The following is a 108,041-nucleotide window of genomic DNA, read 5'->3' as shown; positions in this document are numbered from 1 at the left end:
TTTTATTTAAATTTGGCTTTTCAACACACCTTGTGGATGCGATATTTGCATTGTATTATCAGCCCACTGCTCTGGCCACGGGTTTCATGTCAGAGAGTTTTCCTCTAACTAATGGAATGAGGGTTGCCCCCTGTCTCCTCTCTTATTTATTTTAGTGATGAAACCCCTTGCCGAACTGATTAGGAATGATCCAATGATACGATCGGTGATGTTAATCACAAGATTGGGCTTTTTGCTGATGACATTATTCTGTCTTTGCGAAATCCAGCTGCCATTTTTACTAAGGTGGGCAAGGGTATGGTGGGATATGTTTTTTTTTTTTTTTTCATGTATCGTTTTTATTGAAAGTTTTTCCAACAATGGATAACACAACATGCAATATTGCTTATGGTATTGTAACAAGATAGTGTTCCATTTGCACTGATATTTTACTACATATACATCTTTAACATTTAACATTGACATTATGTCGGGATCCCGCGGGCGGCTGCGAGGGGAGGCTGCACTCCGCTCGCAGTACTCACCCTCCAGTCGTCCGCAGTCCCCTCCTCCACGTGGGTTCGGCGAGCGGCATCCCTCCAGCCTCGGATGCCGCCCGCGTCTTCCTCCACGTCCCCCAGCGGCAGCATGCTTGACGCTGCACGCTGGGAGACCGCCCAAGTTATGACACGCTGGGGTCAGTCACCTGACCCGGTGTTAAAGGCACAGTGCCTCAATCACAGTGGGAGGTTTAGATATCTCCCACGTGTGATTGTTAATTCTGATTGGAAATTATCCAATCAGAATTAACCTGATGGTTTAAATACTTACCTTTTGTCATGACCGTTACCTGTAATTCCTGTCTCTTCCGGGTTGACGGACTGTAGCCACACCCCCTCTCTGACGCGGTCTCATTGCGATACATAATGCGACCGCGCCAGGCAACAGACGCTGGATTAATGAACAGCGTACCGCGGAATTAAACCGGCTGCAACTCTTCTCTACAAACTTACCTGTGTACCGAACCGGACTCGTAATCGACTAACCTCCTTCTCCTTCCTTGACCACGGCTAGCACTTGACTCCTCTCGGCCTCTCTCCACGGAACCTCCCCGGAGGGCACTCTGGGACCAACTTCAATTCCTCTGGAAGCTAAGTTAACTCACTGCATTATACGAACTTTCCCCTGACTACTGAGCTCTCAAGCTTCAGCCTGCTCACACATTCTCCTATCGTTATAGGAGTAATTCCTATTCATTAACCTTTCTACCTCCATATGAGATGTTTTCTATCAATTAAGCTAAATCAATTCTCTGCAAGTTAATCTGCATTGCCTTCCTTCATTTTATTGCTGCAATTCAATTGTATAGTAAATCTAAGAATCCACTCAACAATCCTGAACCATTTAAAGATACAGTACCTATGTTTCTTCAATCAATTATATTAAAGACACAGTATCAGTTAACTCCCTGGTGAACTGTCATCTCTTTATTTTATCAACTTCTCACATTCACATCTAATTAATCAGAAATCTGCAGTTGAGCTCCATCAAACTCTATGTGAACGTGACAGATTAATCCAGCCTTTGTAATGGATCCAGCAGATTTCGATTCAAAATTGACGATGCTGAATCAAAGAGTCGATACACTTGCTCAAGGCATGCAAGATCTCCAGGTTACAAATGAACGGATTCTTACTTATGTCAGAGACTTACAAACCCACACTCCTCATACCGTTATGCACTCAGCCAGTGACCCTGCTGTCTGTAATCCGGAGAAGTTTTCTGGAGATAGATCAAAATACAGGGAGTTCCTAAATTCCTGCAAACTATTGATTGCTCTAAAACCTCGATCTTATCCCACTGAAAGATCCAAGGTTTGTTCAGTTATCTCCTTTCTAAGAGGTGAACCTATGGCCTGGGCCCACTCCTTCTTGGAAAATGAGGATCCCATCTTAGACTCATTGGACGAGTTCTTTGAAGCTATGTCTCTCCTTTACGAATAAACAGTCTACAGCTGATCTAACCATCCGAACCCTCCAGCAAAAACATAGACCTGTCGAGGATTACATAGCTGAGTTTAAGAGATGGGCAATAGAAACTCAATGGAACGATATAACCCTGCGCAACCAATTTCGAATTGGGTTATCCGAAGGAGTAAAAGATGAACTTTCTCGAACTGAACTCCCTGCTACATTAAACGCTCTTATTCAACTATCTATCAGTATTGACAGACGGCTTAGGGAAAGAAAGGCTGAAAGAGCTCTCTCAGGTTCATCAATTAGGAAACCAGCTGCTCCTCCAAAACCAGCTGAAAAACCTTCATCGCCTAACGAACCTATGGAAATTGGCACTATAAGAAGTCCTCTCACACTAGAAGAAAAAACTAGAAGACGACTACTTAACCTTTGCATGTACTGTGCCTCAAAAGACCACTTAATCCCGGACTGCCCTCTATTGAAAAGACCACGGAGTGGTAAGCATGCTCATACCACTTCTATACTGAGTGCACTCCCTCCTAAATCAACCACTCAATTTTTCTCCATTTCTCTCATATTACAGTGGGACAAAGAAAGAATAACGACTAAAGCCATCATTGACTCTGGGGCTAACGGAGTGTTCATCGATTCATCCTTTGTTATCAAAAATAAAATTCCTTGTGTCCGTAAACGCACTTCTGTCTCTGTCAGAGTAATTGATGGCTCCCTCATAGCCTCGGGTCCTATCACAAAATAAACTATTCCTGTACGAACAACTTCACTTAACACTCATATCGAATACCTCATTTTCGATGTTATCTCTTCTCCCCTTTATCCGGTCATCCTAGGAATCAATTGGCTAAGGGACCACAACCCTCAAATTACCTGGTCTCCCTTTTCTCTCGCTTTTAACTCCGTGTACTGTAAGGAAACATGCTTACAACATATTCCACTCCTCCAAACTATCGAAGAACCATCTATACCTTCTTGCTATTCAGAGTTCTCTGATGTATTCAGTAAAACGGAAGCTGAGACACTTCCACCTCATCGTCCCTACGACTGCCCTATCGACCTCATACCTGGTGCCCCCATACCTTTTGGGCACATATACCCTCTCTCTGAATCTGAATTAAAAATCCTCAAGGAATACTTGGAGGAAAACCTCCGTAAGGGGTTCATTAGACCTTCCAGCTCACCTGCTGCCTCCAGTATGTTTTTTGTGAGGAATAAGGACCAGACCATCCGTCCCATCATAGATTACAGAGCTTTAAATAAGAAAACAGTCAAAAATCGCTATCCTCTTCCCCTGATAAACGAGCTGATTGAAAGGTTAAAAACAGCCACTATCTATACCAAGCTTGACCTCCGTGGGGCATACAATCTCGTTAGAATCAAGGCTAACGATGAATGGAAAACTGCCTTCAGAACTAGATATGGTCTCTACGAATATCTTGTGATGCCTTTTGGCCTCTGCAATGCCCCTGCCACCTTTCAACATTTCATAAATGACATCTTCAGGGATCTTCTGGATGTCTGTGTTATCATTTACTTAGATGACATTCTTATATATTCTAATACACCTGAGGAACACAAAAAACACGTGAGATGGGTGTTATCCAGACTTAGAACTCATAAATTATACGCTAAACCAGAAAAATGTCTCTTTCACGTCAACGAAATAACCTTCTTAGGTTACGTTATCACTCCTCATTCAATTGGAATGGATAGCTCAAAAATCAGTTGTATCCTCAACTGGCCCATTCCTTCTAACGAAAAAGAATTACAACGTTTCTTGGGCTTTGCTAACTTCTACAGGAAATTAATTAAAAATTACCCTGATGTAACTCATTCACTTAATTCACTTAACAGCAAAAAACATGCTTTCAATTGGAATGAAAAGGCCCAAAAGGCTTTCGATGAATTGAAAAGAAGGTTTACAACTGCTCCTATCCTTCAACTCCCTGATCCCACATGTCTATATGTCCTTGAAACTGATGCTTCAGAAACTGCTCTCGGAGCTGTCCTCTCCCAACACAAAACTCCTCAAGATCCTCTTCATCCTGTTGCCTTTTTTTCCCGTTCCATGTCTCCGGCTGAAAAGAATTACCCTATAGGAGAAAAAGAATTATTAAGCATAAAATCAGCTTTAGAAAACTGGCGACATCTTCTAGAAGGAACACAAACTCCTATAATAGTTTATACTGACCATAAAAACCTTGAATATCTTCACTCCAACAAAACTCTATCTGCGAGACAAGTAAGATGGAACCTCTTCTTCTCCCGGTTTAATTTTCAAATCGTTTTTAGACCTGGGGCAAGGAACAAAAAGGCGGATGCCCTCTCCAGAATTCATCAAGCACCTGAAGTAGAAAACCCCCATACAGTCATCGGAATTGTCACATCCCTTATAGATGACATAAAAGGTCTTCATCCAGATGCTCTTGACCTTCCTAAATCAACTAAATTATCACTGAAGGACGGTCTCTATTATTTTCATGATATAATTTACATTCCTCCCCCATTTAGGAATAAAATACTTGAATTCATTCATGACTCTCCTCTGGCAGGTCATCCAGGTATAAAAAAAGACCCTCGAATTATCCAAAAGATATTATTGGTGGCCGCGTCAGGACAGCACCATCGAATCCTACGTGAAAAATTGTTCAACCTGTCAAAGATCCAAATCTGACCATCATCAACCCTTTGGTCAGTTGATGAACCTACCAGTTCCAGAGAGACCTTGGCAATCCATCTCTATGGACTTCCTGGTGGAACTTCCCCCTTCTCAACACCATTCTACCATTTTAGTAGTAGTAGACCGATTCACAAAGATGTCCCATTTCATTCCTTTGAAAAAAATTACCTTCATCATCAGAACTTTCAAAAACATTTCTCGATAACATTGTAAAACTTCATGGACTCCCAGATGAAATCATATCGGACCGCGGAACGCAGTTTACCTCCAAATTCTTGAATGCATTATGTACTTCTCTTCGTATCCAACGTAAACTATCTTCCGCTTATCATCCTCAAACCAACGGGCAAACTGAAAGAGTTAACCAATGCCTGGAACAGTATTTACGTTGCTATTGTTCCCACCTACAGGATGATTGGATGACGTGGTTACCTATGGCCGAATTTGCTTATAACAACTCAGTTCATACAAGTAGCAAAATGACTCTCTTCTTCTCCAATTATGGATTTCATCCCTCCTCATTTCCTTCTCAAATTATTCCTTCATCTAACCCCACTGTCTCGGATCAAATCTCTCATATGTCCTCCATATTTCGACAGTTACATGAAAATCTTTTTTTTTTTTTTTTTTTAATTCTTTATTTTGGTTGTGCATTGTTGAGTACTTGTGAAACATAAACATGTCAAATAAGAGCTTTACAACTTGTATCAGGCAATAACATTATACATGTTGAGAGTGCTGGACATTTTTTTTTTTTTAAAGAAGAGAAAAAACGTTAAGGAATAGTGGCGTTCAGTGTGTTGGGTGTAGATGAGTGAAGAGTGTACTCTCGTAGGTTTCGCACTGACTATGATTATGAGGTACATAGATGTAACGGTAAGGTGATGAGTCTATTAAAGCTTGTTGGTGAGTAGGAGATCAGACCTTTAGATAAACATGCGTGCATCCTGTAGATGCGCGCTATTAAAGGCAAGTATAGAAGCTGGGAGCAGTAATTGAGTATATCGAGCAGTGCGGAGAACCACGCTGTAGGGGATATTAAGAGGTGGTATTACCGTAATGAGACCTGACTTTACTTAAATGTAAACTCGGGGCTGGGTATAGGTCCAAAGTTGCATGTAACGGTTTCCGCGTTAGGGTATTCGTAGTGTGGGTGGTGCCCTCGTCTTTTCAGGGAGGGGGTGCTGCGTGCCTTCGTGTAAGGCCGACCTCTCAGTGGAGGTATTGCCCCTAACCAAGGGGGTAGCGGGGGGGGGGTATGAATGATTCAGTGGTTGCGCATGTGTGGCTAAAAAGAACCGGACTAGGTTTATAGGAGGCATCTCTTTAAGGGTGCCTGGTGATGTGGTAGAATGCCTAATCTCCCTACTCCTGGATGGTACAAGTCGAGGATCTTGTCCCCGTGTGGGAGATTTTGCAGTGGTAAACAAAAGAAAGAAAAACATATGTATAACAACATTTGGTGAAAATAAGCATATAACGTCACAGCGATAAAATTTTTGCAACTTCGCAACTGTGCGACTTAGAGCTGCTGGTTGAGTAAGACTCCTCAGTGGGTTTAGGTCGGTCTAGGAATGTCTCTGCCAGTTAGGTGTCCAGCTGGCTATCGCTTGTAGATCTTGGCACAAATGGTGTCACATTGGATGGGTCCCATCCATGGGTGCGATTTAGGCCCGTCGGGGCTGCCGTCTCCTCCTGGATATCCAGAGCTGCAAGGAACGCAGGAATATCGGTCCCTGTGGTTATTTTACGGATAGTCCCTTTATGTGTGATAAGAAGTGATCGTGGGGGTCCCCACCTGTAGGGCACTCCTGCCGCCCTTAGTTGGACCGTGACGTGGGTTAAGGATTTTCGCCACTGCAGGGTGGCTTTGGATAAGTCCTGGTAAAAGGACAATTGAGAGTCCTCAAATGTAATCGGGGTCTTGTTTCTTACCGCTGTCATTATTTGCCCCTTGTCGTGAGGTAGTGCGCAGCGGAGAATGACATCGCCCGGCGTTGTTGTGTTGGTAGCGTTGGACGTCGGTAGGCGATACATCCCAGCAATGTTTACTTTTTTGGCGGTGGCGGGTGGCAGCACTGTGGCTAGTAACCGTCTTACATAATGCGGTAGTTCCTCCTGAGGTATGGTGGCTGGTATGCCCCTGATTTTAATATGGTTGCGGCGGTACCTGTCCTCCTGTGTTGCCACTTGTATTGATAGAGCCTGTTGAGCTGCCTGTAGTTGGGCTATAGAGGTCTGTATATTGGAGGTGTCTTGACGGAGCTCTTTAACCTCTGCTTCTGTAGCAGCCAGTCTGCCTGTGAGCTGCTGCATGGAAGATTTCAGGATGGGCAGGTCGGCAGCAAGTAGGCCCTGTATGTCCTGTAGCATAGTAGATAGGATTTGGAGGTCCTGTTTAGTTGCAGGCTCAGTGTTGCTAACAGGGGCTGTGTACTGTGGGTGTGCGTCTACTTTTGGGCTTTGCAGCTGGGGTGCTGCAGGGGCAATTGTGTGGGGAGGCCCTGGTGAGGGTGGGTGGTCGGAGGCCGCCATATTGGCTGATGTGTGTCGTTGGAGCATGACACCTATGTCCCTCTGTTCGGGTACGTTACCGGGGTTGGATTTCTGAGTTCTGCGCCCCATGGGTGTAGTGGCAGGCGTTGTTTGGGGTGACCACAGCTCTGCTGCGTTTTCGTCAGGATCCCCGCCCCAGAGATACTCGAGGTCGCGGTATGAGGGCTTGTGGTAGGCCCCGGTTTTGCGTTTTGCCTTCAGATGTTTCGGGGAGTACTGAAAGGGCATCTGTGGATTCAGCAGGGTGTCCCCGGGCTGTTTATGGCGTTTGCAGTGTCGGATGGCTGCTTGTTTCCGAGATATTGTCGGGATTGTGAATTAGATTTGCGGAGCTGGGAGAAATGGCATCCGGTCCGGTTCAGTGCCAGGCTCCGCCCCCCTGTTACATGAAAATCTTGAAGTGGCATCTTCTAACCAGAAGAAGTTTTTTGATGCTAAGAGACAACCTTCCCCTACTTATAAAGTTGGCGATTTTGTCTGGCTCTCCTCAAAAAACATCTCCACCAACCGTCCCTCGAAGAAGTTGAGTTCCCTGTTTCTTGGTCCTTTTCAAATATTATCTATCATAAACTCTAATGTTGTGAAATTGAAGCTTCCACCTACTTTTAAGCTTCACCCCGTCTTTCATGTGTCCTTGCTCAAGCCCTATCATCCTGATCCTTTTCAAAGAAATGTAATCACTTCTCCTGATCCTATCTTGGTACATGGTACTGAGGAATACGAGGTCCAAAAAATTCTTGATTCAAGGATCCATCGTGGCTCTCTACAGTACCTCATTAGATGGAAGGGTTATGGAGTTGATGAAGATTCATGGGAGGATTCCTCTGTGATTCATGCTGATAGGCTGCGTACAGCATTCCACAAACGTTATCCATCCAAACCACGTGGATAGCACCCGGTGGGTGCTCGTTACAGGGGGGATACTGTCATGACCGTTACCTGTAATTCCTGTCTCTTCCGGGTTGACGGACTGTAGCCACACCCTCTCTCTGACGCGGTCTCATTGCGCTACATAATGCGACCGCGCCAGGCAACAGACGCTGGATTAATGAACAGCGTACCGCAGAATTAAACCGGCTGCAACTCTTCTCTACAAACTTACCTGTGTACCGAACCGGACTCGTAATCGACTAACCTCCTTCTCCTTCCTCGACCACGGCTAGCACTTGACTCCTCTCGACCTCTCTCCACGGAACCTCCCCGGAGGGCACTCTGGGACCAACTTCAATTCCTCTGGAAGCTAAGTTAACTCACTGCATTATACGAACTTTCCCCTGACTACTGAGCTCTCAAGCTTCAGCCTGCTCACACATTCTCCTATCGTTATAGGAGTAATTCCTATTCATTAACCTTTCTACCTCCATATGAGATGTTTTCTATCAATTAAGCTAAATCGATTCTCTGCAAGTTAATCTGCATTGCCTTCCTTCATTTTATTGCTGCAATTCAATTGTATAGTAAATCTAAGAAGCCACTCAACAATCCTGAACCATTTAAAGATACAGTACCTATGTTTCTTCAATCAATTATATTAAAGACACAGTATCAGTTAACTCCCTGGTGAACTATCATCTCTTTATTTCATCAACTTCTCACATTCACATCTAATTAATCGGAAATCTGCAGTTGAGCTCCATCAAACTCTATGTGAACGTGACACCTTTCCTGTTCCTCCCTGCCCTGTTTTGGTCTTTGCTTGCTAGTATTGATACTGAACTTGTGTTTTCTGGTTATGTACTCTCTGGCTTGTTAATCTGACTTTGTGACGTTCTCCTATCCTTTGACCTCGGCTTGTTTCTCCTTATTCTGTCTTCTGGTTCGCCTTACTCGGCTTGTCTCCTGACTATTCTGTGTGTGCTTAGCCCGGCCACTCTAAGGTCCGGTACTGCACCTTTTCTGTGTGTGTGTGTGTGTGTGTTAGCGTGTCGGGTTCCCCGTATCGTGACACATTATGTATGATAATTACCACAATTGTGCTGTGATATCCCCATAACATTCTAGTCCTTATACCCAATTAGTTTGTGTGTGGTGCTTGTAGCCCGTCTGCCGGGATTAGTAACCGGTGTGTTCCGGACTCGATTGTCAGTTGGGTTTGTGCTTAACGGTTGTGCCGGGCCAGATCGTGTGCCTACAACTCTTTTGAAGTCGCTCTCTACTTGAGCTATGGGTTACAGTCTGTAGTGTCTAGTCACGTAATTAGAGATCTCGTCCCTTGCCATTGGGGTTCGATGCTTACTTATTGCCTGTGTGTACTTGGAAGCATTCTATGTGTGTAACATTATCAACATAATATCAACAGAATATTAACATGGGGAGGGATACAGAAAGGAAAAAATGGGGAGTTAGGTTCACTTGTTACTAAACAGTTAACATACCATGCTGCCTGTGTTCTGGAGCCCTTGCCGATTATCTATAAGTCCGCTGCATTATAGTGTGTGTGTGCCCTCGTCATTATTTCCCTCCCTTTGCCCGTCCGTTGGTACTTCTCTCTTGGTCCAGCAGTCCCACTCTCTTGCACATTTGCTTTTGCAGCCCTGTATCTTGCCTGCCATGCATTCATATAAACTTATTGTATCTATCATACGTTTGATACTCTCCAGTATGTGCCTAATGCTGGGCAGTCCCAGAACATGTGTCTCATGATACCTGTTTGGCCCTCAAACCTACAGCATATTTCCGATACTCCCTCTCATGGTAATTTTGCAATAGTGAAAGAGGTATTGTACACCCCAACTCCTTCTCCCACTGGGTCATGTAGGACAGATTTTCCTGGGCTGCTTCCTGTAGCAGCGCATCATAGCATAGGGAGAGGGGTTTCACCTGCTTAGCTGAGAGCAGGCTTAGTGTGTCATTGCGGTGAGTGGGTTCTGTACTGTGGTCACCTTGTCTAAGAGAATGTTTTTAACCCTCAGATATAGGAACAAGTCCTTTGCTGGCAGGGAATATTGTCGTTGGAGGTCTGGAAATGGTAGTATTTTGTCCCCCTCGGGCAGATCCGCAATGCTCTGTATTCCCTGGGTGGCCCATGGTTTTATCCCCAGGTTGGGGGAGAGATCTACCAGTGTCTCCACTGGTGCATAGCGAAATAGCACCCCGGGGCTTAGAATGTTGGGGCTCCAGGATTTCCAGGCCTGCATTAGGAACCTGGAACACTGTAGCATGGAAGCTGCCCCTGCTGGAGGGATATTATTGGTCTATAGGGAGTTAACGAGGTTGTGTGGGCGCAGACATGTGTTCTCTAGGGATAGCCACAACGGGCCCTGACCCATTTTTGGGAGTCGTAGCATGCGTAGTCCTTGTGCCAAAACCGAGGCTCTATAGTAATTTTTAATGTCGGGCCGGCCTAGGCCTCAATTGCCATAGGGGAGCCCTAGATTTTGGTGCGCTACTCTAGGGGGTTTCTTCTTCCACACATGTGCGTTTATGGTAGATTGAAATTGAGTAATGAGTTTTGTCAGTAGCGTGATTGGCAGCGTCCTGAATAGGTATAGAATTAAGGGCAGAACCATCATTTTTATCGAGTTGATGCATCCTAGCCATTACACCTCCAGGTCACCTCACCTCTCCAAGGAAGTCCTAATTTTATGAATCAGCGGTTGGTGGTTTTCTTTTGTAATTGTGTTAAGGGATTTCGTCAATTGTACCCCTAGGTAGGACAGTGTTTTTTTTCCTCTAGTCAAATGTGTATTGTTCTTCTAGTTTAATCACTGTGGCTTGAGGGAGATTAGTAGGAAGAACTTGGCTTTTGGTTGTATTATTTTTATAATAGGAGACCCTACCGTATGTTCCTAATAGATCTAGCAATTTCGGGATCGACCTTACCGGGTCTGACAGAAATAGGAGGATATCATCTGCGAAAAGTGCCAATTTGTTCGGTCCTCTGGGGTAGTCAAGCCTGGGTCTTGATTACAGTGGTTAATTTGGCGTATGAGCTCTTCAAGGCAAATAATGAAGATAGGGGGCATCCCTGGCGAGTTCCATTATGTATGTGGAATGGTTTGGAGAGAAAGCCAGTGCTAAAAACCTTGGCTGATGGTTTTTGGTAAAGAGCCACGATGATTGATATGAAAGCAGGCGGGAACTGCATTATTTTCTAGTGTTACCTCCATGTAGCTCCAGTGTAGGTGGTCAAACGCTTTTTCAGCATCCAAAGCGAGTAACAGACCCTCCTGAGAGGAGCAATTTGCACAGTCGATTAGATCCAGAAAGTGTCTAGTGTTATCCTCGACCTGCCTACCAGGCATGAAGCCTGCCTGTTCCTCCGATATCAGTGTGTGAAGGATGGGTTTGAGTCTCGTCGCCACCAGTTTGGCATAAAGTTTTACGTCCGCATTAAACAAGGATATCGGACGTAGATTGGCGCAGAGTGTGGGAGGTTTGTTGGGTTTGGGCAGTGTCACTATGTACACTTCTAGCATGTCCATTGGGAATTTTCCTGACTGCCTAACTGTGTTAAAGAGCTTGGTGAGATGCAGGGTTAGTTGGTCCGCTAATTTAATATAGTAATAATTAGATAGTGTTTGGTAAGTGATAGTATCGCCGTCCTGATTTCTTCCTCCGAGAACAGGTTGTCAAGCATCTCTCTATGGACTTGTGATAGTTGGGGAATCGGCACCTGGTCTAAGAAGGTTTCAATCTCTACTCTAGAGGGTTGATGGGTCCCTGGGTCATTGCGTAGCTGGTACAGGGATGCGTAGTACCCCGCCAGCTCATTGACTATATCTTGAGGGTGGTATAGTTTGGTCCCTTGTGTAGATGTAAGATAAGGGATTTTAGATTGGAGGTGCTGTTGTTTCAGCTTGTTGGCTAAGCGTTTACCCGCTTTGTTGCCTGTAGTGTAATAACTTTGTTTGAAGGCCCGCATGTGTTGTTCTGTGGTGTAGAGTTGTAGAGAGGTGAGTTTGGTTTTTAGTGTCATTAACTGGCAATGGAGATGTTTAGTAAGGTTTATTTTATGTTGAGCCTCCAGCTTCGCGATCTTGTGCTTAGTTTTGTCTTGGTCGGTATAGCGCTGGAATAAGTCATATGTACCTGCGAGTAGAAGGTATAGTCGCGTGCATTAGGGTTGAGGTTACGCCACACGTCGAAGAAGCCGTGTGTGTGAAGGAGGCCTGAGATATGTTCGCCCAACGAGATAGCCATGCTCTTGGGAGGTTTGCTATTTGCCCTGCGCATGTCCAGGTGTCGGTTAGGGGTGCAATTGAAGTCCCCACAGATTATCGTATGGCCTAGCTTGTATTGATCAATTTTCATATAAGTACCATATTCAAGAATGATTTCTGGATGTCGTTCGGTGTGTACACTGATGCCACCGTTATCTGAAGGCCATTTAGCGTGCCAACTACTATTAAAAGCCTGCCATTATTTCATGCATATTGTTGGCTAGGGTGAATGCCCAGTCGTTGTGAAAGTATATAGACACTCCCTTGGATTTTGTCAGTGATAGGCTTGGGTATAATGCTTGGGTTGAAATTTGGGGGGTTCCGTGTGCAGAAGTGAGTTTCTTGTAGGCACGCTATTGCTGCCTTGGAGTGGGCCAGGTCTCTCGCCATCAACCTGTGTTTGTGGGGGCTATTCAGTCCTTTGATGTTCATGGAGAACACTTGAAGGCGGTCATCCATAGTTCCAGACTTGTATGTGCTTGAGCTGTGTGGCATTTAGCCTAGAGCCTGGAGATGTTCAGTGCTGCTAGTGAACCTTGGGGTAAGGGGAAACATGTAAAAACAATTAAACCATAAAACATAACCAAAGTATACACATATTAATGACGCCTTTCTAGGCGTACTTCTTGGGTGAGGTTTTGGCCGGCTGGAGATACCGGCTGTCTCCCTCATCCGTGGAGGCTCGCTCGATGTAAGGAGCGGGTGTACTGTGACCCTGTGTATGCCTGCCTTACTGATGCTAGCTTTCTTATCGTAATGCGTATTCCTGCGGGAGATGGACATCCCCGGCTTTCGCTTCCAGGGAATCTGCCCCACATTTGTGTTCATTCGTCAGCCTATTTCCTCCCCCTTCTGGTCCCAACCTTACCCTTGGCGATAGGGATAGCGTATCCTGGCCCTCGAGTGTGAGTCATATGTGTGATAAGAATATGAATAAATAAAATGGGTATATGTTGGGGTGTGATTCGTCATTTCAAATTGGCCACATTGCTTTGCTATTTGTTCCCATGTTGACCTAGGTGTCCCCTTGCACAGCTAGCCCTTAGGGTTGGTGTGTTGTTCTTTGTCTCCCCTTCCCATTTACAGGCCACCGCCCCCCGCCCGCCCCCTCATGTGACACACCGCTGGGCAATTAGTTGGTTATAATGGGCATTTCATAACATTTGAATTAGACAATCATAACATGTAGCTTAGTAAACTTTCTGTTTAGGCCTATATATACTGGCCGTGCATACATCATTCGCAAAGATATTAGTGGCTTGTGAGCCTGAGCTGCTCGTCCGTACAAAAGTCCCATATAGACAGTTCTACTGGGCTATCTTGGGTGATCCCGCCATTTGCCATTCTCCTTGAATACGTCTCGGAGATTTGTGCTGGCTCTGCAGTTCCTTGTAGTGGGAAAAGGCCCCATTCCTTTAGGTGGCGCATCCCCACTTCATGCTCATTGACTACGTGGTTTCTCCCATTTCTCCAGATCAGGACCTTTGTGGGGTAACCCCATCTATACGGTATACTTTGGTTTCTCAGTGCCTTTGTTATGTTGATGAAATCTTGCCTCCTGGACATAGTGAGTGCAGACAAGTCCGCATACAATTGTATCTCTGTGTAAGGGTCCGGTAGCGTAGGCAGCTTCCTTGCCGCATTGAGCAGCGCATCTTTGGTCTTGAACAAGTGCCACCTTGCCACCGTGTCTCTTGGCGTGTCCTGGGTAAATTGTGGGGGTCTCGGCAGTCGATGTGCCCTGTCCATTAGCCAGTCTCTGTCTGCTATGTTTGGCAACAGTGTCTTGAATAGCCCTAGAAGGTATCCCTGCAGGGCCTCTGGTGTGACCGTCTCTGGGATCCCTCTAAAGTGGATGTTGTTTCTCCACGAGCGGTCCTCCATGTCCGCCATTTTCCTTTTAAGCTGCTGATGTTCCTCTGTCAGATGTTGTACAGTGTCTGCCAGTTCATTTTGCGTAGAGCACCATTCCTCCATGCGGGCCTCTAGTCTGTTCTGTGCGTTCTCCAAGGTCATCCATTTTATATCGCTGGTGACTTTTTTGAAGTCGGCTTGGAGAGTGACATGGAAATCCTGCAGCATGGCAAACAGCATTTTTTCTGTTACCGGTGAGTCCGTGTACTGGCTCCCGTCGTGCTCCATCGGAGGATCAGCTCCTTGTGATGTTGGAAGATCGTCGTCGCCATTTTGGGTAGGCCGCGTGCGATCTTTTTTGTGTGTGCGGATCGGATCCATGATCTTGGTTTGCTTTGCCGGTGCCATTGGTGTGTGTGAGGCTCGGGAGTATCTTCAAGCTGCCAGTGTTGTTTTAGGCAGTGTTATGCTGCAAATCTCAAGCTTTTGGGTCACTGGGGACCGGAGCACTTACTCCATGCGTCCGACCATCTTGGCGGTTAGCCACGCCCCCGTGGCATATGTTTTAATTGCAGCCACCACTGTTGTTCCACACTACTGGAAATCCAGTCAAAGAGTTGTTGACTTTGACACTAGAAAATAAGAGCTATGAGTTAAACCTATTGTTACCATCAAACACAATGGAGTCATTGACGTACCATTGGAATATATGGGAAGAGAAAACTAAACATATACACTCTTTCTAATGGAATTCCTCTTGGAAATGAATACTAAAGCTCCTTTTCCTTGGTTACTTGTGCAACGTGTACTACTTACCGCCAATACATGTAAAGTAAAATATTTCCTCTTTTATATTGTACCTTAATACACCCTATTGGACTTTATATAGTGTAATTAATAATTTATATGTGATGTTAGCTTCCAAATATATGGATGTTTCAATATATTTCCCCCTTATTTCTCTTTTGTTTAGTTATCTGTTTTATTATGTTTAGTAATTATGTATTCATTCAAATAAGTTTAAATGATTTTAGATTTTTGTTCATTCTTATTAGCTCAAGCCACAGGTTTTTCTGGATCCAAGCAAAGCTCCTGGCTCACAGTTTGGCAGATGACAACTGCGAATTGTGTTCCACTTAGAGGATGAAAAATGGGGTGCCGGAGAGACAAGTTTTTAACCACATGGTGAAATTTTTACAATATTAATACAATACAATTATATGTGAAATCAACATATGTATGGCACAAGTCTTATAATTAAATAATTAGGTCATTAGCAGCAAGCACCCAATTATTTTGCATAGAAAATTTTAAGTCGAATCCGTTTTATGTAATCTGGCAGTTAAAACAAATAGACAGAGTGTGAAGAACATTAACCCAATGATTTTTTATGAGTGGACAATGCACATTTTACACAGAAAACAATCACAATGTTCTGACAGTATCTAAATGGAAACACATTTTTTCTTCCTTCTAACATCATAAAATAAAAACAAATTAATATCCAGAGAAAGTTAACTAACGTGCGTCTGTTACCTACAAATCAAATAAAAATAAATATATACATTTGTTTTTTTGTCAAACATATTATTTATGTGTAACATGGTCATAAAATACATGCTTAGAGACAACCATATTGGCCTTTTGACACTCTTGGTAATTTGTGTTCTCCTTCAAGGGCTGCCCACAATTGCAGCTGTCATTGGTGAGGCAGTGAAAATTGCTCTTTGTTGCTGCTTTGGCTACCAAGATTGCCTCTGGAAACTCTATGTTGGGAGAGGCAGGGATCCCATTGGCAGTGTGTGTAACTCTGCTGTGTGAGTCCAGGGCCGGTGCAAGGATTTTTGCAGCCCTAGGCAAAAAAAAATTTGCCGCCCCCCCATATGTCCAGCCCACCATGTGACATCACAATGCCCCGCCCATATGCTCTGCCATATGGGCCAACGCCAGTCTTCACAAAGTGTCTTATCTGAAAAGACAGTGTGTTTACATTAAAAAGCCTACAGGCACAGGCTATAGACACCAGAACCACTACATTATGCTGTAGTGCTTCTGGTGACTATAGTATCCATTTAATGTGAGGTAAATTAGAGATTAGTGCCACTAATAATATATTGGATTGCCTACTTACCACCAGATGAGGACAAGAGGCTGATGATGGGCTCAGTCTGGCTCCACAGGTCTGGTGTAGAAGAGGCTCTCTGGAGACTGTTTTTAACAGTGCTCACAACAATTAACGAACAGGAAGCAGCTCCATTTTTTAGGGTCCCTTACACAGCTCAAGGTCTGGGCCCCCAGGGGGCATACGCCTACAATGCCCACGCATAAATCCACCTACATGGCCCATCCATGAGTTGGGGATGTTTTATGTGTGCAATTTGTGTAAGGGATGTAGTGTGTTTATAGGGGATGTAGTGTGTGTTTGCGTGTAAGGAATGCATTGTATGTTTCTGGGTGTGTGTGTGTGTGTGAGTAGGAATGCATTGTATGTAATTGAATGCAGTGTGTGTCTGTAAGGGGTGCATTAATTATGTAAGAGAACGTAAGGGATGCATTGTGTGTTTCGGGTGTGTCTGTGTGTGAGTAGGAATGCATTGTATGTTTCTGTGTGGGGGGGGGGTGCATTGTGTATGTGTGTAGTGTAAAAGAGAGGGTTTGTGGGGTAGGATAGAGACTGGGAGGGGAACAGCTCTTTCTTTTTTTTTAAAAAAATTCATAGTGCTCTCCCCTCAATTATTGATTTCCCCTTCCCTTCTGTCCCTCCGTGTTCTCCCCTTCTGTCACTTAGTGCTCTCCCTTGGCCCCCTGTCCCTCTGCAGTCCCCCTTGGTGGTCTTCTCACTCCCCCCTCCTTAGTGGTCCTCCCTCTCCCAAACCCCTTAGTGGTCCTCCCTCTCCCAAACCCCTTAGTAGACCTTCCCCTACTCCCCCCACCCCCTTAGTGGAAATCACCCTCCTCCCCTCTCCTTAGTAGTCCTCCCTCCTTACCCCCCTTTGGTGGTCCTTCCCCCCCTTAGTGGTCCTTATCCCCCCTCCCCTACTGGTCCTTATCCCCCTCCCCTAGTGGTCCTTATCCCCCCTCCCCTAGTGGTCCTTATCCCCCCCAACCTCCCATAGTGGTCCTTATCCCCCCTCCCTCCCTCCCCTAGTGGTCCTTATCCCCCCTTCCCTCCCATAGGGGTCCTTATCCCCCCCTCCCTCCCATAGGGGTCCTTATCCCCCCCCTCCCTCCCATAGTGGTCCTTATCCCCCCTCCCCTAGTGGTCCTTATCCCCCCCAACCTCCCATAGTGGTCCTTATCCCCCCTCCCTCACTTCCCTAGTGGTCCTTATCCCCCCTCCCCTAGTGGTCCTTACCCCCCCTCCCTCCCATAGTGGTCCTTATCCCCCCCAACCTCCCATAGTGGTCCTTATCCCCCCTCCCTCCCTCCCCTAGTGGTCCTTATCCCCCCTTCCCTCCCTCCCCTAGTGGTCCTTATCCCCCCTTCCCTCCCATAGGGGTCCTTATCCCCCCCTCCCCTAGTGGTCCTTATCCCCCCCTCCCCTAGTGGTCCTTATCCCCCCAACCTCCCATAGTGGTCCTTATCCCCCCTCCCTCACTTCCCTAGTGGTCCTTATCCCCCTCCCCTCCCATAGTGGTCCTTACCCCCCCTCCCTCACTTCCCTAGTGGTCCTTATCCCCCTCCCCTAGTGGTCCTTACCCCCCCTCCCTCCCATAGTGGTCCTTATCCCCCCCTCCCTCCCATAGTGGTCCTTATCCCCCCCCTCCCTCCCATAGTGGTCCTTATCCCCCCCCCTCCCTCCCATAGTGGTCCTTATCCCCCCCCCCTCCCTCCCATAGTGGTCCTTATCCCCCCTCCCTCCCATAGTGGTCCTTATCCCCCCCTCCCTCCCATAGTGGTCCTTATCCCCCCTCCCTCCCATAGTGGTCCTTATCCCCCCCCTCCCTCCCTCCCATAGTGGTCCTTATCCCCCCCCCTCCCTCCCTCCCATAGTGGTCCTTATCCCCCCCCCCTCCCTCCCATAGTGGTCCTTATCCCCCCCTCCCTCCCATAGTGGTCCTTATCCCCCCCTCCCTCCCATAGTGGTCCTTATCCCCCCCTCCCTCCCATAGTGGTCCTTATCCCCCCCTCCCTCCCATAGTGGTCCTTATCCCCCCCATCACTCCCCTAGTGGTCCTTATACCCCCCCCCTCCCTTAGTGGTCCTTATACCCCCCCTCCCTTAGTGGTCCTTATACCCCACCTCCCCCTTAGTGGTCCTTATACCCCCCTCCCCCTTAGTGGTCCTTATACCCCCCCACTTAGTGGTCCTTACAACCCCCCCCTTCTTAGTGGTCCTTACAACCCCCCCCCCCCTTAGTGGTCCTTTCAACCCCCCCCCCCCCTTAGTGGTCCTTACCCTCCCCTCCTGCCCATGTAGCGTGGCCGGGCGGCGCGGAACACGGGACAGGAACCTCTGTTTCCTGTACCCGGCCGCCGGCGGAATGACCGGAAATGCTCACTCAGTGAGCACTTCCTGTCATTCCGCCGGCGGCCGGGTACAGGAAACAAAGGTTCCTGTCCCGCGTTCCGCGCCGCCCGGCCACGCTACATGGAGAGACCGGCAGGAGGGAGCGATCTGCGCTTCCCTCCTGCCGGTCACTCAAACCCGGCCGCCCTCCGTGCAGCAGTGCTGCGCCGCCTGGGGCTTGTTAAAGCGCTCACGCGGCGCAGCATGAGGAGGCGCAGCGGGGACAGGGATCCGGCGCCCCCTGGTAAGTTGCGCCCTAGGCGGCTGCCTAGGTCGCCTTACAGGTGGCGCCGGCCCTGTGTGAGTCTGTATTTATTAGTGTATGCAGTGTACAGGTTTGTGTGAGTCTGCATGTAAGTGTATGCGATTGTGAATGTCTGTGTGTAAATGTATGCAGCTGTGTGTGTCAGTCTGCAACTAAGTGTATGCAACTGTGTGTGAGTCTGTATATTCCTGGTGTGTGAGTCTGTATTTCGTTGTATGTGGCTGTATGTTTAAGACTGTATGTAAGTGTGAAAGCCTGCTCATATGTGGAAGGGTGTGACTAGAGGGATTACTGGCAACAAATACGGGTTGTGAGAAATGAATTGGGTAGGACTGAAGGCAATAAAACTGGTGGGTATAAATTGGGGGAATATGATGAGTAAGACAAATGGGAATGGTATAGGGAGAATAAAACAATGGGAGACTGAAATAGGGGAAACTCTACAGGGAATTCATGAGAAGCTAAATTATGTGTATCAGGGGTATTAACTGTGGAACAAAAATTGATTTGTGAGATAGTGAAAGAGACATAAAGGGCAAGTTTGATTTATGTTGTAAGAGGAATGAATGTGCATTATTTGAATGTGTGGCCCTATGAGGTGATGTTTTGGTGACTAGCAAGGCAGTACTGTATCCCTCTTAAACATACACATAAGTGTTTCTATTTAAATGCCTTTTTAGTGTTGCATTCTAAAGCAGCATTGCTGATAGAGTTGGATTACTTTTCAAAACTATATATTAAGACATTTTCAGACTTCTTTTTTAAATTTATTCCAAGTGGAGAAAATATAGATGTCTTGGCCTAAGAAGTTTTATTTTGACACCTGTTTCAAAAAGGAGTGTTATAGAGAGAATGAAGGCATGTGCATACCTTAATTATCTGAAAGATAAGGAAATCATATGAAATGAGGAATATGAGATTGGAAGAATGTGACTCAGTACCTCTGTGTTTCTGCAAATTTGACATCTAACATAAAGTAGTTTGGGTGTTACGAAAGTCATGTGAGTGTTATAAGAGGTTATGAACTTGGGTAGTTTAATTTATTTTTCCATAGGGTCAGGAACACAAACATATATGTAGTGGAATGGACCATGCTACCGTACTCTTATACTGGCTCCGGGCTGTCTGTGCCCCTCCTCCCCCCCCCCCTCCCCGTTGTCCCCTATGTTTGGAATTTGCAGTACATGTGTGAGACATATTCCCCTTTCTTTAAACCTAAGATTTTTCCCCTGTTTTGCCTGGCCGTTCGTCTTTTTCCATTCCCCTAAGTGGTTCCCATGGTTTTGTTCGACAACCGAACAAACTATCGAACGGTAGACCACCCAGATATGGAGTGTGCCTCTCATTAACACCATTCACACCTCCATAAACCACAACTACATGAACATTCTAAGAGGTCAGCTGGGTGGTCACCATTCGTATAGGCGAACACGTGGCGGCGGCCATCTTGGGACACGAACAAAGGCAGCGGTATTTGGTCGTCGAGTGTGTGGAACTAAATTGGGACACTCGATGGCATTAACACCGCTGGGACTTCCACCTTCAGATACTTTGTGAGAAAGCATATGAACGGAGCTGCAATCAGGGGGAGCAACCTCCTAAACCAGAGATTTATACGAACGGGTGCACGAACAGATTGCCATGTTATTTTATATGTTTTTCGTACTTCTGAAAGAGGCCGACTGCACAGCCTATTTTCATGGAACTGTTTTGGGCAAGCGCCTCGTGTGCAGTTGTTCTAAACTATACCCCGGTGGCGTTTTGGCTGCATTCGTGGGATCTGAGCACTTTTCGGATATCTTGGGTGCTCAGACCCAAGCTATCTTGGGATATAGAACTTGAGGGGGTACCTTATGGGGAAATGCATATTTTGGGGTGTTAAATATTTTAAATGTCCTGGACCTGAGAGCTAATGTAATTATTGTAACAGATCACCTGGCACCCCGACTGAGTACCTCCGTTGAAGGATGCTCCTAGCGCTTACACAGGGCTCCAAGCGCTCCGCAGACACCACAACCACCGCAGACCCCACAAACTGCCGCAGCTTGGTTGGGGTCTCGCCGTCTCCTACCCACGACAAGGCTCTAGGTTCCAGTGGGTGTACCTCTCCTCCAAGAGAGTGAAGCAGGAACAGGCTCTTAAAAGAGCCTAGAAGTGATTATCCAAGGGAGCATGCAGAGCATAGCAATCCCTTGTAGTAATATAGCGATTCCCCCAATAAGAGACAGGACTCTAGATTGAGGGTGAAGAAGAACTCATGTTTAATGGCAGGTACTCTGCTTTTATGCAGTGCTCCCCTGCAAGGGAGACGCCCACAGGCAATTAGGCATTAACCAATCAAATATCGGTTACATCCCACATATTCTCTCCCTCATATACCCTCCCCTCTGCTTGGGAGATAGTTGAGTTTCTTACTGTATCTACTCAATTATCTTCAAGCTAAAACTTATACATTTTTATAATTTTTTATAACTCCAAAACTATACATTCAATCTTCATAAAAAAACACATATTAATAATCAGCATACTTTACTTACAAGCATGTCCAAAATTCAGCCAATTCCATCCAGGAATTAAAGAGTTAGCTGGAAGTCCTTTATGACCGACCGCAAGCACATTTTCCTGCCCAAAACAGCTCCATGGATTTGGGCTGTGCAGTCGGTCTATTTTACACCGAGAAAACGACTAAGTCCCATTCAAACGAGCGTTCGAATCTTCGAACAGGACTTAGTCTCCAGCCGCAGTGTCGAAGAAGGTACGGGTCAGCCGTGTTCGTGCATTTGGGTAGCCGCAAACAGTTCCATAGATTTGGCTGCACACACCGCTGACCGCGTTCGAATAAGTTAAAATGGCCGCCGCCACGTGTTCGTTTGTCGAATGGCGGCCACTTTGACGACTTCGACGACTTCGGCACTTCGACTGCATTCGAAGTGCCAGTTTAAAAGTTATAACACTGCTCCCACGTATTTAAAGGGCCAGGAACAGCATACAAAAATCCATTGTGCCGAAATACAGTTCTAAAAGGGCAATACATCCCAGGGCCATAGTCGCAGGGCAGGAGGCTGGCAAACAGGCCCCTCCAAAAACCAGTGGCGAGGTTACTTTCGCCACAATTATCTTGTGTATTTTTACCCTGTCTACTCTCAGGTCCAGTGGGGAATGCCCCTGGAATATGTATTTAGAAACCCCTTGCAAGGGAATTCTCATAAAAGGCCAGATGTGACTCCATTAAAAGGAGTTTTACCCCCAGAGCTGAGTGTTGTCCAGTTGCTAGGGAGGTGTTGGGAGAATCTTGAACTACTTTGCTGACATGATCAGAAGTGTTGTTCTGAGCCAATCACAGTGCTTCTCCATAGGATTGGCTGAGACTGTCAAGGAGGCAGATCAGGGGCAGAGCCAGAGTAAACAGCCCTGGCCAATCAGCATCTCCTCATAGAGATTAATTGAATCAATGAATCTCTATGAGGAAGTTCAGTGTCTGCATGAAGAGGGTGGAGACACTAAATGTTGTGATGCATACTAGGAAATACTGAGATAGGAAGCACCTTTAGCAGCCATCTAAAGAGTGGCCAGTGAATTTATCACTAGGCTGTAAAGTAAACACATCATTACAACAAAAAGCCTGAAGGGAAGCTGTAGTTGTTCTGGTGACTATAGTGTCCCTTTAACCCCTTAAGGACACATGACATGTCTGACATGTCATGATTACCTTTTATTCCAGAAGTTTGGTCCTTAAGGGGTTAAATATAAAAGTTCTTCTTGAGATCCTAAAAGCTGTAGCATTATATTTTAACATATTAAAAAAAGAAATCCACTTCCTCTATTATCTTTTTATTCTCATTACTTAAACATTTTGCATGTTCATTGATTAATTTTATATTTAATTTTTTCCATACTTGATGATATTTTACAGAGCCCAATTTTAATGTCAGGTTATACGTCTGTCTGGCTTCTCTCTTTTGATACTTATCTATAGCCACATTTAAAACATCTTTCTATTTTTAAGTGTTTTTTTTTTTCCTCCTTTTCACAATCCTTTGTTTGCAAATTCAAAAAGTGCACATCCAACAATGTATTAATTCTAAAATTCTTTACACAATCTATTAATAATATAATATTGCTACAAATATATTTAGGGTATTGCACCTTTTTTTTTTTTATAAATTCCTTTTTTATTGTAATTTTGCAAATTTAACAAGTATTAAGCCAATATTGAACACATATTAAACAGTTGAGTTCCACATCAACTTTCAAACCACATCAGACAAGAATAGTGCATCAAAATTCTACAGCATATCTCCATACAATTCGTTGCTCGATTAAATAGAGTTTAAACATTGACATCTGGAGTTACTGTAATCTTAAGTTGAACTCTTTGTCAAAGTTTGAATTGTCAAGAATATATAGTGTAGACCAGTGGTAGTCAACCTTTTTCTAACTACCGCCCACTAATGCATCTTTTTGGTTGAAAAAATTTCCTTACCGCCCACCAGTTTTCGCGCAAGTGTGGAATATTTTTTTCGAAAGAAGGGTGTTTTAAAAAAAAATAAATGTACGTTCATTTATCTTTTTATTTCCAATTAATGCATGTTTATAATGTTTTTAACTTTATAAAGTTTAATGCGAAAACAAAGTAAATTGAAATTACCTTTACTAGTGATTAATGAGATCCTTGAGGTTGATGCTGCAAGACTAAATATTTGATATCTGGTTCGATTTTCGTAAGGAACAAACGAAGGTCTCCTCTTTCGGTGATATTCAGACGACTTCTCTGTTTGCGCATAATAGGATTTCTCATCTGTGCGTCATCTCCCCTCTTCTCCCTCCTCAATTCCCCTCCCCACCTTTTTTTTTCCCCTTTTTTTTAACCTTCCTTATAGCAATGCCCAGTAGGAAGGCTGAGCTAGGTATCCCACTATAACAGACTGGCACACAGGGCCGCCATCAGGACATGACAACCGTGACAATTGTCACGGGCCCGGCGGCCCTGGGGGGCCCTGGCCCGGGCCCCACGTGTATCAGCGGAACTGCCGCCGGTGCATCTGCACCAGGGCCCACACGCTTAGGTGGCCCAAGCATTTAGGGCCACCCAATGGGCCCTATTATCTTCAGGGGCCCGGTCAGCGCTGTAATAGCGCGACCGGGCCCCTTTAAAAAAAAAATGCAGCTCGTCACTTCCTCCCAGTTTACTCCGCGCGGGAAGGAGGAGACAGAGGCCGCGAGGAGAGGCAGCCGACTCACATCATCCCCAGCCACCCTCCTGCGACGAAATGGTAAGGAAGAGAGGAGGGTGGCTGAAAATGAGGTGTATGTGTGTATGTCATTGTATGTGTGTGTGTGTGTGTGTCAGTGTATGTGTGTGCCTGTGTATGCCTGTGTGTGTATGCCAGTGTATGTGTATGCCAGTGTATGTCAGTGTATGTGTATGCCATTGTGTGTATGCCATTGTGTGTATGCCATTGTGTGTATGCCAGTGTTTGTGCACTGTGTGTATGCATGTGTGTATGTCTGTTTTAGTATTTGTATCTGTTAGTGTGTGTGTGTGTATTCCTGTGGGCAGGATTTGGAGGCTTGCCCTGTGGGCGGGCTTGAAGGGGGGCCCAGACCTTGAGCTGATGGCGGCCCTGCTGGCACACATACATACAGACACACATACAGACAGACAGGCACACATGCAGACACACAAACAAACATACAGACAGGCACACATACATACAGACACACACACAGGCACACATACATACAGACACACACACACAGGCACACATACAAAGACACACACATACAGACAGACACAAGAAACATATACATACAAAGACAAGACACACATACATACACACATATATACAGACACAAGAAACATATACATACAAAGACAAGACATACATACACACATATATATATATATATATATATACAGACACACACACACGACATACAAAGACACACATACAGACAGACACACAAGACATACATACAAAGACACAGACACACACAAGACATACATACAAAGACACATACACACACAAGACATACATACAAAAACAAGACACATATATACAGACACACACAGGCATACATACAAAGACACATACACACACAAGACATACATACAAAAACAAGACACATATATACAGACACACATACACAAGACACACATACACAAGACACACATACACAAGACACACATACATAAGACACACATACATAAGACACACATACAAAGACACACACACAATCAAACACACATTATATTTAAGTCACCCTCCTGTTTCCTACCTTTAAGGTGCAGGAGGGTGACTTTCCCTGGGGTCCAGTGGTGGCTCAGGTGGATGGGAGTCAGAGTTCCCACTCTGACTCCCCCCTCCTCCTTCCTCCCGCGCGGCACACAGTTTTAGCTGGGAGGAGTGACCGGGGAATCACTTCCTCCCAGCTCTGTGATGTCATCACAGGGGGCCCGGTCGCGCTGTTAAAGCGCCCAGCGCTGACCGGGCCCCCTCACAATCCACATCCATCGGGTGGCCCTGACAGCATGGGCCACCCGATGGACCCCTCCATATGAGGCCCCGGCGGATTGCCGCTGGGGCCGCAAGTGGTGATGGCGGTACCCGGTCGCAGGGGTACCGCTAGCTCGCACCCGCCCGCCGGCTCACCCAATCTATAAAAAAAATTGAAAATCCCTACCGCCCACCTGGAATCCCGAAACGCCCACTAGTGGGCGGTAGGGACCAGGTTGACGACCCATGGTGTAGACTCTGTAGAACATAAATACAACTTACAACATAACATTAAAAAAAAACATAAGGGCAACCATCGAGAACAAAGGGAATGGACAGTACCAGTGTCACTTCTTTAATATACTAGTTCATTAATTTAATCTAGAGCCAGTTTTGGAAAGGTATTATCAGCGATTTACCATATAAGAATAGCTATGCAAGGGTTTGTTAGTTTTACTATAAAATGGACATTCTATTCTTTATAGTAGCCAAACCATTTTGTCCATATCTTATTATAAGAACCAATATTGTTATCTTTAAAACAAACCGCCTTTTCCATAAGACCTTGATAATTGGGTTATCGATATGCAGGTTTTAAAAGGGTTTCTTGCCAACCCAAAAAAAAAAAAGGATTAAAGCATAATCTCCTTTCATGTATATACACCATGCTTTCAATTTTAATGCATTTTTTCCCCATTCTGAATAGTGTGAGAACATTACCGTATCATGAGTGTAAAATATGTTTGGGAAAGATAAACCTCCTTCTGCTAATCTGACAGTCATAACTTTAAGTGCAATCCTAGGTTTCTTATTACCCCAAACATAGGATACAAATAAGCAATGAAATATTTGAAGTATCTTCTTTGGGACTCTAAGAGGGATTGTACAGAAAAGGTATTCCAATTTTGGAAGTAAATATGCTCTAATAATATTTATTCTTCCAAGCCAAGAAAATTGCAGTTTGGACCATTTTAAGATTGTATTTCTAAATTCATTAAGAAGTAGGTTGTAATTATCAGAAGTCCACTCTTCAATGTTAAAATTTATATTTATTCCTAGATAACGTAAAAAATTAGACCAATTAAGTTTATGGTTATTATTCAAATTTCTTATTTGTGAACTTGAAAGATTGCAGTGTAGAACTTGTGTTTTTTGCATATTGATTCTATAATTAGAAAATCTTCTATATTCTTCTATACATTGTAATGTAGATGGAATAAAGGACTCAGGATTTGTTAATGTCATGATTATGTCATCAGCGAACATAGTTATTTTTTGTTCTTGATCACCTAATTTAACCCCAGTTATATTATGATGTTGTCTTATATACTCTGCCAGTGGCTAAATAGAAAGGATATAAAGAAGAGGTGCCAAGGGGCATGCCTGGCGGTTCTATTTATAAAAGTGAACCAAGCAGAGTCTAGACCGATACCATATATTTTTGCCATAGGAAAAGAGTATAGAGACATTGTTAGATCTTCAAACGATCCCTCAATCCCAAACGCGGAAAGTGTGGCAGACAAAAATTTCTAATTTACCCTGTCTAATGCCTTTTCAGCATCGACAGCTATAAAAACTGGAGGAACAGATTTTTTTTTATCAACTTCTATCATCATATTCAGAATCTTACGAATATTATCACTAGCTGATCTACCTCTTATAAAACCAGATTGGTCTAGATGAATTAGATCTGAGTTTATCTGGGTCAGTTTGTCTGCTAGGATTTTTGAAAATATTGTTATGTCTAAGTTAATGAGAGAGATCGGACGGTAATTGGATATGTAATGTGGATCTTTTCCAGGTTTTAGGATTGGGGAGATCATAGCTTTTAACATTTCAGAGGAAAAGCTTTTGGAAGTTGTTATATCTAGGAATGTTTTTAAAAGTAGAGGAGTTATCACGGTCTCAAAAGATTTATAAAAGTACGCTGTAAATCCATCCGGCCCAGGTGCTTTCCCATTACTAAGCTTGGCAATTGTTCTCTTTATTTCTTCAGGTTTAATAGGTTTATTTAAGTTTACCAGTTTATCAAGCTTTAGTATAGGAAGATTAAGCTTTGAAAGGAAAGCTTTTAGTTCATTCTAAGAAAAACTATTTTCTTTTAAATTATATAATGAAGCATAATATTTTGCAAAGGCCTTACCTATGTTATGAGGGGATAGGCAAATTTTGTCATCATCGATAATTTTTTTTTATTGTATACTTTATCCAGTCTGGTTTAAGTTTTTTTGACATAGACTTCCCTATTCTGTTGTGACTGCTATACCATCTTTGATTCAAAGATATAATTGAGGTTTTAATTTTAGGTTAGCCATAAAGTTTCACTAGAAACTTGTCCATTATCATTAATTTTAACAAATTATTTTGCCATATTTTCAAGATGCTTCCTGTTTTTTTTTTTTTGAGTGTTCTAATTGATTAATCTAAACGCTACTGTGGTTTGAGGTTATATTCTGTGTTATTTTCCAGTACTACACTAATAGGGGCATGATCTGACCAAACAATGCGTCCAATTTCAGAGCTTACAAACGTTCTCAGATTTGTCGTATCCATTAAAAAAACATCTATTCTAGAGTAACTTAGATGGACTTTAGATAGAAAAGTAAAATCTCTTTCATTTGGATGTTGTACCCTTCAAATATCAAATAACCCAAATTCAGCGAGAAGATCCTGAAACCAAGGGTAGTGCGTTTTCTGAGGAAAGTTTAATTGTTTAAGATCCCTAGATCTTCTATCCATTTTTGGGTCCTGGATAGTATTCCAATCCCCACGATCAATAATACCCCCTTTTTTTAAATTTTTTCAATCTTTCTAAAGAGTTTCTTATAGAATGTTTGTGAGAATACATTGGGGGCATATAAATTAGCCAAGGTATAAGTAGTATCGTTCAATTTGCAAACAAGGATTATAAACCTTCCTAATGGATCCTTTTCTATGTAGATTTGTTCAAATTTAAGCTTAAAGGACCACTCTAGGCACCCAGACGACTTCAACTTAATGAAGTGGTCTGGGTGCCAGGTACCTCTAGGATTAACCCTTTTTTTTATAAACATAGCAGTTTCAGAGAAACTGCTATGTTTATAATGAGGGTTAATCCAGCCTCCAAATCCTCTAGTGGCTGTCTCATTGACAGCCGCTAGAGGCGCTTGCATGCTTCTCACTGTGAAAATCACAGTGAGAGCACGCAAGCGTCCATAGGAAAGCATTGTAAATGCTTTCCTATGCGACCGGCTGAATGCGAGCGTGGCTCCTGCCGCGCATGCGCATTCAGCCGATGACGTCGCGATCAAGATGGAGAGGAGGAGGAAAGCTCCCCGCCCGGCGCTGGAAAAAGAGGTAAGTTTAACCCCTTCCTCTCTCCAGAGCCCGGCGGGAGGGGGTCCCTGAGGGTGGGGGCACCCTCAGGGTACTCTAGTGCCAGGAAAACGAGTATGTTTTCCTGGCACTAGAGTGGTCCTTTAAATGAACAAATAATGGCAACTCCTCTTTTCTTTTTATCTACCATACTAGCATTCATAATATATGAGAATCTAGAATAATTCCACAAGTATTGTTTCCCTTTCTTTCCAATGCATTTCTTGAACAAAACACAAGTCAATCTTATCCTCTAACAACATTCTATAAACAAGACCTATTTTTACCGAAGAGTTAAAACCCTGTGCATTTATAGATGCAACTTTAATTGACATTATTACTCTCAGTAAATAATGTCATTCCAAAAATTGGCTCCAAAATTTTGAAGTGGACTCGTCCATACCCATTCTCGATAGTTGACCTTAGACATACTACACAAAAAACAATACAACTACAATATAATATAAAAAAACAAACAATACACCACATAGCAAGGTAGTACATATCATACAGGTGGTTACCCTGAGAGATCTAAGCATACATACATTCCCAAAAAGGAGAAAAAATAAAAGAAAAAATAAAGATCTCAGGGAGACTCAATCCCTGGTGGCAATCTGTGGCCAGGTGATTAGTTATATAGCCCCCACTCTTGTTTAGCCCTAAGTTTAACTAAGCTAATATGGGAGGAGGGGAACAATAAGATAAATAAATAACACAAAAAAAAATAATCAAGCAGAACCATTCGTTCTTAATATCATAAAAATAAACTTATAAATACATATCTAATATCATAGGTTTATGTTAGAGAAGTATCGTAATGTAATACGTAGTAATAATCAACATGAATTAACTAAACACTACGTAGATATTAAATTTAGAAATTATTAGGTAAATTACCAACATTGAAGTTTCAGATTTATCTATATTCACAAAACTCTCCAATATTTCTCCTTTGTTCCCCTCCATAAGTTTGTTACTCTTTCTAGTTGAATAATATTATTTGTATCAATCTATTATTGCTAGATTTTTTTTTAACTTAGAGAGTTCTTCAATAGGGTCTTTAATAGAAAGGCTCTTACCATTATGGGAAATTATCATTTTAGTAGGGAAGCCCCATCTGTAGTTTATATTTTTTGATCTCAGTTGTAAAGTTAGGTCTTTGAATCGTCTTCTATTTAGTCTTGTTGCCAGGGAGAGATCAGGGAAAACCAACACATTTTGAAACTTCTCTTTGTTTACCGGTAAATTTGGATGGAATCTTAACTGTTTCATTAACTCATCTTTCGCTGAAGAATTTAAAAACCTTACTAGCACGTCTCTAGGGGTAGTATTTTCTGTTCCTCTGGATAGAAAGATCCTATGGCATCTCTCTATTGGAAAGGGCGTTAAAAACGAAGGATTAACATATATAATCAATCAGGTTCTCTTGTTTGATTTCTTTGGATATGTCTTTAATTCTTATATTATTTCTATGTGATCAATCCTCAAATTCTGTTAGTTTGTTATCCATTTTTTTTTATTTGATTTTTAAGGGTAATATTTTGTGATTTCAATAATGTAATCTCTGTTCTCATTTTTTCAAATTCTTGATTTTGTTTGACCAATTTAGCATTAAGAGTGGAAATCTCTTTAATTACCTCAGAAATACTTTGCTCAATATCATTTTTGATTTTCCCATAAAGTTCATCCATCATTTTGATAAGACTTTGGTTTGATGTCGTTTCTATAGGTGAGTTGGAGCCTTCTAAGGTTGTAGCTTTTGAACTCTTCCAATGGAGGAGGAGATATAGATCTCCTTTGAGATTGTGATTTATTGGGGTCTGCTTTTGGAGAATAAAATGTACTAATAGGCTTGTTCTTTTCTGTCTTATCTACTGGAGAGGGTTTTTTTAGGCATATTAGCGTGATACAGAGCAAACAGTAGGGGAAATCAAATATTCTGTAGATAGAAATAAAGAGGGTATTGCACCTTTTCTAGAGTCTTCTAAAGTAATTATTTCACAATTCTTATAACGTGTACTTTTCTATAGAGCATTAAATAGATTTATAAATTACACCAGTGAAAATAAAGTATTTTTTTTGTTTTTTTTGTTTGTTTCTTTTTGGATAATATCCATTGCAAGTAATACGATACATAAGGCTGTATTAGGTATTTAGGTTTGCTAAATGTATGTATTTCATATTTTGAATAAAAAGAACAACACTTTTACAGTGATCTGCACCTGCCTGTTGGGCACCCTACAAACTCCTCCTACTGGCCCACCAGAGAGCTGCATCACAGGCCCCACTGGGCCACCAGGCAGCAGGGCCATGATCACAACCCTACTGGATGACCACAATCACAGCCCCACTGGATTATCAGGAAACAGGGAGCAGAGCCATGATGACAGCACCTGCTGATTTTATCCCCGAGGTCAAAGGAGCAAAAAAAATGCATATTATTATTATTATTATAATTATTGTTATTTTTAAATCCTAATATGTGGGGAGGCTTGAACAGCAAACATATCACATATCACTCACAGTTACTCACACACAGCAACACACGCCACTCACAGCTACCCACAAACAGCACTTTCAGCTGCCCATGCATAACAAAGAGCTAGTCAAAAGCAGCCGTACACATCATTCACAGCTGAAACACACATATCACACACAGACTGCCACATACATAAAAAATAACACATGTATGGGTATTTAAAGGAACATGCCAAGCACCATAACCACTACATTCCACTGTAGAGGTTATGGTGCCAAGAGTGATCTGGCATGCTCCCACTGTAATTTGTCAAACTGTTTTAAAATTATTTGACAATTTACCAGGATCCATTTAACATCTGTGCTGTATATGGTATTTTTCTGCAGAAAGAACTGGATATCTTCATCAAGGTAAGGCACAACCTATACATGTTACAATGAATGCAACACTGCATTACCTTGCTTACGTCAGTGATTTCAACCACCTTCCTACGATGTGAATCCAAAACAAAGGGATGCAGGTGCAGGCACCTGTAGGACCCAACTAAGGGCTTTATTTAATAAGCTTTCTAAATGATTCAGTACTATAACCACTACAGCCAACTGAAGTGGTTATGGTTCCAGGACAGCTGTCCTACCAATGTTATTTGTCAAACTTAGACCTTGATTCAATAGTGTTAGAAAAACTTTCTAGATGATTTATATACAGAAGTCACTATTGAAGTTATTAGGAAAGTTTTTCTAACAGTGTTGAATCATGTGGAAAGCTTATTAAATCAAGGCCTAAGTTTGACAAATATCATTGGGAGGTTTAGCACCATAACCACTTTGGTGGGATGTAGTGGGTATGGTCCTTGGGGGGTTAATTTAATAAATATCCACCGTATATCAAATTAAAAAAAATATAGAGAAGAACTCCAAGGTGCCTACCCTACTGAAATGATCACAGTATATAAACTAATATGACACAAATAGTTTATTTTGATTTACCAATAGTTGATTATAAGAATGTTTTCAGATTATTAATCAATAAGTTGTGCTGTGTAAGGTAGCTGTAGAATTAATATTGAACCATTCATTGGTTTGTTAGAATGTTAATATTGTCCGAATGCTGTAAAAAAAAAAAAAAAAAAAAAAAAATAGCATCAATGAAACAATACATTTGCCAGTGATACATTTCAGTATATCAACTTATTAAAAGGAAGTGGTAGGCACAGTAAATGCTTCATCTCATTAAAGCAGTTATATTACTTGTAGTCCCCTGGCTCCATCTTCCCATTCCATGTAAAAGAACACTATAGCTTTATGAATGCAAATCTGTATTTCAAATGCTATAGTGTCCTTGTCCTTAGTCAGAAATAGGTGCCCAGCTGTTTTTAATTTTTTTAAAAAAAGATTTACCGTATATACTCGAGTATAAGCCGACCCGAATATAAGCCGAGGCCCCTAATTTTACCCCCAAAAACTGGGAAAACTTATTGACTCGAGTATAAGACTAGGGTGGGAAATGCAGCAGCTACTGGTAAATTTCTAAATAAAATTAGATCCTAAAAAAATTATATTAATTTAATTTTTATTTACAGTGTGTGTATATAATGAATGCAGTGTGTGTATATAATGAATGCAGTGTGTGTGTATGAATGCAGTGTGTGTTTATAATGAATGCAGTGTGTGCGTATGAATGCAGTGTGCGTATGAGGGTGCAGTGTGTGCGTATGAGGGTGCAGTGTGTGCGTATGAGGGTGCAGTGTGTGTGTGTATGGGTGCAGAGTGTGTGTATGAGTGCAGAGTGTGTGTGTGAGTGCAGAGTGTGTGTGTGAGTGCAGAGTGTGTGTGTGCAGAGTGTGTGTGTGTGAGTGCAGAGTGTGTGTGTGAGTGCAGAGTGTGTGTGTGAGTGCAGAGTGTGTGTGTGAGTGCAGAGTGTGTGTGTGAGTGCAGAGTGTGTGTGTGTGAGTGCAGAGTGTGTGTGTGAGTGCAGAGTGTGTGTGTGAGTGCAGAGTGTGTGTGTGAGTGCAGAGTGTGTGTGTGAGTGCAGAGTGTGTGTGTGAGTGCAGAGTGTGTGTGTGTGAGTTCAGAGTGTGTGTGTGAGTGCAGAGTGTGTGTGTGTGTGAGTGCAGAGTGCGTGTGAGTGCAGAGTGTGTGTGTGTGTGTGTGTGTGTGTGTGTAGAGTGTGTGTGTGTGTGTGTGTAGAGTGTGTGTGTGTGTGTAGAGTGTGTGTGTGTGTAGAGTGTGTGTGTGTGTGTGTGTGTGTGTGTGTGCGCAGAGTGTGTGTGTGTGTGAGTGCAGAGTGTGTGTGTGTGTGATGCAGAGCCTTGGTGGGGGGTGGGCATTTTAATATATTTATTATTATTTTAAATTTTTTTGTTATATATTTTTTTTTATTACTATTTTTATAATTATATTATTATTATTTTAATTTTTTTGTTATATAATTTTTTTTATTACTATTTTTATTATTGTATTATTATTTTCATTTTTTTTGTTAAATTATTAATTAATTTATTTTTATTACTATGATACATGTTTTTTGTTCCCCCTCCCTGCTTGCTAGCGTGCCAGGGAGGGGGGCTCCTTCCCTGGTGGTCCAGTGGCATTGGCAGTTCAGTGGGGGGCTGTGGGGGCTGCAGAGATCTTACTTACCTCTCCTGCAGCTCCTGTCAGCTCTCTCCTCCTCCGCGCCGTCCGGTCAGCTCTTCTGTCAGCTCACACTGTAAGTCTCGCGAGAGCCGCGGCTCTCGCGAGATTTACACTGGGAGCTGACCGAGGTGCTGAACGGACGGCGCGGAGGAGGAGAGAGCTGACAGGAGCTGCAGGAGAGGTAAGTAAGATCTCTGCAGCCCCCACAGCCCCTGTCTGTATTATGGCAATGCAAATTGCCATAATACAGACTATTGACTCGAGTATAAGCCGAGTTGGGGTTTTTCAGCACAAAAAATGTGCTGAAAAACTCGGCTTATACTCGAGTATATACGGTAGTTACCTTTTTCCAGCATTGTAGGTCCCTCTGAGCGGTCATCAAAGACAGGGCTTTATTTGCCATGAGGCAAACAAGGCATTTGCCTAAGGCGGCACTTTCAGGGGGACTGCAATAAACTCTGCCCTAACAGCCCAGACAAATGCCTTCTTTGCCTAATGTCCTGGGAGACGCAAAAGGTGGTCAACTGGCCACCTTAGGGACCCCCCAAGGCATTTAGCTACTCATAGTGTACGTGGGAGGCGAGGGAGCGCTGTCCGCGCGCCCTTCTATGATGCAGAGAGCTGGAATATGACGACACTCCGGCCCAGGCAGTGGCAAGAGAGCAGGGAAGGAAGAGCTCAGTTTCTTCACCGCCTGCATTAAGCGCCTGCCTGTCCACCCAGCCAGTCATGCCAGCAGAAGCCAGCAGCGCCAGCAGAGCCAGCGAGGAGCCTGCCAGCACAGCCAACAGCCCCAATAGAGCCAGCAAGGAGCCTGCCCGCTCGCCCGCCCGCCCGCCCAGCAGCAGTCAGGGTCCATTCTAGCTCTCCCAAAGGAAGGGAGGCTGGGTGGATTTAAGTTAAAAAAAATAATAAAATAATTGGTGAGTGAATGAGAACATTTGTGTGTCTGTGTGTGCGGCTGTCAGATAGTGTGTGTGTGTGTCAGCGAATGAGTGTGCGTGTGTGTGTGGCTGTCAGTGAGTGTGTGTGCGCGGGTGGCTGTCCATGAGTGTGTGTGTCAGTCAGTGAGCGTGTGTGTGTCAGTCAGTGAGTGTGTGTGTGACTGTCAGTGAGTGTGTGTTTGTTGCTGTCTGTCAGTGAGTGTGTGTGTGTGTGTGCCTGTCAATATATGTGTGTGAGAGTGTGTGTCTGTCAGTGTGTGTGCCTGTCAGTGTGTGTGTCTGTCAGTGTGTGTGTGTCTGTCACTGAGTGTCTGTCAGAGAGTGTCTGTCAGAGAGTGTCTGTCAGAGAGTGTCTGTCAGAGAGTGTCTGTCAGAGAGTGTCTGTCAGAGAGTGTCTGTCAGAGAGTGTCTGTCAGAGAGTGTCTGTCAGAGTGTGTGTGTGTGTGCTTGTCAGTGTGTGTGTGTGTGTTTGTCAGTGAGCGTGTGTATGTTTGTCAGTGTGTGTGTAACTGTCAGAGAGTGCGTCTGTGTCTGTCAGTGTGTGTCTGTCAGTGTGTGTGTGTCTGACAGAGTGTGTCGAATCAGTAAGGATGTTTGCGTCAGTGTGGGTCTGCCAGTGAGTGTATGTCAATGTATGTGTTAATGCATTTGTCAGTCACATTTGCATTTGTCAGTCAAAAAAGTGGCCTTGAAACAAAGTGGTGGGTCAAATTTAGATTAGCGGGTTGCCCGAATTTAGTTGTGCCCAGGGCAGCACAAATCCAAAATACACCATTGATCACAGAGAAGGCATGGCCCTCCTTCTCATATGGCAACATTGGAGACATAAAGTGAATGTGCTGTGTGAGATAAACGTGCAATCAAACTTACCCATAGGAATGGATTGAATCATTGTGACTGAGTTTTACGCAGACTTAACTTTGCAATGTAAACTTTTCAGTTTCTAAGAATCTGCAATGTTTTACATTGCACGGTTAAAAGGACAGGGACAGGGCACCTAGACCACTTCATTGAGATTAAGTTATCTGGGTGATGATAGTGTCCCCTAATGCTAAACCAGAGTATCTGTGCTGCTCAGTCTAAAGAGGAAGCAATATCCAAAACAGTCATGGAACGATAGTGTCAGCTTACTCTCTCAAGCTCTCACACCGCGCTGTTGCTGAATGAATTGGTATGGCTAAGAAAGTGTGTACTATCTGCCTTACCCATACCTCCAATGGGGGGCTGGGCTCTGGATCCTCATTAAGAGGATAAAATGGTTATCGTGCCTAGCGTGTCTTTGTAAAGGGTGCCTGGAGTCTCCTGCGACTGTTCCTGGATTTAGTGTTAAACCGTTTTCTAGCAGCTGTACACTTAAAAAGGGCCCTATAGCAGGCATTACACTTTATTCTAGCCATACCAATTCATACCAATTCATACTAGAAATTAGCCCTTTGATAAGCGGTTAGTGGACAATCACACTTGCTCACTGCATGTTCAGGCTTATGCGACCTCAGTAGTTTAAGCTGAGCACTCTTGTTTATGATTAAAACTTTAAAATGGTTTCAAAAGTTTAATGGGAGGATGGAGCCAGGGAATTCCTGACACTATAACCACTTCAATAAGATCAAGCAGTCACAGTGTCTACAGTTTCCCTTAACGAACAACAATAGTGTATGTAACAATAACCATCTTTTAACATGAGAGAGAGAGCAGCTCACTTTATCTCTCAAAGTATTCCTTCACATAGTATATTAGTAACGGAGGGGAATGTGGGGTAGAGAGTGAAAGACGATAGCTACAAATAGTGGCTATCGTCTAGATAGCTACAAATAGTGGCTATCTCCCATCATTCTCAGTCACGCCAGGGCAAGTATTTTCATTTGCTGCTTAGACTGACAGATCCCACAAAGCACAGTGCCACATCCATCACACTGTACAATATGTTTGTTTTTTTTATTGTAGAGTGTGATGTTACACCATTTTAAAAACATGCTCCATGTATGCAAAGGGTCTTTCATGAGAAATAACTCTCCTCGAGCATTGCCATATTTTGTTGTGTTACATCCTGGACAGGGACATATTAGCCGCGAGGCATCAAGGCATTTGCCTTGGGCGGCACTTTCCAGGGGGCGGCAAAAAAAGCTGCCCCCAAATATGCAGGCAAATACCTTGTTAGCCTGGCGGCATTCGGCTAACTAAAAATCCAGGCGGGCGGGTGGTGCTGGCGAGGGACACTAATTAGTGAGCTCTCTGCTCAGCTCCCTCGCGTGCCGCAGAGTGATGACTGGCATCACTCTGCGGCGTGCGAGGGAGCTGAGCAGAGAGCTCACTAATCAGTGCTCCCTCGCCAGCGCCGCCCGCCCAGCAGCCCAGCAGCCACTGGACCCCAGGGAAAGGGAGAACCCCCCCAGCATTCCCAAAGGGGGGTTTAATTAAAAAAAAAGTGAGTGTGTTAATGTGAGTGAGTGAGTGTGTGTGTTAGTGTGTGTGTGTGTGTGTGTGTGTGTCTGTTAGTGAGTGTGTGTGTTGTCTGTTAGTTTGTGTGTGTGTGTGTGTGTGTGTGTTAGTGAGGCTGGGGGGCTTGATTTAAAAAAGAAAAAGTTTTGTCATGCCTAGGGCAACACAAAACCAGGGTACACCACTGATCCTGGAACTAAAAAGTATAATTTAATTTACAAAATATACATTTGAAATATACATTTATAATTTCATTATAGAGGAAAATTACAATGTTCTTATACAGGAGAAGCCTGGAAATTTGCAAGCCAACCAGTCACAGTGTACTGAAGGTTCTTCATATCAACAGAAGCATTTAAAAGTATTTTCTATTTGAAGAGTTTTTACCCTCCAGTTAGTGGGCTATGTGGTTTGGATTCAATTTTTTTAAAACAAACTTATACAGACTGCAATATATTTGTGCTTTTATTCATGTTTTCTGCAAATTAGCAAATTGGTCTTAATATGTTTAAATGCATATTAACTTGGCTATCAGAAGTAATGCTTAATGTATGCCTTGTTGCCTTGTTGCCTTGTTGACTATTCCTGACAACCAGTAAAATAGTGGTTGATATATATATATATATATATATATATATATATATATATCCTAGAACTCTACAACAATAACAGCCAACAACCAGATATTAGTAATAAACTCCACCATATGAAATGACAAGGGTGTATCCCTACAATACACATTTAGCAAACTGCAAATGTTTAAATCACAAAGAATTTATAGGTGATGGTGGGTTAACACAACCATTTCAAGGTGTTAAATCATATAGAATGTAAGCTCGATTGAGCAGGGTCCTCTTCAACCTATTGTTCCCGTACGTTTATTTGTAATTGCCCTATTTATAGTTAAATCCCCTCTCATAATATTGTTAAGCGCTACGGAATCTGTGGGCACTATATAAATGGCAATAATAATAATAATAATAATAATAATATCCACATATGACATCACATCCATATGCGATAACAACAGCATATAAGGTGGGAAATAAATTGGGTTTTTAAGTAGTATTGGTTAATAGATATAACTTTTAAACTGTTGTGAAATATTTATTTTAAAGGAACACTAAAGGCTGACCCAATAATTTTAAAAACATGCTGGCCCCCACTTGCCACCTTAAAAAGATCATAAACTCGCCTCCATTCCAGCACCACACAGGTGCTGGTTCCGCCCTGGTCCACCTCCTTGGCTGAGATAATCAGAATTGACAATCTCAGCCAATACAATGCTTTCCTATGGCAAAGCACTGGATTGGCTGAGATTGTCAATTCTAATGATCTCAGCCAAAGAGATGGGGTGGGAGTAGTGCCAAACGCTGCACTGGCCAAACAGCATTTCCTCATAGAAATGTATTCAACCAATGAATCTCTAAGAGGTAAATTCAGTGACTCCATACAGAGACACTAAACTGTGGAGACACTAAACATCAGTGCTACAAATTGTGCAGCACTGACCCAAAAAGCAATTCTAGTGGCTGTCTAAGTGAGGTGAGAGGTGTTACTAGGCAGTTATATATAAATGAAAATGCCTGCAGGGACATACCAGACTACATTAAGCTGTTGTTGTTCTGGTGACTATAGTGTCCCTTTAAGAAATTTTTTTTGGTGTATAGGAATAAATTGTTTTTAGGACAATTAGATACTGAGATAATATTTATTATAAGATACCCCCATCAATTGAAATGTAAAAATGATAAGATTAGGTGATTAATCCCTAGCTTTTTAGAGTGTTATTTGTTATGAATTGTATGAGGATCAATGCAGGTTTTAACTATATTAATGTGGAGAATATGTATGCATCCATTTTTGCAAGTGGATAAAACGCAATATGTGAATCATTAAGGTAAATAGTATTATGAGCAGGACGTTTAATGTAGGTAAAAGGACAATTAATGTGCGGAAAAACAGGATGTTTAATATAGATAATTTCACAGAGTATTAAGAACAGCGGACACTTGAATGACAGTAATTATCCCGAGCATGCGTAATCTATTTAAACTGAAAAGGAGGTAGTGATGAACACTTTGATAAAGCCCAATAGGCATGTTATCACATAACACATCATCATGCAGAAATATCCATCTGATCTCTGAAACCTCAAGTAGGTCTGGGCAGCTAGAGTGAGCCGGAAGGCGGGAGTGGAACGTTTGTTGTGTATTTAAAGGCTGAAGATCTTTGTGCCTAGGTGCTTTAAAACCCTTTAAGGACACATGACGGAAATATTCCGTCATGATTCCATTTTATTTCAGAAGTTGTGTCCTTAAAGGGTTAATTGGGTTTAAAACCAGTAAACGTTCCACCAACAGTAGTGTAAGCTTATGTAATCTTTGTTTTTTGAAATGCATGTTAATAAAGGGAATTATTATTTTTATTTTTTTGACACATCGAATTGAGGAAGTCTTCAGCAATTTAAGGTCACTGCAAGTTAAGTTTGATATTATGCATATTTTATCTCTACACATTAAAATGGAAAAGGTGCATGTGTAGGTGATATATTCACATATCCAACTTATATCTGTTGTTTGCACGTGTGTGGAATAATTGACAAACTCAGCTTTGTTTTTTGTGAATAGTATAAAAAAGATTATATAAAGTGAAGATATTAGTTAACACCTTGCATTAGTTGTGTTAACCCACCATCACCTCTTGATTGTGGATATATGCTCAGAATGCTTGTCAGATAATTTAGTTATATTGCCATATTTACTGACATACTTCCATATAAATGTGAAGAAATAAATACCGTACCTATTTCCTTTGTGCAAAAGATCAAATCCCTCATTGATTTTCTCTAAAGGTAGTCTGTGTGTCACCAGCTTATCCAGGTCAAACTTTTTTTCCATATAATCCGTAACCAATTTCGGGACAGAATCCTTAGATTTCCAACCTAAACACCATATTTACAAGGTTAATAACAAGACATATATAATCAAATTACATCAATCATTCATTCCTTAGGTAATTTCAAGTCAAGTTTCAAGTGACACAACATTTGAATGCATTTACCCTCTGCACCATTCCACTCATTTCTTCAAATGATAGCCTGCCTTAAACTGTTGATTTCTAACAGAGAACCTAACAAACCTCATTGAGTGTTCCTACATAGGAACTTTTATTAAAATTGAGTATTGTGTGAATGTGTTATTATAACTATAATAAGGGGAAAACACATGAATTACCAACTCTAGTATTCACAAGAATGCACTCATTTGTTCAACTCATAGAAGTTGGTGTCATAATGTATTAGGATTTCTTCCTACAGAAAGTTTAGTGGTTGCAACTTAATATTTGTCACACATCCATTAGGCTTGTCAGTATGAAAAAAAGATTAAAGAAACCACTGTGGTAGTCCGCAGAAGTGGCCAAAATAGTAAAAATAAATAAAAGTTAGCATTTAATGTAATTATATAATAAAAAAAAAGAGTGAGGAAAATTGACAGATCTATAAGATTAGGCAAAAAGCAAGTTATAAGAGCTTCCAAATCACACACAGAAGAGAAAATAGCCTAGTCAGTAAAAAAAAGGGGACAAAACATTTTAGATACATAAATGAGAAAAGGAAAGTGAAACAAGGGTTAGTTAGATTAAAAACAAATTAGTCATTTGTTACATGTGAGTTTACAGAGGAAGAAGTTCTATTTCAACTGTCAAAAGTAAAGACAAATAAATCGATGGGGCCCAATGAAACACACCCAGAGTTATTAAAAGAGCCTAATGGTGTACTAGGAAAACCATTAACGGATTTATTAATCCAATCATTGTTAACGGGAGTAGTCCCAGAATATCGAAAATTAGTGACTGTTGTGGCTATTCTCAAGAAAGGTAGTAGGGAGGAGTCGGGTAACTATACGACAGTAAACCTTACCTCAGTAGTGGGGAAAGTAATGGAAACCATGTTAAAGGATAGGATTGTTGAACATTTACTACATGGAAGTCATGCCAAAGTAAATGTATTGATTGTCTATTGTGTAACTAAAATAATAGATCAGGGTGGTGCAGTAGACATTGCTTACCTAGATTTCAGTAAGGCTTTCGACACTGTCGCACTTAGAAGGCTTATCAATAAACTGCAATCTTTAAGTTTGGATTTCAATATTATTAAATGGGTTAGGCAGTAGTTGAATGACTGGCAACAGAGGGATGTAGTCAATGGAGTATATTCAAAGCAAGGTCTTGTTACCAGTGGGGTACCTCAGGGATCTATACTTGTACCCATACTCTTTAATATTTCTATTAGTGATATTGCAGAAGGTCTTGACAATAAGGTATATCTTTTTGCTGATGATACAAAGATATGTAACAGGGTTGATGTTCCAGCAGGGATAAGCTAAATGGCAAATTATATAAATAAACTAGAAAAATTGTCAAAGCTGTGGCAACTAACATTTAATGTGGATAAATACATAAAAGATAATACATCCTGGACATAAAATCCCAAGGGCAGAGTATAGAATATTTGATAGGGTCCTAATCTCAACATCTAAAGGAAAGGGATTGAGGGGTAATTATTTCAGATGACTTAGGCAGGCAGTGTAATAGAGCAGCAGGAAATGCTGGCAGAATGCTTGGTTGCATAGGGAGAGGTATTAGCAGTAGATAGAGAGAAATGTTCATGCCATTGTACAGAACACTGGTGAGACCTCACTTGGAGTATTGTACGCAGTACTGGAGACCGTATCTTCAGAAAGATTTTGATACTTTTGAGAGAGTTCAGAGAAGGGCTACTAAACTGGTTCATGGATTACAGGATACAACATACCAGGAAAGGTTAAAGGATCTTAACATGTATAGCTTGGAGGAAAGATGAGACAGGGGGGATATGATAGAAACATTTAAATACATAAAGGGAATCAACACAGTAAAGGAGGAGACTATATTTAAAAGAAGAAAAAACAGCACAACAAAAGGACATTAGAGGGGCAACGGTTTAAAAATAATATCAGGAAGTATTACTTTTCTGAGAGGGTTGTGGATGCATGGAATAGCCTTCCAGCTGAAGTGGTAGAGGTTAACACAGTGAAGGGGCTTAAGCATGCATAGGTTAAGCATAAGGCTATCCTAGCTATAAGATAAGGCCAGGGACTAATGAGAGTATTTAGAAAATTGGGAAGACTAGATGGGTCGAATGGTTCTTATCTGCCATCACATTCTTTTTTTTTCATATTCTTTATTAGGTTTTTGGTCATATTTGTACAACATATACCATAACGCTTACAAAACAAACATATACTAACAAGTGTAGAGCTAAATTATTTGTCTTTTTTACTGCCAAGAAACGGGAGATTAGGGGAGAAGCCTTGAAATACAATCTTTACCATGGTGAACATGTTTAGGGTAACTAATCAAATTATACATTCTCTTTTATACTTGTTAACCATTGATCCCATATATCATATTTATTTTGAGTCTAAAATGTTAATACCGACCTCTTTTTCCATTTGAATTATTAGTTGGGTATATGCTTTCTACCATTTCTGAATACAAACAGAAATAGTGTGCAGCACTAATTAGTAATACCACAAAATAAAATATAATACATGCACTATGGTGGTGTATATACCCAATCAAACCACACACAAATGTACCCCAAGTACATACAGGATCAGATGGTAGCCAGAAGTCAAATATTGTAAAATTCAGTAGTACATCCCATTTCTGAAAATCTGTATTGGGTGATGGTGTTTATAGATGGTAATCCCAAGGGTATTCCTCTGTATGAAGCTTGTTCCTCAAAGTAAATGGTGTAGAACAGGCACACAAATTAGAAATCAAGTATAAGCATTTATTTGTAGAAAAATATAAAAATCTTACATTAAAGTAACAATGATGCCGTTCACAGGTAGATACCATAAGCACAACGCGTTTCGACGAACTGGCTCGTCTTCCTCAGGTGCAACAATAAATTACAAGCTTCAAATGCATATAAATAAAAAATAGCGCAGGAAACGGGTACTTCCAAACCGCGCCCTTTGCCCAACAACCAATCGGCAATGGATTTGCTCGTTCTTCTTTGATCCTATCCGGTTACTGTAGTCGCGGCTGTTTTACTTCCGGCTTTCGGTACTTTGCGTTTCACTTCCGGGTTTTGTGCGTTCCACGGATGGCCAATCATGTTCTCTATGCGTTCCACAGGTCGCGAATACAGTCTCTGGATGCAAAAACTGTGACAATCACAGCTCAAACCATATATGTCCATAATAAAAGGTCCATGAATAAAATAAAAGGGAAAAAATATATGTATAGTAATTATAAAAATAGACACATGTATAAAACAAGAGTATCTAATACCTATATAATATGGATGTAGAAAGGATCTTAAAGTTAGATATAATTATACATATCAAAATCGATATTTAACCCCTGGGGAGAGAGGGTTTCCAAATCGAAGATCCATCTCATTTCTGTTTTATTGAGGATCTTCAAATGGTCACCCCCTCTCCAAGGTTTTAGAACCTTCTGAATTTCCATAAAGTGCAATGCTTTTGTGTCTCCATTATGTTTTTGGTGTTTATGAGCAGATACAGAATGGGTTAAAACCCCATTCTGTATATTTCTTAAATGTTCGCCAATTCAAATTTTCAATGGTCGGATAGTTCGCCCCACGTATTGCAAACCACATATACACGTTAATAGATAGATGTGGCAAAACCAACTTCGCCACTGTGAACTGGAGAAGCCTGGTTGCCCGCCTGCTGCCTTTGGACTATGGACCAGACTTTATGGGAATGTGATACCCCAGATAGCTATACCATGGAGCCTATTCATATAATGAAAGACTATGTCTGTGTGTTATGTGTAAAAAGTAACTTTCTGTATTTTAAAGTGTTTTATGTCTTTCTGTAACCATGTGGTTAATGGAGTCTGTCTCTGTGCTGGGAGGTAATTGGATTACTTCTTCAGCACAGAGAAGGAAGCTGGAAAGCTAGGGGTTTTAAAAGATACTTTACTAACTTTTGAACCCCTGGTCTGATCCATGCCATTTTTTAATATGTTGTTCCCCTGAATGATTGATTGAGGATACGTATTTTCATGTGAATGTGATGTATGGTTTTAAAGTTATGAAAGTTGTGTAAAAGTATGTTTTAAACTGTATGCATAATGGGATTATGTGTCACACTAAGGGGAGGGGGATGTGTGGGATGTAACATCTATGTCATTGGTTCTTTGATGCCTCCCCCTGGGTGTGGCCTGTATGTGTACTCTTGTAATAAAAGCCGGGCTGGATGAGCCAGTCCAGAGTTCCTGTTTTACCCTCAAAGCGATGTGTCGTCTCGTTCTTTGGGGGAATTGGATTGTATGCTGACTGCCAGGAGTGTAAGCGGATGGTATGCTTTTCCTGTTCAGCTGATTCCAGAGTTCGTGTGTTTCCAGTTCGGGAGTTGGAAGATTCGTACAGTTTGGAGTTCGGGAGAGTGGTGTTTGCAGTAGCTGCCTGTGCATCTGTAAAGGGGGATATCGCCTAAACTGGGTTTTATCCTCTTGTAAGTGAAACGGTCCGTTACAATTGGTGGCAAGCGGCGGGATCGTTCCTACAGCCAGAAGGACAGCTACAGAACACCAATTCCTTGGAGTTACAAATTGAGGGCAACGTTAGCACTCGTGCAGCGCCCCTGGCAGCAGAGGTATCCAGCGACTTGGAGCAGACAAGTATGGAAGGATCTGACGCTGAAGATTATGGGCTGGCCGAGGTGAGGCAGCGAGTGGCCCAGTATGGGGGTTATGTATCCATGGAAATATTCCAGGGGATCTGGAACAAGGTCATGGCTAAGCGAAACTCAAGGATGGACGGAGAGTATGCTCAGCGGAAAGAGTGTTACAGCAGCAGAGTAGAGGCTGCATCCGAGGAGGTTAGCCATCTTCCCCTGAGGCGGCAGTGTGTAACCCAGGAAGCTAAAGGTGCCGTCCTTCCTCCCCAGCGGCAGAGTAAATCCCAGGGAGCTAAAGGTGCCATCCTTCCTCCCCAGCGGCAGTGTGTGTCCCAGGGAGCAGAAGGTGCCGTCCTTCCTCCCCAGCGGCAGTGTGTACCCCAGGGAGCTGAAGGTGCAATCCTTCCTCCCCAGCGGCAGTGTGTTTCCCAGGGAGCTGAAGGTGTCGTCCTTCCTCCCCAGCGGCAGTGTGTACCCCAGGGAGCTAAAGGTGCAATCCTTCCTCCCCAGCGGCAGTGTGTATCCCAGGGAGCTGAAGGTGCCGTCCTTCCTCCCCAGCGGCAGTGTGTAACCCAGGGAGCTGATGGTGTCGTCCGTCCTCCCCAGCGGCAGTGTGTAACCCAGGGAGACGAAGGTGTCGTCCTTCCTCCCCAGCGGCAGTGTGTACTCCAGAGAGCTGAAGGTGCAATCCTTCCTCCCCAGGGGCAGTGTGTACCCCAGGGAGCTGAGGGTGCAATCCTTCCTCCCCGGCAGCAGTATGTACCCCAGGGAGCTGAGGGTGCAATCCTTCCTCCCCAGCGACAGTGTGTACCCCAGGGAGCTGAAGGTGTCGTCCTTCCTCCCCAGCGGCAGTGTGTCCTGCAGGGAGCAGAGACCGTCAGTCTCACACCCCAGCAGCAGGACAAAATAATGAAAGGGGAGACAGCTGGTCCCCCTCTCCACCAGCATAGAGATTGTCAGGGAGAGGAGCCTGTTAACCCCTCTCCCCAGCGGCAGTTGACAGTCCAGAGAGAGGAGCTTGTTACACCCTCTCTCCAGCGGCAGCCGAACCCATCAAGGGGAGATGTCAAACCCCACAACTGTGCAGATGGGACCGTAGTCTCTGCACTTACCGCACAAGGGGTAGGGACGGTCGGTCCTGTCCCCCAGCCACAGAGCGGTGTATCCAAAGGGGAGACAGTCGGTCTCCCCCTCCGGCAGCCGAGCTATGCACCTAAAGGGGAGACAGTAAGTCTCCAGGAACCAGGCTCCAACCAGACTACTCACGTGGTAGTGCTGGCACCAGGACAGAGTACCGCTGGTCTCTGCCCCCTCAGCAACCCACCAAGGCAGCCTACCAGTCCCCCACACAGCCGTGGTGCGGCACCTGAACCTGGACAAGATTCTCCCTCACCCAGGTGTAGTAACTGTTTATTGTGGATGGGCTGCTCTGCGGTTTCTGTTTTGTGGGTGGGTTGCTGGACTAACCAGGGCACTGACCCTGTTAGTCTAATTGGTAAAGGGGAGAATTGTGGCGAAACCAACTTCGCCACTGTGAACTGGAGAAGCCTGGTTGCCCGCCTGCTGCCTTTGGACTATGGACCAGACTTTATGGGAATGTGATACCCCAGATAGCTATACCATGGAGCCTATTCATATAATGAAAGACTATGGGAAAGACTTTGGCTCCATGGCAATTGTACTGTGTGAATAGGATCTGCGCGCTATTCAGTAGTTTTGTGCGCTCAGATCCCAGCTATCTGGGGATATGTGAAATGTCTGTGTGTTATGTGTAAAAAGTAACTTTCTGTATTTTAAAGTGTTTTATGTCTTTCTGTAACCATGTGGTTAATGGAGTCTGTCTCTGTGCTGGGAGGTAATTGGATTACTTCTCCAGCACAGAGAAGGAAGCTGGAAAGCTAGGGGTTTTAAAAGATACTTTACTAACTTTTGAACCCCTGGTCTGATCCATGCCATTTTTTAATATGTTGTTCCCCTGAATGATTGATTGAGGATATGTATTTTCATGTGAATGTGATGTATGGTTTTAAAGTTATGAAAGTTGTGTAAAAGTATGTTTTAAACTGTATGCATAATGGGATTATGTGTCACACTAAGGGGAGGGGGATGTGTGGGATGTAACATCTATGTCATTGGTTCTTTGATGCCTCCCCCTGGGTGTGGCCTGTATGTGTACTCTTGTAATAAAAGCCGGGCTGGATGAGCCAGTCCAGAGTTCCTGTTTTACCCTCAAAGCGATGTGTCGTCTCGTTCTTTGGGGGAATTGGATTGTATGCTGACTGCCAGGAGTGTAAGCGGATGGTATGCTTTTCCTGTTCAGCTGATTCCAGAGTTCGTGTGTTTCCAGTTCGGGAGTTGGAAGATTCGTACAGTTTGGAGTTCGGGAGAGTGGTGTTTGCAGTAGCTGCCTGTGCATCTGTAAAGGGGGATATCGCCTAAACTGGGTTTTATCCTCTTGTAAGTGAAACGGTCCGTTACAATTGGTGGCAAGCGGCGGGATCGTTCCTACAGCCAGAAGGACAGCTACAGAACACCAATTCCTTGGAGTTACAAATTGAGGGCAACGTTAGCACTCGTGCAGCGCCCCTGGCAGCAGAGGTATCCAGCGACTTGGAGCAGACAAGTATGGAAGGCTCTGACGCTGAAGATTATGGGCTGGCCGAGGTGAGGCAGCGAGTGGCCCAGTATGGGGGTTATGTATCCATGGAGATATTCCAGGGGATCTGGAACAAGGTCATGGCTAAGCGAAACTCAAGGATGGACGGAGAGTATGCTCAGCGGAAAGAGTGTTACAGCAGCAGAGTAGAGGCTGCATCCGAGGAGGTTAGCCATCTTCCCCTGAGGCGGCAGTGTGTAACCCAGGGAGCTAAAGGTGCCGTCCTTCCTCCCCAGCGGCAGAGTAAGTCCCAGGGAGCTAAAGGTGCCATCCTTCCTCCCCAGCGGCAGTGTGTGTCCCAGGGAGCAGAAGGTGCCGTCCTTCCTCCCCAGCGGCAGTGTGTACCCCAGGGAGCTGAAGGTGCAATCCTTCCTCCCCAGCGGCAGTGTGTTTCCCAGGGAGCTGAAGGTGTCGTCCTTCCTCCCCAGCGGCAGTGTGTACCCCAGGGAGCTAAAGGTGCAATCCTTCCTCCCCAGCGGCAGTGTGTATCCCAGGGAGCTGAAGGTGCCGTCCTTCCTCCCCAGCGGCAGTGTGTACCCCAGGGAGCTGAAGGTGCCGTCCTTCCTCCCCAGCGGCAGTGTGTACCCCAGGGAGCTGATGGTGTCGTCCGTCCTCCCCAGCGGCAGTGTGTAGCCCAGGTAGCTGAAGGTGCAATCCTTCCTCCCCAGCGGCAGTGTGTATCCCAGGGAGCTGAAGGTGCCGTCCTTCCTCCCCAGCGGCAGTGTGTACCCCAGGGAGCTGATGGTGTCGTCCGTCCTCCCCAGCGGCAGTGTGTAACCCAGGGAGACGAAGGTGTCGTCCTTCCTCCCCAGCGGCAGTGTGTACTCCAGAGAGCTGAAGGTGCAATCCTTCCTCCCCTGCGGCAGTGTGTACCCCAGGGAGCTGAGGGTGCAATCCTTCCTCCCCGGCAGCAGTATGTACCCCAGGGAGCTGAGGGTGCAATCCTTCCTCCCCAGCGACAGTGTGTACCCCAGGGAGCTGAAGGTGTCATCCTTCCTCCCCAGCGGCAGTGTGTCCTCCAGGGAGCAAAGACCGTCAGTCTCACACCCCAGCAGCAGGACAAAATAATGAAAGGGGAGACAGCTGGTCCCCCTCTCCACCAGCATAGAGATTGTCAGGGAGAGGAGCCTGTTAACCCCTCTCCCCAGCGGCAGTTGACAGTCCAGAGAGAGGAGCTTGTTACACCCTCTCTCCAGCGGCAGCCGAACCCATCAAGGGGAGATGTCAAACCCCACAACTGTGCAGATGGGACCGTAGTCTCTGCACTTACCGCACAAGGGGTAGGGACGGTCGGTCCTGTCCCCCAGCCACAGAGCGGTGTATCCAAAGGGGAGACAGTCGGTCTCCCCCTCCGGCAGCCGAGCTATGCACCTAAAGGGGAGACAGTCAGTCTCCAGCAACCAGGCTCCAACCAGACTACTCCCGTGGTAGTGCTGGCACCAGGACAGAGTACCGCTGGTCTCTGCCCCCTCAGCAACCCACCAAGGCAGCCTACCAGTCCCCCACACAGCCGTGGTGCGGCACCTGAACCTGGACAAGATTCTCCCTCACCCAGTTGTAGTAACTGTTTATTGTGGGTGGGCTGCTCTGCGGTTTCTGTTTTGTGGGTGGGTTGCTGGACTAACCAGGGCACTGACCGGCAGGAGGTCAGGTACCCTGTTAGTCTAATTGGTAAAGGGGAGAATTGTGGCGAAACCAACTTCGCCACTGTGAACTGGAGAAGCCTGGTTGCCCGCCTGCTGCCTTTGGACTATGGACCAGACTTTATGGGAATGTGATACCCCAGATAGCTATACCATGGAGCCTATTCATAAAATGAAAGACTATGGGAAAGACTTTAGCTCCATGGCAATTGTACTGTGTGAATAGGATCTGCGCGCTATTCAGTAGTTTTGTGCGCTCAGATCCCAGCTATCTGGGGATATGTGAAATGTCTGTGTGTTATGTGTAAAAAGTAACTTTCTGTATTTTAAAGTGTTTTATGTCTTTCTGTAACCATGTGGTTAATGGAGTCTGTCTCTGTGCTGGGAGGTAATTGGATTACTTTTCCAGCACAGAGAAGGAAGCTGGAAAGCTAGGGGTTTTAAAAGATACTTTACTAACTTTTGAACCCCTGGTCTGATCCATGCCATTTTTTAATATGTTGTTCCCCTGAATGATTGATTGAGGATACGTATTTTCATGTGAATGTGATGTATGGTTTTAAAGTTATGAAAGTTGTGTAAAAGTATGTTTTAAACTGTATGCATAATGGGATTATGTGTCACACTAAGGGGAGGGGGATGTGTGGGATGTAACATCTATGTCATTGGTTCTTTGATGCCTCCCCCTGGGTGTGGCCTGTATGTGTACTCTTGTAATAAAAGCCGGGCTGGATGAGCCAGTCCAGAGTTCCTGTTTTACCCTCAAAGCGATGTGTCGTCTCGTTCTTTGGGGGAATTGGATTGTATGCTGACTGCCAGGAGTGTAAGCGGATGGTATGCTTTTCCTGTTCAGCTGATTCCAGAGTTCGTGTGTTTCCAGTTCGGGAGTTGGAAGATTCGTACAGTTTGGAGTTCGGGAGAGTGGTGTTTGCAGTAGCTGCCTGTGCATCTGTAAAGGGGGATATCGCCTAAACTGGGTTTTATCCTCTTGTAAGTGAAACGGTCCGTTACAATTGGTGGCAAGCGGCGGGATCGTTCCTACAGCCAGAAGGACAGCTACAGAACACCAATTCCTTGGAGTTACAAATTGAGGGCAACGTTAGCACTCGTGCAGCGCCCCTGGCAGCAGAGGTATCCAGCGACTTGGAGCAGACAAGTATGGAAGGCTCTGACGCTGAAGATTATGGGCTGGCCGAGGTGAGGCAGCGAGTGGCCCAGTATGGGGGTTATGTATCCATGGAGATATTCCAGGGGATCTGGAACAAGGTCATGGCTAAGCGAAACTCAAGGATGGACGGAGAGTATGCTCAGCGGAAAGAGTGTTACAGCAGCAGAGTAGAGGCTGCATCCGAGGAGGTTAGCCATCTTCCCCTGAGGCGGCAGTGTGTAACCCAGGGAGCTAAAGGTGCCGTCCTTCCTCCCCAGCGGCAGAGTAAGTCCCAGGGAGCTAAAGGTGCCATCCTTCCTCCCCAGCGGCAGTGTGTGTCCCAGGGAGCAGAAGGTGCCGTCCTTCCTCCCCAGCGGCAGTGTGTACCCCAGGGAGCTGAAGGTGCAATCCTTCCTCCCCAGCGGCAGTGTGTTTCCCAGGGAGCTGAAGGTGTCGTCCTTCCTCCCCAGCGGCAGTGTGTACCCCAGGGAGCTAAAGGTGCAATCCTTCCTCCCCAGCGGCAGTGTGTATCCCAGGGAGCTGAAGGTGCCGTCCTTCCTCCCCAGCGGCAGTGTGTACCCCAGGGAGCTGAAGGTGCCGTCCTTCCTCCCCAGCGGCAGTGTGTACCCCAGGGAGCTGATGGTGTTGTCCGTCCTCCCCAGCGGCAGTGTGTAGCCCAGGGAGCTGAAGGTGCAATCCTTCCTCCCCAGCGGCAGTGTGTATCCCAGGGAGCTGAAGGTGCCGTCCTTCCTCCCCAGCGGCAGTGTGTACCCCAGGGAGCTGATGGTGTCGTCCGTCCTCCCCAGCGGCAGTGTGTAACCCAGGGAGACGAAGGTGTCGTCCTTCCTCCCCAGCGGCAGTGTGTACTCCAGAGAGCTGAAGGTGCAATCCTTCCTCCCCAGCGGCAGTGTGTACCCCAGGGAGCTGAGGGTGCAATCCTTCCTCCCCGGCAGCAGTATGTACCCCAGGGAGCTGAGGGTGCAATCCTTCCTCCCCAGTGACAGTGTGTACCCCAGGGAGCTGAAGGTGTCGTCCTTCCTCCCCAGCGGCAGTGTGTCCTGCAGGGAGCAGAGACCGTCAGTCTCACACCCCAGCAACAGGACAAAATAATGAAAGGGGAGACAGCTGGTCCCCCTCTCCACCAGCATAGAGATTGTCAGGGAGAGGAGCCTGTTAACCCCTCTCCCCAGCGGCAGTTGACAGTCCAGAGAGAGGAGCTTGTTACACCCTCTCTCCAGCGGCAGCCGAACCCATCAAGGGGAGATGTCAAACCCCACAACTGTGCAGATGGGACCGTAGTCTCTGCACTTACCGCACAAGGGGTAGGGACGGTCGGTCCTGTCCCCCAGCCACAGAGCGGTGTATCCAAAGGGGAGACAGTCGGTCTCCCCCTCCGGCAGCCGAGCTATGCACCTAAAGGGGAGACAGTCAGTCTCCAGCAACCAGGCTCCAACCAGACTACTCCCGTGGTAGTGCTGGCACCAGGACAGAGTACCGCTGGTCTCTGCCCCCTCAGCAACCCACCAAGGCAGCCTACCAGTCCCCCACACAGCCGTGGTGCGGCACCTGAACCTGGACAAGATTCTCCCTCACCCAGGTGTAGTAACTGTTTATTGTGGATGGGCTGCTCTGCGGTTTCTGTTTTGTGGGTGGGTTGCTGGACTAACCAGGGCACTGACCGGCAGGAGGTCAGGTACCCTGTTAGTCTAATTGGGAAAGGGGAGAATTGTGGCGAAACCAACTTCGCCACTGTGAACTGGAGAAGCCTGGTTGCCCGCCTGCTGCCTTTGGACTATGGACTTTATGGGAATGTGATACCCCAGATAGCTATACCATGGAGCCTATTCATATAATGAAAGACTATGGGAAAGACTTTAGCTCCATGGCAATTGTACTGTGTGAATAGGATCTGCGTGCTATTCAGTAGTTTTGTGCGCTCAGATCCCAGCTATCTGGGGATATGTGAAATGTCTGTGTGTTATGTGTAAAAAGTAACTTTCTGTATTTTAAAGTGTTTTATGTCTTTCTGTAACCATGTGGTTAATGGAGTCTGTCTCTGTGCTGGGAGGTAATTGGATTACTTCTCCAGCACAGAGAAGGAAGCTGGAAAGCTAGGGGTTTTAAAAGATACTTTACTAACTTTTGAACCCCTGGTCTGATCCATGCCATTTTTTAATATGTTGTTCCCCTGAATGATTGATTGAGGATATGTATTTTCATGTGCATGTGATGTATGGTTTTAGAGTTATGAAAGTTGTGTAAAAGTATGTTTTAAACTGTATGTATAATGGGATTATGTGTCACACTAAGGGGAGGGGGATGTGTGGGATGTAACATCTATGTCATTGGTTCTTTTATGCCTCCCCCTGGGTGTGGCCTGTATGTGTACTCTTGTAATAAAAGCCGGGCTGGATGAGCCAGTCCAGAGTTCCTGTTTTACCCTCAAAGCGATGTGTCGTCTCGTTCTTTGGGGGAATTGGATTGTATGCTGACTGCCAGGAGTGTAAGCGGATGGTATGCTTTTCCTGTTCAGCTGATTCCAGAGTTCGTGTGTTTCCAGTTCGGGAGTTGGAAGATTCGTACAGTTTGGAGTTCGGGAGAGTGGTGTTTGCAGTAGCTGCCTGTGCATCTGTAAAGGGGGATATTGCCTAAACTGGGTTTTATCCTCTTGTAAGTGAATTGGTCCGTTACAATAAACAATATTGTTGGAACTACAGGTTATAAATTCTTTAACTCTATATTCCTTTTTAGTTATGTTAGACTGGAATTTTTCTGTTTTTCTAGTTAAAATTCTGCTAGTTTTGCAAGCCCTGCAATTTCCACAATTATAAAAACCTCTAAGGGTATTTCCATGCACATCTTTATTTGACCCCATTTCCTTGGGTATATAGCTATGTGTTAAAATATTTTTTAAATTATTAGCGCCCCTGTATATTACCCGTGGTTTATCTCCTGTAAAGGAGTACAAGTCCTCATTTTGTTTTAAAATGTGCCAATGCTTTTTTAAAATGTTATGAAAAGAATGGCTCTGGGAGTTAAAATCACAAATAAAAGAGACTCTTTCTTCTCTAGTATCCTTATCCCTCTTTTTATAGGTTAAAAATTCTTCTCTGGGCTTAGTGTATACTACTTTAAATTGTTCTTCTATGGCATCTTTCTCGTAACCTTTTTGAATAAACTGTTTTTTTAAAAATTCGGATTGATCTAAAAACTTATCTTCCTCAGTGCAATTCCGTTTAAGTCTAATGAATTGACCCTTGGGGACATTAGAAAGCCACGGCTTAAAATGACAGCTGTCACAGTTAATATAGCTGTTAACGTCGACAGTTTTGAAATAAGTGCTTGTCATAATCTCATTATTTTTTATAAAAATCCTTAAATCCAAAAAATTGACTTCTTGGTTACTGATCTCAGAGGTAAGTTTAATGCCCCAAGAATTAGCGTTAAGATGGGCCAAAAAATCATTAAGAGAGGGTAGGTCACCCTTCCAAATAAGGAAAATATTGTCTATGTACCGCCTATAGAGGACCAAGTTCGCACTCCAGCCATGCTCTGCATAAATGTAAGAATCTTCCCAATATTTATGCAGAGCATGGCTGGAGTGCGAACTTGGTCCTTTCTACATCCATATTATATAGGTATTAGATACTCTTGTTTTATACATGTGTCTATTTTTATAATTACCATACATATATTTTTTCCCTTTTATTTTATTCATGGACCTTTTATTATGGACATATATGGTTTGAGCTGTGATTGTCACAGTTTTTGCATCCAGAGACTGTATTCGCGACCTGTGGAATGCATAGAGAACATGATTGGCCATCCGTGGAACGCACAAAACCCGGAAGTGAAGCGAAAAGTACCGAAAACCGGAAGTAAAACAGCCGCGACTACAGTAACCGAATAGGATCAAAGAAGAACGAGCAAATCCATGGCCGATTGGTTGTTGGGCAAAGGGGGCGGGTTGGAAGTACCCGTTTCCCGCGCTATTTTTTATTTATATGCATTTGAAGCTTGTAATTTATTGTTGCACCTGAGGAAGATGAGCCAGTTCGTTGAAAACGCGTTGTGCTTATGGTATCTACCTGTGAACGGCATCATTGTTACTTTTATGTAAGATTTTTATATTTTTCTACAAATAAATGCTTATACTTGATTTCTAATTTGTGTGCCTGTTCTACACCATTTACTTTGAGGAACAAGCTTCATACAGAGGAATACCCTTGGGATTACCATCTATAAACACCATCACCCAATACAGATTTTCAGAAATGGGATGTACTACTGATTTTTACAATATTTGACATCTGGCTACCATCTGATCCTGTATATACTTGGGGTACATTTATGTGTGGTTTGATTGGGTATATACACCACCATAGTGCATGTATTATATTTTATTTTGTGGTATTACTAATTAGCGCTGCACACTATTTCTGTTTGTATTCACTTTGTGTTGTGGGATTTAGTGATTATTCCCATTAAGTGTGTTCTAGCCGCTTTTTTCAGCGCCACGGACCATACTGCTTTTTACCTTTGTATGTCTACCATTTCTGGCTGCTATTGGATTTCCAATTTTGTGCTATAAGTTTATTGCTAATAACATATGTATAAGTGCCATTTTTTCTTTTAAAGGCATTATTGGCCAATTCAAATGTAATAAAACTTCTGTTGGAAACCAATTTATTTTGGCCTTAGATGTTTTTGTAAACCAATGGAAAATGTATTACAAATATCTTTAAGCATATCACATATCCAATATTAAATACCAAGCCTTTGAAAAAAAAATTTCATGAATCCCCAACTGATCCTGTTGAAGGCTTTTTTGGCATCTGTCGACAGGGTCAGGAGGGGAGTCCTAGGTCTTTCTGCTAGATTTATTATATCTATCAATCGTCTGATCTTTGAGCCTGAAAATCTATTTGGCATAAAGCCTGTTTGGTCTGTGTGTATTAAATTTTTTTAAAACTAATTTTAACCTATCAGCAAGAATAGATGCAAATAATATAATATCGGTATTTACCGATACCAGGGGTAGGCAACCTACTGCACTAGTGCCATGCACGGCACTCAAGGTGACTTTGCACGGCACTCAGGGCTGCTAGAGCCAAACAGGCTCTGGCTTTCAGGAGTCCCAGTGAAACTTCAGATATCTGCTAATACGAAGAGGTGGTAAAAGACAATCCTCAATTTATGCATTGCGGCACATAGAGGAAGTGATCATAGATCACTTCCTCCCAGCACTTGTGAATGGGAATCCACACTGTAATAGAGCAGCACGCAGCTGCTGTTGCAGCTCCTATACTTAAGCTATACCTGGCCGGCCTGGTCCCCACTGGAACCCAAGGAAGCCACCCACACTGCTAGATTTAGAAAGAAATGCACAATAACCCTCCCCTCATACAAATAATACGAACAGCCCATACACAAACATACACACAATCCCCACAAACGCAACACCACTAACTATCCACATACATGCACACAACCCCACATGCAGCCTCACATGCAATACCTCAAACAGCCCCCACCCACTACCAAACACACAATGTGACATATCCATCCACACACACACACAATACCCCAAACAGCCCCACACATACACACACCAAACACACAATGTGACATATCCATACACAAACGCACACAATACCCCAAACAGCCCCTCACATACAAACACTACCAAACACACAATGTGACATATCCATCCACACACACACACACACAATACCCCAAACAGCCCCTCACATACACACACTACCAAACACACAATGTGACATATCCATCCACACACAATTCCACAAGCAGCCCTCATACACAGCCCAAATTCATAGGTATCATACACGATACCATAAAGTACTCCTGAACATATACAATATAATAGCTCATATCCGCACAAATACAACGATACAGAGCAATTACAGTAAAAATAACACAAGCAGAATACGGCAGCATACACACCTCAATTTAAAAAAAATAGGATCGGCACGCTAAGGGACATCACAATCCTATATCGGCACAGTGCTGCTAAAAGGTTGCCTACCCCTGTACTATACCATTAAATGTGGATGTTGATTGGAGTAGAAGATTTGATTTATAAAGTTTATAAAAAAATATTGCTTAATCCATCAGGGCCTGGAGTTTTTTGAGATTGTAACTTAGATATATTTTGACCTACTTATTTAATAATTATAGGTAGATTTAATTTAAAAAATTGCGTTTGTGATAGTTTTGGAAATTCTAGATTTTGCAAATATTTGTCTATTTTTAATTCTTGGGAATAATTATTTAAATATACATCTTCGTAATAGTTAAATGTTTTTCCTATGCTTTCAGGAAATAATAAAGTTTTATTTTTTACTATCAGTTTAGATATTTTAGATTTTAGGTCATTTTTTTTGAGTCTTTCAGATAATAATTTATCCGCTCTATTACCTTTAGCGTAATATTGATTTTCATCTTTTTCATTGCGTATATTGATTTTTGTCTTAATTTAAAATGACTTTGTTCTTGTATTTTTAAAATTTCTGAATAAATTTGATTTGATGGATGTTTTTTGCTTTAATTAGAAAGATTTTAAAAAGTTATATATAAATCAGCCATGCTTTTCCCTTGTTTTTTTTTTTTCAAGTTCTTGATCTAGCTTTATTAAATTACCTCTAATAACAGCCTTAAAAGCACACCAATTATTAGCTATAGATGTATCGTGTGGATTATTTTCTTTAAAGTATAGATTAATTCAATTTGAAATAAGTCTATTTTCTTTTGAATTTAATAAATATTAATTTAATCTCCAGGGAGGTCTACCATTATGTCTAAATGCATATTTCTATTCAAGCATAAGCATATTATGATCTGACCATGTGTTATTTAAAGGAACACTTTAGTCACCTAAATTACTTTAGCTAATTAAAGCAGTTTTAGTGTATAGATCATTCCCCTGCAATTTCACTGCTCAATTCACTGTCATTTAGGAGTTAAATCACTTTGTTTCTGTTTATGCAGCCCTAGCCACACCTTCCCTGGCTATGATTGACAGAGCCTGCATGAAAAAAAAACTGGTTTTACTTTCAAAAAGATGTAATGTACCTTAAATAATTGTATCTCAATCTGTAAATTGAACTTTAATCACAAACAGAAGGCTCTTGCAGGGTCTAGCAAGCTATTAACATAGCAGGGGATAAGAAAATCTTAATTAAACAGAACTTGAAATAAAGAAAGCCTAAATAGGGCTCTCTTTACAGGAAGTGTTTATGAAAGGCTGTGCAAGTCACATGCAGGGAGGTGTGACTAGGGTTCATAAACAAAGGGATTTAACTCCTAAATGGCAGAGGATCGAGCAGTGAGGCTGCAGGGGCATGTTCTATACACCAAAACTGCTTCATTCAGCTAAAGTTGTTCAGGTGACTATAGTGTCCCTTTAAAATATATTTTTTAGAGATTCTATTTAGTAAACATTGATTTCCACCAATGAAATCAATCCAAGAGTATGACATCTGGAGAGATGAGTAAAATCTTTTTCTCCAGGTTGAAAAATTCTCCAGATATCATATTGATTGAATATTGAATTTATTTAGAGTATTGGTCAGTATCGTAGCTTGTTTTGTTTTGTTTTTTAGGTTGGACAGATTTTAAAAAAAATGTTATCTAAATCTACATCTAAGACACAATTAAAATCTCCTGCTACTATAAGCAGTCCTTTCTTAACCTTATTAGCCATATCCAATATTTTCTTCAGGAGACCTACTGGAAATACATTAGGAAGATGTACATTTATCAATGTATATATTTCTTCATTACTTTGCAAACAAATTTCATATAACATCCCATAGGATCTAAAATCTGATGAATAAGTTTGAAATGTATTGATTTTGACATTACAATAGCTACCCCTCTTTGTTTTGTTTTTATTTTTTATTTTATAATTTTTTATTTTGTTGTGCAAGAGGTTACAAGCAAGCAATGAATGCCACAACAGCGACAATAAGTACTTACTAGCACAGATAATGAAAAAAAAAGGTACATGGCATCGATATACTGCACAATTTTTGTATAGAAACAAGTTGAGCATATATGTCTATTTCTGAAATGGCTAGGAGTAAGAGAACAAACATGAATAGCTAGACATGTAGTCAAAATGCAGTAGCATATAAGTAGTAGACATGTGCAATTCGTCTCGTTCCGAATTAAAATTCGTCCGAATTTCAGTTAATTCGGGCATTCGGTGCTTCCGAATGTCTGAATAGTTGAATTGCTGAAATGCCGAAGTGTCGAATTCCCGAAGTGCCAAAATTACTGAATTTCCGAAGTGTAGTAGTGTCGAGGTTCCGAGGTGTCAAAGTGCCGAAGTTCCAAAGTTCCGAAGCACAGTATTGTCTAAGTACTAATATACTTACCTAGTGAAAGAAGAAGAATGTTACACTGTATACAATTTCAAATAAAAGTATACAAACATAGACAAGATTCAGCTGTAAGTATTTGCAACACTTACAACAATCAAGTAACATACATTCATATAAAATGTAAGTTACTTAGCCTGGCAATGGAATGACAGGAATGAATAAGTAGATAACTCCCTAATTCCCACGGTATTAGGGAGCTATCTACTAAAAGGCTGAAAGACCTAAATTGAACTTAAAGATTACTTAGTATTAGTAAATTATGCCCCTACTCGCTATACCGTGAGTAGGGGCATGTCTACTAAAAAGTGAGCAGCCTGTGGCTGCTCACTGTAAAAAAAAAAAGGTTCTATTGCCCCCTGGCCCCTACCCCTGAGTGGTGGGTGGGGGCCCTAAAGTAAAAAAAAGGGGGGGAGGACCTATTTCCCCCCCACCGGCCCCCACCCCTGATCGGCGGGTGGGGTCCCTAAATAAAAATTGGTGGGGGGACCTATTGTCCTCCCCCCTGGCCCCCAACCCTGAGCGGTGGGTGGGGGCCCTAAATACAAATTGGGGGGAGGGGGACCGAAAGTCCCCCTCCTGCTCAGGGGTGGGGGCTAGGGGGAGGGACAATAGATTCCCCCCATTTGTATTTAAGGCCCCCACCCGCCGCTCAGGGGTGGGGGCTAGGGGGAGGACATTAGGTCCCCCCCTTATTCTTGTTTAGGGCCCCCACCCACCGCTCAGGGGTGGGGGCCAGGGGGAGGCCATTAGCCCCCCCCCCTTATTCTTGTTTAGGGCCCCCACCCACCGCTCAGGGGTGGGGGCCAGGGGGAGGACATTAGGTCCCCCCAATTTTTATTTAGGGCCCCCACCGCCGCTCAGGGGTGGGGGCCGGTGGGGAGGACAATAGGTCCTCCCCCCTTTTTTTACTTTAGGGCCCCCACCCGCTCAGCGAGGGGGGACCCTTTTTTTTTTTTTTTTTTTAACAGTGAGCAGCCACAGGCTTTTACTTAGTATTAGTAAATTTGGCTGAAAGACCAATTCAGGTCTTTCAGCCTTTTGGTAGATAACTCCCTAATACCGTGGGAATTAGGGAGTTATCTACCAAGCGGCTGCAACAAAAGTCCTGAAATGCCGGAGTTCCGAAGTTGCCGAAGTGTCTAAGATCCGAAGTTCCGAAGTAGCCGAAGTTCCGAAGTGTTCAAGTGCCGAAGTGCCAAAGTTCCGAAGTGTCGAATTGCCAGAGACCCGAATTGATTAAGTCCCGAATTTCAGAATGCAGAACCGAGCCGAATATTTTCCCCATGCACATGCCTAATAAGTAGATATCATAGCATGGTACAGGCTTTATAGAAAATGCAACATTACTAATACGTCATTATATTAACATGCTATAGAGGAAAACCAGTGTAAGTAGGTCTAACATTAGGCTGCTGCCCCATAGAAAAGATATAAAGGGTTATGTAGCATAGATAGTGATCAGCTGCGAGACCAACAGCATAGACTCAAATAATAGCGTCCGCCTACAACAGGGGGGAACATAAAGCAAGTAGTTGACCAGGGATCAGCCGACACCCCATAGATAGTAAGCTTAAGGTGTTTGTGGTATAATTCTCTGGCGTGTCGGAGAACGGTCCCAGTGGTGAGCACCATAGTGTTTCCAGGCCTGCACCCCTCTTTGGACTGAACATCTGTTGTGTACCAAGTCCTTTCCCTTCTGGGGTTGGACTGAGGTGCAGGGTTTAGTTTGCCGCTGTCCGTGGACTTGCTTCCTCGCCTATGAGTGCTTTGATGTGGTAAGGCGCTTGCAGAGTCTTGGTTTAGACAGGCGGGGAAGTTGCTGAGTAGGCTTGATGCTTTGAGGGGACTTTCCACCCTTCGCTTCTTGCTTCTCTTGGCACCATCTGGGGAAATAGTTCTGGCAGCTGTTTCACGCATTATTAGCCATGACCAAAAGCATTGAAATATTTCATCTAGATGCTGTAGGCATAGATCAGTGGAGCTGCAGTGAGCCATAGGAGGCAGGCCCAGCACTTGCACTCTTGAAGGGAGTGCGTTCACTATTTTTAGCTGGTGTTGTCTAGTTGGAGCTGTGATAGTCTTGTGGCAGGACAGTGGCAACTGGAATGACCCCTGCCATCCGGGGGGGAGGGTGGTCTAGGTGAAGTGGTGTTTGAAAAGTGCAGGAGAGAGGAGAGAGGAGAGCAGCTGCCTCTCCCCTACTCCAGCTCAATTAGGCTGCAACACAGCATTCCGGGCTCCCAGCAGTAACAGGCTCGGGTGAGGTCCCAATCATTTTGCCTGTGCATTCCCAACATGGGTAGTGCACTGTGGTAAATATTTTGGCTAAGAAGCCGGTGGAAGTACTCCAATATTCTGAAGTCGGTAGGGAGCTCGTGCTGCATGTGTCCGAGCAGCTTGGTGGTCAGGCTTTGCCCCCTCTATCAGTTTTTTATCCTTGTGTGTATGGGTTAAAGGGAGAAGAGAAAACCGGTCTCTCTCCCCAGCGGCAGCCGGAGTTACCGGGAGAGGAGATTGTCGGTCCCTCATCCCAGCAGCAGCAAGCACCCAGCAGCAGCAGCAAGTGTGAAGATGGTGTTTTGCTTGGGTTGAGTTTCCTGTAACTTGCTGGCTTATAAATTAACAGTTAAAGGGACACCTTTAGTCGACCGATCACTACCCATCACCAGGCAGCATTATCGGGAGTCGAGACAGTCGGTTCGACTCCCCAGCGGCAGCTTACTTTACAAGGAGGGGACACAACCGGTCCCTCTCCCCAGTGGCAGTGTGCCTTACAGGGAGAGGAGCATATTGTCCACTCTTCCCAGCGACAGGGCAAGTTACTGGGAGTGGAGAAGGTCGGTCTCACTCCCCAGCGCAATGTGTGCATTACAGGGAGATGAGCATATCACCCTCTCTCCCCAGCGGCAGCTAGAGACACCTTGGGAGGAGACAGTCGGTCCCCCTCCCCAACCACAGGGAAAGATACAGGGAGTGGAGTTGGTCGGTCCTACCCATCAGCAGCTGGGGCTGTCGTCCAGAGACATGCCCCCTGGCATCTTCCCAGCAGAAGAGCTGGCATCAGGGGAGAGAGCAGCTAGCCTCTGCCCTACCTTCCCCTTTATTACAGGGAAGGACTATGTACCAGTCCCCCCAGCAGAAGCGCTGGCACCGGAGCAGAGCGCAGTTGGTCTCTGCCCACCAAGTACCTACAACTCCATGCCTGGGTGCACAAGGGAGACCAGGAGTACCAGATGCCCACTTGATAGCTGGGCACATACAGGACAGAGATGGGCTACGGAAGTCACCAGGTTCAGTATTTGCTTATGGGTGGGCTACTACCTCAGGTAGTGACTGACAGGTGGTCAGGTACCTGGTTAGTCTCCCCTTGGGAGGGAAGATGTGTGACAAACTCTCCTTTTCCTGTGAGTTTGCCACAAATTTTTGGAGGAGCCTGTTTGCTAGCCTCCTACCCTGTGACTATGGCCCCTGCAATGGACCTGGCTAAAATACTTTTAAAAGGCTCTGTTCATGGGAAGTATGTACTTTTGTACTCCAGACAGAGAGACCGACTGTTAGCACTAATTCTCTGGAACAGTTTTGGGCATGGGACCATGTGCACTGTCGGTCAAAAATAAGACTTGCTCTGATCTGGGTGATACCTTGCTTGGGAACTTGCATAAAAGGCCAGCTGTGGCTTCCATTAAACACACCTGTTTTACCCTTCATGTGGTCTAGGCTCATGTTTGGGGGATTGGAGGACTACATTCACTCTGGGGATTGCTATAATCACTATACTCACCCTGAGTATAATCACTAAGCTCTTGTAAGAGCTGTTCCTGCTACACTCTGCGCAGTGATAGTTTCCTCCATTTCTTGCAGCTTGGTAGCTAAGCCGTTATGGGCTCCCGCAAAGTCATCCAGCCTGTTCTCCATGTGGGAGGTTCTTTGGCCTATGTCGTGAATCTCCTTGCGGAGGTCTGCAGATAGGCCATGTAATTGGGCCGTGATGTTAAACTGCCTAGTAGCCATGAATCCTGCAAGGATGCCTCGCATTTGGGATTCCGTTACTGGGTTGTCCTCTTGAGCTAGCTCAAGGCTGGCAGTCGTCGATATGGAGCTTACTTGCTAGCGGGTCTCGCCGCCATCTTGGATCATGCCTGGGCCTACACGGCACTTTGGTGTTGCGGCTTTCGCCAAGAAGAAGGATGCCTTATCCGCTCTTGATTGCTTTATTTTTTCTCTGAGACATATCTGTACCAGGGGCTTGGAGCAGTTTTGGTTAACTTTCACCACCTTTGGGTCAGCACACCGAACAGAATATTGGTAGTAATAGGGTGGTAAAAGATAGCGGTCGTGAAGTGTTGGAAGTCCATTGGAAAAATTCTTGTTGAATTTTCGACACTTGGATTGTAGAATCTCACTGTGTATATCGCTGCGTGCTCCCTTCAATGCCTACTCCATAACCCGCTGGCGTGACTCCATCAGCTCCTCCTCTTGGCGTGTGTACGCTCTCGTATTCACGTCATCCCCCCAACTGTCATCACATTTTATGTTTTATGTTTCTATCCAGAATCAAAACTATAGCTAACAATTTTAAATTGTATTTAACATTTTGACTTACAAAAATGATATTAATCACAAATGTCTAGTGATCATTAATAATTTATTATACCTCCAAAAAGAGAACTTTTCATTGTACGTCCAGTCAAAAAGATCATTGGATCAATAGTTATAGTTTTGGTAGATGGAGCAACTCCAACAATTACTGTAGTTCCAAAGGCAAAGTGACTTGCATTTATTGCTGAAACCTGGTGGAAAAAAAATATAAAGTAAGGATTTCAAGACATATTTTCTGAATCTTATGCACAATTCAACTTGTGGAAGAATGTTCCCCGATTTGAGGGATCCCCTGCTCTGATGCATTTGTCTATGTTTGGGGAAATTTCCCTGAACATAGATTAGAGGGATTCCCTGCTCAGATGCATTTTATGACTTAATTAATTTGCTGCATTTGTCAATGTTCCCTAAACATAGACAAGCGCACCAGAGCAGGGAATCCTTCTAATCTATGTTCGGGGAAAATTCCCCGATCACAGACCAGCTCTCTAATGTGGGGAATCTCTCAAATCCCTGGGCTAGAGAGCTGGTCGTAAATCCGGCCGTAGTTAAACAGGTAAGTCGGAAAATGAGGACTACCTGTATTAGTTATATTGTAATCATTACAGTATATTGTAATGATGGTGCGCTGCGGAATATGCGCTTTATAAATACCAGTAATAAATAAATAAAATGGGGCAGTTAAATAGATTTGTAGAAAAGTATTCTCAGTGACTTGTGAAGTTCTTTTAGGTGTTGAATTTGCAAAATGTTCAATGGATTTGTTAACATGTTGTCAACAACTCATCTTTTGACGGGTAGTTATTGATTCTGAAGCGACACTGTTGTAGTCCCCCATCCTTCCTCCACCCCCACCCCTGGACCACTTTGTCTCTGGATTTCTCCTCTGCTTGACTTTCTTAGACTAAGGCAGAATCTAAGTGTTAATCGTCAGAGTCATCACCAGCAGCTGCAGGGAATTGGCTGTGTCTATGGTATCCTCCATTGACTTCAATGCTGTATTCGCTCATATAAAGAAGATGGTGCCCGCAAGGGACAAGTTCAGGTGAGTAGAGCTTACCTTTCCTGCCCCCCTGGCTAACGGACCCCCAGCAGTGATGTCACCATCAGGGGTCTTTGTGAATTCTGCAAAGTCCCCAGTCAGTGACAGTGCTTCGTTAAACTTTAGTATTTAATATAAGGTATAGGGATCTTTTCCACTGAACCAATAATGGTAAAAGTGTAATTTGTTCACAATTAAGTTTGGTCCACATACCATAGTTTCTGTGTTTCCAATGCATTCAAATACATAGTCTAAACCACCACCAGTCTGCTCTATAAGAACTTGCTGGATAGGTTTGTCATAATCTTTGGGGTTGATGCACTCAGTTGCTCCTAATTCTTTAGCCTTGGCAAACTTGTCCTTGTTGATATCCACTCCAATGATACGGGACGCACCAGCTGCTTTACAGCCCATGACAGTAGCAAGTCCAACACCACCCAAACCAAACACAGCACATGTAGACCCTGGATGTACCTGCACAAAAAAATGAGCTACAGTGAATATTACTATATTAATTATTTAATGCCTAATAAAGTTGTTTTCAAATGAAATATTATCACCATCAAACATAACTGAAAATAAATTAATAGTATAGGCACCAAAACAGGTTTAGCTTAATGAAGCGGTTATGGTGTATAGATTTTGCTCCTGGAGTCTCAAAGCTCAATTGTCTGTCATTTAGGAGCTACATTGCTTTCTATAAGCAACTCTAGCCACACCTCTGTGCATGTGACTTGCAGTCTCCAACACTTCCTGTAAAGAGAGATTTAATGTTTAAACTTTCTTTTTTGCACAGTGTGTTCAGTTTAGCATTGCCTGTTAATAGTCTGCCAGAGCCTCCAGGAGCCTCCAGTGTGTGATTAAAAGTTAGTTTACAGAGTTAAGAGTAAAGTAAGATCTGATTGAAAATTAAACCATTTTTGTTTTCATGGAGGCTGTGTCCATCATAGGCAGGGAGGTGTGGCTAGGGCTGCATGGACAAGAGCAACAATGATTTAACTCTTAAATTAGATTGCACTTGCACATATACACCCAAACTGCTTCATTAAGATAAAGTTGTTTTGATGCCAAGAATACCTATTTGCATTTTTAACAAATTATTTCCTGTGGATGACTTTAGGTACACATTAGATACATTTTATGTAGTGCCACCTTGGCAGATAATGATTTGGGATTTGTACAAGCTTTTGGATTTTAGGTTCGACGGACCACTGGCTGGTTATTTTTATTTTTTTGCATAAGTTGCTAGATGAAAATTAATTAGTGACTTATGAAATTCTAATGGTAAGACTGAGAAGATGCCGTCTTAAAGTGTCTCCATTCAGCACACCATCAAATTGAGGTAGATTTTTCAATAACCAAAGTAATATGGAAAAACACTTACATATTCATTTGGCAATTCATTGACCTGTGATATTTTATCCAACATATGTATTTGCTATTTCTTTTTCTATAGGTCTTATTCAATTATTAATTTTAGTTTTGTTACGTTGCCCTAAGGGGGTCATGCTGATCTCTGATGGTCCCGTGTGCTAGGAATCTGAGCCTTTGTCTCTATGTGTGATATTTGTTATGGATGTATTGACTGTGTGTGATGTGTGTATTGACTTTGTGTGATATTTGTGATGGGTCTTTAATTTCAGATTTAAAAAAAAAACGCATGTAGGTCCATGTGTGAATGCAATTATGTATTTTTGCAGTGTCACATGCACACAGTCCCACAGTCTGACACACAGTCAGATGTACAAAGTTACATGAATATACTGTCAAATACAGCTACATGCACACAGTCTGAGGCACATAGTGACTCCCACACAATTAGACACACAGCTACAGGCAGCCACATACAGTCACAGGTAGCCAGGCACACACACAGTGACATACAGACAGTCACACACACATACACACATACATAGTTGCAGGCAGACAGTCATACACACACACGGTTGCAGACAGATAGTCGCAGACAGTCGCACACACAATTACTGGCAGACAGTCAAACACATACACAGTTACAGGTAGACAGTATATACATGTACATATACATATAGGGAATAGAATACCTTGGCTGTGTTTATAGCAGAACCATAACCAGTAGAGAAACCACATCCAATAAGACAGACATTATCCAGTGGTGCGTTGTCATCAATTTTTGCAGCTGCAATTTCATCAATAACAGAATATTCAGCAAATGTGCTGGTATTTGCAAAATGATAGAGCTGCTTTCCTTTGCAGGTAAATCTGCTAGTGCCATCAGCCATCAATCCTTTGGGTCTACCTGTGGTGCTATGAGATACATAGGTATGTTGTAAGTTAAATGATAATAAAAAACTATTTGTTTTGATTAACTTAAATAAAAATGTAATATGAACATAGGAGTATGGGACAAAAACCTCCGATCCTTAGTCACAAATTAATATACCCCACCATGGGGCGGAAGAGATTAAAGATTATACTTCTAACATTGGTCATGTGGGAACAGTTATATTGATACAATCACCCACTACAAGAGGAAGCAAGGTTAAATGACTTACATGGGTAAAGTGCATATATTGGTTCTTGGGTCCTTGCAGCAAACACACTGACAACACTGAGGCATAAAAAGTGGAATGACTTTGTCACCTAAAGATAGAAAAATGCTTCAGATATAATATACCAAGTGCAGATGAAGTCTTATCTGTAGTATTTGAAAATAAAATATGTAAATTAGCTTTCCATGAACCATCTACCTTCATATCAATACTGCATTATGAATGGTCCATGTGGGAAGATTGTGTGAAAAAAGGAATATGGACTTTAACCATGTTCCTACCTGACTGAATGCTTGTTCTACTTACTGGTACCATGTTATAACTTATTATTTACATTTATTTTCACTTCTGTATATACTTTATTAATCTCATTTATATAGGAAACTATAATTTTGTAATTTATTTTTTGACAAGTTTAGTTTATTTTGTAATTTTGTTTTTTTGTCTTGTGAACAAGGGAAAACATGGAACATTCAGGTACACGAAAGTCAACATCTATATCTATATAAGGAGCAGTAATAATAAACAGTTCTCGTCTGACAGATAGTTTTTCAGGAAGTACAAGCATAGATTTAAAACTAGCCGCGATAGCGTTATCAGGTCTAACACAAACACTAGGGTATTCCCAAGTGATACAGGCTTTATTTGGATGATCCAGCCCCTGTGTATCTCCTTTTTTTACTATAACGCACAAGTACCTATATGGCACAGGGGTACTGTTGAGTTGAGAAATTGTGGCAACGAATAAGAAGCAACATGAAGCAACAGTAACTTGTGAAGTGTATATGAGTAACAAAATAATTGAATTGCTATGCATTACAGCATGTGTTACATCATTCCAGGGTTAGCGGGCATACAATAGAGAGGATACTAGGGTCAGTCTCAGCAGAACCGAAACAGCTTAGCCGTAGTTGGGTCCAGCGGCGTACATACCGTGGTCGCAGGGGTCGCAGCTGCGACCGGTCCCGCCACTCCAGGGGGCCTGGCCGCCCTGCGGACCCCTGTGACCAGGTATCCGCCGCCATCATCTTCTGCGGCCCGGCCCACGCGGCAAACCTCCGGGGCCGCCGTCCAAGGGGTCCATCGGGTGGCCCATGCGGTCAGGGCCACCCAATGGACGTGGATTGTCATTGTCATTTTCGCACCGGGGCCCCATGGTTTGCATGTACGCCACTGGTTGGGACTCCTTGTATTCGTTTTTTTACTTAGGTTGGTACTATTGCTCATATTTATTGAAAGGGCGGGTATAACAGAGGAGTGGGGAGAGGGGGACTAAGGGGGAATGGTAGGAGGGGGAAGGGAGGTGAGATAGAGGGGGAGGCCCACATGAGTCTAGGGACATAACCCGTTTTTGGAGTCCAGGCAACGCTGGTTGTCTGGGAGATGTATGTCAACCAGGGGGTCCAAGTGTTAAGTGTTAAGTGTTTGTCGGAGGTGCCCCTGAGGGCTGTGGTAAGAGATTCCATTTAAGCTATCTCCTCTACTCTAGGTATCCACTGCTGGAGAGTAGGCGCCCCCGGGCACTTCCACATGGTTGGGATTAAGGATTTGGCTGCTGTGAATAGATGTTTGGTCAGGGATTTTTTGTAGGACTTCAATGGGGCAGTGGTGTGGTGCAAGAACATAGGTAGCGGGGATGTCTGATTCAGTGATTTTTTATTTGTTTTTTTTGCATTTTTTTACACACAAACTGCACTTTTACCGGTGATTTAATCGTCGTGACAAGTTTTACTGTTGTAAACACTCATATTTGTGTTTAGCAAATTTTCCCGAGTATAACAATACCCCCCATGTACAGGTTTTATGGTGGTTTGAAAAGGTACAGGGTCAATATAGGGCTTGCCCAATTCAGTTTACCAGATTGGTTTGCTGGGTCTGTGTTGCCTTTTGAGACCATATGGTAGCTCAGGAATATGTGAAATAACCCCATCATGGCATACCATTTTCAAATGTAGACAACCCGGGGTATTCCAAATGGGGTATTTCCATTCTTTTGTAGTATTTATTTATTTTTTTATTATTGCTATTTATAAAGCGCACACAGATTCCGCAGCGCTGTACAATTAGTGGAGAAACGTACAATATACACATACAAATACAAGAGGTAAGAGAGCCCTGCCCGTAAGCTGATATCTAGCCATTGGAGCTCTTTTATACAAAGTGCTTGGCTAGATGGCCCGTGAGCTTACAATCTAAAGGAAACCATGGGGATTTGAGACAAGAGGTAGCAGGGGAAGTTTGGAGGTGATGGCTGAAAGAGTTAACAGAGAGAAGCTATTGGTAAGATGTTAGGGGAATGAAGAGGTAATTGGGTGAGAATCTCAAACAGCTGGAGGAGCATGCTATATCTTTAAGGGGAGCCTGGGTGGTCGGGGTGGTCGGGTGGGAAGTGGGGAGAAAAAATGCAGTCTTCACTGAGTTGATTGTGAAGTGAGGCCTGAGGAATAGGGATAGAACAGTCATATGAAGGTATTTACGACTGGGGAGGGGAAAAGGAGAGTGTGAGGGGAGGGGGCAGAGTAGGCATGTGTTATAAACTATTGAAAAGTTTAGCAACCAAATTCTATCACCCAAAATATTAATAACTGTCTACATTTAATATTGGTCAGAATCATTAAATCACAGTGGTACACACTGCATGCACATAACATTACAGTGGCAAACTACAGGTATAAATTGTAACAACTCTATAGTAACACATGAGAATATTGTAGCAATCCAGTAATACGGGAGGTGGAGTATCTTCCAAGCTTCAGTCAGTACCTGAGAGTGATGGGTGTTTCTGCAGGATGGTAAATGCAGTCTTCACTGAGTTGATTGTGAAGTGAGGCCTGAGAGTGATGGGTGTTTCTGCAGGATGGTAAATGCAGTCTTCACTGAGTTGATTGTGAAGTGAGGCCTGAGAGTGATGGGTGTTTCTGCAGGATGGTAAATGCAGTCTTCACTGAGTTGATTGTGAAGTGAGGCCTGAGAGTGATGGGTGTTTCTGCAGGATGGTAAATGCAGTCTTCACTGAGTTGATTGTGAAGTGAGGCCTGAGAGTGATGGGTGTTTCTGCAGGATGGTAAATGCAGTCTTCACTGAGTTGATTGTGAAGTGAGGCCTGAGAGTGATGGGTGTTTCTGCAGGATGGTAAATGCAGTCTTCACTGAGTTGATTGTGAAGTGAGGCCTGAGAGTGATGGGTGTTTCTGCAGGATGCCCTTAAAAAGGCTTCCTCAGAAGTGTGGGTGAAGTCCTAATTCCGTCCGTTTATATAGATATTCCAAATTGAATGATGATTTCCTGGTGTGATGTAAAAGGTCCCTTCCGGTTTCCTGTAACCAATGGTGGAACGCAGGCGTCACACCGGAAGTGACGCGGCGCATACACCAGTGGGGGTGTTAGGTGATAAATTCCTTGCGTAGTGCAGGTGCCCTTCCTGCTTCCTGGGACCATTGGTGAAACGCACTCGTCACACCAGAAGTGACGGGGCGTATAAGCCAATGGTAGCGTGCTGCATTCCACTCTTGGAATGCATGTAGTCCCGGACAGCGTGGCAACGCCCACCATTTTAAATAACAACATAATAAGTCGCAGAGGGTGGCCGGTTATTATGGAAATCGGTCCGTGGACTGGTATTTGCATCAAATGGGGGGTGTCAGCATGTACTATTTTTTGCATCAAAAAGTAGTTCCGCCCGTTTTTCAGCAAAGCCAGCATAAGTTAAATGAAAAAAGAATACTTAGTGATGTTTCATAGCATATAGAAAATAACAAACTCATGTTGTTCAATTTCCAATGTACAGGCACATAATGTGCACAAAAATATATACACACACTTAAATGTACTATAAAGACTACTGTAGACCAAATAAAATAATTATAATGCATACTATAAAATACATCTTGAAATTAGAATGGAGAATATGGTACTAAAAGAAAGAAGCATTGGAATTTAAAATACACATAGTGTGTCCAATAATATTTATATACACATAATGATATAACTAAAACGTCTAGATTGTGATAAAAGCAAAAAAAAAGCAGTTGGATGACTTTAACGGTATATGGTGGAAATAATAAAAACAAATGTACATGCATAAATAACATAATAATATAATGGAGAGGCAGGAGATAAAACAGAGATAAAGGGCAGGATAAATAAAAAATAATAAAATAATATAAAAACTTATAAAAATATATAAATAAATTATGGCAATATAAAAATGTAAGAGTAACCACATCATAGTTGAAACTGAAACAAACCATGGAAGTAGGCTAGAAAATATTGTAGAATCATAAAAATATAAATTCAAAATATATGCTTTCTTTTTGATTTATCACAATCTAGTATTTTAATTACCGTATATCATTATGTGTATATAAATATTATTGGACACACACACTTTTATTTCCTGCCTATATATGTATAATATATTATAATTAAAGCATTTTGTAATATATTATACATATATATATGATTTCATTATAAGTGTATTTTGAGATATATGTGTATATATCTCAAAGTACACTTATAATGAAATCATATATAATTATTATATATGTATAATATATTATAAAATGCTTTAATTATTTTATAATATATTATACATATATATATATATATATATATATATATATATATATATATATATATATTTATATATATATATATTTACTTTTTAGCAGCCTTGGGGACTGTCTAACAGCTCAGACAGTCCCCCTGCTGGCAGCTCCTAGACTCCTATTGCGGCGATGTGATCATGGTTATCACATGGCCCTGGAGGGCCAGGGTAGACAGGGCTGCTGCAAGGGGACTGCTGGGGTCTCCAGCAGTCCCCCCTGACCGTGACCACCAGTCCTGGTAGGGGCTCCTATTTGCCGCGGTCGTACTAGGTACGTCCGCGGTCCATGATGACCGTTTTTATGTCGGACGTACATAGTACATCCACCGTCGTTAAGGGTATATAAATAGATATATATATAATTAGATTTTAAGTGTATTTTGATATAAATATATATATATATATATATATTAATATCAAAATGTAGTAAGAATAAAATTACATATATATATGTATATATATATATATATATATAATTTTTTAAAATAATTTTTACAGTTTATTTTTAATTATTATTTCTTTTTTATAATATATATATATATATATATATACATAATATATAGTTATTATATATGATATATATATATATATATATATATATGTGTGTAATTTTACTCTAAGTGCATTTTTATATTAATATATGTAAAAGATACACATAGTGAGACGTTATATAAAATATATATATATATATATATATATATATATATATACACACATATATCTATAGATATAATATATGTGTATATATATATATATCACATATATACGTATATATATATATATATATACATATATATATATATATATTTTTTTTTTTATTTATTATCTTTTATTTATTTATTTATTTAACTTCTATTAACTTTATTTTTACTTTCCAACCAGCAGGGGGACTGCCTGTCAGGCAGTCCCCCTGCTGGCAGCACTATGGACACCTATCGGGGCCATGCGACCGCTCTTTTAGAGCTCTTTTTTTTGCAGAGGGGGGACTCTCTGGGCTCAGTCCAGAGAGTTCCCCCAAAGAAGAAGACTGATCAACGGCAGGGGAAAGCGGCAATCGGTAAGTACATCGGAGACTGAGTGGGAGGGAGTGGGAGTGAGTGGGAGGAAGAGGGAGGGCGGATAGGGATTCATTTTTTTTAAATTAAATTATTATTATTATATATCATTTTTGTACATATACTGAGTGCCTCGACCCCTGCCTGAAGGTTTCCGATGCTCTGTCTAACTGCCGGGCTCCACATGGAGCAACCCGGATGTGATCCCTCCTGAAGAATCGACGAATCTAATCGACGAAACGCGTTGAGCAGCTACGAGAGCCCTGCATTAGTGGTACAGCAGTCTTTTATTCTGTCAGTATACTGTTGTTATTTGTGTTTGAAGAGTGTCATTTGGTGACTTTTGCACTCTGGCAGTTTTTTTGCATTGGCACTTTGTAATATCTGCACAGTTATCTGTATAGTTGAAGCTGCTGTCCATAAGGGCTGTCTTGCCTTATTTGGCTTTTTAATATTCAACTGTATTGCGATTTTGCACATTCTTGTTTGCTTATTTTATTTGAATGTACTATAAATAAAGTGGATATTTTTCTTACATCCATTGTCCCTTCTATCCATGGGAATCTCCAGATTGAATGTAACTCTGTGACTGTGGCGCCCTGTTTTTTCCTGATTTATGATTCAGGATCTTGTGTTTCTTTTGTATAGAGGTTTTGGAGTGACCTCATGACAGTGGCTTGCCTGCACTAGTTTAATACTATTTCACCACCCACCCATTTACATTTTCACTAGAGAATCACTTTAACGACCAACTCTACTGGTTGTCAGTCAGACAGTTACTAGAGGGCCCTCCTAGTGTCTTCATGCTCTGTATGTAGGCACCAAACTCTCCCGATAATCATACATTCAATCTAAATAGACAGAAAAACACTAACTTTATAAATACATGTTTGTAGTCTAAAGTTAAAGTGTACCTTTAAGAGTCTCAGTATGGCAGCGATCTAGTAAATTTCACTTTATCTTAATTATTTGAATCCCCATTTTTTTAAATCCAAATAACTTGGGACTTGTGTAACAAAAAGTACGGAAAAGTAAAGATGCATATCAAAAATACATGTTAATGATTTGAAATAAAATAATGGTTAGATATTAAATATTCCCAGTGTAGAGATAGTGTCTTATTTATTGGCATAATGCCATACCCGTTGATGACAGGTGTACAAATTCCTAGACAAACATTGGCATTAGAATGGCCCACGCCACAGAGAGCGTTCAGTGACTATGGCACAATCATTGGATATCACTTTCAAACTATCTAACAAGTCAGTTAATTTGTTTTCTTACTTTATTGAGCTGATCACCTGTAAGTTCTGTTTTTATGAATTGGAAAAATATGAAAGTAACCACAGCTTACCTGTAAAATGCTAGGTAACATAAATAAGAATAACCCTGCCAAATGCTGCACTGCATGGGATATAAAACTTGTCCATGTTTTCAACCCCCCGCTGCCAGGTTTAAAATGTTTCTAAAAACAATGTCAGCACAAAAACTTTTCTAAGAGGAGCAGTGGATTAGACGGTCATCATGGAGGCTCACCTCTAACATGACATCAGACAAGGAGGAGCATGTGGCAGGGCCGCGAAAAGGTAAATAAAATGACCTGTATTATTTCCAGTACACAAAGAGGTGATACATCAAAATAGATAGAGACAATGATAATATAGCATTAGAAATACAGATTTGGAGGGCGGAGCCTGACTTCCAAGGCGAGCAGACGTGCACAGCTTGAGCTCCTGCATGAAAAAGAGGAAAACTGTAATATTGAGCTTAAATACTGGGCTCATGCACAAACAGCCTGGCAGAACCTGTACTCAGGAGACTCCGGGCACACAATATCACACTTACCATGAAACTACTGTTGATGACAGCCCGAGAGCCTGAAGGTAACCTGAAGGGGCCTGGTCGAGGGAGAGGCGGACGATCTCCCGGAGCTCAGGCCCTGCAAGCGGACCCACTTCACTCCGATCCCCCCCCGGACCGATGGGGGTTATCTCGGTCCACCAACTACCCACGGAAGGGGATACGAACAAGCTGAACCGGAGGGCAGATGTGTCTCGCAGCATGATGCTCGCGGCGAGCCCAAGATGGCCGCTACGCGGGAAGCCCGGCATGATAGCCCACACACTCAATGGAGGGCCCTATTTGAAGCCAGGTTTGAGGCCGTCTGCCGCAAATTCTGGCACCGAATCAACCAGAGAGCAGCCACGGAAATCTCCTTACGCACCAAACAGAGGACCCACACTGAGGGGCACCTGAGAGCCAAAGCTTCCATCCAAAGGGAACTCTGGGGGGACAAGAAGTCTAGGCCCCGCGCCTATGCTGAGGTGACAGAGAGGCGGAATCGGAAGGGGACAACGCATGGAACCGTAACTACCCCCCACTCTAATGGCCATCCTAGGCCGAGGGCCAACCGGAGAACACCTCCGAGGCGCCGTCCACACTGCCCGAGGCCCGACCGCCGCTGGCAGCGGCAGAACAACCAGGCACTCCTGGGCACCCAAAAAAGGGAAGACTCGGCCTCAAGAGGAACCCGAGTCTGTGGGCTGAAGGCGACGACCCTTTTCACGGCCTGGGGCGAGAAGGCGGCCCCCAAACATCCGCATCCCACCATGCCCCAGGGGTCACCCCAAACGCAAGGTACCCGCACATCTCGCATGGGCATTGGCTGATTCAGGACACAAAGGTCGGGGGGACCTACATCCAGCCGCTTCCAGCCATGGACTTCGCTGCTCAGCGGAAATCCCACTCGGACTGTCCACCCTGCCGATCACAAATCCAGCCTATATTGGCTGCACCCTGTTGGACTACGGTTCTCCATACCTTACTTAATAGCCAATTACAGCCTACTGCTATGTAGAAATCTTGTAGTGTATAATAAGCTTAACTTTTTTTTTTTTTTTTGTTTGTTTGTTTGTTTGTTTTTTCGCATGCAAATAGGAAGCTTACCTATTCATCACGACCAATCTGTATTACGTGTGCAGTAGTAACTAGCCTCAGCTCAGCCTAAAACGTACGACCAGATAAGCCTGTATCTCAGCCTGTGAATAAAATGTCTACAGGGTTATATCCATATGTCTAAGCGAACTGGCCAGATTAAGTAGAACCACAATAAATGTTATAAGAGAGTCCTTACCACTATACCTGGCGATAGAGCAGTCACTCAGTGCGAAATGCCAATTTAGAGAGGTTCTTTACCCAGCTAGACATGGACGCAGGCCCTACCTCCGGTGTCCACGAACAAAGATTCTATACCGTATACCTTCCATCATGTTAAGCCTGTACAGTTAACTACACCATAAGCGCTAAGCGTAATTTTTCAGCATGTTCATGTTGCACTCACCTTTAAAAAATGAGACACTTATCTAGGAAATGTTATTTGCAGTTATGCTATGACTAACGTATACTTAATATTGCACATTTCCCTCCCTTTTATTTCTGTATCCCAATTCATCTGTCTCAATAAAAGAAAGATTGACAAAAAAAAAAAAGAAAAAGAAATACAGATTTGCCCTTTTACAATGAACTTGTCGTGGCAGTATCATGGCGTAAGAAATGCATAAAGTTGCATAGTGTTGAAAAACCTGTCTTACCTGGTTTAAATCCTTTTACTCCTTCTCCAATGCTCTCTACAATACCAACTCCTTCATGACCAAGAATGGTAGGAAAGGTTACTTCTTTTAGTTTCCCCTCAAGTGCATGGTCATCACTGCCACATATTCCGGTTGCTACCATCTGAAAATGGGAATATAAAAAGTATTAGACTTATTCTTCTCTGGCATTAGATTGATAATCAATTATTTGTTAAATCATACCCAGATTTCACACCTCTCAATTGTCATTGATCCATCCAGCCAATTGAAAACTTTTTTTATTGTCCTGTGGATTCTAGAGACTTAATAAGAATCTCCCCAAAATTGCTGTTTTTTATGGAGATACCCAAATCATTGGAATATAGATTATGTTCGATTTTGTTTACAAATTTATGCACATGCGTATTAATAGGAGTGGACTTTAAAGAGCTCTATGCCGGACTAATGGATTTTATCCGATCATGTGATCAGAGATGCCGGAAATATGTCACCAACTAGAGACGTGTACTGGATATGACGAAGATCACAGACGGAGAGAGGAAATGCGTCTTTTTGGAAGATTTAACCCCTTAAGGACTGAGCCAAATGTACACGTTCTGATTAAAACAAAACGTAAACAAAAACTGGAATTTGTGCTATATGTCTGTTCAGGCGTAATTCTCCTCTTTCATATTATGTGCACCCACACTTATTATACATCATTTTATTCAGGGGAAACAGGGCTTTCATTTATTGAAACATAACTTAATATGAATAAAATATAAAAAAATGGGAAGAAATAAGAAATTAAATTTTTTTTTTAGTTCTACGTGACATTTTAACTGTGAGTGTCATAATACTGTTTGCTTTCTTTTACTGCAATAATATACAAATATTTGTATATTTGTATTCAGCGATGTCTCACGTGTAAAACAGTACCCCCTATGTACAGGTTTTATGGTGTTTTGGGTAGTTACAGGGTCAATTATAGAATGTTAAATTTTTCAGTTTTTTCACATTGAAATTCGCCAGATTGGTTACGTTGCCTTTGAGACCATATGGTAGCCCAGGAATAAGAATTATCCCCATGATGGCATACCATTTGCAAAAGTAGACAACCCAAGGTATTGCAAATGGGGTATGTCTAGTCTTTTTTAGTAGCCACTTGGTCACAAACACTGGCCAAAGTTAGTGTTAATATTTGTTTGTGTGTGAAAAATGCAAAAAACAAATTTGAACGCCAATTTCGGCCAGTGTTTGTGACTAAGTGGCTACTAAAAAAGACTGAATATACCCCATTTGCAATACTTTGGGTTGTCTAATATTGCAAATGGTATGCCATCATGGGGGTAATTTTCATTCCTGAGCTACCGTACGGTCTCAAAGGCAACATAACCAACCTGGTGAATTTCAATGTGAAAAAAACTGAAATGCAAGCCTTATATTTGACTCTGTAACTTTTGAAAACCCCATAAAAACTGTACATTAGGGGTACTGTTATACTCAGGAGACTTCGCTGAACACAAATATTAGTGTTTCAAAACAGTAAAACGTATCACAACAATTATATCAACAGTGTAAGTGCCATTTGTGTGTGAAAAATGCAAAAAATGTCACTTTCACTGACGATATCATCGTTGTAATACATTTTACTGTTTTGAAACACTAATATTTGAATTCAGCAAAGTCTTCCGAGTAAAACAGTACCCCCCCCATGTACAGGTTTTATGGTGTCTTGGAAAGTTACAGGGTTAAATATAGTGCTAGCAAATTAAATTTCCTGGACTTTCGGCCTGGGTTGTCAGGCAGGTCCTGCAAATTGTAATTAATAAAAATTACCTAATTATGTAAAATTATTACATAAATATATATGTAGAATTATATATATATATATATATATATATATATAGTTGTGTGTATATATATATATGTATATAATTTTGTTAAAATTATTTTTATTTATATATATATATATATGTATATATATAGTGATATATACATATATACTTATGTATATACTAAAAATAGAAATCCACCGCACTCACTTATCAACTAAACAGCTACTTAGATGCTGACAGATTTGACTAGTTTTATTAAAAACACCTAATCTAGGCAAAAAATAATGGGGGTTTAGTTACACTATATGATCATACATTGCATAAGCCTGCTACAAACGTCAATGTACCCCATCTTTGGCAGGTCCTACTCTCACTGCCAACTGTCTACTAAATGAGCTACTCACTTGGGGAAATCCTTCCATCTCGAGTTCTCTGCAGTACAAGGCTTAAATAGGGTCCTAAGATGAGACACCTGTGACAGGGAGCGGTGCAAAACCAAGGAGCTGGCTAGACTCCTAAATATATATGGGAAAACAAGGGGCTGGCTGCACTCACCTAAACATGCTTAAATGGGGTGCTGCTGGGGGCCAATAAGTACAGTAAAAATAGAAATCCAGCGCACTCACTTATCAACTAAACAGCTACTTAGATGCTGACAGATTTGACTAGTTTTATTAAAAACACCTAATCTAGGCAAAAAATAATGGGGGAGCTCATTTAGTAGACAGTTGGCAGGGAGAGTAGGACCTGCCAAAGATGGGGTACATTGACGTTTGTGGCAGGCTTATGCAATGTATGATCATATAGTGTAACTAAACCCCCATCATTGTTTGCCTAGATTAGCTGTTTTTAATAAAACTAGTAAAATCTGTCAGCATCTAAGTAGCTGTTTAGTTGATAAGTGAGTGCGCTGGATTTCTATTTTTACTGTACTTATTGGCGCCCAGCAGCACCCCATTTAAGCATGTTTAGGTGAGTGCAGCCAGACCCTTGTTTTCCCATACTTATGTATATAGATTTATATTATTTCGTTCTACGTGTATTTTGATATCAATATATATATATATATATTTATATATAAAAACGGAAAAAATTCTTGCACTCCAACAAAACGATAAATTGGTACCTGGTGCTCTGGCAGCAAAAATAATATATCCAAGTAAATACCGGCACTCCAGGAATTTTCAATAATATAAGTTTTCTTTATTCAGTTCAGGACGTCAACGTTTCAGCTCCTCATGGAGCTTTCATCAGGACAACATAAACAATAGAACAAGCAAGCTTATATAGGGAATATCTAAATTAAGGTACTTACATAATCAGGTGTTGCCCCTCCATTCCCGCCATCGAATGCACTCCGGCTGCCTCCGCATTGAAACACTTTACTTCCGGGTACCTGACCCACATGACCGGACCCGAGGAATATGATTCGCCGTACGTCGTTGCCGGGCAACTAGGGACGCCAACGTCTCTTTAGTAAAGCCCTTCGCTTACGGACACCGGCATGAACCAAACCTCCTAAGCCCTTCAGTGTGTTCCTGTGTTGCCGTGGCAACCGGACCGCAGTCGGTCGGGAGGGGAGGGGGAACCTGGGGGAGAAAATCAAAGCAGTAAAAGATAATAAATAATAACCAGAAGGTACTAGACAGAGCATGTTTGTGGTATAATCTCCAATCCATTATGTGCTACATCCTTTAAATAGTGAACGGCAATCTTGCAGCCTCTAATATCGAGTGTAAACTAAACTGTGTAATAGTATGTGTGTAACATAACCAACAATCCATTAGAGTTTAAATAGTGAACGGCAATCTTGCAGCCTCTAATATCGAGTGTAAACTAAACTGTGTAATAGTATGTGTGTAACATAACCAACAATCCATTAGAGTCTACATACTCTCAATAGTGGAAGGCAATATGACGGCCTGTGGTATGCAGTGAAAGCTGAAATGTGAGAATATGAGTCTAAAGTGAGTATAAGTACCTACTGATAGGACAGGAGTGTATATCCTGATATGTAGTGCCAGAACCTATATTCTGGAAAGGTGAAAACATGATGTGAGCACGCTAAACATACAATAAAAGTGCAACTTGTGGAAAAATCAATAGGTAGTGTCCAACAATGTGGGTCATAATATTTAAATGACTATTGTAAAAATGATCTATTAAATCAAAAGCTGTATAAGTGCCTGGTTAAAAATAAAGGGTTGACCCATATATATTAGGCCCCATCTAGGTATGTAAATGTGGGACTATTTCCCCTCACCCCTTATTCTGCTCGACCCCTACAAATATATAAGTATCAAAAAGATGTTTTTATAATGACTTAAAAATTCTCTTTATAATCAATAAAGTATAATAACATTTTTTGGTAAAAGACAGTACTAAATTACTAATTGGACTAAGTCCAATAGTTGTAGAAAGCACCTCCCTAAGCATAATGCAATTATGATTGCATTATGCTTAGGGAGGTGCTTTCTACAACTATTGGACTTAGTCCAATTAGTAATTTAGTACTGTCTTTTACCAAAAAATTTTATTATACTTTATTGATTATAAAGAGAATTTTTAAGTCATTATAAAAACATCTTTTTGATACTTATATATTTGTAGGGGTCGAGCAGAATAAGGAGTGAGGGGAAATAGTCCCACATTTACATACCTAGATGGGGCCTAATATATATGGGTCAACCCTTTATTTTTAACCAGGCACTTATACAGCTTTTGATTTAATAGATCATTTTTACAATAGTCATTTAAATATTATGACCCACATTGTTGGACACTACCTATTGATTTTTCCACAAGTTGCACTTTTATTGTATGTTTAGCGTGCTCACATCATGTTTTCACCTTTCCAGAATATAGGTTCTGGCACTACATATCAGGATATACACTCCTGTCCTATCAGTAGGTACTTATACTCACTTTAGACTCATATTCTCACATTTCAGCTTTCACTGCATACCACAGGCCGTCTTATTGCCTTCCACTATTGAGAGTATGTAGACTCTAATGGATTGTTGGTTATGTTACACACATACTATTACACAGTTTAGTTTACACTCGATATTAGAGGCTGCAAGATTGCCGTTCACTATTTAAAGGATGTAGCACATAATGGATTGGAGATTATACCACAAACATGCTCTGTCTAGTACCTTCTGGTTATTATTTATTATCTTTTACTGCTTTGATTTTCTCCCCCAGGTTCCCCCTCCCCTCCCGACCGACTGCGGTCCGGTTGCCACGGCAACACAGGAACACACTGAAGGGCTTAGGAGGTTTGGTTCATGCCGGTGTCCGTAAGCGAAGGGCTTTACTAAAGAGACGTTGGCGTCCCTAGTTGCCCGGCAACGACGTACGGCGAATCATATTCCTCGGGTCCGGTCATGTGGGTCAGGTACCCGGAAGTAAAGTGTTTCAATGCGGAGGCAGCCGGAGTGCATTCGATGGCGGGAATGGAGGGGCAACACCTGATTATGTAAGTACCTTAATTTAGATATTCCCTATATAAGCTTGCTTGCTCTATTGTTTATGTTGTCCTGATGAAAGCTCCATGAGGAGCTGAAACGTTGACGTCCTGAACTGAATAAAGAAAACTTATATTATTGAAAATTCCTGGAGTGCCGGTATTTACTTGGATATATTTATATATATATATATTCATTTTAAAATACAGTTATAATGAATTTACACACATATATATTTTTTATTTTATTTATTATTATTTTTTTTTAACGTATTTACATATTTATTTATTTTATATTATATATAAATATATATATAATGAAAATTATATATATATATTTAATCAATATCATTGTATGTGTACTTATATATATATATATATATATTAATATTAAAATACACTTAGACAGTGTATGTGTATTTATGTGTATGTGTGTATATGTGTATATATACTTAGGTCATATATTTAATAAATAAATAATTACATTTTCAACTGTTTTAAACTGTTTTAAAAAAATTTCAGACAGCACGGGGAGTACCTGTCATTACAGGCACTCCCCCTGCTGGCAATGCCTTGGACGGATCTCACGATCACATGGCCCAGGGGGGCGAAGAGGACGGAGGGGGACTCCCTGGGCTCCCAGGTAAGTCCCCATACCGCAATCGCTGGCGTGGGATCGCCGATGACTGGATAAGTAGAAAGGGCGGTTTGGGCGTTCTATGCTGCCCTCCAGCGTTTAGAGCCAGTTCCCTAAGGACGGCATAGAACGACCCGCCGTCCTTAAGGGGTTAAAATGGACATTGATCTGGAGACATCATGAAGCACTTTTTACGTTTTACTTATCTTTTTTCTTTAACAACTGCTTCCTCAAACACTTGTGTGGCTCCACTTCTTATCACGTCATTATGGTGCAAGCTTTTTTTATTTTCTGCTATTTATTTGTTCTTTGCTCCTATTGTTCTCTGCATAATGCATGCACATGCTTCTAGAAATTTAGATTTTTATTTTAAGCGTGTCACATTTTATTTTCAACTAATATGATTTAAATCCTTTAGACCAGTGGTTCCCAAACCAGTCCTCTTGACCCACGAACAATTATAATTCTTCCAACTCCCAAGTGAATCAGTGATCAGAGACCTTGGTTACCCAAACATAAGCCGAGACTTGATGAAGGGTACAACAGGAACATATTTTTAATGGGACATGTTACAGCTAAGTTATACACCCACCCTCAGAAGGGGGTCTCCATGCAATTACACACAAACTCTTCCCCTGTGCCTGAGAGATAATTGAGTCAGGAACAGTACAAACTCAATTATCTCTCAGGTACAAAAAAAACATGCAATTTTAAAACACCTCAAATGTACAGTTTCAATTTCAAAAGGGGTTAATTTGATTGCATGGAAGGTCTGAGCATACAACCCAACCTTCCTCTTTGAAGCTGGGACTCCAACATTGCTATTCTGTACTATGTGAGAAGTGACACATAAGTGGCCTGGAAGTCTGGGCTCTGTACAAACCAACTCTCAATTCTGCCATATGTTTTGCTTGCCTCTCAGATAGGAAGTCCTTTGATATGGTAACGATCATAAGCTTTCAAGAAGAAAAAGAATCCCTTGTGATTCACTATCATATGTAAAATAAACATTTGTTTAAAGGGACACTATAGTCACCAGAACAACTACAGCTTATTGAATTTGTTCTGGTGAGTATAATCATTTACCTTCAGAGAAAAAGCAGCGTTTACATTACAGCCTAGTGATAACTTCACTGGCCACTCCTCAGATAGCTGTTAGAGATCCTTACTGGGTCATGGCTGCCGAAAATTCATCCAAACATTCAATATCTCCTCCCTCTGCATGCAGACACTGAACTTTCCTCATAGAGATTAATTGATTCAATTCATCTCCATGAGGAGATGCTGATTGGCCAGGGCTGTGTTTGAATCATGCTGGCTCTGCCCCTGATCTGCCTCTTTGTCAGTCTCAGCCAATCCTATGGGGAAGCACTGTGATTAGATCAGGCTACCACTTCTGATGATGTCAGCAGACTGCTTGTTTATCTGAGTCAAACAGCATGCAGAGTTACAGCTTCAGGCACCAGATGTTGCTATATTTACGGAGGCAATGAGGGGCCCAGGGGGGCTAGATGGTGGTTTTAACACTATAGGGTCAGAAATACTTGTTTGTGTTCCTGACCCTATGGTGATCCTTTAACCTATTATTATAGTTACAGATCATAAACAAACTATTACATTTACATCCCACACATATAGGAACCCTAAAAATAAACCAGGGAAATGTCTTGTGAATAGAAGGCAAAAGATTAATTTCGCCTCAAAGTATATGGCCCATAGTCGGTGGGCAAGAGGCTAGCTTCCACACTCCTCGAGTTTGTGGCAACAACCAGGGTAAGGAGCGTTTGTCACAAAGGTAAAAGGGGGTTTATGGTTAGAGGGATGATAATGTTAGAGTTAGATTACATAGTACGGATGTGTAATTTGACTCATAACACTCTGATTGGTTGATTGAAAGTAACCAATCAGAGAGTTATGAGTCAAATTACACAGTGTGGGAAAATTCCAAAGAACTTTCCCACACTGTGTAAAATGACACAGAGTACTCTGATTGGCTGAATTTCAAGCTAACCAATCAGAGTGCTGTGACAGGTAAATGTAGAGACTTACCTGTCAGTCCCTTCATTTATCTGTCAGAGCACTCTGATTGAATGGCTTAAACCCACCAATCAGAGTGCTCTGAGCCTAATTGCAGGGCGGGGCAAGGCTTTAGAAGGATTCCCCCGCCCTGCAGAGCTCAGTCTGCGCGTTGCCCTCCATGTGTGAAGATGGATTACTTTTTTTGCGCTCTGGTTTTTTTTTTGGACGGTTATTATGGATTTTTATTTGGCCTTTTTTGGGGCTGAAAAAAGAAGATTTTAGAAAAAAGAAGAAATCAAATGGTAAGTTTTGTTTATTTTTTGTACAGGTAACTAGTTATTGGTCCCCCCTTACTATTTTTAGGGTGAGTGGGGTAGGTAGGGGTGCATACAATTTTTTGGGGAGGGGGTGACTAGGGGTTTGGGGGGTGGTTACAGTTTTTATTTAGGGCCCCCACTCGCCGCTCAGGGGTGGGAGCCAGGGAGGAGGACAACTGGTCCCCCCCCTTATTGGTATTTAGGGGGTGGTTACAGTTTTTATTTAGGGCCCCCACCCGCCGCTCAGGGGTGGGGGCAAGGGAGGAGGACAATAGGTCCCCCCATTATTCTAATTTAGGGTCCCTACCCACCGCTCAGGGGTGGGGGCCAGGGGAGGACAATTGGTCCCCACCCTTATTCTAATTTAGGTCTTTCATCCTTTTCGTACATAACTCCCTAATACCGTGGGCATTGACTGACTAAGTAACTTACATTTTATATGAATGTGTTACTTGATTGTTGTAAGTGTTGCAAATGTTTACAGCTGAATCCTGGCTATGTTTGTATACTTTTTATTTAAAATTGTATACATTGTAACATTCTTCATTCTTCCACTGGGTATATTAGTACTTCGGCACTTAGAAACTTCGGAAATTGGGCAATTTCGGAACTTTGGCAATTCAGCTATTCAGACATTCAGAAGTATCCAAATGTCTGAATTGACATTTGGAACAAAAATTATTGCACATGTCTATTACATAGGGTGTTTAGTGTTAAGAAGATTAACTGCTTGAGAGCAGTTAAAGTTTTAGCATATGGACTGCTTAGGATTATTTAGTTTAGGGATAGAGTTGGGTTACACTTAGTATTTGGTTCATGAGGTGTTTTAAACATAAGATTAAGGTAAAGGGTGTATTGTATCTGCTGAAAACATGTGTCCTCTAGTGGTCAGGTGCCTAATGTCAGGATTACTGTATGATCCAGCACGTAGAACTGTATAGCACGGATGACAAATAAGTAACGTATTACCGGCCCTTAGAATGGCCGGATTTAACGTACAAAGAATAGTCAAAATACAAGCCGGGGTCAGGGAACACAGAAAGGGACACAGTCATGAGGAAAGCCAGGGGTCAGGATACCAGAATTTAGAGAAGTCAATAAACAAAGCCAAAATCAAAAACCAGGTAGAAAACTATAAACAGGAACGCGCTCTCGGACAACCACAAGGGAAACCACGACAGGGCACTGAGTGGAGGTCAGACTAGGTTTTTATACCCATTGGCTCCAAAATGTGCGTGTGCGGTGCGCGCGCGCGTTCACGTGCCGAGCACGTGTGCGCGCGCAGGGTTATTTCTGCCCATGTAGCGGCCGGCGCCAGACTGTATGCTGAGACAGTCAGGATTGCAAGCTTCCGGCCGCTGAGCACCAGGTGAGGAAAAAGTGTCAGATTAATATGTGACATAACCCCCCACCTGAAGACCGCCCCACCAGGCGGGCAGGACCGGGCTTGAGAGGAAACTTGGCATGAAAAGCACGGATCTTACAGCCCGCAGGCAGGTCAGGAGCCGAAACCCAAGAACGATCAGCAGGACCGTAACCTTTCCAAACAACCAAGTACTTTAAAGTGCCCCAAGAAAACCTAGAATCCACAATAAAAGATACCTCATACTCCTCCTGACCAGCCACCACCACCGGAGAGGGAGGATCACAAAGAATAGTATATGTATTGCAGACAAGAGGTTTGAGTATTGTTGAATGGGTAAGGCAGTGGCTGAGTGACAGGCAACAGAGGGTTGTAGTCAATGGAGTATATTCGAAGCTTGGGCTTGTCACCAGTGGGGTACCTCAGGGATCTGTACTTGGACCCATTCTCTTTAATATTTTTATTAGTGATATTGCAGAAGGTCTTGATGGTAAGGTGTGTCTTTTTGCGGATGATACTAAGATATGTAACAGGGTTGATGTTCCAGGAGGGATAAGCCAAATGGCAAATGATTTAGGTAAACTAGAAAAATGGTCAGAGTTGTGGCAACTGACATTTAATGTGGATAAGTGCAAGATAATGCATCTTGGACGTAAAAACCCAAGGGCAGAGTACAGAATATTTGATAGAGTCCTAACCTCAACATCTGAGGAAAGGGATTTAGGGGTGATTATTTCTGAGGACTTAAAGGTAGGCAGACAATGTAATAGAGCAGCAGGAAATGCTAGCAGAATGCTTGGTTGTATAGGGAGAGGTATTAGCAGTAGAAAGAGGGAAGTGCTCATGCTATTGTACAGAACACTGGTGAGACCTCACTTGGAGTACTGTACACAGTACTGGAGACCCTATCTTCAGAAGGATATTGATACCTTAGAGAGAGTTCAAAGAAGGGCTACTAAACTGGTTCATGGATTGCAGGATAAAACTTACCAGGAAAGGTTAAAGGATCTTAACATGTATAGCTTGGAGGAAAGACGAGACAGGGGGATATGATAGAAACATTTAAATACATAAAGGGAATCAACACAGTAAAGGAGGAGACTATATTTAAAAGAAGAAAAACTACCACAACAAGAGGACATAGTCTTAAATTAGAGGGACAAAGGTTTAAAAATAATATCAGGAAGTATTACTTTACTGAGAGGGTAGTGGATGCATGGAATAGCCTTCCAGCTGAAGTGGTAGAGGTTAACACAGTAAAGGAGTTTAAGCATGCGTGGGATAGGCATAAGGCTATCCTAACTATAAGATAAGGCCAGGGACTAATGAAAGTATTTAGAAAACTGGGCAGACTAGATGGGCCGAATGGTTCTTATCTGCCGTCACATTCTATGTTTCTATGTTTCTATGAGTAAGGACACATGAAAAGTGTTGGGAACATATAGCGCAAATTCCAGTTTTTGTTTACGTTTTGTTTTGATCAGAACGTGCACTATTGACTCCATCCTGAAGGGGTTAAGGGGTTATTTAAAAATACATACATAAGAAATTAAATGTGCAAAGTCGGTGATCAAAGTGGAATTTAAAACACTGATGAGATTATACCATAAATATAAACGCTATCACTGTAAACTCCACTGGCTGTAAAAGTACTGGCTACAAAAGTAGCAACTTATATTTAGTAATTAGAGCCAATAAGTTACAAAAGTAACTTATTATTATCCCGGATGGGTAATACACAGAATTAACTGTGTTTCACAGGAAAAAATGAAGGGAGTAAGATACAGGGTAGTCTAAAATTAAACCTGAGATCGTGGTGTGTAAAAAACTGATCAAATAGACTAAACAGGATATAATTGTAAATATGTACATATCCTGTTTCTCCAGTATAGCCCAACCTCCTCATAACATAAAGTGCTTGGAAACTGGTTTATATAGGCAAACCTTGCTGTCTCTTAGACCTTTCCATTGATAAAGTACTTAATTTGCATATTGCAATCCTCATTCATTAACAAACATTTGCTGATTGGTCTCTAATTCAAACAATCTATTTGCATAATTCATTGTGTGCATTCAGTCTTGTTTCACAGCTAAAAACCTTTTGTAGTGTTTAATAATTGGCACTCCACTGTGGTTTTATATGTGTGTTATATAATAAAGCTATTTTTGTTTATTTCAGCTATCTGACACTCAGATTTTTTTACTTCAAAAGTTATTTTTATTTTTTATTTTATTCATTTATTACTGCAGACATTATAAGATCTGCACAATTATATATTTATTTATTTTCGTCACTGATCTGAATTGATGAACAACGAGCGCCATCTGCTGGCTGTATAAGTAGAGCTTAAATTTTGGTGTGGGAACTCTCACCTAATTGTTAATTTCTCTACTTTTTATATGTTTCGTTTTATACTCCAAATGTTGTCTCCAAATGTAGTGCAGTATTTGTAATAAAATCTGGGAGCACAGGGAAGACGGATCCAGGGTTCTAATGCAACTGTCCCCAAAAGAAACAAAGATTGCAGAATGCCAATTGTAAATACAATCATAATAAACTACTGCCTCAATGGAAAGCAAGGCCTAAGGGATTTTGGCTAAAAAACATTTTTACACAGTAAATGGCACAATAATTATAATAATAAAAAAAGAATAAAGGAAAATTGATTTACGTCTATAGAGGCATAGAGATGGTGAAGCCAGAAGAGTCTTGATGCCAAAGAAAATCAAGAAGAACCCTAAAACACAAGCCCCTCTCCCAATGTCTCCCATCCACAGCCACATCAAGAATAACCATATAATGCAGAACATCTAGGTTAACTATAAGTGGTTGCCATGATCTACTATCTCTGCAAGGTGCAAGGCCTGAGGGAAGCTGTAATAGTGCAAGTACATGTCCCACCGGGTAAGAGGAGGCCATAAAACATTAAATGTTGCCCAATAACAGTAAAGGAGATGTCCAGGTTTTGGTCTCTCCCCATGAACCCACACCCAAGTAGGAACAACAGAACTTGTATAACATATCCTGTTAGGCATGGGTCCCCTGTGTGTGAAGACCTGTATCCTTATCTGGAACATCCAACTATAATGGATTCTCTGCATGGTGAGAGTGCAGGTAAGTGGTTTCAACGTTCTTCAATAGTCCAGGATGGCAGGTGACAGCTGTAATGGGCATGTCACGACTACTAGTGTGGTCCAGCAAGCAGAAACTATGTAAACATATACATATACAAGGAAAGGAAAAATAAAAGGACAGAGCGTAAACCGGACCTTAGAATGGCCGGACTAATACGCTAGAGACAGAGAATGGTCAAAGGGAAAGCCGAGGTCAAGGAAGCCAGAAAATACACAATACAGTAAACACAAGCCAAGTCAGGGAAACCAGAATTCAGAATAACCAGGGAAAAGCCAAGATCAGGATACCAGGAAATCAGATACACGAATATAGAGCACTCTCAGGAAACCAGGAAACGGAAACCACGACAGGGCAAGGTACTGGGGTGAGTTAGGAATTTAAATATCCCTCTCTATGCTCTGATTGGTCAGAGGGCGACGCACGTTAGTATACTTTTCGGGGGCGGAGCTAGAGATGGACGTGACCACGCGGTCGGCGCCATCTTGGATTTGGGCGCGATGCCCGGAAGACCTGGAGGAGCGGTTGCCGGCTCGCCGACGAGTAGGTAAGCTCGTGTTGTCGGCGAGGCTGTGCCGGTCGGGCACGGCCGTGTGACGCGGCAGGCCGGCGACCGCAACAGGGCAGTTATCACACATCAGCTTGTGAGCTTCCCTGGCCACTCATAGAACAAAAGATGCCTAACAAGGGAATATTGGGAAGGCCCTTGGGTCCACAGCACCCTATGTGTTTAAATAAAATTTATGGTAGGTGTCCTGGTCTCACTGTAGAATGCTAAATTAAGATCTCAATAGATATGCCACAGAGCTATTCCCAGCACTCTTCAGACAGGCCTGTTAGACACAATTTCTAGTGACAGACTCTATTGTCTAATAGACCTCCAGGTGAAGAGCTATGTTTCAGAGTTCTATGGTCTGAAACTCCAGGGTGTCAGTATTTACTGCCTGGGCAGTCAGAAGGTTCTTATGGTCTACCTACATACAAGATACTTGTAGGTTGCTGTGACAGAACCATCCATCTGTCTATTTTTGGTGGATTCGTCTATTTACTTCCCGTCCATATAAGTGACTGTTTCCAATATCATAGCCATACGAATGACTGTTTGCAACGAATAAACCTACCGAACGGATGGCCACCCAGAATAGAAGTGTGCTGCTGGTTAACCTTTTGATCCCAATTAGAACGTTGTGGTTAACCGCAGACACTTCTCAATTAAACCGACTTCAGGGTGGCCGTCGTTCGTATGTCGACCACGAGGCAGTGGACATTTTAAACCGTACGAAAGCCCGCTGAAACAATGGGTCGCCTGGCTGTCTCGACCAACCCGTACGAACACCGGCTGTTCGGGAGTTTTACCGTTGACGAAAGTACTTAACCCAGATAGCCTTCCCAGGGAGTCAATCGCCTGCCGAAAGACCGTAAGAACTTTGACTCCCTGGCGATTGAACTATACGTATGGGATCTCAGCTCTATTCGTCAATAATGTGCCCTCAGATCCCGGCTATCTGGGGATATGTAATGTGGGTGTAAAATGTACAGTTATTATAAAGTTATGTATTTTTATGTCTTTTCTGGTTTTAGATTTAAAATGGCGATGGGTCTTTGTCCTGGAGATAATTGTATTTCTTCCCAATTATCTCCAGGGCAGAGAGGAGGGAACCATATTGCATTGTGGGAAAAGTCTGTGACTGTATGTCTGGAATGTCCTCCTGTACTTCTGTAATTTCAGTCTTCCATTTGGTCCCCTAGGGGAGTGTCCACCAAGTGGGAGACCCGCATAAATACGGGCGGGTAGCCCACAGTAAAGCCAGACCACTGCTTGACCCTCAACACGGAGCCTTGTCTCGTTCTTGGGGGGATTCACTGTATGCTGTTGGAGACTGATTGCTAGGAGTGTAAGCTGATGTATGCTTTTCCTGTTCGTCTGCTAGCAGCTATTCGTGAGGTTCCAGTTTGGAGTGCTATTTTGTATCCAGTTCGGGAGTTTGGTGTTCTGCAGTAGCTGTGCCTGTCTCTCAGAAAGGGGCATATCGCCTAAACGGATTTTAACCCCTTGTCTGTTGAAACGGTCCGTTACAGTTGCCTACCTACATAAAAGATACTTGTAGGTTGTCATGAAGCCTTTGTAGATTGTCATGAATCATCTGAAGGTCTGTTCTGAGAGAAACTTGTAAAGCTGTGGATACTTCTCTGAGATTTTGTTTGGTCGGCCGTGCCTTTATTAGAATCTCTCAATTCACGCCAGGTGGAGCGCTGACCATTTCTTCCCATAATGGATGTTTGCTCTCGATAATAACGTAAGCAGTGTTGGAGTTGGAAGAAACTCAAAATTAAGTACCCATATTCCTCAACCCCTCCCCCCTTCAATTCACTTTAATTCACTGTTTAGTGAATAAACATATAGGAACACGTTCCTAGTGTGGTCTTAGGTAGGAAAGTAGTGTTATAAATTACTGACTGCACAAACCTCTATATATTATCATACTGTAAATGAGATGTTGAGACGCTTTGTCATGAATTATATCTTTGTCAGTAAAAGAGTGATACAGTTAACACAACAAAGTGCATATCATTTACATAATAATGTATAGAATTGTACAAATTTGTGAAAACATCAAATCTTTACCTTAATTCGGATTTCATGGCTTTTTGGTGGAGCCACTTCCACCTCCTCAATCGAAAATGGTTCATGTGCCTGCCAGGTAACAGCTGCCTTGCATTTGATAACCTATCAATAAAACATAATACATTATGATTTTAATATTTATTATATATAACATAAAATCTATCTATCTATCTATTTATTACTAGCTTGAATCCAGAAGCATTTATAGAAGATAACATGTGCATATATAAATTATAAAACAAAGCTTAGTTGGCACTCACAAGGCATATTAGAGGTTTACATAATCAGGGGCGTATTTGCCGCGAGGCAAACAAGGCATTTGCCTTGGGCGGCATTTTCCAGGGGGCGGCAAAAAAAGCCGCCCCCAAACGCCCAGGGCAAATGCCTTGTTAGCCTTGCGGCTAACAGACATCCTGGGCTGGTGGCTGCTGGGCTGGTTGCTGGGCGGGCGGGCGGGCGGCTGGCGAGGGAGCACTTCCTCTGAGCTGTCTGCTCAGCTCCCTCGCGCGCCGCAGAGTGAGGCTGGGAGCCGGAATATGACGTCATATTCCGGCTCCGCCTCCCAGCCTCACTCTGCGGCGCGCGAGGGAGCTGAGCAGACAGCTCAGAGGAAGTGCTCCCTCGCCAGCCGCCCGCCCAGCAACCAGCCCAGCAGCCCGACCGGCAGCCCCACTAGACCCCAGGGAGAGGGAGAACCCCCCCAGCATTCCCAAAGGTAAGGAGGCTGGGGGGGTAAATTAAAAAAAAAATGAGTTAATGTGAGTGAGTGTGTCTGTTAGTGTGTGTCTGTTAGTGAGTGTGTCTGTTAGTGTGTGTAAATGTGTGTCTGACTGTGTGTGTCTGTTAGTGTGTGTGAGTGTGTCCGTTAGTGTGTGTCTGTTAGTGTGTGTGAGTGTGTCTGTTAGTGTGTGTCTGTTAGTGAGTGTGAGTGTGTCTGTTTGTCTGTTAGAGTGTGTGTGTGTGAGTGTGTCTGTTAGAGTGTGTGTGTGTGTCTGACTGTGTGTGTCTGTTAGTGTGTGTATGTCAGTGTGTGTGAGTGTGTCTGTTAGTGAGTGTGTGAGTGTGTCTGTTAGCAGCTAACAGACACACTCACACACTCACTAACAGACACTCACACACACTGACATACACACACTAACAGACACACTCACTAACAGACACACTCACTAACAGACACACTCACACTCACTAACAGACACACTCACACACAGACACACTCACACTCACTAACAGACACACTCACACACAGACACACTCATACACTCACACACACACACACACTGACAGATACGCATCCATTAGCTAACAGTTAGCTAATGGATGCGTATCTGTCAGTGTGTGTGTATTTAGAAGGCGGGGGAAGGGTTGGGTGGGGGTGGCGGGGGGGGGGGGGGTGGGGGTGAGGGGGGCGCCTGAGTTTTGTCCTGCCTAGGGCAGCACAAAACCAGGATACACCCCTGTACATAATAGTACAACAAAATATATTTTTCACGTGAAAAAACAGATCTTGTGAAAGGTCAGAAAGTGTAACATGTTTTTTTTTATTTTAATGAACTAGCACTTTGTGCTAGATGGACAGAAACATTAACACATAGATGGGTGGAAGACAGACAGATGGACAAATGGATAGACAGAGAATGAGAGAGAAAGACATGCTAGTATTTTCACCTCTAGTACATTAAAAGGAGAGTGTTTACTGAAATTTAGATATAGATATGGAGGAAAAAAAATGTATTAGGTACAAAAAGTAAAAAATAACCTCCTTTTAGTGACGGTTAATTGGACTCTCACCTCCTATTCCATATATCAATTCAGGATTATACTTGGTGTACCATAAATTAATTGATGTAAGATGCCTCTTTTTTGTTATTTTGTAATCACCTGAACTGTAAAATAACTTGTGTGTTATAAGTGGTGGTTTTCTTTTGGTAATTATCTGTGTACACACTTTATATCAGTCTTGTCTTCCCTTTTTATGGGGTGACGTACTTACCTTTACATAGGTTAAAATTTATGTCAAGCAGATTAGTCATAAAATAACAAAACCAAGCAACCCATGGTTAGCCCTTGGTCCAATCTTTATGTTTATTTACATATTCAGCATAATATTCGTTGAGAATTGTAAAAACACAATCTTTCAAAGTTGCTATGTCTGAGGTAGAACATATCGTAAAAAGCCACAAGATTGAAGGTTCAGTGGTTTATGAATGCCCCCAAGATTGCTTTATTATCTAATACATACTTTCCTGTTATACATCATTTATATTATTTTATGTATTTTTTTTGTTTTGTTTTTACAGTGTTACAGTTTAATGTGTTAGAGGTTAGAGTTAGTGTTAAAATTAGGTTTAGTTTTGGGATTACTTTTACAGGGTTATTTACTAAAGTGAGAATTCAAAGTGAATTTCAAATTTAAAACCAGAGTGGACAAACCGGAAGCAGAATTTTTCCATTTGGCTATTTTGATCTTAAATTTGTAATCAACTTTGATTTAAATTCTCACTTTACAAAATGACCCTGTTAGCGTACATGTTTGTGTAAGGATTAATTCAATCTTACGGCAGTACCAAACATACTTATCTCAGTCTGTGTAATGTCAGCTGAAACTACACTACTACAATTAGCTGGCTGCTCTTATTAAAAACTGCTGTTACTAATCCCGACCTTGTGGGGGGCTATATTACAATGCAATCATGCCATACAGTACCTGACATTCTGGAAGCATTACTCATTAATTTCTGGCAGATTGGGATATGTATGTCTAGTGCTGCTCTGAGATTACAAACGTTGCACTGTGGTGGCAGCCAAACTGTGCAATATGGTGAATACTGTACCACTGACTTCACCAACTCTACAGCTCAGAATTTGAAAATATGATCTGCCTTTATTATGAGTATTAGTTCGCCTTAAATCATGCCTCGCTGTACATATTCTGTGTCATGGGACCAAAAACTTGTTTTCGGAAAAGGAAATGCCACATTTGGGAAATATAAACATATACGTTGAATTTGCTAAATCACACACAAATTAATACCATTATTGAAATATGTAAGTAGGGAAGATCCATGCACTTACTTTGCCTGCAGTCTCCATTCTCCTTAAAAACAAAAGAGCTAATCATGTGATCAAGTAAACCTGTATATAGATGGGATGTTAATAATTTGCTACAGTACAAGCCTTCTGTTTTGCAATTCCACAGAGCTCAATGCACCTTTGAACAGATTTTCTGGTTTTGTTAACTAAAGGTCAATAACCGTATCAGTCTCACGGTTCTTATATGTCTCTTTTTGTTATCGTGGCATAGTGTTTGTTAAAAATACACTCTAAGTAGTATTGTAGTGCATTACTTTCCGGTTAATTAAACTGGTTTTAAGCTTTACTGGTATTCAAAGTCTGTCACTTTAGGTACTGTCATTATAATAAGGAATTTTACTTACTCATAATCCACAATGTTTTGGACAACAATTATAGGCTATGAGCGCTGGGTGCAATTTTGGTAAGTCCTTGCAGCTTATCATTTTCTGCAGATTAATACAGAAAATAAAGGCAATAAATTCCTCCTTATCTAAGGGACAGTGGATGCTTTCACATAGTTTGCAGAAAGGCAAACTCAGGGACTGTACCCAAAGGTCCACTGGTTATCAGCTCGATGAACCATAAGGTGACATAAGGCCAACTTAATGAGGGTCTTTATCTTTTCATCTAAAATATTCAATAGTGGAAGGCTGGTATAGACATTTAATTTATAATGCTGAATCACTTGATTTGTTTTTGGTCAAAAAAGAGAGAAACACTCAAAAAAGTTTGTGCATAATCCATTCATACCAGTGATTAATGAATATTAAAGACATTTACTCAGACTATTTGATCAAGGTGAATGACTGATAACACTTGCTCTTAGTGTCATTCACCGTGTCTAGTAATCTTATCAGTTTAAATGACGGAACTGAAAACCAACAGCAGAGGCCACAAATGTATTTTGCTCAAGTCTATTGCTATACTATATGTCGACCTTGTATTAAAGTAATAGAAGATTGACAGTCCTAGAAAGAAGAAAAATGTCCCCTACAGTCTGAATGGCCTGACTCCACATGGGGGAAAAACCTTTCACTGCTGTACGGGGCCATTCGGTCTGCATATTTTGGACATTATTTACAGTATTTAACAATTTCCAGATTTTTCAAAGGTATGCACCAGGAAAACTGATCCAATAAGGTATATAAATACTCCACAAAACCCATGTAAAACAACATCATCATATTCCTACAGGAAATTAATCAGTAAATAGTTTAAATAGATTTACACTAACTGACGGAGAATACCTCCAAATTAATGTCTAATTATAGAATTAATATAACTTCGGAGTTTGCCTACCTGTCCTTGTGGTTTAGGACCCAGCAACCTTGCAGCTTCATATGGGCTTAATGATTATTTTGCTTTATGATGGTGTTAGTCTATATAGGGTAACACATAAACGGTCACATAAACGGTGCAGCAAGAGGCATTTAGACTATGCAGAAAGGAGGTGCAGAGGAGGTGCTTTGAGTAATTACATTTTTTTTCCATGTGCATGTGGATGATATATGTGCAAGGGTGACACTTTTTAGGTGCAAGCCCCCAATGTAACCGGGTGGTGTGTGTCCCCTATTGATGAAAAACAGAATGACCAAATTATTCTGTCATTGTTCCACAGCTGCATGATAACCATGATGGGATAATTCTGTCAGTCATCAATCAGAAAAAGATCAAGGGCCCAGAAGAAGTCCAGTCTACCAAGCAGTTAATAATATATATGGGGCCAGGATATGTCCTGGGCCATATTTTTGGTCACCTAAGAATCCAGGAGATGCCCAGTCGCCTGGGCCCTTTATGTATTACCTATGCGAACTGGCGTCTTCTGGTTCCTAAATAATGTCTCACTGACTCACTGTATAAGCGACTCACGATAATATTAAATGCATGCTTACTAATGCAAAGAGCATAAATAATAAAACGGAAGAACTAGAGGCAATAGCATACACTAAGCAATATGATATAATAGGTATAACAAACATGGTGGAATAAGAGACGACTAGGCAGTTAACTTCAATGGTTACACATTATTTAGTAGTATGGATAGAAAACACAGGAAAGGTAGAGGAGTACATAAATTCAAAAAAAAAAAAATGAAAGTACACTGAAAACAGAGATTGGCCTGTCAGTCAGGGACGTATCTTACACGAGGCAAACAAGGCATCTGCCTTGGGCGGCACTTTGCAGACGGAGGCAAAAAAAAGCTGCCCCTAAACACCCAGGCAGATCCCTTGCTTGAAAAAAAACAATAATGTGTGAGCGCTATAAAATATAACACATTCAGTATGGCAGCACTCCACCCCAGTGATACAGAAGTATGCACAGACTACAGATAAATGTTTACCAAAAAGAGCGCGCTAAACTGATGAATAGAATCTGTAGATATAAAATTAAAAAACACATAGAATAGTGCAGACTATCTGAACCAAAATATGTAATAGAGGAGGGAGGGGGGGGGGAGGGGAACTCACATTTACCAGAGCCCTATCACCCCTGGCTCTGGGTTTGAAATGCTTGACTGGAGAGGGAAGACTCCCACACTGGTAAGACTCCAAGTAGTAAATTTACTGGAAGCTGGTAGTGCTGTGCAGTATAGGACAGAGAGACAGGATCTCCAATTGAATAGTATCTTATACAATTTATTAAAAAAAAAAAAGTTAAAAACTCTTACTTAGCAAGTGGTGGGTTGTGCTGACATAGCTACCCACATAAAAGCATGTATGCAGCAAAACAGAAAGTCACTTACGGGTTTCGTCCGTCCCGATCACGTGATCACTTCCAGATCCGCCTCTCTCTAGTTTTTACCCCCTATCCCCCTGCCACTGCTATTACATATTTTGGCTCAGATAGTCTGCACTATTCTATGTGGTTTTTTTTTATATCTACAGATTCGAATTATCAGTTTAGATCCCTTGCTTGCCTCGTGTCCTGGGGAGCTCAAGAGCTGGCCAGCTGGCCACTTTTGAGCCCCCATCCCTCCGAGGCTGGCGGCAGGCAGCGAGGGAGCATACTCACCTGAGCTCTTCTTGCTCAGCTCCCTCCGCGCCGCTTAATGAAGCTGGGAGCCGGAATATGACGTCAGACCTGCTCCCGGCATCACTAAGCAGCATGCGAGGGAGCTGAGCAAGAAGAGCTCAGGTGAGTATGCTCCCTCAGCTTTTCCGCTCCCTCAGCCTGTTCGCCCCCTGCCTGCCTGCCCAGCAGCCCTCCTGGACAGGTAGGTAATCCACTCCAGCTCTCCCAGGGAGGCTGGGTGGATTTAAAATTAAAAAAAAAAAAAAATTGGTGAGTGTTGGTGGTAATGTCTGTGTGTGTGTGTCTGTGAGTGAATGAGTGTGTGTATCTGTGAGTGAATGTGTGTGTGTGTGTGTTTATTAGTGTGTGTATGTATGTATGTGTGTGTCTGTAAGTGTGTGTCTAAGTGAATGTGTGTGTGTGTCGGTCAGTGAATGTGTATGTGCCGGTCAGTGAGTTTGTTCGTCTGTCAGTGCGTGCATCTGTCAGTGAGAGTATGCATCTCTCAGTGTGTGTCCGAGTAATAGTGTGTGTCTATCAGTGTGTCAAATCAGTGAGTGTGTGTGTGTTTGTCATTGTTTGCCAGTGTATACGAGAGTGTGTGTCTGTCAATGAGTGTATGCATCTATCAGTGTGTGTGTGCGTCTGTCAGTCAAAGTGCGGCCTTGACTGGAAGGGGTGGGAAAAATTTAAATTAAGGGGTGGTGGTGTGCCCGAGCACCGTCCTTCCTTGGGCAGCACAAAACCTAAATACACCACTGCTGTCAGTTGACGAACACCTGGAAAAGGCAGACATTTTAAATAACATTTTTTCCTCAGTATATATTAAGGAGGAACCTATGGCAATAAATATTTAAATGATTTCTGCAAAAAACTTGCAGACAAATTGTAACTAAATGACTCAAGACAAGTGCAGCAGCAAGTAAAGAAAGTTAATGTAGAAAATCTCTGTCGTCAGATGGTATTTACCCATGAGTACTTCAGGAACTAAGTGAACCTCTGTTTTTAATCTTTCAGGATTATTTTCTTATTTTTCAGGAATTGTACAAGATGTTTAGAGGAAGGCAAAAGAGATTCCTATATTTAAAAATGGTTCAAAATCTTTGCCCAGAAATTATAGACTTGTGAGCTTAATTTAATTTATGTGACTGAGAAAGTATTTGAAGGGTCGTTAAGAGATAATATTCAGGAATTCATTGGGAAGAACAATGTTATTAGCAAACATACGCATGGTATTTTGAAACATAGGTGATGTCAAACAAACTTAATTGCATTCTACGAAGAGGTAAACAGAAGTATAGATCAGGGAATTGCAGTATATGTGATCTACTTGAATTTTGCAAAAGTGTTAAATATGGTTCCTCACAACATGTTCAATGTCAACTAAAATTGGCCTAGATGAAAAATCTTGTTCTTGGGTAGAACATTGGCTTAAAGATATAGTATGGATAGTTGTCATTAAAGGTACATTTTTAAGCTAGACAAAAGAGGTAAGTGTATTGGACCACTTCTATTTAACATATTTATAAATGATCTTAAGATCTTGATCTTGAAATAGGCATTGAAAGTCATGTTTCAGTTTTTGCAGATGACACAAAACCCTAAAGTACTACAATGTAAGCAGGGTAATACTTCTGTAGAGAGGGATTTAGATAGATTGGGGGACTGGGAACTCAACTGGCTTATAAATTTATACCGTTAACGCTATTAGGGAGTTCTATGCCATCCCCATTATAATGGGCTTTAAAGCAATTACGGCGGCATAGAACGCCCTAACGGCTTTAAGCCCCAGAGCCCTGCAGGTCCTCACCTCCGCCGCGATCCTCTTCTCGGGGACTGCCTGACAGCCCATGCAGTCCCCCCTCGGCAAGTTAGGCCCCCAAGGGCCATGTGATCGCTCTCAAAGATCGATCACATGGCAGGCATAGCTGCCTATGCAGTTGCCTGCAGGGGGACAGCCTAAACTGACAGGAAGTCCCCCTGCTGGTCAGAGAAGATTAAAAAAAGTTAGTAAAGCAATCAAGTTTAAAATATATATATATATACGTATATATAAATATATGATATATATTATATATACATATCATATATATATATATATATATATATATATATATATACACATATATACAAACACATAAGTCTATTTTTATATTGAGAGTTAAATATATAAATATCAAAATACGCTTATTATGGAGTTACATATATATATTTGTATTATAATATTAGTAATTGTATAGATTATATATATTTTAATAAAATAATAAATACATTAAATAATTAATTAAATAATAAAAAATGTTTAAAAAATTATATATGCAATTTCATTCTAAAAGTATTTTTAAATTAATATATATATATATATATAAAAAAAAAAAATATATATATATATAGGTATTATCAAAATACACTTAGAATGAAATTTTATATATATATATATATATATATATATAATTATATTCAAAATAAATAAAAAATACACATATAAATAGATATATTTACATAAAAATACACGTAGGATTTAAATACATATATGTATATATATTTAAATTCAACGTGTGTATTAACCCCTTAAGGACCGGACTGTTTTTGCGATGTTGTACATTTGCGACCAGGCCTCTTTTTACACTTTTGTGGTGTTTGTGTTTAGCTGTAATTTTCCGCTCTCTCATTTACTGTTCCCATACAAATTATATATTGTTTTTTTCAGGACAAAAGGGGCTTTCTTTACAAACCATTATTTATATAATCTCATGTAATTTAATTTTAAAAAAATGAAAAAATATGATGAAAAATTGAAAAAAAATACTTGTTTTTTGACTTTTATGTGAGAAATCTTTTACTCATCTACAAAAGCGAATGAAAAAAACTGCTAAATAGATTCAAAATTTTGTCCTGAGTTTAAAAATACCCAGTGTTTACATGCTTTTTGCTATTTTTTGCATGTTATAGGGCTATAAGTACAAGTAGGATATTGCGATTTCAAAACATACATTTTTAAAATGTATCAATAGTGACATTGTAACACTATTATCTGTCATAAATCTCTGAATAACATCCCACATGTACATATTTTTTTTAAAGTAGACAACCCAGGGTATTCAATATGGGGTATGTCCAGACTTTTTTAGTAGCCAGTTAGTCGCCAAAGTTAGCGTTCATATTTGTTTGTGTGTGAAAAAAGTAAAAAAAGTAAAAAACTAAATTGAACGCAAATTTTGGCCAGTGTTTGTGACTAAGTGGTTACTAAAAAAGACTGGACATACCCCATTTGCAATACCTTGGGTTGTCTTCTTTTGCAAATGGTATGCCATCATGGGGGTAATTCTCATTCCTGGGCTACCATACGCTCTCAAAGGCACGTAACCAACCTGGCCATTTTCAATGTAAAAATATTTGACCCATATATTTGACCCTGTAACTTTCAAAAACGCTATAAAACCTGTACATGGGGGGTACTGTTATACTCAGGAGACTTTGCTGAACACAAATATTAGTGTTTCAAAACTGGAAAATGTATCACAACAATTATATCATCAGTAAAAGTGCTGTTTGTGTGTGAAAAATGCAAAAAAAGTCACTTTCACTGACAATATCATCGCTGTGATATGTTTTACTGTTTTGAATCACTAATATTTGTGTTCAGCGAAGTCTCCCAAGTAAAAAAGTACCCCCCATGTACAGGTTTTAGGGTGTCGTAGAACGTTACAGGGTAAAATACAGTGATAGCAAATTAAATTCTCTGGACTTTCGGCCTGGGTTGGCAGGCAGGTCCCTTAAATTGCAATCAATAAAATAACTTCATTATGTAAAAATATTACATAAATACGAATTTAAATATATATGCATATTTATATATTTGAAGTCTACGTGTATATTTATATAATTATTTATGTAATTTTTTATATGGACATATGAATAGTTCGTATTCTTTTTATTTATTTATATATACATAGATATATATACAATTTCATTCTAAGTGTATTTTGATATAAATATATATATATATTAATATCAAAATACAGTTAGAATAAAATTTCGTATAGATATATAATTTTTTAAATTTTTTATTATTATTTTTATTTTTTTTTATTTAATTTAATTTACTTATTATTTGTATTTTATAATAATATATATACAATATATATAGTTATTATATATATATACACGTGTGTAATTTAATTATAAGTGTATTTTTATATTAATATATGCACATATTAATATAAAAATACACTTAGCATGACATTATATATATGATATATAGACATATATTATATAGGTATAATATATGTCTATATATCATATATATATACACATATATAATAATATTTTTTTTTATTAACTTTAACTTTACATTTTTTTAATGATTTTACACTGGCAGGGAGACTGCCTGTCAGCACAGACAGTCCCCCTGCAGGCAGACACTAGGACACCTATTGTGACCATGTGGTCGCCCTGTTGGGCGATCACATGGCCACAGGGGTCCTAATTCGCCATGGGGAGACTGTCTGGGCTGCAGGCAGTCTCCCCACAACGGGAGCACCGCCGATCGCCGCCGGGGGAACGACGGCGATCGGGTAAGTACATTTTAAATTAAGGACGGTTCAGGACCGTCGTCGGTCGGCAATGGGAAAATGCCGATGACGGTCCTGAACCGTGCCGCGTCCTTAAGGGGTTAATGTAATCTTTTAACATAATTAATTCATTTTATTAATTATAATTTGAGGGACCAGTCTGAAAATTCAGACAGTAAAACCTGGACATGGGGGGTACTGTTGTACTTGGGAGACTTTGCTGAACACAAATATGTGTGTTATAACAGTAAAACTTATGATGATGATATCACCAGTAAAAGTGCAGTTTTTGTGTAAAAAAATGCAAAAAACTAATATGAACGCTAAGTTTGGTCAGCTTTTGTGACTAAGTGGCTACTAAAAAACACTGGACATACCCCATTTTAAATACCCTGGGTTGTTTACTTTTTCAGATGGTATGCCATGGTGGGGTTTATTTTCATTTATGGGCTGCCATACCGTCTGAAAGGCAACATAACCATCTGGCACATTTCAATTAGCAAAAACAGAAACTGGCAAATCTTATATTGACCCTGTAACTTTCCAATACACCATAAAACCTGTACATGAGGGGCACTGTTGCACTCGTGAGACATTACTCTATACAAATATAAGTGTTTTAGAGCAGTAAAATGTATAAGTGGATGATATAATCGGTGAAATGGCAGTTTATTTGTAAAAAAAATGCAAAAAATATATATATAAATGCTAATTTTGGCCAGAGTTTGTGACTAAGTGGCTACTATAAAAGACTGTATATACCCCATTTTGAATACCCTTGGTTGTATACTTTTATAAATGGTATGCTAAGATGGGGTTAATTTTCATCCCAGGGCTACCATACGGTCTCAAAGGCCCAGCAAACCCATCTGGCAAATTTAAATGGAAAAGGGGAAAGCCCTATATTTGACCCCTGTAAGTTTCCAAAAACTCATAAAATCTAAACATGGGGGTTACTGTGGTGCTCATTAGACACTGCTGAATACAAATGTGTATTTTATTGCAGTAAAATCTAACAGTATTATGACATTCAAAGTTAACATGTCATGAAGATCTTGAAAAATAACACATTTTTAAAATGTATTATACTTTTTAAATTTCTTTATAATTCAGTTATGTTTCATATATAAATATGTGGTATAAAATGAAAGCCCTGTTTCTCCTGAACAAAATGATATATAATAAGTGTGGGTGCACTTTATATGAAAGAGGTGAATTATGGTTGAACAACATATAGCGCAAATCCCAGGTTTTTTTTACGTTTTGTTTTGATCACAACTTGTACAATTGGCTCCATCCTTAAGGTGTTAATGTAGTTACGCACTTCGAAATGAAGAATGCACAAGTAACTTACACCCTAATCGGTATTGAATGTGGGAAAACAACAATGAGAAGGATTTATGAACAGCTATAGACAGCAAATTAGGCAACAATGTGCAATGTCAACCAGCAGTTGCGAAGACAAGAAAGGTATTGGCATGGATGAAAAGGGGCATTAATCCTTTGGATGAAAATATAATGTTATGCCTTTATAAACAAATGGTAAGCCTAAGCCTTGAATATGCTGTGCAATTTTGTACACCTGTTCTAAAGAAGTATATCATGGCACTAGAAAAAGTGCAGAGGCGGGCTACAAAGTTAATAAAAGGGATGGAAAATTTTAGTTATGATGAATGGTTAGCATATTTAAATGTGTTTAAATTGTGAAAAACTGTGCATTAGAGGGATTATGATAGCAAAATACAAATATATTCGGGCCAATACAAACCATGGTCTGAAAATCAATTCATAGATATGGCTATACATAGGTCATGAGGTCACACATTTAGACTGGAATAAAAGAGATTTAATCTAAAGCAAAGGAAAGGTGTTTTTTTATAGTAATGTGGAATAGGGATTTGGAATTCTCTGAACAGGTGGTTTTATCAGCGTCTGTACAGATGTTTAAACAGCAACTAGATGAATACTTGTAAAAACATGATTTTCAGGGATATAACAACTTTTCATTTGTAGAGTAATAGCTTCTTGTTCCAAGGAGAGATCTGACTGCAATTCTGGGATCAAAAATGAATTTTCACCCTAGTTTGTTGCAAAATTGGAAAGTGCTTCAAAGTGGGTCTTTTGCATTATTTTGGATGAACAGCAAAAACAGATGTGAGAATAGCTGAACTTGATGGACACGTCTCTTTTCAGCCATGTAACTATGTACTGGAATGAGACAGTTGGTAAAAACATGCAAAGTTTTGATAATCCTCTTCTTATCTTTATTTTATGTTTAAATCTACAAGCAGCAATACACAGTTTTATGATCATCTGGTTTAGAAAATTATGCCCATGGATTTTGTCTTGGGAAAAAGATATTGATAAAAAAAAAGATAGCTACCCTGGAAAGGATTGTGCTTATTGCATTCAAAATTTTGTTATAGGTTTCCAGATTTTAATAATTCCATTTACTCATCACTTCATTGAACTTTGGATCTGTTTTTAATTAAAACTTCTTTGATTTATCAATCCAACCTGGTGGGTTTTTTCTTTCAATTTCTAACAGAAATTCCATTAAATTGATGCTTTCTTTCCCACTTATTGGTTTTTTGTGATTTTGTTAGTATGTGAGATGTGAGGTCTTCATTTCATTGGGACCAATTTCTTTTATACAGATTAGTTGTCAATTAGTTGCAAAGGTAAATAATATCTGAATCATGTAGCTATCACCTTGACAATGGAATTTCTCTTTTTTTTCCTCATCTTTCTTCTCTCTTATTTTTTCACCTTTACTACATTCTTTTTTATATACCATCTTCATGCTTTAGGATGATAACATAGCAATCGGGCAGATCTGTTTGCCTTTTTTTATTCAGAGTTGTTACATTAGAAAACCAAGAAAAACACACTACAAAAATGGGAAAGGGAATTAGATATTAAAATCACTTTAGAAGAATGGTTCTATTTCTTGTTACCATTTAAAGGAATCACCCAATGCACAACATTATTAGAAAACCATTTTAAAATAATACAATAATGGTATCTCACACCTGCTAGACTATATAAATGAAACCTATCCCAATCAAACCTATGTTGGAGAGGCAGTGGACAAATAGGTTCCCTAACACATCTTTTGGAACTGCCCTAAAATTAGTTATTTCTGGGATTCAATGCATACATTACCTAATACCATTACATACACTATTAAAACTCTTTCACCTATGATTTGTTTATTTAACAAATTCCCCAACAACATATCCAATACTAAGAAAGTTATGCCTGGTCACTTATTAATTGTAGCTACAGCTACTATTCCACATTACTGGAAGTCTGATATTATTCCTAATGTAAAAAAAAATTATAAATGATGTATTAGATAATAAAAGATGTGACTTGATATTTCGTAGCCCAACTGAAAAACTAGATTTATTAAAACATGAATGGTCAATATGAGAGGACTATATCAGACAAGAATATCACTTATAATATAATTTTACATTTAAAAATGTGTTTCTTTTTTTAAATTCTCTTTTGTATTAGGAATTCACTAAACATGACTACACTATAATAGGTAATGTTTTGGTTTTATACTATGTGCAAATGTAATATGTTTTGTTGTAACTGAATATACACTTTAGAATAATACATTTTATTTTATTATCCCTTGTTATTATTACTAACTTTTTCTTCAATAATATTGTTATTACTATCATTATATAATGTCAAAACTTTTTATTAAAGTATTTGACAAGAAAAAAGAAAATCAAGACCTTGCATTGACTGGAATAATCCACAAGATGTCGGTACAGGATTAGAAATACGAAGAATTGTGTTTTTTTTTTTTAAATTGTGTTCTCAATTACATCAGCAAATTAAAGTTAAAAAGGAGTGGGTTGGCTAGTGAGGTTGTCAAGTGTAACCGGACAGGGAGGGGGTAACCCTCAAAGTTTATAATGCAAAAAGGAGAGAAAAACTGTCCTTAAAGAAAAAACCTAATATAAGGATGTTAGTATCCAAAAAGAGAAATATTTGGTAGGTATAGTGTCCTGTAGAGATAGATAACGAGTGTATGGTGATATATATATAGGTTTATATGTATATATCAATCTTTAATAGGGTAAATATACGCCGGTTCTGAGTAGCGATGAGTGCTGGTTGGCTTGTGGTTGGCAACCAGATTTAATTGCTTACAACAGAATAGGGCGTGTAGGTAAGGGGGTGGCACTATGTTAATATAATTAAAATCACATAGTACCAAACAATTGCAAAATTGACAATACAAAACAAAATCGAAAATAACACGTAAACCCACCCTGTCCTATGTTCCTGGGCCAGTCCAAGTTTGTGGACAATGGCAATAGGAAGGGAAGGGCGGGTAAAGGGAGGGGGGGAGGGGAGAGGAAATGGGTAAACGAGACTAGGTAAGCAGAGTATGCCGTGCCTAGAAGAGATAAAAACTCATTTCAGTTTTCCAGTGTACTAGTTGGCGTATTATGGTAGTGGCCACTAGAGGTCGCTTGAGAGTTACTTATGAGATTGCTTCATTCACACAATAGTGTCAACTTGGGTGTATATACAAGTGGAGGCTTTAAGTAGTTTCAATGGACTAGAGTGGATAATGGCACGTCTGCCACTATAGTTTAGAGCCTAATACTGTCTTAACAGCCAACATAGAGAATGAAGTACATGCGATATGAACTCATGGTTTTCTCTAAGTGTACTAATGACGTTCTATAATAGTGGACCGCTAGGGGTCGCTCGAGAGTTGGCTTTTGAATTTGTGAGCTTACTTCATTACTAAGATAGTATCTGATGTGGGTATCTAGACTAATAGAGATATGACCTGGTATCCAACAGACTGGATTGGAGTCTACCAAGTCTGTCGCTAGGATCCTAAGTCTAATCGTGTCTTAATACCCGACATCGATACAATGAAGTCAGTGCTCTAAATCCTGTAAGTTAACTTCATTGATACAATTGTATCCAGTGTGGGTGTGTACACAATTCACGGTATGGCCTGGTATCGGACAGACTGGGGTACAGTGTGTCAAGTCTGTCTCAGTACCTAAGCCTGATACTGTTATGACACCCAATATAGAAAATTAAGTCAATACATAATATGAACGTTTCTTGGAGAGATATTTTGGTTTGAGGGTCGGACACCAGTGTTCCGGAAACACAGAGTGATTCCGTATTTGGTTATAGCTGTACCCTTCTGGGTATTAGATGCTTGGGTACAGCGTTGATCCTGTGTAGCGTCTGATTGCGCTCACGAGTTATCAGGAACCTTGCTGTGGTTGGAGTAGCCGGTCTGGCTCAAAATGTACCCAATTGTACCACAGACAAATTAAGTCCACTGTTAGTCCTGTGTAGCCTTTGATACCGCTCACGGATTGTCGGGAACCTAACAGTGGTTACTTTAACGGGTCTGGCACAAATACCAAATGGTCAATACTTAGAGAAGCACAGAAAAGGAATAGTACCTTCGTGGGCACTAGTAATAGTAAAGAGAGTGCCAGAAAGACGGCATAGTGGTTGGTGAGTTGAGATAATTATGTACACTGTGAAATGGTTAGTTTAAATGAATACCCAGATCGGTATCCTAAAACTAGAGTACCCAGATCGGTATAGAACTAGTTTTCCGATTTGATTATAACGGAGTGAGAAATCCTAAGGTTGCATATATACCATGTTTT

General features: G+C 41.7%; 1 protein-coding gene across 1 annotated transcript; it reads right to left on the bottom strand.

The window, feature by feature from the left end:
* Positions 1-32,286: 32,286 nt before the first annotated feature.
* Positions 32,287-91,800, bottom strand: LOC134614604 (alcohol dehydrogenase 1-like). Its single transcript, XM_063458580.1, has 8 exons — positions 91,703-91,800; positions 76,322-76,463; positions 67,075-67,162; positions 66,604-66,826; positions 64,754-65,014; positions 63,554-63,689; positions 40,151-40,289; positions 32,287-32,436 (listed from the first exon to the last, which is right to left on the bottom strand). Exons 2-8 carry the CDS (start codon positions 76,461-76,463, stop codon positions 32,412-32,414), a joined length of 1,014 nt encoding a protein of 337 aa, XP_063314650.1. The 5' UTR covers positions 91,703-91,800; the 3' UTR covers positions 32,287-32,411.
* Positions 91,801-108,041: the final 16,241 nt, after the last annotated feature.

Source organism: Pelobates fuscus, chromosome 6 (assembly GCF_036172605.1).
Source record: "Pelobates fuscus isolate aPelFus1 chromosome 6, aPelFus1.pri, whole genome shotgun sequence".
Lineage (NCBI taxonomy): Eukaryota > Metazoa > Chordata > Amphibia > Anura > Pelobatidae > Pelobates > Pelobates fuscus.
Note: the sequence above shows the minus strand (reverse complement) of the source record. Positions and strands in the feature narration are given on the sequence as shown.

Bases quoted from the DNA above. Each gene is read 5' to 3' on its own strand.
- LOC134614604 (XM_063458580.1), bottom strand. From the start codon at position 76,463: ATGGTAGCAACCGGAATATGTGGCAGTGATGACCATGCACTTGAGGGG. The intron at 67,163-76,321 runs GTAAGACAGGTT...TTCTATCTTTAG, and splicing joins AGTAAAAGGATTTAAACCAG to GTGACAAAGTCATTCCACTT. The intron at 32,437-40,150 runs GTACGGTATTTA...TTTTTTTTACAG, and splicing joins CTTTTGCACAAAGGAAATAG to CATTCGGACAATATTAACAT.